Source organism: Medicago sativa, chromosome 7 (genome assembly GCF_051527215.1).
Source record: "Medicago sativa cultivar Bolivia chromosome 7, Bolivia_mono, whole genome shotgun sequence".
Classification (NCBI taxonomy): domain Eukaryota; kingdom Viridiplantae; phylum Streptophyta; class Magnoliopsida; order Fabales; family Fabaceae; genus Medicago; species Medicago sativa.
Window position 1 is genome coordinate 97,157,851 of NC_140755.1, and position 144,179 is coordinate 97,302,029.

General features: G+C 33.5%; 8 protein-coding genes and 3 long non-coding RNA genes across 19 annotated transcripts; 2 read left to right on the top strand and 9 right to left on the bottom strand.

The window, feature by feature from the left end:
• Positions 1–34,192: 34,192 nt before the first annotated feature.
• Positions 34,193–35,360, bottom strand: LOC146910839 (NDR1/HIN1-like protein 1). Its single transcript, XM_085722606.1, has one exon. The coding sequence runs from the start codon at positions 35,154–35,156 to the stop codon at positions 34,524–34,526; it is 633 nt and encodes a 210-aa protein (XP_085578732.1). The 5' UTR covers positions 35,157–35,360; the 3' UTR covers positions 34,193–34,523.
• A 13,568-nt stretch (positions 35,361–48,928) lies between these two features.
• LOC146910840 (uncharacterized protein At1g08160-like) lies at positions 48,929–49,937 on the bottom strand. Its single transcript, XM_085728129.1, has one exon. It carries the CDS (start codon positions 49,846–49,848, stop codon positions 49,066–49,068), a length of 783 nt encoding a protein of 260 aa, XP_085584255.1. The 5' UTR covers positions 49,849–49,937; the 3' UTR covers positions 48,929–49,065.
• Positions 49,938–52,818: 2,881 nt separating this feature from the next.
• On the bottom strand, positions 52,819–56,990 carry LOC146910841 (uncharacterized). Of its 3 annotated transcripts, none has more exons than XM_085722609.1 (4): positions 56,013–56,990; positions 55,807–55,889; positions 55,459–55,618; positions 52,819–53,481 (listed from the first exon to the last, which is right to left on the bottom strand). In XM_085722609.1, the coding sequence occupies exons 3-4, from the start codon at positions 55,520–55,522 to the stop codon at positions 52,940–52,942; spliced, it is 606 nt and encodes a 201-aa protein (XP_085578735.1). In that variant the 5' UTR covers positions 55,523–55,618; positions 55,807–55,889; positions 56,013–56,990; the 3' UTR covers positions 52,819–52,939. The 3 variants fall into 3 exon arrangements, with proteins under 3 accessions (XP_085578735.1, XP_085578733.1, XP_085578734.1); XM_085722607.1 differs by having other exon boundaries at positions 55,459–55,539; positions 56,013–56,918; XM_085722608.1 differs by lacking the exon at positions 56,013–56,990 and having other exon boundaries at positions 55,459–55,539; positions 55,807–55,906.
• Positions 56,991–59,312: 2,322 nt separating this feature from the next.
• Positions 59,313–60,592, bottom strand: LOC146910842 (uncharacterized). Its single transcript, XM_085727188.1, has one exon. The coding sequence runs from the start codon at positions 60,236–60,238 to the stop codon at positions 59,417–59,419; it is 822 nt and encodes a 273-aa protein (XP_085583314.1). The 5' UTR covers positions 60,239–60,592; the 3' UTR covers positions 59,313–59,416.
• Positions 60,593–66,147: 5,555 nt separating this feature from the next.
• On the bottom strand, positions 66,148–69,695 carry LOC146910843 (uncharacterized). Its single transcript, XM_085730289.1, has 4 exons — positions 69,568–69,695; positions 68,574–68,693; positions 68,173–68,347; positions 66,148–66,527 (listed from the first exon to the last, which is right to left on the bottom strand). The coding sequence occupies exons 1-4, from the start codon at positions 69,691–69,693 to the stop codon at positions 66,280–66,282; spliced, it is 669 nt and encodes a 222-aa protein (XP_085586415.1). The 5' UTR covers positions 69,694–69,695; the 3' UTR covers positions 66,148–66,279.
• A 10,779-nt stretch (positions 69,696–80,474) lies between these two features.
• On the bottom strand, positions 80,475–85,391 carry LOC146910844 (uncharacterized). 5 transcript variants are annotated; one of them, XR_015019777.1, is made up of 8 exons: positions 84,793–85,391; positions 84,641–84,691; positions 84,023–84,550; positions 83,269–83,471; positions 82,995–83,112; positions 82,735–82,777; positions 82,029–82,138; positions 80,475–81,202 (listed from the first exon to the last, which is right to left on the bottom strand). It is a non-coding gene; the product is annotated as an uncharacterized LOC146910844 (long non-coding RNA). The 5 variants fall into 5 exon arrangements; XR_015019778.1 differs by lacking the exon at positions 82,735–82,777 and having other exon boundaries at positions 84,641–84,685; XR_015019779.1 differs by lacking the exon at positions 82,735–82,777 and having other exon boundaries at positions 82,029–82,105.
• A 5,025-nt stretch (positions 85,392–90,416) lies between these two features.
• On the bottom strand, positions 90,417–103,159 carry LOC146910845 (uncharacterized). 2 transcript variants are annotated; one of them, XM_085727652.1, is made up of 20 exons: positions 102,912–103,159; positions 102,733–102,805; positions 102,151–102,273; positions 101,390–101,559; positions 99,928–100,077; positions 98,711–98,854; positions 98,130–98,190; positions 97,652–97,962; positions 96,787–96,918; positions 96,570–96,689; positions 96,363–96,449; positions 96,106–96,237; positions 95,840–95,957; positions 95,619–95,744; positions 95,212–95,346; positions 94,543–94,685; positions 94,122–94,262; positions 92,871–93,194; positions 91,828–91,953; positions 90,417–90,829 (listed from the first exon to the last, which is right to left on the bottom strand). In XM_085727652.1, the coding sequence occupies exons 1-19, from the start codon at positions 102,963–102,965 to the stop codon at positions 91,870–91,872; spliced, it is 2,628 nt and encodes an 875-aa protein (XP_085583778.1). In that variant the 5' UTR covers positions 102,966–103,159; the 3' UTR covers positions 90,417–90,829; positions 91,828–91,869. The 2 variants fall into 2 exon arrangements, with proteins under 2 accessions (XP_085583778.1, XP_085583780.1); XM_085727654.1 differs by having other exon boundaries at positions 90,417–90,840.
• A 2,140-nt stretch (positions 103,160–105,299) lies between these two features.
• Positions 105,300–111,741, top strand: LOC146910846 (mediator of RNA polymerase II transcription subunit). The gene is made up of 8 exons (XM_085728103.1): positions 105,300–105,604; positions 105,708–105,873; positions 107,396–107,843; positions 108,749–108,808; positions 108,905–108,973; positions 109,097–109,140; positions 110,653–110,847; positions 111,174–111,741. Exons 1-7 carry the CDS (start codon positions 105,328–105,330, stop codon positions 110,825–110,827), a joined length of 1,239 nt encoding a protein of 412 aa, XP_085584229.1. The 5' UTR covers positions 105,300–105,327; the 3' UTR covers positions 110,828–110,847; positions 111,174–111,741.
• A 1,814-nt stretch (positions 111,742–113,555) lies between these two features.
• On the bottom strand, positions 113,556–117,448 carry LOC146910847 (receptor-like kinase TMK3). Of its 2 annotated transcripts, XM_085728105.1 has the most exons (4): positions 115,767–117,410; positions 115,652–115,732; positions 114,934–115,556; positions 113,556–114,345 (listed from the first exon to the last, which is right to left on the bottom strand). In XM_085728105.1, the coding sequence occupies exons 2-4, from the start codon at positions 115,702–115,704 to the stop codon at positions 113,837–113,839; spliced, it is 1,185 nt and encodes a 394-aa protein (XP_085584231.1). In that variant the 5' UTR covers positions 115,705–115,732; positions 115,767–117,410; the 3' UTR covers positions 113,556–113,836. The 2 variants fall into 2 exon arrangements, with proteins under 2 accessions (XP_085584231.1, XP_085584230.1); XM_085728104.1 differs by having other exon boundaries at positions 114,934–117,448.
• A 154-nt stretch (positions 117,449–117,602) lies between these two features.
• LOC146910848 (uncharacterized) lies at positions 117,603–118,633 on the top strand. Its single transcript, XR_015020032.1, has 3 exons — positions 117,603–117,816; positions 117,915–118,025; positions 118,113–118,633. It is a non-coding gene; the product is annotated as an uncharacterized LOC146910848 (long non-coding RNA).
• A 14,613-nt stretch (positions 118,634–133,246) lies between these two features.
• LOC146910849 (uncharacterized) lies at positions 133,247–134,077 on the bottom strand. Its single transcript, XR_015018653.1, has 2 exons — positions 133,998–134,077; positions 133,247–133,652 (listed from the first exon to the last, which is right to left on the bottom strand). It is a non-coding gene; the product is annotated as an uncharacterized LOC146910849 (long non-coding RNA).
• Positions 134,078–144,179: the final 10,102 nt, after the last annotated feature.

Consider the following 144,179-nt stretch of genomic DNA (forward strand, 5'->3'; position numbering starts at 1 on the left):
ATTGTACGCAACTCAGGCAAGAATGAGCGCCTCGATGAGCCGAAAACCCGGAAGGGCGGTTCATGCAAAAATGAGGTTGATAATAAAAGACAAGTAACTATATCTGGCAAATCACCATCACCCCTTGGGGCATCTGCAACTGTCAATGATCTTCTTCATCAGAGGCTTCTGTACTTGTGAATTCAAAATTTCTATGAAATGTAGCGGTCATCGTGTTCAATGTATCACCAACCAATAAAATTACCATTTTCCAAGCTTTGTAAATCCGTGAGGCCATGCCTTTGGCTGACTTTCACTCTTCTACATCAATTTGAGCCTTTCTATTGTTTGAAACTCTATTTTTTTTTCCACTTTCAATGCTATATACAAAACATTTTCTTTCTATTTTGATAATGTTAATGTCTGAAACAAACATCTTTTGAAAATTGAAAAATCTTTTTCTGTCTATTTTGAAAACAAACCTGAGCAACAGGGTACATTTCAATGAAACATGCATGAATGAATGAGTATCAATGTCTATTTCAATACATGTTACAAGCAGGTTACTCCCCAGGATGATCTGTGGTCAGTGGCAAGAATGAAAAAACAGAATGAAAATGAAAAATAAAAAAAAAATGAAAATAAAAAGCTCGCTAAGTTGAAAACCCGAAAGGGCGGCTTAGGCAAAAATGAGCACCCCGCTGATTGACAACCTATGAAGGCAATTCAGGCAAAAATGGGGCAATGAAAAGAATCTTATCCCCCGGTGAATCGAAAACCCGAAAGGGCGGTTCAGGCAAAAATGGGGTTTGAAAATGAAAAATGAAAGAATGAAATATTGAAAAAGCATTGACCACAGATGCGAACATCCAATGTTTATCCAGCACTGACACGCCTAGCAACGGCGACCTGTATCCACGGACTTTCCGAAGGTCCCTCTTCTACAAGTTTTATTGCCCTCAGCCATGGTTTCGATACGTCTCCCAACGACGGTATCTCCAAAGAGGTTTTTTTCCCTGTGAATATGTTGCAGCACGAGCCACTACGTGCCCAATCTTCCAATGTCTTGTCTGCCTTTGTGAAATTTCTCTGCCAAGTTGCCAACCAATCATGCATTTCAAGCATACATACATGCATAATCATGCATTTTATGTGCTCATGCATCCAATGATCTTGCTATATCATACATACATGTTGCATATCCAACTTTCAACTGCCAAATTCAATCAAAGTTTCAACTGTCAAACTCAATTCCGACTGTCAATTCCAATTTTAAATTCAACTGTCAAATCCAATTCAATTTCAATTGTCAAAATTCGATGCAATTTCAACCTTCCAATCTCAATTCCAAACCATGTCAAATGTCGAATTCGAAGCAATCTCAACTCCAATAACAATTCCAATGTTGACATCCAATGACAATGTCAATGTCAATCTCCAATTCCAATGTTGACATCCAATGACAATGTCAATGTCAATCTCCAACTCCAATTCCAATGCCAATTTCCAATTCCAATGTCAATTTCCAATTTCAATCCAATTCCAATGTCAAATTCCAATTTCAATCCAATTCCAATGCCAATTTCCAATTCCAATGTCAATTTCCAATTTCAATCCAATTCCAATGTCAAATTCCAATTTCAATCCAATTCCAATGTCAATTTCCAATTTCAATTCCAATGACTATGTCAATGTCAATCTCATATTCCAGTATTGACATCCAATGACAATGTCAATGTCAATCTTTCAATTCCAGTATTGACATCCAATGACAATGTCAATGTCAATCTTTCAATTCCAATGTTGACATCCAATGACAACGTCAATGTCAATTTTCAATCCAATTTCAATGTCAAATTACAATTTCAATCCAATCTCAATGTCAATTGCAACTTTCCAATATCCAATGTCAAATTCAATTCCAATTTCCATGTCAATGTCAAATTCAATTCCAATTTCCATGTCAATGTCAATTTCAATTCCAATTTCAATGTCTATGTCTATGTCTCTGCCAATGTCAATTTTCAATTCAAGTCAATGTCAATTTACTCTTGGGCCAACAAAAATGGTCATGTCAATTTTTCAACTCAAATCAATGTCAATTTACTCTTGGGCCAACAAAAATGGTCATGTCTATTTTTCAAATCAAGTCAATAACAATTTACCCTCAATTGGTATCTTGTTAAGCCAGACTTTCAATTGGTATCTCATTGCTGGTCAAGTGCCGGGTTCAATCCAAAAAAGAATCACTTGTACCTACTTGTATACCTATGCTTCCGGACAAACGGCAAGTTCGATAGAACAGTTTGTACCCAGCTTATGCTCTGTTATCGGTCAAACGGCAAGTTCGATAGAACAGTTTGTACCCAGCTTATGCTCTGTTATCAGTCAGACGGCAAGTTCAATCTGAAGAACAGTTTGTACCCTAGCTTATGCTTTGTTATCAGTCAGACGGCAAGTTCAATCTGAAGAACAGTTTGTACCCAGCTTATGCTTTGTTATCGGTCAAACGACAAGTTCGTTCTAAGAGAACAGTCTGTACTCTCCCACATGATGTGGTGATAACCCAACAAGCAAGTTCGATCCAAAGAAACAGCTTGTATCAACCCTTTTGTCTATGTCTCCAGCCAAACGGCCAGTTCAATCCAAAAGAACAGTTTGTGTCTGCCTATCTGTTTGTATCTTCAACCGAGTGTCAAGTTCGATCCAAAGAACCGCTTGTATCTGCCTATATGTCTATGCTTCCGGTCAAGTGCCAAGTTCAATCCCTAGAACAGCTTGCACCTATCCCTTGTTTTTGTATTCCTCGGTCAAGTGACTAGTTCGACCCAAAGAACAACTTGTACCCTATTTTCTACTTCCTGGCTTGTCTACCCTGTCAGTGTCTATCTGAATCCCCAGTGACATGATAGGTTCCATAGACTCCAGTTGTTTGTCTTGCATTCATAATCAAATATTGCATAGCATTCATAATTTTGAAAATCTGAAAGCGTATTTTTACGTCCAAAAACAGTGCAAATGTTAATATTTAAGTATCTTCGTCCCGTCAACTCTAAGACTTCGTCTCTCGACCCTCCGGGCAAAGAAACTTAAATAGGGGCAGCTGTTATACCCTAATTTTGGACCTAAAAATACTAATCAATCTTTCTTTTCTTGCATTTCCAGTTATTTGAACTATCTCTGATCAATTGCATCTTTCTCTGCACTTCATTTCAATTCCATTTGCAAAATTTACATGTAAGGGCATTTTAGTCATTTCCTATGTCAAATTTCTCTCAATCTTTCAAAATTTTGTTTTGAGTCCTTTCAAATAGGTTGAATAAGTCTTTGTTTCATTCTATGTCAAAATCCATTCCAAAATCTGCATTTGAAGTCATTTTAGGTCAGTTTTGCCCCTAGGGGCATTTTAGCCTTTTCAAGTGCCAAGTCACTGTTTAAACCCTAAAAATTGTCTCTGAGTCCTTTAATTTTGCTTGTATGAGTCTTTGATTCATTTTCTTGTTAAAAATTCATTTTTAAATTTGCATCTGAGTCATTTTTAGCCCTAGGGGCATTTTGGTCATTTCACACGAAATTTCGGCAGAGAGGTACTTTAAAGTACCTCATTTAGGCCATTGGTTCGTTTTAGTCCGTTTTGTCAAATTTTAGACGTTTCACTTTACGTTTAGTCAAATTACTTTTTTTATTTCCAATTTTATTTTAGTTTTTTTTTCCTAAGTCCTAAAGTCCCTAAAATTGCACTTTGGTCCTTCATGTCATTTTCTCTTATTTTTTTTTTTTTAAGACTTCTTTTTATCTTAGGTCAAATTTCCTTTAAGTCCTCTTGGTCAAAATTGCATTTTAGTCCCAAAGTTCCAAATATTGCAATGTGGTCCTTTTTGTGTCCAGGTCATTTCTTTTTAAGTTTTTAGTTTTTGCAGGTCAGTCCTTTATTTCTCAAAATTGCAAACAGGTCCCCAAGTCCAAAAAAATAGCCCAAGGCCGAATTATTCCAAGTCCAGGTGGCGCTTTCACATTGGTCCAATTATCACACTTGTCACCTATATAAAGGCCACATCACCAGTCACAGAGAAATCATCAATCATTACGTGACAAATCATCATAAACACACTTCATCATTCTCTCTCCAATTTCAAAGATCAAAACTGTAACCGTTTCCAGAAACCATCAAGAACACCATAGAACCCTAGAAAATTTCCAGAACTCAATTCATCAATTCATCATAGATTCGAACCAATTCCATCACAAATCAATCTAATTCTACAATCAAAGCAGAAGCATCGATGCAAATTCATAGAAGGTTCTCAGAGAATTGTCATTACTGAACCTTCACCTTCGCAATTCAAGCAAGAACTCATCGGAGACGAATTCGTTGCGATCACGAAGGGTTTTGTGAAAGAGAAGAAGAAGATTCACCGATTTATTTTCGGTTGCAAAGGTTTCGAAAGCTTACCAGGACAATCAAGAACGAACGCAGGATCTTTTTGTTCGAATCTCCAAACAAATCCAGGTAAATACACAAAAACCCTCTCGTTTGCATTCATGTTCGTCATCGAAGGCTTAAAATGGAAAATAAACGGTGAATTGATATAAAGATTCGAAAGGATTTGAAAAAGATTGAAAACCGAACCCTAAAAAGCAAAATCATGAAGATCCACCGTTTATTTTTCAAATCAAAGCTTGAATCCATCATTAGCATGAAAAATAGGTCAAGATAGGGTTTGATTCTAAGAAGATCAGAGAACTTTTTCAAAACCCTAAGAACGTAAGCTTCAGGCTTAGATCTGCTCGAATCTAAGACTCTATTCCAAAAACCAGTACCAGAATCATGAAGAGGACTTCTAGACGAACACAACGACGTATTTAGTTTTCAAAAAAGAGGTTCAGGTACGGCGGCGCCGCCGGCGGCCACCGTACCTCCGTCGTAGTGTTCGTCGGAGAAGACGACGGAACTCTAGAGAGAAGTGAGAGCTTCTCACTCTAGTTTTGAGAGAAGAGAGAGAAGGAGAGGTGAGAAGTGACCTTGGACCGGTCTTCTGGCTTTTTAAAGGAGCGTGAACCAGACCGGTTCACCTGAACCAGTCTGGTTCGCTCCTGAACCTTGTGCTAGCCACCGTTGGATTTAGGGTTGATCCGTCTGGATCAATCCAACGGTCCCTGAACTCCCTGAGGATCCAGGATCCATTCACCCCTTGGGCTTGGGTTTGGGCTTAATTTCCTGCGTGCTTTCTTGTGTTTTTTTTTGCTATGTGCACCACTGAATCTTGCTGCTTACACCACTGCCTTGCCTAAAATCCTTTAAAAAATTCCTAAACCATTTTTTCATGTGTTCTTGATATTTTCTTTAACATGTTTGTGGTATTTTTTGTGCTAAAGTCTGTGGAAAATCTTTGAAGCATTTTTTTTTCTCTCTTATTTTTTTTTGTTAGAATTAATATTTTCTTACACTTTTTAGTCCAAAAAACCCTTTAAAAAATTCCTAAAAATTCATGTAGACTTCTTGATATTTTTGTAGTATTTTGTGATAACTTTCACATGTTAAAATTGGTTAAAAAAATTAGGTGTCAATTTTCTTGATATTTTTGTCATATTTTGTGCTAAAAATAAGTGGATTTTTGCTTGATTTTGATCCAAATGGCTTGATGAATGTTGGTGTTTTAGTTACTTGAATCCCTAGGAGTCTAGCTACTGTTTGTGTTTAGTTTTGTTGCACAATTGTGAAGTTTGGTAGGTTACTTAGAGTACAAGTTACTTGTATAGTTAAATAATGAAAATATGCTTAAAATTGGTTCTAAAAATGTCAAGCAAATCATATAGCCTTAATTCCCATTCCAAACTTGTTTCTAAACCTTTAAAATGTAATTGGAATGTGAGAATTATAGGTCACTTGGTTCTTGCATCTTATGAACAAATTTTAGCCATGCTTGCACTTATTTTCTATCTTTTATCTTCTAGTATTTCTCTTACTTCATTTCTTTGATATTGCCTTATACCACTAACCTTCTCATTTCATATTTCATATTCATCATAAGCATCACCATTTCATCCCATTTTCATCTCTATTCTTCTTGCAACTTAATTTGTACCAAAGTTAGAATGTAAACACTTAGGAAATTTTGTAATATTCTTTCATGCTTTATTTTTCTTGGCAAAGAGGCCATAGAATGTATCTAGGGTATGATGTAAAGGACAATGGACTCTAAAGATGTACACCGACACAAGCACCGACACATGCACACACATCACTAAGTAGCTAGAATATGCATGTTTAGATGTATGTTTAGGATTGTATGTTTAGATGAATGCCTAGGACTTCTACTTAGAAAAAAACAATTTTCCAAACAAATGTGAACAACTTCACACAAATCTTTTTTCAAATAAACTTTGGGATCCAATATCCCATTGAATTTTCCTTTTGTTTTCCTTAATCAAAAATTCAATGAAAATAATCAAACTTTGACCATATTTTGCAATTCACTAATTCCACCTCACTATTTCCTAATCTCATGCCCTTGAGGCCTCTTTCTATTCTTCAAAATCCATTTTCAAACTTAAAATCAACCAACAAAAACAAAAAACATTTTTTGAGAGAGAACTACGGTGGATTTGATCCCTTAATCGGGTACGTAGGCAAGGAACAAAATTCCTTCAATTCAACTAAAATAAAAATTCAAAAACATTTTTCTCCCTCCAATTCTTCACTTAGTAACTTTTAGGTGTAAATATCATTTTCAAAATAGCATTTAAAAATAAAGCGCGCGCGTAGAAATTAAAGACGGTTCCTATAGGTTACTATAGTCGTTATGGGTGCCTAACACCTTCCCGTAGCGAAAACAACTCCCGGACCTCGATTCTCAAGGGTTTTGCTTACTTTTTCCCTTCCCAAGAAAAAATAAGATATCACCGGTTTAAAAGGTTCAAACGTAATCAATGTTTGACACCCGAAAACCAAGATAAAACATATAGAGGTCATTTTTTTTCTTCCGATTATGTGTTTTTTTTATTATTATTATAATATATGTAATGATCCAAGCTTAAACAATTAAAATTTTGATCAGTGATAATAGTGAACATTTTCTCACTAAATGTTTCATTAAAAATAATAATTCTTATTAATAGTTTGTTTTCATTATTGTTTTCACATTATAGTGACATTTAAGTTTGACCCTTTTTTATAATAATATTACAATATATAAACTTCTTTATTTTCTTAACGAAAATACGACATATGCTATTTTTTAAGAACGAAAATACAAAACATAATGAAGTGTATCATTTGGTTTTGTTACTTTTAATTTCAAACACAAAATAATTTAGATATAAATCGATTCGTGTGTATATGTGTGTGAAAAGAAAAAATTCAATTAAAATAATAGTTCATATATATTATATATTTAATATTCCATGAATAGCAACACATGAAATTAGAATAATTTTATAAAACTCAAATAAAAATAAAATTAACAGCATTAAATGTCAAATTCATTGTGAGCAAAAGAAAACATATATATATATATATATATATATATATATATTTTAATAATATGGCTCGTTTGATATAAGTTATAAAACATTTAAAAAAAACATAAAAAAAAATAATGCATGTTTTTTTGTTTTTTGTTAATAACCTGGCTACTTGATATAAGTTATAAAATATACAACGACAGTCTTAAATATAATCGGTTTCTCTCAAAAAAAAAAAGATTAGTTTAAATAGGGTATCAATCGGTCAATGTTACAACAATATTTTTCATTAAAAAAATTATTATTAATTTCTATTTTAGAGAATTTATATATTGCATTACATTATAATACAAATAATATAACACAATGATATAATATAATTGATACATATGATACCAAAAATGAATTACAAAAATTAATAGTGAAAGTTATAATAATGCAAAGTTATAATAATTCCAAAAATAATGCATAAGAATAAAACAACATTAGAGTGCCACGTGTCGTGATTTGAAAGAAATTCTAAAACATTAAAATGTGGTGTGTCAAAAAGAGAAGAGAAGAAAAATGAAATAGGTCCTAAATTTATATAATATAGATGACCTTGGAACTTATGCAGTCAACTCATTCAATGTTTAAAAAGTATTATTTTTAATTTAAAACTTTCTTTTTCTGGTTTCCTTAACCAGTGCCCCGGGGGCACCGGTTAACATAACCCTTGGCAGGGTTTGAGAGGAAGGTGGAAAAGCTTTTGAATAAACTTAGGACTGAGTTGGCACATGTCAACATTGCTTTTGATGAGATGTATGATTTTTCTCTCTTTCATAATTATTTGCATATTTGTAGTAAATAAATTAGTTAATAGTTAATTTAATAATTGTTATTTCTGTTGTTTTGCCCAGTGATCCGGGTAAAATAAGTGTGTTATACCCTAATTTTGGACCTAAAAATACTAGTCCAATTCTTCTTTTCTTGCATTACAAGCTATTTGAACTATCTCTGATCAGTTGCATCTTTCTCTGCATTTTATTTCAATTTTATTTGCAAAATTCACATGCAGGGGCATTTTAGTCATTTCCTATGTCAAGTGTCTCTCAGTCTTTCAAAATTTTGTTTGAAGTCCTTTCAAGTAGTGTGAATAAGTCTCTGTATCATTCTATGTCAAAATCCATTTTTTAAAATTGCATTTGAAGCCATTTTGAGTCAGTTTTGCCCCTAGGGGCATTTTGGTCATTTCAAGTGTCAAGTCACTGTTTAAATCCTAAAAATTGTCTCTTGAGTCTTTTAATTTTGCTTGTATAAGCCTTTGTTTCATTTCTCTGTTAAAAATCCATTTTAAGTTTGCAGCTGAGTCATTTTCAGTCGTTTTAGCCCCAGGGGCATTTTGGTCATTTCACACGAAATTTCGGCAAAGAGAGGTTACTTTAAAGTACCTCATTTAGGCCATTGGTTCATTTTAGTCCGTTTTGTCAATTTTAATCGTTTCACTTTACGTTATTTTCCAATTACCAATTTTAATTCATTTTATTTTATTTTTTAGTCCTAAATTCCTAAAAATTGCATTTCAGTCCTTTAAACTTTCAAAATTGCACTTTAGTCCCTTTTCACCTTTTTATTTCTTTTAAGAATTTAGGTTTTAGTCCTTCTAAGTCAAACTTCCATTTTAGGTCAATTGCAATGAAGTCCTTTTGTCCAGTTTATTTTTAGTCCTTTTTTAGTTATTTGCAGATTGGTCCATGAATTTTCAACAATTGCAGAAAAGCCCTCAAGTCCTAAATTCAGCAGAGGCCGAATTAGTTACAAGTCCAGACAGGTGGCAAGCACACATTGGCTATCATGAACACATGTCACCTATATAAAGGCCCAATCATCACAGTCCCAAAGAGAACGAAACAACTCAGCAAAGTTCAGTGCCACATCACAAACAGATTTCACATTCTCTCTCTATTCAGTTACGATCCAAAATCAGGATCAATCAAGAACACAGAAGAACAATCACAAACCCTAAGTTCTCAAAGCCAAAATTCAACACAATTCCGATGAATTGGTGAGAGTTCTCAGAGATTCGAAGCTGAATCATCATCACTGAACTCAAACCACTGCAATTCAAGCACAAGTTCGAAGAACTTATACGATCACAGTGGAGAAGAAGAGGAATTGAAGAAGGATTCGAATCAGAGAAGAAGAAGAGGAAATTTACCGGTACATTTTTCAGTTCGTAGCAACAAATCACCTACCAGAAACTCAAAGAAGATTCACGAAGATTTTCTTCGTCTTCTCATTCGAATCTCCAGGTAAAACCTCAAAACCTTCTCGTTTTTCATGTCAAATCATCATCGAAGGCTTGTAAGCATAAATAAACGGTGAATCGAAGCAAAAACTTCGAAAAGATTCAAGAAAGAATTGAAACCGAAACCCTAAAATGTAAATCCTTCAAGATTCACCGTTTATTTCATGAATCCAAGTTTATAATCATCATCAGCGAAGAAAATAGGTTAGATAGGGGTTTAGTTTCAAGAAGATTAGAAAAAGTTTGAAAACCCTAGAAACCGTAAGTTCAAAGTCCGATCTACTTCGTTTTCATCATAATTTCATAAAAATAACCGTGGATCCGTAAACAGGGGAGGAAGACGAACGTTTCTGTGTAAAAAGTTTGAAAAAGTAGCATCAGGTCGTCGGAGAAGATGAAGATTCCGATGAATCTTCATCTTCCTCCGCCGTTCTCCGCCGTCCTCCCCAGTTTCCGGCTAGGTTAGGGTTTTAGAGAGAGAAGAGAGAAGAACGAGTGAAGAGAGAGAATGAGAAGTGTGAAATGAATTAGACCGGTCACCTGGCCTTTATATAAGCCTTTGAACCGGTCTGGTTCAGCTGGTTCGTTCCCCTGACCGTTGGATCTAGGGTTGATCCATCTGGATCAATCCAACGGTCCCTGAACTCCCTGAGGATCCAGGATCCGTTCATCCCTTGGGCTTGGGTTTGGGCTTAGTTTCCTGCGTGTTTCCTTGTTTTTTTTGCTATTCTTGCCACTGTTTCTTGCTATTTGCACACCTTTATGCTCAAAAAATTTGCTAAAAATTCCAAGTATTTTTTCATGTGTTTTTGACTAGTTTCTTGATCTTCTTGTGATGTTATTATGTGTTGAATTTGGATAAAAAAATATGTAGCATTTTTTTTTCAATAGTTTATTACATTTGTTAAATCTTGTGAAAATTTTACATGTTCTTGTGATCAAAACTCTTTAAAAAATTCCAAAGAAATTCATGAGTGTTTTTTGACAATTATGTGACCTTCTAGTGTTGATTTTACATAAAAAAATTGGTGAGCATGGTGTGGTTAATTTTCCTAATGCTTTGTGACATTTTATGCTAAAAAATAAATGAAAATTCATTTGATTTCAATCCAAATTGCTTGATGAATGTTGGTGACCTATACCTTTTGATTCCATAGGATTTAGCTACTGTTTGTGTTTGATATTAGTGCATGAGTATGAATTTTGATTAGTTACTTAGCTTGCAAGTTAGTTGAATAGTTAAATAATGCAAGTATGTTCAAAGTTTGTTTTAAAATGCCAAGAAAATCATGTAGCCTTAATTTCCATTCCAAGACTTTATTATAAACCTTTTAAAATGTAATTGGAATGTGAGAATTATAGGTCACTTGGTTCTTGCATTTTATGAATAAATTTTAGCTATATTTGCACTCTTTTGCCTTTATTTTCTATCCTTTATGTCCTAGTACTTCTCTTGCTTTATTTCCTTTGATATTGCTCTATGCTACTAACCTTTCCATTTCATGTTTCATATTCATCATAAGCATTCCCACTTCATCTTCTTCTTCATCTAATTTCTTGCATTTTAAGTTACAATTTCATGCCAAGTTTAAAATGTAAATACTTAGAGGTTTTGTAATATTTTACCTTCATGCAATTTTAATTTCTTGGCAAAGAGGCCATAGAATGTATTTAGGGTATGATGTAAAGGACAATGGACTCTAATGATGTACACCGACACAAGCACTGACACATGCACACACATCACTATATAGCTAGAATATGCATGTTTAGATGTATGTTTAGGATTGTATGTTTAGATGTATGCCTAGGGTTTATACTTAGAAAAACCAATTTTCCAAACAAATGTGAACAACTTCACTCAAACCTTTTCCGAATAAACCTTGGGATCCAATATCCCATTGTATTTTTCTTTTCCATTTTCTTAATCAAATTTCAATGAAAATAATCAAACTTTGACCATATTTTGCAATTCACTAATTCAACCTCACTATTTCCTAATCTCATGCCCTTGAGGCCTCTTTCTATTCTTCAAAATCCATTTTCAAACTTAAAATCAACCAACAAAAACAAAAACATTTTTTGGAAGAGAACTACGGTGGATTTGATCCCTTAAACGGGTACGTAGGCAAGGAACAAAATTCCTTCAATTCAACTAAAATAAAAATTCAAACACTTTCTTCTCCCTCCAATTCTTCACTTAGCAAATTTTAGGTGTAAATAACATTTTCAAATAGCATTTAAAAATAAAAGCGCGCGCGTAGAAATTAAAGACGGTTCCTATAGGTTACTATAGTCGTTATGGGTGCCTAACACCTTCCCGTAGCGAAAACAACTCCCGGACCTCGATTCTCAAGGGTTTTGCTTACTTTTTCCCTTCCCAAGAAAAAATAAGATATCACCGGTTTAAAAGGTTCAAACATAATCAATGTTTCACACCCGAAAACCAAGATAAAACAGCTGGCGACTTCACTGGGGAGATTCGAGAGTTACGCCTAGTCTTTTATTTCCACGCTTGCGCTTGTATTTTTACTTGCTTCTTTTACTTGCTTTTTTATGTGAATAAATGTTTAATTTCTTGCAAACGTGTGGGGTGAGAATATCAAAAGTCCTGCACCCGGGCTGAGTGAACTTAGGATTTAGGAGGGATATAATCGACAATTCATTCCGGGGGTTGCCTCGTGTTTTGGATTATGCGATCAATCCCACATAGCTGAGGCATTTTGGGGGTGATGTTGTCGGCGCGTGTTGTCGCGTTTAGGCACTTTACTTCTAATTGTTCTATGACGCTATGGACCGTAGTTAACCAAACCCATCCATGGCCATTTTTTTAGGACGTAGTGCGGAGGCTAAACCGAGTGTTGTCTCGAGTTTTAGTCGTCACGCGATACTACACTCAAGTTAGACCTTCCACGTATAATCATGGAGCGAGGGTTGTCTCGTGACACCATGAGATACGTCGGAGAGGTTGCAACTTGGGAACCTTTTTAGAACCCGGTTACTATTATCCTAAAGCCTTAGTTTCACCGGACTTTGAAACTTCAACCCACCATGTTTTCTCCGAACTTGAACATAATCATGCATTCATGCATACATGCATACATGCATAAACTTTTGTCATGCATTGTTATCGAAGGGCTTAGACAAGTTGAATTTGTAAACATTGTAGGGATGAAGATGACTAAATCCTACAAGTTCAAGGAAGTGGATTTGGCTAGTTTGAGGGATTTGGCACTCAAGATTGAGGATCCGACTGGTTTCCGACGCCGTTACGGGGCTTTACTTCCTATTCTCCATACTAATGTGGATGAGAAGCTTGTGCACACTCTAGTGCAATTCTATGATCCGGGGTATCGGTGCTTTACTTTCCCAGACTTTCAGTTGGTGCCTACTCTAGAGGCTTATTCTTCCTTGATGGGTTTATCTATTGCTAAGGGGGTACCTTTCTCGGGACCTGAAAATCCTCTTCCTCCATTGGTTATTGCTAAAGATCTCTATCTCAAGACCACCGATGTCTCCAAGAATCTTGTCACTAAGGCACACATCCGAGGGTTCACTTCAGAGTATCTTCTTGGGAAGGCCAACCTCAATACCACTTGTCAGGACACTCTCGAGGCTATTCTTGCACTTCTCATCTATGGGCTTATTCTCTTTCCGAATCTTGATGGCTTCGTGGACATGAATGCTATTATGATCTTCCACTCCAAGAATCCGGTTCCTACTTTGCTAGCTGACACATACCATGCTATCCACGATCGTTCCACCAAAGGTCGTGGATATATTCTTTGTTGTGTGCCTCTCCTCTATAGGTGGTTTATTTCGCACCTTCCGCAGTCTTTCCACGACAATCCGAGGAATTGGTCTATTTCACAGAGGATTATGGCTCTCACTCCTAATGAAGTGGTTTGGCTCACTCCCGCTTCTAGGGTCAAGGAAATCATCTTTGGTGGTGGAAAGTTTCTTAATGTACCTCTTCTTGGTACCCGGGGTGGAATCAACTACAACCCGGAGCTTGCTTTGCGACAATTTGGTTTCCCGATGAAAGATAAACCCATCAATCTTGCTACAGCTCCTTACTTCTTTCACTACTCCAATGCTCCCACAGGCATAAGAGAGGATTTCATGGAAGCTTGGACTAAGCTTCGGAAGAAAGAGGTGAAGCATATGGGCGTAAGGTCCGGTATTGCTCATGAGGCCTATACACAGTGGGTGATAAACCAAGCTGAGGAGATTGGTATGCCTTACCCCTCTATGAGATACGTGTCTGCATCTATTCCTACCATGCCTTTGCCTCTACTCCCACCTACCCAGGAGATGTATCAGGAGCATCTAGCTATGGAGAGTCGGAAGAAGCATCAGTGGAGGGCTAGATACTATGAGGCTGAGAACTTGATCATGACTTTGGATGGAAAAGGTGAGCAGCAGACTCATGAGGTCTTGACACTGAAGAAAGAGTTAGCTAAGGCTAGGAGAGAGATTGAGGAGAAAGATAGGCTGCTTATGAGGGACTCCAAGAGAGCTAGGGGTGCCCGTGACTTCTACGCACGATACTGCGACTATGAGTCCGACTCTGAGGACGACGCTTCCACTTCCTATGCTTGAGGATTTCCATTTCCTGTTGTTATTTCCATTTGTTCATGTTGGATTTGTCTTGTAAAACTATATGTTAGTTGTTTGATTCCCGTTTATGTTAATTGTTGTTTAGTAATGTTTACAAGTTCATAGTTTGTCTAGAACCCTTCGATAACCTAAAAAGAGTCTTTTTTGCATATACATCAGCACATTTCATGCATCATATGCATTCATTGACCACAAAAAACTTCTCTCGTGCTCATTGCCTCCTGGTTTTGTCCGCCGCAGTCTGAAAAGTGGCTCGTGTTCGCAAAGTCTACCAACCAGATAGAATTCACCAAACAAGATTTCATAAGAGAAGGATGATGGCTAACTTTGAAGAAGAAAATGCTCAGCTCCGTGCCGAATTGGCTGCTATGAAAGAAGACTTGGCCAAGGCTCATGATGCTATGTCCGCTATGATGGCTGCACAGGAACAACCAGCCACTTCTGTTCCAGTTACTGCTGAGGTGATTCCCTCTATCCCACTGTCTACTGTGGCTACTGATGCTCGTTTTGTTATGCCCAACGGCCGTCCTTATGGCCTCTCAGCTTACTATTCTCCTAATACTGCTGCTGGTGTCTCTGGTTTTGCTGGTCAAGGACAGATTCCTGTGTCTACTGCTATGCCTCAAGTAACTACTGTTGTTACCGATCCTATTGTACACACTGTGCAACAGGTAATTGATGTTGATACTCCGCGTGGACAAGATCCCGCAATGGAAGCTATGAAGAAACAGTTGAGGGAGTTGGCTGGAGAACTCCGTGAGGTCAAGGCTAGCCGGGGAAACAATGGTGCTCCTACTAAAGCTCGCGATCTATGCTTGGTATCCCGATTTGAGGTTCCTAAGAAATTCAAAGAGCCAGAATTTGACAAGTACAATGGGACTTCTTGCCCACATAACCATGTTATCCGGTATGTCCGAAAGATGGCTAACTACGCCGACAATGATGCACTGATGATCCACTGCTTTCAGAGTAGCTTGACAGATGATGCAGCAGATTGGTACACTAGTCTGAGCAAAGATAACATTCATACCTTTGAGGAACTCGCTGCTGCTTTTGAAGGTCAATATGAGTTCAACACCCGTCTGAGGCCAAACAGGGACTCTCTCAAAGCCCTATCTCAGAAATCAGATGAAACATTCCGTGAATATGCTCAAAGGTGGAGAGGGGCAGCTGCCCGTGTCTCTCCTCGACTTGATGAGGAAGAGTTAACACAGACATTCCTGAAGACTCTGAAGAAGGAATATAAGGAGAGAATGATAGTCTCTGCCCCAAACAACTTCTCTGATATGGTTACAATGGGAACGCGTCTAGAGGAGGCCGTCCGAGATGGTATTATTGTCCTAGAAAAAGGTGAATCTTCAAACAGTGCACCAAAGAAGTACGGTAACGGACATCACAAGAGGAAAGAATCTGACGTAGGGATGGTGTCTGGTAACCCGTCTGCAGCAGCCATGCAACTACCTCTGCCTTATCACTACATGCAATACTCTCAGCATCCGTTCTTCCCACCATTCTACCAGCAATACCCTCTGCCACCGGGTCAACCACCAATGCCCGTCAATGCTATTCCTCAGCCAGCACAACAACAACCTCCTATTCAACAGCAACGACAGCAACAACAGGGTCCCCGACCCAAGCCTTCTTTTCCACCAATACCAATGTCGTATGGTGAACTGCTCCCAACTCTACTGGCCAAGGGACACTGTGTCACTAGACCAGGCAAGCCTCCGCCTAATCCATTGCCTCCCAGGTTCCGTCAGGACCTAACATGTGAATTCCATCAGGGTGCTCAAGGCCATGATGTTGAAGGTTGTTTTGCTCTGAAATATATTGTGAAGGATCTGATAGAAAAGGGACGGTTGACTTTTGAGAACAGTGTTCCTCATGTCCTTGATAATCCGCTTCCGAACCATGCTGCTGTTAATATGATTGAGGCCTTTGAAAGGGTTCCCGTTCCTCAAGAGGATCCCATGTTGGATGTCCGCAATGTCGTTACTCCTTTGGTGCCATTACATGTCAAACTTTGCCAGGCTTCTCTGTTCAAACATGACCATGATTCTTGTTCAGAATGTCTGCAGAATCCTATGGGCTGTTGTGTTGTGCAAAATGATATCCAGAGCCTGATGGATGACAAGTACTTGATTGCCAGTGATGTATGTGTGATTGTGCCAGTGTTCCATGATTCTCCTGTTGAAACTGCATCTCATACAAGAAATGTTGAGCCTTTGGTGATCAGGTTACCTGGTCCGGTATCTTATACCTCTACCAAAGCAATTCCCTACAAATACAATGCAACCATGATTGAGAATGGGGTGGAGGTGCCTCTGGTATCCCCAGCTACAGTTGATAATGTTGCCAGTGAAGTTACAGCTCTGAGAAGTGGGAAAGTCCGTCCACCCTTGTTTCAGAAGAAAGTGGTGACACCTATTGCCACGATAACTCCACCAGTTGCCCCTCCTGTTGACAAGAACACCGGCCCAGCAGGACAATCCATTGAAGAGTCCAATCTGGACGAAATCCTGAGGCTTATCAAGAAAAGTGACTATAAGATTGTTGACCAGCTGCTACAAACTCCTTCAAAGATATCCATCCTGTCTCTGCTCATGAGCTCTGAGGCTCATAGGAAAGTGTTAATGAAGATACTCGAGCAAGCTTATGTTGACCACGAGGTCTCTGTGGATCAGTTTGATGGGATAGTGAGTAATATTACTGCCTGCAACAACTTGGGGTTCGGTGACGATGAGCTCCCCGAAGCAGGGAAACGCCACAACTTGGCTCTACATATTTCAGTACATTGTGGATCTGACCTGATATCCAACGTATTGGTAGACACTGGATCATCTCTGAATGTAATGCCCGAATCCACGCTAAGGCAATTGAGCCATCATGGAATTTCTCTGAGGGGTAGCAGTTATCTGGTTAAAGCTTTTGATGGATCCCGCAAGGATGTTCTCGGGGAAGTGGACTTGCCAATTACCGTTGGACCCGAGACATTCCAAATAACCTTCCAAGTCATGGATATCAATGCCTCTTACAGCTGTCTCCTCGGAAGACCATGGATCCACGATGCTGGAGCAGTCACATCCACTTTGCATCAGAAGCTCAAGTTCATGAGAAACGGTAAGGTTGTCACCGTATATGGTGAGGAAGCATATCTAGTTAGCCAGGTATCATCGTTCTCTTGTGTTGAAGCAGGGTCCGCAGAAGGGACGTCATTCCAAGGCTTGACTGTCGAGGGTGCAGAGCCCCGGAGGGCTGGTGCTAGCATGGCTTCACTCAAGGACGCCCAGAAGGCTGTTCAAGCAGGGCAAGCTGCTGGCTGGGGCAAAGTGATTCAGATTCTGGAAAACAAGCGTAAAGAGGGCCTTGGATTCTCCCCGACATCTGCTGTTTCAAAGGGAACCTTCTACAGTGCTGGGTTCATCAATGCTATTACTGAAGATGCTGCTGAAGGAAGCCACGTGTCTGCATTTGTTATACCAGGAGGCACTGTGAGAAATTGGGAAGCCATTGATGTTCCTTTAGTCATGCATGCTTCCATGTAATGTGTTTTGTTGCTCATGTTTCTTGTTTTCAAAATAACAATCCTTTCACTCTGCCCAAGGCGAAAGTGATATCTTTGTAAGGGCGTGTTTGTTTCGGCATTGCCGTTGTCAATAAAAGTTGTCGTTTTTCTCACGACTCTTTGTTTTTACTTTTTTTTAGTGCCTTTTTTCTTGGAAATAATGGTAATGCCAGAAAAAACCAAAACATCTGTATTTTTCTTATTAATTTCAAAAATCTGCATGAAAAACTTTTTTCTAAAAATCATCCCAATCATATTATGCAGATTGAACCATAATAAACCCGTTGAACACAGTGACCCTATGGTTCCTCCAAATTTTGAATTCCCTGTATATGAAGCTGAAGATGAGGATGATAATGATGAAGAGATACCGTATGAGATCACTCGACTGCTTGAGCAAGAAAGAAGAGCCATTCAGCCTCACCAGGAAGAGATTGAACTCATCAACCTGGGTACTGAAGAGAATAAGCGAGAGATCAAGATTGGTGCTGCACTTGAGGCAGAGGTGAAAAAGAAAATCATTCAGCTTCTCCATGATTATCCAGATGTCTTTGCATGGTCCTATGAAGATATGCCGGGTCTAGATCCCAAGATTGTGGAACATCGGATACCGACAAGACCTGAATGTCCTCCTGTCAAACAGAAATTGAGAAGGTCTCGTCCAGACATGGCTCTTAAGATCAAGGCTGAAGTGCAGAAGCAAATTGATGCGGGCTTCCTCATGACAGCTGAATATCCTGAGTGGATTGCCAACATCGTACCAGTACCAAAGAAAGATGGGAAAGTTCGAATGTGCGTGGATTACAGAGATCTGAATAAAGCTAGTCCAAAAGATAACTTCCCATTGCCTCATATTGATGTGCTTGTTGACAGTACTGCTCAATCCAAAGTATTCTCCTTCATGGATGGTTTCTCTGGCTATAACCAGATACGAATGTCACCTGAAGATAGAGAAAAGACGTCCTTCATTACTCCGTGGGGAACATTCTGTTATAAAGTGATGCCATTCGGCTTGATAAATGCTGGTGCTACCTATCAAAGGGGTATGACCACTCTGTTTCATGATATGATTCACAAAGAGATTGAAGTATATGTGGATGATATGATTGTGAAGTCAAGTGATGAAGAGCAACATGTTGTGTATCTGAAAAAGATGTTTGAAAGACTGAGAAAGTACAAGCTGCGGTTGAATCCTAACAAGTGCACATTCGGTGTACGATCCGGAAAGTTGCTAGGCTTCATTGTCAGCCAGAGAGGCATTGAAGTTGATCCTGACAAAGTCCGAGCCATCAGAGAAATGCCGGCCCCTCAAACTGAGAAGCAAGTCAGAGGTTTCCTCGGACGTCTGAATTACATTTCAAGATTCATATCTCACATGACTACTACTTGTGGTCCAATTTTCAAATTGCTCAGAAAGAATCAGCCTGTTGTATGGAATGATGAATGTCAGGAAGCTTTTGATAGCATTAAAGAATACCTGTTGGAACCACCTATCCTTGTCCCACCAGTGGAAGGAAGGCCTTTGATTATGTATCTGTCAGTGTTAGATGATTCAGTGGGATGTGTTCTCGGTCAGCAAGATGAGACTGGTAAGAAAGAGCATGCTATCTACTATCTGAGCAAGAAGTTCACCGACTGTGAGACTCGGTATACGATGCTTGAAAAGACTTGTTGTGCTTTAGCTTGGGCTGCCAAACGCCTGCGTCATTATATGGTGAATCATACCACTTGGTTGATATCCCGAATGGATCCAATCAAGTACATCTTTGAAAAGCCTGCTGTTACTGGAAAGATTGCACGTTGGCAAATGTTGTTGTCTGAATATGATATTGTGTACAAAGCTCAGAAAGCAATCAAAGGAAGCGTCCTTGCTGATCATCTTGCTTGTCAACCTCTTGATGATTACCAGCCAATTAAGTTTGATTTCCCTGATGAAGAGATTATGTATCTGAAAGCAAAAGACTGTGAAGAACCACTGATCAATGAAGGGCCGGACCCCAACAGCAAATGGGGATTGGTGTTTGATGGTGCTGTTAATGCTTACGGTAAAGGAATTGGAGCTATCATTGTGACTCCGCAGGGGCACCACATTCCTTTCACCGCTCGAATAACCTTTGACTGCACAAACAACATAGCTGAATATGAAGCATGCATCTTGGGCATTGAAGAAGCCCTTGACCTGAGAATTAAGCACCTTGACATCTATGGAGATTCTGCACTCGTCATTAATCAGATAAAGGGTGAATGGGAGACTCATCATGAGAAGCTGATCCCTTACCGTGACTATGCAAGACGTCTGTTGACATACTTTACGAAGGTTGAGCTGCACCATATCCCTCGGGATGAAAATCAGATGGCTGACGCTCTTGCTACTTTGTCTTCCATGTTTCGTGTCAATCACTGGAATGATGTGCCTGTGATCAAAGTACAACGTCTTGATAGACCCGCTCATGTGTTCACCATTGAAAATATGCCAGATCAAGCTGACAAAGATGTGAATGATAAAAAGCCTTGGTATTACAACATCAAGCAATTCTTGCAGAATCGTGAATATCCACCTGGTGCTTCCAACAGAGATAAAAAGACCTTGAGACGATGGGCTAGCAGATTCCTTCTGGACGGGGAAATCCTATACAAGAGGAACTACGACATGGTCCTGTTGAGGTGTGTTGACAAACAAGAAGCTGAGAAATTGATGCATGATGTACATGACGGTACCTTTGGGACCCATGCTTCGGGCCACACCATGTCAAGAAAGTTGTTAAGAGCCGGCTATTACTGGATAACAATGGAACGTGACTGCAACAAACATGCCAAAAGATGCCACAAATGTCAAGTTTATGCTGACAAGATTCATGTGCCTCCACATGCCCTCAATGTTATATCTTCCCCATGGCCTTTCTCTATGTGGGGCATTGACATGATCGGAAGAATTGAACCAAAGGCTTCCAATGGGCATCGTTTCATTCTAGTGGCAATTGACTACTTCACCAAGTGGGTTGAAGCTGCCTCCTATGCCAATGTGACCAAACAAGTGGTTGTCAAGTTTATCAAGAATAACATCATCTGTCGATATGGTGTTCCCAACAAGATTATCACTGACAATGGTTCCAATCTGAACAATAGCATGATGCAGGCTTTATGTGAAGAATTCAAAATTGAACATCACAACTCTTCTCCTTATAGACCTCAGATGAATGGTGCAGTTGAGGCCGCTAACAAGAACATCAAGAAGATTGTTCAGAAGATGGTCACTACTTACAAAGACTGGCATGAAATGCTACCTTTTGCCCTGCATGGTTACCGTACTACAGTGCGCAGTTCAACCGGGGCAACTCCTTTCTCTCTTGTATATGGTATGGAAGCAGTTCTCCCTCTGGAAGTGGAGATTCCATCTCTTCGAGTAATCATGGAAGCAAAGTTAACCGAGGCTGAATGGTGTCAAAGTCGTTACGATCAATTGAATCTGATTGAAGAGAAACGTATGGATGCTATGGCTCATGGACAGTTGTATCAAGTGCGAATGAAGAATGCTTTTGACAAGAAAGTCCGACCTCGAGAATTCAAGGAAGGCGAACTTGTATTGAAACGAAGGATAAGTCAGCAACCCGACCCAAGGGGCAAGTGGACACCTAACTATGAAGGTCCTTATGTTGTCAAGAAGGCCTTCTCTGGTGGTGCTTTGATTCTCACACACATGGATGGTGTTGAGCTTCCAAATCCTGTTAATGCCGATATAGTCAAGAAATACTTTGTCTAAAAAGAAAAGAACAGCGTGGTAGGTCGAAAACTCGAAAGGGCGGCCTAGGCAAAAATGCGCTTCCCGGTGGATCGAAAACCCGAAAGGGCGATCCAGGCAAAATTAGGGACAAAAAAAATGAATATGAAGAAGCTCGCTGAGATTGTACGCAACTCAGGCAAGAATGAGCGCCTCGATGAGCCGAAAACCCGAAAGGGCGGTTCATGCAAAAATGAGGTTGACAATAAAAGACGAGTAACTATATCTGGCAAATCACCATCACCCCTTGGGGAATTTGCAACTGTCAATGGTCATCTTCATCAGAGGCTTCTGTACTTGCGAATTCAAAATTTCTATGAAATGTAGCGGTCATCGTGTTCAATGTATCACCAACCAATAAAATTACCATTTTCCAAGCTTTGTAAATCCGTGAAGCCATGCCTTTGGCTGACTTTCACTCTTCTACATCAATTTGAGCCTTTCTATTGTTTGAAACTCTATTTTTCTTTCTACTTTCAATGCTATATGCAAAACATTTTCTGTCTATTTTGATAATGTTAATGTCTGAAACAAACATTTTTGAAAATTGAAAAATCTTTTTCTGTCTATTTTGAAAGCAAACCTGAGCAATAAAGTACATTTCAATGAAACATGCATGAATGAATGAATGTCAATGTCTATTTCAATACATGTTGCAAGCAGGTTACTCCGCAGGATGATCTGTGGTCAATGGCAAGAATGAAAAAACAGAATGAAAATGAAAAATGAAAAGAATACAAATAAAGAGCTCGCTAAGTTGAAAACCCGAAAGGGCGGCTTAGGCAAAAATGAGCACCCCGCTGATTGACAACCTATGAAGGCAATTCAGGCAAAAATGGGGCAATGCAAAGAACCTATTCCCCGGTGAATCGAAAACCCGAAAGGGCGGTTCAGGCAAAAGTGGGGTTTGAAAATGAAAAATGAAAGAATGGAATATTAAAAAAGCATTGACCACAGATGCGAACATCCAATATTTACCCAGCACTGACACGCCTAGCAACGGCGACCTGTATCCAAGGACTTTCCAAGGGTCCCTCCTTTACAAGTTTTATTGCCCTCAGCCATGGTTTCGATACGTCTCTCGACGACGGTCTCTCCAAAAGAGTTTTTTCCCCTGTGAATATGTTGCAGCACGAGCCACTACGTGCCCAATCTTCCAATGTTTCGTCTGCCTTTGTGAAACTTCTCCGTCAAACTGCCAATCAATCATGCATTTCAAGCATTCATACATGCATAATCATGCATTTTATGTGCTCATACATCCAATAATCTTGCTATACCATACATACATGTTGCATATCCAACTTTCAACTGCCAAATTCAATGCAAGTTTCCACTCTCCAACTTCAATTCCAATCATGTCAACTGTCAAATTCGAAGCAATTTCCAATCTCCAATGTCAATTCCAATCTCAATTTCAATGTCAAACTGTCAAATTCAACTCAATTTCAATTGTCAAATTCAAAGCAATCTCAACCTCAATAACAATGTCAATATCAACATTCAATGACAATTCCAATGTTGACATCCAATGACAATGTCAATGTCAATCTCCAATTCCAATTCCAATGCCAATCCCCAATTCCAATTTCAATGTCAATCTCCAATTCCAATTTCAATGTCAATCTCCAATTCCAATTCCAATGTCAAATTCCAATTTCAATCCAATTCCAATGTCAAATTCCAAATTCAATCCAATTCCAATGTCAATTTCCAATTTCAATTCCAATTCCAATGTCAATCTCAATTTCCAATCCAATGTCACTGTCAATATCCAACGCCAATATCAACGTCAAATGTCAAATGTCAAACGTCAATGTCAATGTCAAATGTCGAATGTCAAATGTCAATTTCAATTTCCAAGCCAATGTCAATGTCAATGTCGATGTCAATTCTCAAATCAAATCAATGTCAATTTACTCTCAATTTACTCTTGGGCCAACAAAAATGGTCATGTCTATTTGCAAATCAGGTCAATGACAATTTACCCTCAATTGGTATCTTGTTAAACCAGACTTTCAATTTGTATCTTTTTACTGGTCAAGTGCCAGGTTCGATCCAAAAAAAGAACCACTTGTACCTGCTTGTATACCTGTGCTTCCGGACAAACGGCAAGTTCGATAGAACAGTTTGTACCCAGCTTATGCTTTGTTATTGGTCAAACGGCAAGTTCGATTTGAAGAACGGTTTGTACCCAGCTCATGCTTTGTTATCAGTCAGACGGCAAGTTCGATCTGAAGAACAGTTTGTACCTAGCTTACGCTTTGTTATCAGTCAAACGACAAGTTCGATCTAAGAGAACAGTCTGCACTCTCCCACATGATGTGGTGATAACCCAACAAGCAAGTTCGATCCAAAGAAACAGCTTGTATCAACCCTTTTGTCTATAGCTCCAACCAAACAGCCAGTTCAATCCAAAGAACAGTTTGTGTCTGCCTATCTGTTTGTATCTTCAACCAAGTGTCAAGTTCGATCCAAAGAACCGCTTGTATCTGCCTATATGTCTATGTTTCCGGTCAAGTGCCAAGTTCAATCCCAAGAACAGCTTGCACCTCTCTCTTGTCTATGTTTCCGGTCAAGCGCCAAGTTCAATCCCAAGAACAGCTTGCACCTATCTCTTGTTTTGTATTCCTTGGTCAAGTGACTAGTTCGACCCAAAGAGCAGCTTGTACCTTATTTTCTATCCCTGGTTTGTCTACCCTGTCAGTGTCTACCTGAATCCCCAGTAACATGACAGGTTCCATAGACTCCAGTCGTTTGTCATGCATTCATAATCAAAGTGTTGCATAACACTCATGTTTCAGAAAATCTGAAAGCGTATTTTTATGTCCAAAAACAGTGCAAATGTTAATATTTAAGTATCTTCGTCCCGTCAACTCTAAGACTTCGTCTCTTGACTCTCCGGACAAAGAAACTTAAATAGGGGCAGCTGTTATACCCTAATTTTGGACCTAAAAATACTAGTCCAATTCTTCTTTTCTTGCATTACAAGCTATTTGAACTATCTCTGATCAGTTGCATCTTTCTCTGCATTTTATTTCAATTTTATTTGCAAAATTCACATGCAGGGGCATTTTAGTCATTTCCTATGTCAAGTGTCTCTCAGTCTTTCAAAATTTTGTTTGAAGTCCTTTCAAGTAGTGTGAATAAGTCTCTGTATCATTCTATGTCAAAATCCATTTTTTAAAATTGCATTTGAAGCCATTTTGAGTCAGTTTTGCCCCTAGGGGCATTTTGGTCATTTCAAGTGTCAAGTCACTGTTTAAATCCTAAAAATTGTCTCTGAGTCTTTTAATTTTGCTTGTATAAGCCTTTGTTTCATTTCTCTGTTAAAAATCCATTTTAAGTTTGCAGCTGAGTCATTTTCAGTCGTTTTAGCCCCAGGGGCATTTTGGTCATTTCACACGAAATTTCGGCAAAGAGAGGTTACTTTAAAGTACCTCATTTAGGCCATTGGTTCGTTTTAGTCCGTTTTGTCAATTTTAATCGTTTCACTTTACGTTATTTTCCAATTACCAATTTTAATTCATTTTATTTTATTTTTTAGTCCTAAATTCCTAAAAATTGCATTTCAGTCCTTTAAACTTTCAAAATTGCACTTTAGTCCCTTTTCACCTTTTTATTTCTTTTAAGAATTTAGGTTTTAGTCCTTCTAAGTCAAACTTCCATTTTAGGTCAATTGCAATGAAGTCCTTTTGTCCAGTTTATTTTTAGTCCTTTTTTAGTTATTTGCAGATTGGTCCATGAATTTTCAACAATTGCAGAAAAGCCCTCAAGTCCTAAATTCAGCAGAGGCCGAATTAGTTACAAGTCCAGACAGGTGGCAAGCACACATTGGCTATCATGAACACATGTCACCTATATAAAGGCCCAATCATCACAGTCCCAAAGAGAACGAAACAACTCAGCAAAGTTCAGTGCCACATCACAAACAGATTTCACATTCTCTCTCTATTCAGTTACGATCCAAAATCAGGATCAATCAAGAACACAGAAGAACAATCACAAACCCTTAGTTCTCAAAGCCAAAATTCAACACAATTCCGATGAATTGGTGAGAGTTCTCAGAGATTCGAAGCTGAATCATCATCACTGAACTCAAACCACTGCAATTCAAGCACAAGTTTGAAGAACTTATACGATCACAGTGGAGAAGAAGAGGAATTGAAGAAGGATTCGAATCAGAGAAGAAGAAGAGGAAATTTACCGGTACATTTTTCAGTTCGTAGCAACAAATCACCTACCAGAAACTCAAAGAAGATTCACGAAGATTTTCTTCGTCTTCTCATTCGAATCTCCAGGTAAAACCTCAAAACCTTCTCGTTTTTCATGTCAAATCATCATCGAAGGCTTGTAAGCATAAATAAACGGTGAATCGAAGCAAAAACTTCGAAAAGATTCAAGAAAGAATTGAAACCGAAACCCTAAAATGTAAATCCTTCAAGATTCACCGTTTATTTCATGAATCCAAGTTTATAATCATCATCAGCGAAGAAAATAGGTTAGATAGGGGTTTAGTTTCAAGAAGATTAGAAAAAGTTTGAAAACCCTAGAAACCGTAAGTTCAAAGTCCGATCTACTTCGTTTTCATCATAATTTCATAAAAATAACCGTGGATCCGTAAACAGGGGAGGAAGACGAACGTTTCTGTGTAAAAAGTTTGAAAAAGTAGCATCAGGTCGTCGGAGAAGATGAAGATTCCGATGAATCTTCATCTTCCTCCGCCGTTCTCCGCCGTCCTCCCCAGTTTCCGGCTAGGTTAGGGTTTTAGAGAGAGAAGAGAGAAGAACGAGTGAAGAGAGAGAATGAGAAGTGTGAAATGAATTAGACCGGTCACCTGGCCTTTATATAAGCCTTTGAACCGGTCTGGTTCAGCTGGTTCGTTCCCCTGACCGTTGGATCTAGGGTTGATCCATCTGGATCAATCCAACGGTCCCTGAACTCCCTGAGGATCCAGGATCCGTTCATCCCTTGGGCTTGGGTTTGGGCTTAGTTTCCTGCGTGTTTCCTTGTTTTTTTTGCTATTCTTGCCACTGTTTCTTGCTATTTGCACACCTTTATGCTCAAAAAATTTGCTAAAAATTCCAAGTATTTTTTCATGTGTTTTTGACTAGTTTCTTGATCTTCTTGTGATGTTATTATGTGTTGAATTTGGATAAAAAAATATGTAGCATTTTTTTTTCAATAGTTTATTACATTTGTTAAATCTTGTGAAAATTTTACATGTTCTTGTGATCAAAACTCTTTAAAAAATTCCAAAGAAATTCATGAGTGTTTTTTGACAATTATGTGACCTTCTAGTGTTGATTTTACATAAAAAAATTGGTGAGCATGGTGTGGTTAATTTTCCTAATGCTTTGTGACATTTTATGCTAAAAAATAAATGAAAATTCATTTGATTTCAATCCAAATTGCTTGATGAATGTTGGTGACCTATACCTTTTGATTCCATAGGATTTAGCTACTGTTTGTGTTTGATATTAGTGCATGAGTATGAATTTTGATTAGTTACTTAGCTTGCAAGTTAGTTGAATAGTTAAATAATGGAAGTATGTTCAAAGTTTGTTTTAAAATGCCAAGAAAATCATGTTATTTGTTTATTTAGAATGATTAGACAGATACCACATAAGGTAATTTGATGTTTGTAATTAGCTTATTGATGTTTGAATGGATTTAACTCATGATGAGTTATGTTTGAAGTTGAATGTCTTTGTTTATTTGACTGAGTTGTGAATTTTTTTTATTAGAAATGTGGTTGTTGTTGATGATTGTTGTGTGATTAGGTAGAATGTTATTGAGAGGGTTTTACTAGTGATTATTTAAATTACGATGAGTTCTTTTAAAGTTGGATGTCTTTGTTTATTTGATAGTATTGGAAATTGTTATTAAAAAGTGTTGTTGAGTATTTTTTAATTAGGTATTTTAGCTTATTGATGTTTGAATGGATTTAATTCAGGATGAGTTGTTTTTGAAGTTGAATGTGATGTGAAAATTGTTATTAGAAATATTGTGGTTGTTGTTGATGATTGTTGTGTGATTAGGTAGAATGTTATTGGGAGGGTTTTACAAGTGATTATTTAAATTACGATGAGTTGTTTTGAAGTTGAATGTCTTTGTTTATTAGATAGAACTTGGAAACTGTTATTAAAAAAGTGATTTTGAGTGTTTATTTATTAGAGAATTTTTGAGAAGCGGGTTGTGATTATGTAGAATGCTTTCTTTTGGGAGGGTTTGTGATAAGTATTTTGTGGTTATGTTGAATGGTGTCTTTTGGAGAGTTTTTGAGAAGTGTCATGTGGTTACGTAGAATATTTTTTATGGCTTTTGAAGTGATTATTTAAGGTTAAACTCCTCCTATCTTTGTTGATGACTTCATAGTTTGTTTGTCTTAAATTGTTGCGTATGTGTTTGTGATTAGTAAATATGAAACACACCTCCTCATGACACAATTTTGGTGTAATAATATTCATATTTTTGTCAAGTCTTGAGATGAAGATAAAGGAAAATCTTCTTCTTGAAGCTAAGTATGAAAAGATTGGTGTGAATTACAATAATCTGTATGTTATTTTTCTTTTCTTTTAAATTGTCAAACTCTTGTCTTATTTAATGTTAAAATAATTAACATGTATGTAATTTTTTTTTTGTTTTTCAGTGGCTACTCCTACTCTGATGTGGTGATTTTTCTTTAGAGATGTGATTTTTGGAATGATTGGTTTTTGGATCGTACCAACTATGATCAGTTTATGGATCGTGCCAAATTCGTTGCCAAACAAGCTCAGGCTTGATTAATGCCCTTGGATTTGGAACTTGATTATTTTAGTCTTTTGGCTTTGTCATGCAATACTAGGTTTGATTAATACCCTTGGATTTGAAACTTGATTACTTTAGTCTTTTACCTTTGTGTGTGAACAACAATTTTCCAAGCATATGTAATACTTTTGTCTTTTGGCTTTGTGTGTGAACAACAATTGATTGCCTTGAATTTTGTGTAGTATTTTGGCAAAGCTAAATTTAGAAAATTTCATCTACCACCAAAAAATTAATAATTTGAAATTTATTTCCTTCTCTATAAAATTCGAATCTCAAACTACTCTTTATATAATTATGCAAATCTACACAATAGGGGTTTTTTTTTCTTTCTAAATTACCCCTGCTTATGTGGACCAATTAAAATAAATAATACGAACAACATTATTTAAAGTCAAACATATAATTATATTTTACATATTTTGAATATATTTTTGTTATTTACATACTCATCCTACATTCAATTAATGTGTCTTTATGTTTTAGATAAAAAAATCTAATAAAATCTTTTGTTGCCTCATTTCAATTGTTTAGACATATTTTAATCTTTTTTTCTTTTCTGTTTTGGGTTTCATCTCTTCTTTTTTCTGCAAATTTTGTAAACCATGTCTTGCTGTTTTTTCAATCTTGGGTCTTTTCTAAAAAATTCACAATGTCCATTATTTTTCAACCCTAGAAAGATCTAAAAAAAAATAGTATAAACATTATTTTCTTTTACAACAGTTAGATTATATATTTCCTTGTACCAAAAAAAAATCATGTGTTTATATATCAATATTAGTTTAAACGTTAGTTTTTTGACATGAAGACCAAACATTATTTTTTCCCAAGATATAAATATATTAGTCTAAAAATTATTTCTTTAATAAGAATAAAGAAGATATTGGTCTATAGGTTATTCAATTAATGAATTTAAAACACATTTTTGTCAAAAAAATATATTTCAAAATACCTAAATTTCTAAAATCATAGAACTCGGATTTTGTTATATGATTTTTTTTACCGTGTACAAGTTTGCACATGTTAAACTTACTCATATTAAGAAGTTTAAATAGTAAATTTGTATCGAACTTGTTTATTTTATATTAAACATACAACTTTTGTTATACTTTTAGTTGCTTTTATTAATTTATATTTTTATATTTTCAATACAAAAATATGGAGTATTTATATTTTTCTATATACACATGTGACTCCCGTGTTAATTTTTTTTAAGCAAAAGAGGAGGTGCACCAAAGTGCTGCAACCTCAACATTCATTCAAATAACAGAGAGGAAATAAAAGGAGGATGACATAAACCAAAGCCTCCTCGAAGTTGGTAAACCTAAAATTAGGCATACTAATTCTATTCTTAGTGTAGTATTCTTTAATAAGCAAAGGCAGAACAGTCTAAAAGATTAAACCATATGAGATCCACCTTTCCCTCATTTAGTAATTTTATTTTAGCATAAAAATAAAATTTATTTTACCATGTTTTTTATTTTCTAAAATTTATTTTCCATTTAGCATAAAAAAACGACCAAATTATCTTTGAATCTAAATTTTTAAAATAATGTTTAATTAGTTATCCCTTCTTATCTTTTAGCATCATAATTGAATTTAAATTTTAACTATAAAATAATTTAACTCAATAAGTTTAATTTTTTATTTTCTTTTGTTTTGAACAAGTTAAACTAGACCATCGAAATTGAAACTCGAGAGAATAAAACCTCAGAACTTGAGAAAAACACAGTTCAAGGTCCCAAGTCAATACCTATTTTATTATTATTTTTTAATTTATTATGCACATGTGCTACAACAATTTAGAATTAAAGTAGTCATTTTATGTAGTAAATAGCTCATCAAATGACCTCTGAATTATTATTATAAACTCTAAGTACGAATATCATTATTTTCATGTTTGCATCCATTAATTAAATATGATAAAATACCAATGCATTTTATCCGTCTGCAAGAGTCTTCACGATCGGAAAGGTACCTGCAAATGATATGTCCAGTGATGAATTGATGGAGACAACGGTGTCGGAAAGTGCTCCGGTATGGTGGCGGCGAGTCTTCACGGTGGGACGAAAGGTGCATGCGTGCACGTTGGCTCTCTAACGCTCAAGTCAGTATAGAAAATGAGAAGGAGTGTGTAAAAAGTGTGAGAAAAATGAATTGTACATTGAGGGTAAAGAAATGTCACCCTTATATAGGCGTGTGTGAGAATAATTGTCTCAGTGAAGTGTGACGCTTCATTAGGAGGTCGTTGGAGGACACGTATATGGTGTCTGATCCATGGGGGCGTGCTTAGGTGTGGTGGCGTGCACCAGGATTACGTTGTACGCCCAAGTGACGTGTGTTGATCCGACGAACTTCTTGTCCACGTGTCAACGTTGGATTAGCTTTCTAGCCGGTCCAGAACATTTTCTGACAAAGGTTTGAGCTTTCTTCTGAATCGGATTAACTATTGTGTGACTTAACTTGTTATCAATCGAACTGTTGTTAGTTATTTTTTGTCAATGGTTTGACCTTACATGTATATCAGATGAACTGTAATGAGACTTAACCTTTGATTAGTCGAAATGTGGCTTGTTCCCTTTTTGACAATGGTTTGAAATTTATGCTTGATTGTATGACCTACAATGAGACTTAAATAAAGATCAGTCAAATTGTGGTTATCACATTAACCAAAAAAGGTTTGACTTCTCATGAATTGGATGATATATTTTAAAAAATGTTAAGGAATATACTTTGTATTTATTGTAATGAAATCATTATTTTTTTTATTTTTATCATATCTACTTTTTGTTTAAGTATATTTATTCCATTTTATAAATACACATGTCTTTCCTACCATGATTTTATTAAATTTTCTCTTATACTATACTACTAAATAATAGGTAGTATCTTTAAAAAAAAAATTGCTAGTATCTTATTTTCTTTCCTTTATCTTTCTTTCATCAATAAAAAAAATGTAAAGAAAGTAGTGATCAAGTTGCATCTGTTTATATTTATTGGGAAATAAAAGTAAATTATATATTTTTCAGACTAAATTAGGTCTTACAATTTTTCTCAAGAACTAAAACGAGTCTTCGTTTTTTTTTAACTTGTCAAAAAAAATATTTGTTTGGGTTGATAGCATTTAGTCATCAAAATAAAATAAAATAACGTTTGAAACTAATATCGATAGATACAAGCATATGATAATATATAATAATCTGATTAATAAATAAAAATTTAATTGATATTCGAAAAAAATAAAGTTTTGGAAGTTTTTTTTTTGGACCCAAGCTTAAATAAACAACAAGATATGGTTGTAAAAAAATTTGTAAAGTCAAAAATTTGTAGAAAAATAAAAAAGTGAAACAAAAAACAATAAAGAAAAAAGAAGAACAAAATGTGTCTAAAAAAATGAAATGTGGAAATAAAATATCTTCTTAAATTCCTTCAAAAAAAATATATCTTCTTAAATTTTTGATTGGAAAAATAAAAACACATTAATTGAATATGGGGTAAAGATGCAAATAACAAAAAAATTATGTAAATGATAATATAGGCTTCACACAATTTGATTGGTTGATTTCGTGAGGGAGTAAATACCCCCAAATCATGAGAGGGTAACGTAAGCCTCACCACACAATAGTGGTTCTTATATGTTTCAAAAATCTACACACTAGTCCTTATATTTTCAATTCTACAAATTTAAACTGGTCCTACCAATTTAAAAAATTTAAAACGTGTCCATATAAATATCCAAGATTTCAAAGTTGGTTCGTAAATTTGGAATTTTACAAAGAGAAGTGCTATATAGCACGAGAGTCCACGACACACACGACACACAAATCATGCGGAAGGGAAAAAATTGGCAGAGAATAAATAATTAATAAAAAGAAAAAGTTTCATCAAACTGTTTGAAACATGTCGTACGTATTCTTGCTTGTTATTTTGTCGTGCCATGAATTTTTCTTTTACAAATTGATTCATGTTTCTTCATATTTCGAAAATTGATTGCTCCACTTTTTGAAATTTCAAATCTGACCAAATCTTTTTTTGCGTTGAAAAAAGAAATTGATTTCTCTGATCCATGTTAAGAAAAAGAAATAAAAATAAAGAGAATTTAGTTGAAGTATTTGAATTTTATACAATTCTAATTTCCTTAAAATTTTCCATTACCACGTCTAAATACACTCTTAGTCTTAGATATTAATTTATTAAAAAAAAAAACAATGTTATATAGAGTAATAATATTTGTAAAACTATTTTATGTCAACTTTTCAACAACTCTCTCTTTGTCTCTCATATTGTCATTGCGTTCATACACTTCTCTCTATTGTTTTTTTATCAATAAAAGAGAAAAAATAATGTTGTTTCAAAGTTGTCAAAATATGATTTTACGGATTTTATGACTCCTTTACGTACCATTATTCTAAGGCAATACTTTGGCACTAGTTGTGAGCTCAAAAAAGAATAATGAGAACAAAAAAATAGCCGAGTAATCTGGCTATTGTCAATTTAACATGGTAACATAGAGAGCATGTGATCGATGACTGTGTTCCGTTAGAAGCAAGCAAAATATAATAATACAAAGGTGACGTTTCAATGTATGGATAGGCTAAATTCATAGTCTTTGATGAGCATGAAATGTAACTTCGTGAGTCGTTATCAAAGTTGCATCACATCACATGCACATGGTAGCCGGTTTTGAGTGTTGACGAATCAAAGAAGGTTCCTTTTAATATGCACAACCTTGACGGTGCTCACAATACCAAATCTGTTTCAGTTTCAAACTACTTGATGCTAAGCATGCATGTGTTCTGTTTGGCTCTCCACACCCTCTAATTTGATCATACATTATTTTTTATAAGAATTAGGTATCTTCAAACTCAAAATCATAAGAGATGTAAATTTACCATCTCTTCAAACTCATTATTTTTTGAGCATAGAATATATAATAGTTGAACATAAATAATTAGGTGCATCTATTTGACATAAGCAAAACCCCTTTCTTTAGGCACGGTAGGTGAAGGCGTGAAAAGGACCACCACCACCACTATACCATGTGGAATGAATATAAACAAATCCTTCAATCATTGACCTTAATTTCTAAGTGCGTATGTTAATTAGTTTCCTTTAGGGAAATCATATTTTTAACAACAAAAATAAAATATTTTTCCATAAGTAATAAGTTTCTCTAAATATGCCATAAATACATGTTAATTAGTGAAATACAAATTTAGATACTAATCCTTCTGCTGTTCTACAAATATGTCATTCTAAGACCAAAAAATAAATATGTCATTCTACGGAAGAACCAATTCAGTCCATTTCAATGACACAGTAAAATGAATAATTGGTTCAGTTTCATTTTTAAAAATGAGAAAAGAAGTGGTCAAACAATATAGACATTCAAATTTCTAATAAAAAAGAAAGACCTTCAATTTGAAATTTAATTATATACTACACTCTTCATTATTGATCCAATAATATACTACAGGTGGCCAAGAATATAGACAAGGATATACACATGCATAAGTAAGCATAACCAATAAAAAGTAACCAAAAGGGGAGATGATTCAATATTCATAGCCAAAGTAAATAATAAACGAATCATCCATTATATTCATGAATATTCATAAGAAAAGAATAAAGCAAATAACACACCACCAATAGATGCTTCACAAGACACACATCTTCTATCCATGCCAAGAAATTGACGCAAAAAATATATTTTATTAATGTATTGATTCATCTCAAATGACAGTGCTACAAACTTACAATACATATTACAATTTTTTTCTACACATCTCTATCTCCTCCATCAATTTTTCACATATAGCTTCAAGTAAATTTTTATTCTATAACAATAAATTATATATAATAGTAACAACAATAACAAAATGTACAATTCAAATAGCGTGGTAGAAAATAAGAATACGTGTAAAATGAAACATTACTAAACAGAGTAATATAATTATAATATACCAGAAGCAGAGAAGAACAGAGGAAGGAGTGAAACACAATATACTTCACAGCGTTGACTATCAAACACTGACAGAGCACCGTTGAACAATCTGATACTTAACAGCGCCGCTATCACCGACGCTAATCCCGTTACTCCTTGGACCAAACGTGATGAAAGCAGGACAACGAACAAAAATATGGTAATGACCAGAAATAAAAGCACCAACCTTCCACCTAACCCTACCGTCAAATTTAACGACAACAAGAACGTTACCGTTATCCTGGTCTTGGCTAAGAGCAACAGAGTTATATGGAGCTACCGGAACGTTTGTTCCGTAAACAAACGGCGACCAAACATCAACCTCTTTGTGACCTTGATACGACGGAGGTATGGCGGTTCTGTAAGTAATTTGTTGGCTCCGGTAAGTGACGTAAGAGTCAAGACGATCGTAGTAGATACCGATTTTGTCGTTGGGATTACGTGAAGAAACTGTGACTTGAAAATTTGAGGTTAAGAAATTTGGAACAGTGGCGTTGAAAGCGTAAACAGTGACATCTTGGAGAATGAAAGAAGGTTTAGAAGGTTTTAAGACAGCCCAGATGATTAGGATTGTTACTAGGACGATGAAGAGGAATATTATGATTCCCCAGAAGATTTTTCTGAAGCGTTTGTGTTTCTTTCCTTTGTGGTGGTTGCACTCTTTTACCGACATGGTTTTGAGGTTGTTGTTAAGGTTTTGTTTAATGGAATTTGGAGAAAGTGAGGTTTGAAGTTTGTGTGAGAGAGAGGAGTGAAAAATGGTAGCTAGAGAGTGGTTTTTGTTAGGAAAATTAAGAAGGTGGGAGATGAGATGGGTTGGAAGTTTATCGCTTTCAAGATGTTATAGTTTATTTAGAAATAATAGTGATGATGATGATGTGTTTGAAAAGATGTGATAAGATTATGTTACTACATAGGAGAAGAATATTATATATATTATTAGCTTGAATTGAATATGTTAGCTGGTTGAGGCTAATCATGTAAAAGTTTTTTGGACATTGAAATATATGTATTTTTTTTATTTCATATCCTATCTTCTTTCTTTTTATTACTCAGGTTAGTTAAAATGTGATGTCATTTTCATATCAAATTCAGCTAAAGTATAAAAGTAAAATGATATTATTGTTAATTCCATCATTACTCATTACATTAGCTCCTGCACTATGATATCATTTGATATGTACCCTGTTTTTTTACCTTGAACAAATTAAGCAAGTATGGATGTGTGGAACACGTATCGGGTTATAGTTGCAAGAGAATTTATTAGCCTCCATTGTCTATTGGATAGCGTGTTTTAGAATTACCACTTGATGATTGGGGTTTCCTTTCTGGTTCAATATTTCCGTGGAGTCATTAATTAGGACTACATCATGTGGGAGTTAACTAGTGTTAGATGAAAATAGGCCATTAGTACCGAATTTGGAAGAAGGGTCTTGCTAATAATCCCTCCGTCCCGGAATAACTGACCCATTTTCTAAAAAAAAGTGTCTCAAAATAACTGACCCATTTCAATTTTCAATACAACTTTCATCATTCCCAATACAATATAACACTAAATAATATTACTTTTATCATTCCCAATACAATATATTCCACTTTCCCCTTTATTTATACACTTTTCTTAATCTGTGTGAAAAACCAAAGTAGGTCAATTAAACTGGGACGGAGGGAGTAAGTGTTTTAATGGTATTGTTTAAAAAATTCATAAAAAGAAACTTTGTTTTGAAAATATAAGTTCAACATTTGTAAAAGTCATAACTATACAATTTTTAATGTAGAAGTTACTATTTTTGGATGTTTAACTGTGTGACTGCGTCATTTTTCTGACTGCAATGAATCACAGTCCTTAAACAATAGCTAAGGACACTTGTTAGCATTTTCCTTGAAACGATAATAACGACAACGTCAACAAGAATTCAAATGTATGAAAATTTTCCCAATTTATATATATATATATATATATATATATATATATATATATTGTTGTTTATTGAAAAATATTAACTAGTATCCCCATAACACTTGTTAAAAAAACTAGGGTAAAATATGCTTTTCGTCCCTGTAATTATAGGCCATTTGAATTTTCGTCCCTGAGCTTACTAATCCTCCCATTTCGTCCCTGTAAAAGTTAATCACTTGAAATTTCGTCCCTCGCCCCTTTTAATCACTGCCACGTCAGCAAATTACCAAAATGGCATGGGAAATGACGAAAATACCCCTGACTTATTTTTTTTTCCTTAAAAAAATTTCAAAATTTTGAAAATTCTTTTTTTAAATTAAAAAAATCTGAAAAAATAATTAAAAATCATAAAAAATTTCGGAAAAAAAATGTTAAAATTAAAACTGAAAAAACTGAAATTTTTCGGAGAAAAAATCGTAAAAAAAAATTCGGGAAAAAACAGGGAAAATTTTTTTTGTGAAAATTATTTTTTTAAATTAAAATATCTGAAAAAATAATTAAAAAACATAAAAAATTTCAGAAAAAAAATGTTAAAATTAAAACTGAAAAAACTGAAATTTTTCGGAGAAAAAATCGTAAAAAAAAATTCGGGAAAAAACTGGGAAAAAAATTTTGAAGGAAAAAAAACAAAAAAAAAAAAATAAGCCAGGGGTATTTTCGTCATTTCCCATGCCATTTTGGTAATTTGCTGACGTGGCGGTGATTAAAAGGGGCGAGGGACGAAATTTCAAGTGATTAACTTTTACAGGGACAAAATGGGAGGATTAGTAAGCTCAAGGACGAAAATTCAAATGGCCTATAATTACAGGGACGAAAAGCATATTTTACCCAAAAAACTAATATAGATATTTTGCATTAGAAAGTGGTGAAAAGTGGAATGTTCAACTTTATGAAAGTCAAAAAAATATTATTTTTAATGAAAGAAAAGTTTATATTTTTTACTTTCTTAACTAGTGCTCGAGGACCACTAGTTGGTGTGAACCTTTTGTGTTGTATGTGATTGGCGCCATATTCGAACCGAGAATCTCAATGTTGCTTTCAACCAAGAAAGTTCACGAGAAATGGAGATTATATTTTAAGGTTTATTTGTGTCTATTCACTTTTGTTGAATCAAGCTTGGGTCCATTTTCCTAATATCAAATTTGGTACCCATGTGTCCTCGTGAGATTAGCTTAGTTGGTATGGACAATGCATAAAAATATGCAAGGTCTGGGGTTCGAACCCCGGCCACCAAAAAAAAAAAAAAATTGGTACCTATGTTGCTCACTTGAAAAACTTCACTATTTGGGTAGATGGGTTAAGCAAGTATCAATGACCATCAACAGCTAAAATATTTTGAAACAACATGTTTAGCTGTAATTTAACAACCAATGTGTAAAGAAAAGCTACGACTGAATCAAAGGTATAAGATTTTAAGGCATATCACAACATATATGATGGGAAAAATAAACATTAATATTTTATTAATATTGGAGAGCAATTTATAAGTTTGAGACTTTTTTCTTGTAAAAAAAAAAAGTTTGAGACTTTTCTTTCCTCGTAAAGTAACTTTCTTTTTTGATAAAGAGGGTACTATTTTAGACCTTTAAACAAAGAGTGGTGCTATTTGCATTTTCCTGTAATAATTTGTTACTAGGAGTAAGTAGATGGTGGTAATTCTTAATTGAAGTCTCCTACACAAAATTACTAGTCAACCGTGAATTCTACCCCAACCGTGCATGTATTCTACCCAAACTCGTCCATTTCAATGATAGCATTGATTTCATTAATGTTTATGCTTGCCATTGTCAACAAAGGACTGCTTTACGTTTTGTAAAATTAATCAATTTTACAAAGGTACGAAAAGGCACAGATGTTAGAAATTGGGTAGAACATTTATATAAATATAAATGGAAAATGTTGATAAGTGTTTTTACAATTTGTTTTAGAAATCAAAATAGGTAATTTTTACTTAAAAGTTGTATATTTATTAATTTGGCTTATATTTCTCAATTAAAAATTACTTTTTTGATTCTTTAAGCAATACTTTAGAACACTAAAAACTAGAAAAAAATTTATAATTTAAAATAAAAATGAAACTAACACTTGTTGCTCTTAAAAACAATGATATTTAAACATGTCTAATTTCTTAAACAATTCATTAATTTCTATTCCAACAGATTAATCTATTACGCCATCATCTCTATTTTTTTTACTCTTTTAAAAAACTCTATTTCTTCCACTCTCAAGTTGTACACTAGGTGCATGAATTTCTAAGTAACATTTTTCCTCAAAAAAAAAAAACACGTTTGGATATCCAATTTGGAAAAGAACGTGATATATAACGACACATTAGTACCATTATACTAGGTCCCACTTAACATGACAGAAGAGCTCCCAACTCAGCCACACCGACCATGTTTTGGTTTATCTAACTTGGTTTGAAAATAGAAAAAATACTGTTACTCAAGTACTAGGTGTTGGCAACACCAAACCCTGGACTAAGGCCTAAAGTATAGTCTATTGTTATGAGTAAGGGCCTAAATACAGTTGCTATGGTTTTGGTGAGATTCATTGGTTCCCATCAAACTGTAGTTTAACCGTGTTGAGGGCCTAAATACAACTCTGGTTTGATCAATTAAGTGTAACTCAGTTGAGAAAAATAAGCTGAAGTAGAAAAAGAGATAGAGGAAAAGAAAAAGGTACTTTCTTCGATTGAAAGATACAAGCCAAAATCTCTCGTCTTGATTCCACAAAGAAATTTGATTCAAAAGATATTTAAAAATTCATGCGTACGCTATCATACTACCAAATACCAATCTTTTGTGACGCTTTCATCTGTGGATACTCTGGCTCTGTTTGGTAAAAATAGCGGATAACTGATAAGCTAGCTGATAGCTTTTAGCTGATAAGCTAGCTGATGACTGATGACTGATAAGCTAGTTGAAGTGTTTGGTAAAATTAGCGGTTGAACTAGCTGATAAATGTAAAATTACATAAAAGAACATTATTAATTCATATAAAATTTATACTAAGATATTTGATAATTTAAATATTTTAAATTTAATAAATGTTTGTATTTTATTAAATTATTGTTTTTAGGTAAAAATTTATTTTCAATTTATTTCGATTCAGTTTTCAGTTATTATACATTAATAAAAAAAACTAAAGTTTACGATTTTATTTTAAGAATAAAATAAAAAATAATCAATTCATAAGATTAAAAAAATTGTTAAAAAAAACGAAGGATAAAACAAAAAAAAAACATACGTTACCAAATCGTTAAATATTAATTTATAGTAGTATAAATTTTATATGAATTTACACGTTACCAAAAAAAAAAAAAGGGGCAAACAGCTTATAAAATTTATACGGGGCAAACAGCTGTTTTAACGTTTTATAGTAGTATACATGGGTTTTCAGAGAAGCTCCTGAAGTAGTATAAATTTCTTTTTTTAGATAAAGTAGTATTAAAAAAACGGGGCAAACAACTATTTTTAAAACGTTAAATATTAATTTATAGTAGTATACATGGGTTTTAGATAAAGTGTTAAGGGTAAAAATGGAAGAAAAAATGAGAAGCTAAAAGCTATAAGCTCAAACGCTACTTGAAGTAGCTTCTGAAAAATAGCTTATAAGCTCCTGAAATAAGCTATAAGCTCGTTGTAAAAAAGCGTTACCAAACAGAGTTTTTTTTGTCAAACGAGCTTATAAGCTGAAAGCTAAAAGCTATAAGCTCATTTACATGCCAAATGAAGCCTTTAGTTAACTAAATAATGTTGCATGTTGTCTTCTAAAAACAGCTCAAATATAAAAGGTTGCGGGGACAGTTAATATTTTGGTTACCGTCCGAACCAACAATATTTCTTACCTTCGCATATACTGTGTGTGAATTTTTCTCTTAAGTTTTTGATTTAGGATCTTGAAGCTCTTCTTAAACTCATATGTTCGATTCTCTTTGATATCAATTTTGATGGATTAATTTAGCGTCTAAAAAAAAGTTTTTGACACAAAAACAAAAGATTTTTCTTATGTCTCCTTCATTTTTTTTCTAGCAGTCATTTTCAAAGTTCAAAATATACGTATAATTATTGCATTGTTAAAATTAACCATCTCTAACTTAATTTATTAATTTTTTTAGTATATATTCCTTTAAAAAAATTGGTATGTATAAAATTTAAGAGGATGGAAGTAATAATTTTTATTGAGTAGTAGTGATGATGCCTTTTCGTATAATTTAAGCAACTTGAGTGTGATTAATCACTAGTAGTATTTCTACCGATCATTTCTCCTTTTCAGCTAATTTAATTAAGAAGCAATTCTATATTTCTCCGTTGAAAGTTCAAAGTATAAAAAGAAAATGTAAACAATCTCTACCTATATAAATGTTAGTCAACTTTATATCACTCTTAGGAATGAGAGTAATGCTAGGAGCAGTCGCTCAGACAACCGCTTTTCGTCACTCGCTCAAGTATTAGTCCACGTCATTGCCTTTTCAAAACTCTTTGCTAGGTTACCGGCTTCGTATTTTTCTGAGTTTTTCAACACTTGTTTATTCTTTTTATTTTATTTTATAAACACAATTAAACTTCATCATCCAAATTCAAACCTTCATCTCGCAACTACAACCAACTCCAACCTCCCCAAACCCCACTCGAAACATCTAAGCAAACATCTTTTCCCCATCATTTATATCCATACACACCACCACCCATGGTCACACATGCTTGTAGATCTAAAGTATCACATGATTCAGATCGATCTATAAATTTTAACTTTTGGAATGCAATGATAAACTGTCTAATTTGAACACATATCAGTGTATGAGTTTTTAGTTTTATTAATTGCAATATCATATCTCAAAAAAACCAACACTTTATATGGGCACAACAGGGGAGGTTGTTGTGAATTCATGGCAACGATTAGCATTTTCTGGGCAAGAGGATAACATTTTTGAAATTGAGGACATGGAGAAGAAATATTGTTGAATTTGTGTGTAGTTTATTTCAATTAGGATAATTTAAAGAATTCAAATGTCTCAGAAAAGGAAGAAAAAAAAAGAACAAAAATTGAATTTGAATAGCGGTGACCAAGAACAGAGCAATGGCATGGCTCAATATTCGAGCCTAAAAGAGATTGTCAAAACACCTGTTTTTGTTGTAGTATAGTGGAACGACTGGGTTTAAACTGGGACGAGTCTTTGGTGGTGGGACGACCGCAGATGGTGGGATTAAACTGGGATGATGAAGTTTGGTGGTAGTACATGCACATGGTGGTCTTTACCAAATCAAAGATTAAAGAAGACGGTGAGACTTGTTTTTCAGATCTATTTATGCACAAAAAAAAATTAAAAAAAAATCAGTGCTAGAAATTCTTAACTTAAAGATCCGGTAAGCCGGTAAATAGTTTTAAAAACATGATGAGGTGGCTCAATAGTTGAGCGTGTGGTAATTAGAGTGTGTTAAAGCATCTGTCAATAGCATTGCTCTAGGAATGAATATATTCAACTTGTTCCCATGGTGTTTCACATATAGTAGTGTCCGAACTTTGAAACACGTGGTTTTTGGTGCAAGAAAGTATACAATTCATATCACTATATGCATATATTTTCCTCAAAAAACACTTCATTATTTAGCCTTCTTCATTAATTAGTCATCCATGTTCTTGTTTATATAATAGTGGAGTGGAGTATCAATTATCAACGGTACGTCTCCCATCAATTATTTGTTTAAGAAAAAGTTTGGGTAGGTAGGTAAATACCGACACGAGAAGGTTCTTTTCAGACAAAATGCAGTACATGTCTTTAGAATTTTCAATTCTACCGTGTATCATAATTTTTAATTATAGTAATATTTTATTGGATTTATTCTTTGTCCATTTGTGAACCTCAAATATTTGTATATGACCCAGTTAAGAGAGAGGTAGTACGAATATGCGGTAGGAGGAGAGAAATTTGGGGGCACTATAAAGTCCAAATGTGCAAGTGGTGGCCTAGCCAGCCAAAGATACAGCCAACACTGCAAGAGAATTATCCCTTGCATTTGCACTAACTTTGAGGGTGGATATTCAGATCCCAATGTTTGTACTTCCAACAAAAGACTTCTGAACCACACTACTTCTACTTTGTACGATTCACAAACTAAAATTTGGGATACGGTAACAGCAATAGGGATAGTTTCACAAAATACAAGTATTAACACATTGGTATGGTAGTGTTAGTGTAGAAGTAGGTATTAAGCCTCTAGTTTCAATTAGTCCCGGTGCCGAATAAGGCCGTTGGTTCAAGAATACGTTTATTTTACTATTTACTTTTCCCCTAAATTTCTTTCTAGAGTTTGGAGATATTTATTTGTATAATTTGATTCTTCAATAAGATTTTTAATAACATTTGCATTCATAGATTCTTCATCAAAGTTTAGCTTGGTTATTAACTTAAACCCATCAAATGGGTCACCTTCTCAAAGATTTCAAAATCAAACATCCAATGAAAAATGGCCAATAGAAACATTAAAGCAAACCAAAGAAGATTATGATATCCCAATCCTAACTTGGATAAATAAATGACCTTCTAGAAACATTATTCTAAAGTTATCCATTGTTAGATCATTAATTTTGTGTGTATAAATAAAGAGCTTCTTTTATTAAAGACTAATTCTACTTTTCTTATGTTGGATTATATCCTAAAATTTAGGAGTAACACGAGGTAATGTTGATGTTGCTAGCTCTTTCTAAATCTCATTTGGTCATCCATCTAAAACTAATCTATTGGGTTATTAACCCAAAACCCATCAATTAGGTTTCAAAGACTTCAAAATCAAACTTCCGTTGAAAAATTACCAATAGAAATATCAAAACAGATTGTGATATCCCATTCCGCTCACTTTAACTTTTCAAGAACAAGCTTGTTCAAAAAAAATACTTTTCAAGAACAAGGCTTAGTTCCTTCAAAAAAGAACAAGGCTTAGATAGTCTCTCCAACAAGATTTGGGCATATGTTGTGGATGTGGAACAAGAATATTAATCAAGTTTATTAAGTTTTTCAATTGATTAGTTAATCAAGCTACATTCCAAAATTTCCATCGTTGGTAGTTGGAACTTAAGTTTCTTTCCTTGATATCAAATGTATTCTAATAGTTTTTTAGCATCATTAGACTAAATTTTTATCCTTAGAGCAAATGAAATTATTTTTTTGAAAGAGAGCAAATGAAATTTGTATATTATCACAAATGATATTTTCGTTCAATTGAATTAATATTTCTAAAAACAATACCAATATTTTTTGCTACTCACATTAATATGGACCGCTCCAATCAAATTGGAGGTCGTTTTAATATTAAAAATAAACCTTTAATAAAAATACAATTAATTTTTTTTTAAAAGTTATCCTCTATTTAAATTGTAAATAACAAAGAAGAAATTCATTGTATTTCTATTTATGTTTTATTTTTGATGGTGGATGCATGCAAGTTAGGTTGGATCTATTATCTTGTCCATTTATCTTTTCTTTTGTGAGATAATAAGTTTTTAGTTTGGGCCTACCAAATAAAAAAAATTGGAAAGTTACTTTTCTCATGGGAGAAATTGCTAAAAAAGGGTCCACCGTTTGTTAACTATAATTAAGTGGTTCAATCACTTTTCAAGTCGGTTGAAAACGACTTAAAAAGTGATTAAACCGTTTTAAAAAGTGTTCAATTATAGTTAACTACAGCTGGAAAAGCCGAACTGTAGTTAACTACAGTTGAACCTGTTTTTTAACAAGTTCTGTGAGAAAAGTAACTTTCAAAAATATAAGGCCTCTGTAAATTGGAGGTCAAGGTTTGTAGAGTTGAATGCTCCATACCTTGGCCGCCCTAATGTACACTAGTACAACACATTTGAAATTATTGAATGAAAGTTTGACTGGTATGTAACCTTACCTAGTTTGAGAGTTTTGATGCCCAATTTACATTTAAATATAATTTAGTAGAATTGAGTTATTGAGTTCCCACGGTCAGGGGCGGATCTAGACTTTCAATACTAGTGGGGTACATTTTTTTTGGTCAAATAATCAAATAATATTAAATTTAATAAGAAGTTATATTAAAAATAGTTGTAACAACCAAAATTACAATGAAAATAATCTACTTTCCATTTGTTGAAAATGAAATAAAATCACATCATTACTGATTGTTCTAAGAACATCACTTTCTATATAGGTTACAGGGGATGTCAAATGCTCGAGCAAGATGCCTGTGCATACGGACGAGTGAGCGCGTTGCGCTCTTTTTTTGAAAGCAGGTTGCAATTGCATAGAAATTATTAAAAAAAAGTCTCTATATTGATATATGGCTAAAAATATAGACATATGTATAAATTAAAAAAAATCGGTTCCCGTATTAATATATAAGTTTAAATATAAACGCATGTATATTAAAAAAAATAGGTTCTCTTATATGAGTAAAAATTTTGACACGTATATAAATTATACAAATAAATATGTTCCCGTATTAATATATGAGTAAAAATATAGACGCGTGTATAAATATAAAAAAAAATTAGGTGTTTGTATTAATATATAAATAAAAATATACAACAAGTAGATAAAAAAAATTAAAATAAAAAGTATTGGACCTGAACTGGTGTGGCACCTGCCACACCATGCCTTGTTTAGGTCCGCCCATGCCCACGGTTCACCATGGACAAGAAAAGTTCCAATATTCAAATATCACTTATAAATGTACTTAGACCACCCTCAACAGGGAAGTTTCAAATTTTAAAGACTTGATATCTATTAGGTACCTAAATTTGGGAGAAATTTTTTGAGGTCTACCGCAATCTTAAGCGGGACCCACATTATTTTAATATTAAAAATTGAAATGTAATAATATAAAGTTATTGATAATTAATTAATTAGTGAGTCTCATTTAAGTGGTTTCTATGCAATTTTGGCTTCTTCAAAAAAAAAGTGGTTTCTATGCAAACAGAATTGCTTAAATTGTATTTGTTTCATCTTTTTGTCGGACTCCAATTCTTGTTTAGACCTCATATGTGGACGACGAATTATGAAATGGTTCAAAAAATGTTTAATTTGTTTTTTATCTTCCATCCATTTTTCCATAAGTCTTTCAATGACAGAAAGCTAACTTGCTATATGGAATTGATTGTGCATAGAGTCCTCCTTGGTGACATATGATGATGAATATGTTGCTCCACTTTCTTCTTTGTGAGACTCTCCTCACAATATGAATCCTACACAAAACTGGGAAGCCATTCCAGTGAAAGAGTGCCCGTGCCCGTTTGTTTTGGATTTTTTTAACTAAAAAAATCTATTTTCTTATTTTTGTAGTGTTTGTTTCAGATTTAAAAAAAATCTATTTTGTTAAAAAAAAAATCATTTTTAGCCTCAAAATGAAAAGCTATTTCAAGTAGTTTTTAAAAAATCTATATTTTTTTTTTGGGAAATGTTAACTTGTGCCCTTAAGGCACAAGTTTAGAAGCCAAATATAGAAATAATATATTGGAATGCATGCATTAAATTTAATCTTTAATGTTTTAATGAGTTGAATGCACAAAATTTAAAGGAATATTTCTTTTTTGAGATTTCTTAAGATGTGCCCAAGGGCACAAGTTAACACTACCCTTTTTTTTTAAATACAAAGAACTCAAGTGTAAGAGTTTCAAATCTTAAAAAATGATTTTTATGTTAGTAAACAAATATAAGTAGCTTTGCATTTTTTTTAAAATCTCTAAAAATAAATCTCTAGATTCTTTCAACCCAAAATCTATTTTTTTTTAAAGCTGAAATAAACACACCCAGAGTGTCTTGATCAACAAAACTGGATACCCATTCCAATGAAATAATGTCCCTGTACCGAAATAATAAAAACAAAGCATTGATCAAAATCACATTTTTATTAAAAGGACAAAACTTAGGTTCACATTTTTAAGAAGTGCTTAAACTAGTTAGTTCCATGATGCATAGTATGATTAATATGATCTATGAGTGATATAAGTCTTGCTTCATGCATAATTTTAGTTTTTATCATTGAGTCAAAAAATCATATCATCGAATTAAATGAGATATTGTAACCAAAAAGAATTAAATGAGATATAATGGAACATTGGAACTTATAGATCTAATTGTGAAAAAAAACACTTGTACATAGTTTAGGACTATTTTGCTTGTGCATATTAGACAAATCTTATTTCTACAACCACTATTATAATTCAACAGATTATATAACTAATTTTCACTACAATGGGATGATTTAGCTCACCAATGGGATGATTTTATTCTCTACCTAGTTTACTTGATTTGATGAGATCGATAAGATTTTGGTACGTGTTGGATCTAACGATGGCAAAAAAATCCGCACCCGTGGATAAAATCCGCCACGGACACGGAGCGGATACCTTAATGGATATCCATGGATAAAATAAACGGATTTTTTAACTACCCGCTAATTCATGGATACGGATGAGATTTAATGGTATCCACACCCGCTAATATCCATACTTGTTATTAAACAGAGTAAATTATATAAATAACCTTAATATCATTCAAATTACTACAAAAAACCCTAGGTATTGTGAGTGTTGTTAGTTATTACGCTCCTTTAAAATGAAGTGAAAGTGGTTGGGATTGTTGAAGCTAGAGCTTTGTTTTCGTTGAATATGATGAGTTTTACTTATGTTTTTGTTAAATCAAAGAAATTTATTTTTATTAAATGTAAGGGACTTTATTTATGTTTTTGTTTAGTCAATGATCTTTGTTGTTATTGTAATGTATGAATATTATGATTTGCTAAAAAGAAAAGAAAATGCATGTGAAGAACCTTTGTTCCTAAATTTAGCTAAAAGAATTTAAACAAATTTTTTATTTTATTTTTATAAATGTTATCCATGGATATATGTATAAACCCGCGGATACCTCAAAATTCGCGGATTACCCGCTAAACGGATATCCGTGTGGATATGGATAGGGTACGAATTTCATATTTATCCAACGGAGCGACACTGATATCACACTATCTGCATCCATGGATATCCATTTACATCCCTAGATCTAATCTTCAAATCTCTTCGATTTTGGTGCGTGCTTGATCATCTCAATAAACACTTTCATCTCTCTTTTTTTGGGTGGAAAGAAAGTGATGTTGACGAGGATGAAGAAGAGGAAGGAATTTTTTTCTGGGTTATCTCTCACTAATAGAAAATTTTATGGGTTTTTTGTATGAATATGCACGAAGGTAAAGAAGGGGACAAATGGTAGACAATTTGGTTTGGGTATTGAATCTAATAGGAATGATTTTATGTACGTTGAGTTTTTGAATGATTTTGAATCTAAGAAAGTGATTTCTAGGTTGTTGTTTTTAGATTTTCTTTTTAAATTACTTGTTGGAGGTTCACTATTTGATTCCATGGTCTTGAATGATCCAAGGGTCTATTTTGTTTTAAAATGATCATAGGATTAATATTAAATAAATTAATAAAGTCTATGGTGGACCATATACAATGTTGGTCCACCTTAGACATTTTGGGTTAAAATTAACAGAGCGTGACCAAATTGGTTTACATAGATGAAATTAAGGGATCATAAACGCAACATTAATAAGTTATGTGACCAAAATGAAAACAATAAATAAGTTAAGGGATCAAATATGCAATTTAACCATTGTTAAAAAAATCATTTCGTGAAGGATAAAATTGAAAGAAAAAAGTGTTACACCAAAATACTATTTTTTATATAAGGTAAAATAAGGTTATTTTGTAGTGTCCAATATTGTGCCTATATTGTTGCGTATTGTTTACTCCTATGTCGTGAATTGTTTATGTTTTAATGGGATATAAATTAATTTTTAATTGGTAATTTAAATAATAATACAATAAAAATGATAAATAGTTTAAATGAAAGGTAAAAAGCAAGGAAAATTTTCTATTATATATTGGTATATCCACCAAAGATGAGTGGTTTAGTGACAATTTTTAACCCGAAACCACCCCTCCAATTGTTTTTCCCTTCACTTTTATTTAAATAAGTCATTTTCAAATCTATTTAGTTTTTTTCTTGTGATTTTTCCGTCTTAATTAGTGCGACATTGTTTTGCTCGTCGTCTTTATGCGATATTGTTTGTATTTCCAGTCTTGTTCAGGTTTGTTTGGTTTAGATTGTGAGATCAACTTTGATCCAGGGAAAATTCAATCAATATCTTTGAAAGTCGTCAGCGTTGCAGAGCTACAGACAGACATGAGTATTCTGTAAACATGAATATTGTCATATTTTTAGACTTTTGTGTTTTGCCGTTTAATATAGTCAATGACTTTATAAATATGAATGAATGTCATTTATTTCTGGTCAAAAAAATAAAGATAAATCTCCTCTCAAACAAAAATAAAGATAATTTTCTTATAAAAAATAATAAATATAATTTGTTAAAGTTTTATTTTTGACGGAATGTGATAAAGTAATAATTTTTGTTTTTTTTTTATTTCTTAGTATGAAATAAAGCAAATGTTATAGTTCATAATTTTCATGAAATGGTCTTTTTTATTTCTTCAACTTGCAGTACATGAAATAAAGCAAATGTAGAGTTCATAATTTTCATGAAATGAAGATAAATTAAAACATTGAACATGCACACTCCACCCATAACCCATTACTACATCATTCACATGCTACACTACCCAATAATTCCCAAGTAACGTTGTTAATGTTGGACGACGGAATTCCAAAGTTCAAAGGTTTGCATGTAACCTTCAAGAGATGGTCACTCGGATGAAACAACCCATCCATCTTAATCAAAGTATTCACCACCACCCCAAATTGCACAAATCCACGAACTCTTCCATCAGTAATACCAATACTAACCCTATTATCCACAAAATAATCGACAACTTCGAATTGTACTCGTAACATAGTCTTGCTATGTGTTGGTTGGTGAAAAGGTGCGAGATGAGTGTTTGCTAGAACACCATATTCATATTCATCATGACCGTAAAAGACACCGGCAGCAACGGCGTCGTATGTGACGTCGAGTTTTTTGTTAGGGTTTGAGACAATGAGTGTGATGTCCCATTTTGCAGTGAGATGGGAGCTGTTGAAATTGAACGAGGTAAGTGAAGCTGAATTGACACTAAACTCAGGGATACGGGGTTTGAGAACGAAATAGCCGATCAAGGAGATTAAGCCGAAGAGAGCTACGATGGCGGTTATGACAGAGAGAAAGCCGCAGAGGAAGGATCTTACAACAGCCGGCGGAGGTTCTTGGTATGTGAAGGGTTCTTGGTATGCGAAGGTGGTTGCTGGTGCTTGATAGAATGTGGTGGGGTATGAAGAGGGTGGCGGTGGAGGAGGAGATGAATAGGGGTAGGAAGCGCCGCCGGGGGGTGGATTCTGTGGAGGTGGGTAGGAGGTGTTGTTCTTTTTGTCGTTGCTGGATGTTGCCATTGGGTTAATGATAAAAGCGTTTAAGAGAGGGTTAGGGTGTTACGTGAGTGAGGTTTCTCGTATATATGTGTTGGATTATGAGAAAGTGTATTAAGGTTTAGGAAGAAAAATTGGTTTTGGTAAAGACGTACCACAAATAAGGTGATCTTTTAATTGATTATAGTATACCAAGAGGAGAAAGTTTATTGATTATAGTATACCAAGAGGAGAAAGTTTAGAACGCGTATATACCTTAATCAAGAAAAAATATTTGTCAAAAAAGAAAAGAAAAGAAAAAGATAAAAGACTAAAGGAGAAAAAGGAAAATAAAAGTGTGATACGTAATCTATTTAAGATAATAATAATTCCAAAAATTGTGTTACTTAAAGTTTTCAATTTGATATTTTTGTTTTTCAATTGTATCATTGCGACCAAGTCCACAAACCTTTCGGATCTTGTTTGAAACCTTGATGACTTTTTTCTTTGTAAAAGAAGTCTCCTATCCATGAAGGTGAATCTTATTTATAAATTAGGTATTGTTTATTTGAGTTATGTGTGAGTCTTTACCATTTTACTTTAGTAAAAGACTAATTGGTGGATAAGGGGCTCAATAAACGAGCATGAGTGTTCCTTAAAAAAAATGAGGGTAAGTTTTGTTTATAATTTAAGTTCTAAGAATTGTGAGATTTTTTTGCTACCAAAACATCTCTCAAATTATTATTTTAAAATTATGTCCATGAAAATGAAAGAGTTAATAAATTTCATTTAGAAATCCGTCAAAAAAAATTCTTTAAGTAAAATTATTCCTTTTTCTTCATTTATTTATGATTCTCTTCAATTAGTAAAAAATATTATATAATAATTTTTTATCATTTTGTCAAAAAAAATTATCAAATAAAAACTCATGTTTTTTACTATATAATTTTTATTAAACGAAGTGAGATTTTTTAAATAAAGGAAATTTCAATTTATCTAGAAAAACTCATATTTCTCAAAATAAAACATATATATCTTTTTGCCTTTTCAAAAAAAAAAACATATATATCTTTTTCAAAATAAAATTTTAAATGGCATTATTTGGAAACCAGTGAAAGTTCTTTTTTTAAGACTTTCTTTCTTAAAAATTTCTTATTCCGGTTCCTTGCTTAAATGTTTCAAACGGAGGGAAATATAAAAGTATACACTACATAAGAATTGTACAAATATAGTAGTTTAATTTCTTTTACAGTGTGAAAGGATTAATTATAAAGAAATTTATTGAAACATTGCTGGTTATTAATTTCGATTGCTTAAGCACAAAGGTTTAAAAAACTCTTATCAATATTATATGGAACATAGTTTTAAAAATTGGATTGCACATTGACTCGGTAAGAGTGTTGGGTCTTTTTTCTGAGTTAATGGTCGAACCAGTGGGTCGCTAGTTGAATCGCATGAAAAAAAATCGAATAAATCGGTTGACTCAATTATATCACTCAATCTCAATATAAAAAAAAAAAAATCTTGTATTATAAATTGGATGTTTTGTTCTCTAAAAAATTAACATTATGGATTAGTCTTTCAAAAGAATAATATTAATGGGTCTGCAAGTTAGGCCTGATCCTATATTCAAAGTTCTAATGATAAATCAAGTAATTGGACTGAAGTGATTAATAAATTTCATTTAGAACGAATTTTTCAAGAGAATATAAGTTTGATTTCTGGATGAAACAATTCTTTATCAGGTTTTACTTACGTTTTGACCGAACTACATGTCATTGGAGCATTGGAGCCCTTTTTTTCTTCAAATAACTGGATATTAACACCCAAATAAATACCGATGTCAAATTTTATAGATTGGAAAATGTTGATTTGGAGGAAGTACACTATAAAAAGTTGTTTGTCATTTAAGTTCTCCAATAGGAAACCTCATTCTTGATTTTATCACTATCTACTTTATTTATTATTGTTTAGTGAATTATTATCAAATCTGTTGGTTGAGTTTTTTTTAGAGACAAGCTAACGTAACATCGCATAAACCATAACTAAGCTAGGGCAATTATACTATGGTTGATTCTCAAATTTCAGAGTTGATGGTATATTATATTGTTGATGCTATTGTTGATGATATTAGATAATTAAGTTTGATTTTGTCGAAAGAAAAAGAAACTCATTCTTGAGTTGATTTGGTGGTATTTACTCGGGAACTTGAAGTGTGCTCCTTAAAGTCTCGGATTTGATTCTCTCTTTATTAATTTAGTTGAGCTAGTTTGACTTCTTAAAAAAACATATGTAGTCTTGAAATCACTTTTAACTTTTTTTTAATTTATTATGAATATTGTAATTAAATGCATAGAAATTAGGTGGAAATTGTAAAAATTGATTAATTTTTTTAACACCTTAAATATTTCATTTAGCATATGGAACATGATTAAAAAAATATATTTTTTTATATATTTTTTTTGTTTTAATGAAATAATTCAACCCCAAACAAATATTTAAAAGTTATTTCAAGAGTCACGAAAAGACAATTTAGTCTTCTTTTAGTCTTCTTTTTTATATGGATATACATAATTATATATAACTTTATTTTCTTATTGTTTGATACTAATTATTATCATTATTTAGGTAAAACAGTAATTATTTTATTCCCCTAAAAAAAATTATTTTACTATATTAAGTATCCTAAATACGACTTTTTTACTTTTTATATGGCAAGGGGCATAAAAATCCGATTCTCGTTTGGGGTGGGGATGATAATACAAATTCCAACTCAAATGAAAAACATATACAGTTTGATGTTTTTTGTTTTCTTTCAATACTCATGATATGAGACATTTTAATAAGAAGCAAATGAAAAACATAAATAAGAGAAAATAGAGTGATCAAGACAAAATTTGATGTTTTTTGGTTTTCTTTCAATACTCATGATATGAGACATTTTAACAAGAAGCAAATTTCAATAGTTTCTTCATCTCTAAATATACATCTCTAAATATAAGACTCATACCCAAATATACTAATTAATTTTATTAAATCACCATTAATTAAAGACACTGAATAAATCAACAAGCACACTCCCCCCATTACATAACATCATATCTCACCATTGATACAATTATTAATAGAGTTTTCTTCACATGTAAAGTTGGCAAGTAACAGGATTACCCCCATTATCTAGCGAACCAGTACCAGTATTGTTTTGGAACACAACCTTTAACCCTTCACAAATAGCCAACATCCTAGTACTTCTCGTAGCGAACGATGCAGACTTAAATTCAGCCAAAGAAGACACCCTCACACCAAACATAATAGAATTAGAACTACTTTGTCGTTCATTACTCATTTTATCCAAATCCCATTTTTGAAACGACACGCCACTCACAACGTTATTTGATGATGCCTTCACATCCATTTGTTTCTGTTCATGTTTTTCTAATTCAAAATTAGGTACAAAACTCATCGCTAACTCATTGCTGTCATGCACAACATCGACCTTAAAATCCAAAAAATAACCTTTTAATCTTGTGTTTGGATTCTCAGCAGTCACGCTAATGTTCCAATCACCGGTTAAAATCGAACTTGTGTTGAAGTTTGAAACCGACAAGGAAACAACTTTGAAAACAGGAAATTGAGGATGTAACGATAATGCCACAATCAGAGATAGAACGAAGAAGCCTGAAAATATAAAACATGAACACATTATAAATCCACGAAAGAAGCTGCTACCTCCATCACCACCGGTGTGATGATAGGTTCGAGGGACGTCATAGTATGGTGCATGACCAGGAAAGTTATTGTATCCCTGCTGGTATGGCGGGTATCCGTGTGGCGGTGGTGGGTAAGGATGATAGGGTGGTGGTTGTGGGCCATGGCCGGGGTAACCGGTACCCGTTGGGTAATACATCATATGGGGTGCGGCCACCGGTGGTGATGTGTCTGTGTTTGTTGAGGATTGATGATCAGAGGTGGATGATTCTTTTGGAGGTGCTTTTTCATGGTTTGATGAATCAGACATGGATGAATCTTTTGGAGGTGCTTTTCCATGGTTTGATGATTCAGACATGATTTTTGTTGGTTCTCTCTCTCAATGATTATTTTGAGAGAGAGAAAGGGAGAAGGAGATAATTTGCAATAAGTTTGTTCTCTGTTTTGATTTTTTTTGTTGGTGAGATATGTAAACAACGAATGCAAGATAAAAAAATATATTGACAGGAATGTGGGAAGGTTGTTGGTCTTTTGTTTCTATTTGATGTAGCATAATTTTTTTCACAAAACTTTTATGTATCCCTCTCTAACATCTCATTTTTTTATCTATCTTTCTTAGTTATTGGTTCAAATGTAATTAAAGGTAATGGTCAAGGATTAGCTACTCTAGTCCTCTAATATGTCTGTTAATTTTGGTCTGAGCCAGCTCTTCTTATCCTCTAATTTTGTAATGTTTAGTTCTATTTTTATTTATTCCTGAATGAATGGTTCTATAAATGGGTTTGCATTTTGTAAATTTAAAATTTGACAAAGATAAATAAAAACAAGATTTCTTTAAAAAAAGAGACACTAAAAAAAGAAATGGAGTAGTTCCAAGTACAAACTAAAGAAAACGTGTATTATACTGAAATGATCCAAAAAATGATCTACACCTATTTGGAAAACCAGCAAAGAAGCATATACTGAACCAAGAAATTACAAATTCCACAAAAGTTGTAATATAAGAAACGAATATATGCAATTGATGGAATTTTTAATCTACAAGAATTTATGCAATTTTTTTCTTGTAATGCAGTAGAATCATATTGCAATTTTTAGTCTTATGTAATTGGCATGTGTAATTTTCATATACTCCCAATTAATCCAGCACAAACCCTAAAATACCCATCTCAGCATGAAGCTTTGTGAAGAACCATAATCAACAATACAACCGCAATTCTAAAACAATCGAGATTTCAACTCAATTGAGATTTTTTATTCCTTGATTTCGCAACTTTGAAACGGACAAAACACTAGATTTGAACCTGAAGTGACCTTATATCAATTTTAGTGTTCGGTTTTGATTTCTTGACGTTCAATTCAATTGTTTTTTATTTCTTTACTTTTTAGTGTTCAATTTTGATTAATTATGAATATGAGCCTTCAATCTCTTCAGTTTCTCTTTTCATTGGGTATTTTAATTTGTGGTGTTTGATTTGGGGTTTTTGGTGCAAATAAGGATTGATTTAGAGAAGAAAATGAATGATGTTAAGTTTGAAGAAGACAAAGATCGTATAAAGGTGAAGATGGTGCAAATAAGGATTTTTTTTTTTTTTTCTTTCTATGTAGTTATATATCCATACTCACAGTCACAATCAAACAGTGTGTACAATTAGTGACAAGTAATTTGTCAAACCACTACACCATCAAAATCAATGGATGCACGCAGTGTCTACTCTCACTAATTTGAAATCCAAACCAACCAAAACAAAAACAGGAAGATAATCAAAAGAGATGGTTAGGTCATGTTGGATGACCTCGGGCCTAAAGTAAAAAAATAATGTAGGTCATCTGCAATGTCAGAAGTACCACATCAATATTCACTTTTAGAAACTCTTCACTCTCTAATATCACTAGTTAAGAATAACAATCAAAACACACAGGTAATCAAATATAGTAAAAACTTACCTTCAAACTCAAGAATAGAGAGCAATTGAGAGCTTGAGACAACTGGTTCTGTTTGCCAATCCATTTTGAGTCCGCTAACATCTGTTGTATTACTACTATTTGCTTAACCAATCATTAGAATATACCTTAGTTTAGCATAGCAGGGATAAGAAAGTTGGACCTAGATAGGATAGAAAAAAACCGGGTGTTTTTACTATTTACAACTGTTCATAAATGATTTTTATAAATATTTGTATGAAGGCCACCAATTATAAGACGCATGTAATGTTAATTAGTGAGCCTAATTCAAATTGAATTAAAAAAATTCAGAACAGAGTCTATGAATATATAGATATGGAATAAACATACCTTGATTGAGGAGCCTTCTATACGTGGGCAAGACTAGCAGCATAAGGTCTAAGTTTCTGATGTTTTGTTAGCAGCTCCATTAACTACCAACCAAAACAAGAAAAATAAAAACATATGTCACAGAAATTTATCAATTTGAATACATATATTTGTTACTAAAAATTAAAACTTTCACAAAAAATGGTAGAAGAGTTATTCCCGCATACCTTTTAGCATCAAATTAGTCCATCTGTTATAACTAGTCCATTTGTTTCAACAAATAATTGTATCTACTCACACACTATTTTGAATCATAACGTTACTCTCTCCGTTAAAATCAACCTTGTCCTTAAGCTAGAAGTTAAAATAATATTGTTGGGTTGATAGGAGCAACTTTCCAACAGGCCTCCAAAACAAGTATAGACCTTCCAATGGACAAGAGCATCCAAAATCCCATTTTTGGTATTGTAAAGTCTTCTTGGAAAGGAAAAAATATATCTAGTGCCACCAGAATCAAATTTCATGGAGTGTTTACCTTTCATTGTCATCTGCATGTATTCTGAAGTCTAAGCTTGTGGATATCATGTTGTGAATATTGAAAGTGATAGCAATACCATAGCAAAACATGATACTTGAATCAATTGCTTCCACCAACACTGTAAAATCAAGTTGTATCATATGTTCAAGCACTCCTGAAGCAACCCTGATTCCGGAAGAATTTCCAATTTCATGAACATGGTTATATTCTTGAAATGTAAGGACCCATTTATAAGCGAAAAATGGCAAATGCCATTAAGAGTTGTTTCATCAAACATGTAACGGGCGTTGTAGAATCTCATAATGCAGTGACCATCGGAAATCCAAATACGAGAGGCAATTGACAATTGGGATTGGAAATCGCAGCATCAATCAATTCTGAATCTGAAAAAACAACGTCCGCTGATTCAGATTTGAAGATAATTGATCTTGTACTACGTGAATTGATTGCATGAACTGTTGGTGTGATGCTTCGTAAGCCATGCATGGAAGAGGATGAATGCACTATTGTAATTCCGCAATTCAAAATGTATTACAATTACTGTAACTATTGAATCAAAAATAGAATTGATTTTTTTTTTATACATAGAATTGATAGAAAAAAAATTCAATTAGAGCTAGTGTTTTTATACATAAAATATTAAAATTAAGATAGAAAAACAAACACTGAGGAGCGTTTTTTGTTTTGGTTTTATAAAATGATTATGAAATTTTTTTAGAGATTTTTTGAAAAAGTTAAAGCTAATTTCCATTTGTTTCCTATTATAAAAATCTATTTTTTAAGATTTGAATATTTTACATTTAAGTTTTTTGTTTTGTGAAAAAATAGATTTTAAACAAGCTACTAAGCATGGCCGTCCCTATGAAATAGGAGGCTCGGCTCTTTATTTAAAATAGGCCCCCAGTAAAATAAAAACACAATTTTTTTGTGTAGCTAAGTTTTATTAAAAAATCAGAATCAGAAGGGATTCTAAACATGAAACGAAATACAAAAAAATTAAGCGAAAGAGAGGTAGAATTTACTAACGGCGTCGTTTGGATTTGTCACTTATCCGTTGTGGGAAAGGGAACGAATGGTTTATGTGAAAAAGAAATGATTGTTGTGATTCTTTCAATGAAATAGATTTTCAAATTGACTGCTTAAGTGATTATACAAATTGGAGGTGGTTTGATAGTACCAGATTTATGTCCATATAGGATAACTAAAGTCTAGAAAAAAACTCAAACGTGTAAAGAAGTAACACATATTTTTTATTTAAGTGGGGGTGGGTATTAGAGTTAATTTTTTTGAGGCCCATAACTTTTAGAGGCCCGGCTTGATTGAGCACCTTGCACTCCCTCAAGGTCGGGCCTGCTACTAAGAATCGCTTTTTATTTTGAGGATAAAATTGATTTTTTTTAACAAAATGTAATTTTTTTAATCTGAAACAAATACAATTAAAATAATAAAAGTGATTTTTTGTTTAAAAAAATAGATTTTTTTCTTCAAAAAACTCCAATACATACTGGCCTTAAGTCTAAGACTTAATCATTTTTTTTTTTTAATTTATAGAGCACAATCGAAGCTTCATTGATTTTAGAATCATTAGTCATATGTTTGTTTTGTATTAACCGGTAATGTTATGTCAAATGTGTTTCCTTATATATTGTTTTGAATCATATCATCATATCGTAACAATAAAAAGAAAGGAAGAAGCAAAAGTAGCAATGTTGAGTGAGTCGGTGTATAAAAACGAAGAAGTTGAATGCGAAGAAACTTTTCACTTTTTAGATTCATTCAATAAATGATGTATGTGGTCTATATTATAGATCACATACATCATTTATTGAATGAATCTAAAAAGTGAAAAGTTTCTTACATTTGAGACCGGATGGAGTATTTCTTTGTGTGAGTAAGGAGTTGAGATTCTCTCCATTTTTTAAAATAAATGGCAACATTCATTATTATAGTTTTGTAGTAAATACATTATATAAATGCACATATTTCTCGAATATGTCGCATTAATTAGACATTTATACACCAAAACTATAAGAATTGATATTGTCATTTTTTTTTTTGGTCAGTGATATTGTCATTTTTATTAAGAAATAGAGATGATCTCCACTATGTACCAAAAAAAAAAAAAAACAGAGATGGTCTCCACTCGTAAGTAAAACATTGATGATCATCATGCCCACCTACCAGACCTGAATCCTTTTCTTTCGTCTCTCCTTCACTCTCTGCATCCTCTTAATATCGCTCTCTTCTTTTATCTCTTTTTATCCTTCAATCTCTATTCTCTCGCATCCCTCCCTTTGTAATGTGAAGTTGGGGATCTAAATATCATGCCCACCATGCTGTTAGAGTAAGGGTTTTGAACAAATCAAATTTAACTCATTATTTATCAATTAACTTTAAGTACAAGGAAGAATAAGATCGAAAATACATCGACTATGATCACCCTAAATAAAGTGAACTAAACAAGAATATTCACATGTCATTTAATAAACCTAGAGCAATGTTATTTAGTAAGATTTTTTTTATAACAATAATAATGATTTATATAAGAAAGAGAAGAATCCTACAAAATAAGGGATTTGATCAATCAAATTCTGGTTGACCACACATAGGATAGTGGATGGTTGTTATTTAGATGAGTTACATGTTGCCACATAAAATTTGTGTTTCTTGTGAACAATATCTTGTAATAATAAACACTTTCTTTAAGCTTAACTTTAAAGTTGGGATATAAAGACAACAAATTTCTACTTTGTGAAATTAAAACACGAAACTTTGATATGAATTTCCTCAACGTTATGAGACGCTCTTAAAAATTACGGTGTGAGGTCCCATTTGACTAAACCTTTTAATAGCCTTGAACATTGCAACAGCCTCCCCTTCAATAAAAGAATAAATTCTAACATGTTCCAACTTGTGAAAATAAATATTCCTTAATTACATAAGAGATCACCAAACAACTTTTTGTCACAACTTTACAAGGGACTAAAAATTCAAAAAGACTTTTTAATTTGGCTAAACTACATCAATGTCATTGAAGGACGCAATCAAAAACCATTAATATGAAGTTGTGACTCTTTAAGAAGTTGTAAACTTTCAAAAGAAAGGCAATGGTTTCCATTGTATAGGAACAGAGAAATTCCTATTAGGATTAACCAACCTTCCTGCTGAATCCTTATTAGCCAAAAATTGAACCATCAAATCTTCACAATAAGGAGTCATAACAACATCAGAAACCCATGTTTCACCATAATAAATAGCTTGCACCTTCATTTGTATTCCAAAACTCAAAGAACCATTATTTTTATCTCTATCTTTCCCTATTTCTTCCACCAACTTACTCCCCACAAATGGTTGCTCTTGATCATCTTCCCAATGCGCTGTCTCCATAGTCGTAAACTTCAAATGCAACTTCACAAATTCACCTTGATCCAAATAAAATGGATATGAAGACGTCGTTGAAAGAGCGTCTTCTGGATTTTGTTTATAAAATATTGTGAAATCAATGGTTCTAAAATATATGGATGAGACATTGTTATTTCTGACTGTAAATTTGGCATCCCACGTCGCGGCGAGTCCTTTTGTTCCTACGGTGAAATTTGAAATGTACATTGAATTGAGGACGAAAATGGGTGGAATAGGATCTTGTTTTGGTGATCCAAAACGTCTATAAAGAGGTAAGAATATTACTAACATAAACAATGTAAGAGCAAGAAGGTCTTGAATTTTGTCGCATGCATGTGTGCTAATATTGAAGAGTTCGTCTGAATGATAATTATTGTCGGAAACTGCAGGAATAGTTGTGTTTGTGGAAATTGATAATGGTTCATCTTCATGATTAGCTTCGGTTTCTGATTGAGGCAATGTTGAAAATCTATAAACGTGATTTCTCTCGTTTTGAGGTTCAACAGAAGCCATATAATGGTAAATCAAGAATATAGTAAAATTAAGTATGGTTCTGGAAATTTAAGAAATAAGTAGGAAAAATTGAGAAAAGAAAAATCCTAGGTTGTTATTATAATAAAAACTAATACTAGAATTCGTAGGTGGTGTTTTTGTATTTAAGTGAGGATTTGGTTATGACAAATTTTGTACAGCTAATGTTGTTGAATTATATTTGTGCTTAACTAATTGTTGAGACAAATAAAGAAAAGAAACGAGAAATGCTTTTTAACAATATTGTGACAGCCAAGTTTTAGCTTCTTGAAAATGGATTTGATGGAATCGGTTAATTATTTTAACAAGTAATTTCAAAATCCGATGTATCCTTAAAAAAAAGATATTATTAGATGTAGTATATCAATCAATATAAGGATTTTTGAGACGAAATTATATGCTCCCTTCGTAGTTGATCTGGATCTTCTGCCATTCTTGGTTGTCCTTTTTCGTAAACATCTCTTATTTATTTTTTTACATGCTAAGAAAAGTGATTAGTGGGTTTAATGTGTCTATTTTGCACGTAAATCTTCTTACAATGTCATTTGTATATTAATGTTTACCTTTAACTTTTAGACAACATAAGTGTTGGGGGAAAATAATTATTTGGAGATAACCCAGTTCATGTAAAAGAAATATGATGCTTTGTTGTCGACTCGATGATTAGTTTTATAGTGGATCCAAATGACTTAAACCATGAGAATTATAGAGGGATTGCAAAAAAAAACTTTTTATAATTCAAGATTAATTGGTAATCTTAATTAATAAGGAGAATGTGTTGATTTAATAATGATAAGGGTTAATTATATGTAAATGGTGCACATAAATATTCATAAATTTCATTTTAAGTCCCTACAAAATAAAATCACATAATTAACCCTTGTTGCAGTCCTCAAACGCTCTTTTATTGATGGAAAATTTTATGTGGAAAATATAGTGATTTTCCATCAACTAATTAATCACATAATTAACCCTTATTTTATGTGATTTTCCATCAACTAATTAATAAGGGCTAAAATTGTGATTAGGGGTGTCGTGGTTGGTAAAGTTGTGAGTTAACTTTTGAGCATTTGATGAAAAGAGCGCTTACGATTTTTAAGTCATCGCAGTCATTCTCCAGTCATGTGGTACGGATGAAAATTGGGCAAAACTGAAAACACTTAAAACTAATAAATTTGGTCCTCCTTTTTTAGGTTCATATTAGAAGCTCACCTTCCTTTATACAAAATTTATTCTTTTTTTTTTAACAAGTGTCACATATGCACGACCTTTAACTATATACTAATACATATATAAAATGGACACATTCTACAAAATGGATTTATAATTAGGGACGTGGGAATTTATGAGTTTTACATATAAACTTGTGTATACATCAATTGAACAACAGTTGGTTTTTTATAATTACTTTTAAAATATTTATTTAATTTGTGTTTTTGAAGAAGACAAAAATTATATTAAAAGAAGAAGATATTCAAATAAGCACAAGCCTAAAAATACTCGAATAATGTCACAAGAAACAAATACATAAGTGCCAAAACAAACCCAAAAACTGAACAACATCATAAGGTCAAAGTGGAAAACCCAATTAAAGTGGACGAATTGCTCCACCACGGATGAAAATCCAAAAAGTGTGAGGCTTATTAGCCTTCAGCCACCACCAAGAGTGAAGTTTAATCCTTTCAATTTTATTATTAAATAGAATTGAACTCTTTCGTGAAAAATATACTTGAAGTTTTATAACTTAAGTAGTGAGAGATTAAATGTTTAAGTGAGTGTTAAATCTGTAGCGCTCCTAATACTTCTCTTAACTAATATTTTCATTCAAGAAACACTCCATTGCGCATCTTGAAAATATTTAAGAAGATATAAAATCATTAACCGTGTTCACATTGCACTTGATGTGAAAATTCTCTAGTAAGAGCTTAGCCTTATAAACTTAAGGTCAAAGCCGGTTATGAAGTGATATTTAATGTCACTTTAATTAATAAAAATTAATTGTTTTCACATGGATTTGAGTTTTTTTTCTAATATTTTTATGTGATTTTTAGTCTGAATGTGGTGTTGTTTCGTTCATTGTCTTGATGCGGTTGTTTTCATCTTGTTATGGTATTCATTTAGTTTATGTTGATTTATAGTTTCAGGTCGTTATAGCTGCTTTTTCCAGCATATAACAAAATATTTTCAAGGAATATGCCTGATCAAAAACATTTTATAAAATAAAAAGAAATTATGATAAAGAGAGAAGAATTAACACTGCTAACAAGACGTTCCTTAAAATAAAAAAAATAAAAAATTGGCTGACAAGACATAAAATTGTGTGTGAAATGCTAAATACAAAATGTGCATATAAGAATGAATTCATTATTTTAATTTCTCTAATTCCAAGAAGGAATCTCCGACTTATCTTCACCCCATTCAACAAGACCTAAACACTCTCTAGGTTTGGGATCTATCATTGTTGCTTCCTCACCTTTGTGATTGTCCCCTACAAATTTAACTCTCAAATCAATGCATTTTGGGTACATAATAAAAGGTGCAACCCACCCATCACTAGATTCAACCTCCCCCACAACCTTCAAATGCAAACTAAACTTCGTAACACCTTGTTGCATGTCTTGTGCAATAGATTGAATCACACTATCATCCACAATTGGTTGATCCTTTTCCCAGCCGGTTGTATTCATTTTCAAATGCACCCTCTTCGTATCTTCCCCTTCCAAAGGGAAAACTTGGCTTTGTAAAGCAAATTGGGGCATTATAGGAGTTTCCAGAGCCAATGTTTCATTTTCCTTGTAACACACGGCAGCATCGAGTCTTATGATGTTTATGTTGGATGCGTTCATAATGTTGGATATAGATAATGTCATTTTCCAAATGGATGATAATTCGCCATCGGCTATTTTGATTTGAGGAACGTGAAGCGAGTCTAGGAAGAATCGTGGTGGGATTGGAATTGAACTTGGTTTGTCGAATTTTGTTTCACGTAGGGAAAGTCCTACGAGCAATGTTCCAACCAAGGCCAATCGTAGCATTATTACTAAGGAATCCCAATCAAAACGTTCTTCAATCGGCTCTATAACTATGCGACGATTATAAATATTATTGACATGAATGTGCCCATGATCATTGTTATTAATATGCGATTGATCTTGATCTTGTTGAGGGATAGGTGAGAATTCGGTTCTGGATTCAACTTGAGGAGATGAAAAACACATGCTTAGAAGAAGAAGAAAAAAAATTAGGGAAATTAATTAATGGTTCATAAACTGGTTGCCTTGGATAAATTTTAAGATGTTGCAATTAAATATCAATGTTTGTAGTCAGTTAAGTTGCAAATGTTGACGATGGTACAACTAAATGTATTACCAGAAGGGGTTAATTTTGGGTGCGAATTGTTGGAATTATATTTTACATGTATTCATCACAATGAGCAATGATTTTGTAACTGTTTCTTGTTGCTTGTGTTGTAATTTATTTTAGTTAGGTGTATATTAACATATCTTATCATTCTTTTAGGTTTAGAAACTGTTCTGAAAACGCATTAGTAGTTAGATAGGTGGCTTAAATTTGTGTGTTTGTTTAATAACTAATCTATTGGTCATTTTTTACATAAATTTGCGAATAATCTAGGTGTCTCAAAGTTTCTGTTTCAATTTATTTGTTTTCCTTAAATAGTAGTAATCTACCTGTATGTTCTATACCATTCATTGAGTTCATGTCTACACAAATTAATGAAAAATATTGCTTGGGAGCCAACTCAAATGAAGCAAATAAGTTAGCTGAACTTTAGCAAGCCATTCCTTAGATAAGCCAACAGGCTTTCTTTTATAAGTACTAAAAAGGAACGTTTATAACCTTTCAGGACGAGATTAAGTATTTGTTTGTTTCAAATTAAAAAAATAAAAATTAGATATTCAATAATTTAGACATTAATTTTCACATTTTTTATATGATTATATTTGTTTACCACGATATAAGTCTTTAGAAAAAATTAGTTATAAAAATATTTTTTTTTAAAGAACCTACTAAAAAACCTTATCATTTTAAAACAATTATCATTATAATTTAAAAAAAAAAAAGTTTTTGACAAACAAATGAAAATTATTGAAAGTGGTTATAAAAAGGGCCCTAAATTAATCTCGATTAGACCTTGGTGCTACTATGGACATGACAACTATGCGGAGATGAATGCAGGTTGACCTTCACCTCCCTCTGATTGTATAAAAAGTAAATTAAAGTTCATTTAACAAAAGAGTAATGATATTTTGACATCCATTTGATGACAACTTTGTTGATAACCTTGTTTTTCTCACTTCTTATTGGTCAAAAACAATGGAGAGAGAAAAAGGAAGAGAGAGGATAACAACATCTTGTGAGTATGAGAGAGAAAGTTGTTCAAAAGTTGTCAAAAAGTGGTTGTTAAAATATCATTTCTCTTAACAAAAATACTATCATATTTGAGCATCTTCAATTTTGGTGTATAAATGTGTTTGAACATCCTCACTCATTGGGTTAACTTTTAAGATGAGATTTAAGTTCATTTAACAAAAATATCATATTTATTATAATGATATGAATTTTGAAATAATATAAACTCAACATAATTTGCTCGATTCTAAATCACACATTCACACATACTCAAAGCAAGTCTTTTTCGTCAAAATCAAGGGCTGTTTGGGTGAACATTTGGTTTATTTTTTACATCTTCAATGTAAGCGATAGATTTTTTGTAAAAAAAAAGGTAAAGTGGGGTTTTATTTTTGTGATCAAATGTTGCCTACTTTAATTAATTAAATAGAGAAAGTTCAAAACTCAAGAACATTTAGATGAGATGATAAGTAATCTTTTCAACTTAATCAAATGTCCTTGAGTTCGAACTGATTAAAAAAAAAAGGTAAAGAGGGGTTTTATTTTTTTATCAAATGTTGTCTACTTTAATTAATTAAACAGAGAAAGTTCAAAACTCAAAGAACATTTAGATGAGATGATAAGTGATCTTTTCAACTTAATCAAATGTCCTTGAGTTCGAACTGATTAAAAAAAAAAGGTAAAGAGGGGTTTTATTTTTTTTATCAAATGTTGTCTACTTTAATTAATTAAACGGAGAAAGTTCAAAACTCAAAAAACATTTAGATGAGATGAGAAGTGATCTTTTCAACTTAATCAAATATCCTTGAGCTTGAAGTAATTAAAAAAAAAGGAAAAGCCCAAAACAAAGGAAAGCTAATGATAAGTATACTCACAAAACTTCATTTCCCACATTTTTATAATGCCTTCACTCATTTTTCATAAAAACGTCTATCGTAAGTTATAAGTTTATGACACACATCTTGTAGAAAATTAAGTCGGGCACACACTTTTTAAAAAAATATATAGAACGTAATTTTCACTTTAACTTTTTTTTTAAGCCAATTTTCACTTTAACTGTATACATTGTTTATGAAATGTGTTCCGTCAACATATAGTTTATGTCACACATTTTTAAAAAAAATGTACAGCATAAACGACAATTTTTTACCACGCATGTACCGTAAACTACAAATTCACAATGCTCATTTATTAAAAAAAAAAAGTTCAAATTTCTAGTTTTCTACCATAAAAATGTAGTTTATGGATTTGTCAACAAAAAAAAATCTAGTGTATGGTATGTTGTGGAATGTGAGAGTAAAAGAACAAGAACGAGAGGGATTTTTTTTTTTTAAAGACGGTAAATAAAGGGTATAGTAAAAAGGTGTGAAGCATATTTACCGGGTAATTCAGGCCTATAGTTATTTGAAACTACTGAGAAAACAAAATTGATCGCATGAGTAAATCCTCACATAATCACATCAAATAAGACTAATAATGGCATGAAGTAAAAATAGAATAGAAGAAATCACCAAGAAGTAACCAATAGCAAGGCATAAGTATTATTCCAATGTCCTTTCAATATTTATTTGATAATTCTTAAAACATTATTTGAGCTATAGATTATTCTCACTTTCATTGCCTTCAAAATAGAGCCCTTAGAAATTGTTGGCTTAGTAAGTCCACTCCATGGGTAAATTTATCCCAGCTGGCAGTGAAGGATCATAGCATTCCTCCTCCTTCTTCACCTTCACTGAGCCACCATTCTTCCCTTTTGAGCCCTTTTTCTTTTTTCTTTTCTGAGCCTTCGTTGAGCCTTCATGGACAACATTCTTCCCCTTGGAGTCATTTTTGTTGTTGTTTTTGTTACTTCTATTCTCATAGCTGCCTCCATGATCACCTCCTTGTTTAGTCATCGTTTCTGTCACCAAAAAAAAAAAAAAAATTACTATCAATACTCTCAAAATTTGATAATTGTATTTGATTTTAAAATTGTTCCTTGAGACCGAACAAATTGGGGTCAAGGGATCGAACAAAAACTGAAATTTGTGTCCATAATTAAATCATAAGACAACGTTTTTCTCAGTATAAATTGTCTAAAATTTTAAAATAACATTTTGTTCATAATATATAGCACAAAATAAAAAATCGTTCAATATCTTAAAGGTTTGTTTTGTGCAGTTTAATCATGTGTTGTTATTTTCAAAAATATAGTGCCAACATTTTAGTCTTGTAATACAATTAGTTAGTATTAATTCCCAATCAAGTAGTAATATAGTTAAAAGAATGAACATTTAAATTTTTAATTATTAGAATGATGGAACTTTTTTATATATATTATATAAAAATATTATTAAAAAAGTGAGGGGGCATGGCCTCCGGTGGTCATGCACCACCGGTTGTTGTGGTTCGGTTTTGATCAATTTTAAAGTAAAAAGTAGTAAGATTAGTTGGTGTTTCATCCAATAAGAGAGTAAATCTTAAAGAGAGTGTTAGAAAAAGAATGTTCTTAAGGTGTGTTTGTTTCAAGGATTAAATTTACAATCCTGGGAATAACATTCCCTGGAACATTATTTCTAGAAATCTTAATCCTATTAAAGTGTTTGTTAATTATTTTAGTTTCCCAAGAATGTTTTTAAATATATTTAATTTATAATTTAAAATAAAAAATAAAAGAGTTAAAATTGTGTGATAGTGGGAAGTTATGGGTGTTTACCTCTTATTCCCATGGGAATAAAAGATTCCCCTACTTTAACATGGGAATAACAAATAGAAAAGTCATGTATAAATTTTATTCCTATGAATAAAATATACCTAAGCATAATTTATGATAACTTGAAACAAACATGGGAACCAAGGATTCCCAATGATTAAACAAACACCTCCTTAGTATTTCTCCAAAGGCACGGTACAATGTGAGGGCAGTGGGGTCACTTGACTTCACTTGCTCATTGTATTTTTAACCAATACTTAAAATATTTATGCAATGTGACCCTACTTATATGATGTTATTGTTCTCCAAGAGTTTATTCATAACACTACAATAAATTATAAAACTAAAAAAAAATTTAATGAATGTTCTAAGAGTATCGATTAAGAAATCAGAAGAAGTAATTTTGTATAAAAAAAAGTTGTAATTAAATATTACATTGATAAAAACAACAACTTGTAATTTCGAGATAACTTCTTTTTTATGAAATTTTTAATCAACACTCTTAGGACATTCGGTAGCAACGTTCTAAAACCACTTATTATATTAGTTGAAAAAGGACATGGGATTGAAGATAGTGGTTGAACAAATAATTAATTAATGTTTCATTTTTTAAATATTCTAGAAATGGAAAAATATTTAAAAAAATATCAACGTTTGAGAGCAATTATTAACATACACTCTCCGGTCACTATTATAAACAAAAATTTACATTTTAAATTCATTCAATTAATGATGTATATAATCTTTATTATATATCATATACATCATTTAATGAATTTTTATGAGAAAACATTAACCTCGCTTATTAAAATTCCTAGATTCATCCCTATCTAAGTCAAAATGTATAACTGACCTTTGATGTTGCTGCAGTTGGTTCTGTTGTATTCCACTAGTTCACGAGGAGCATGGAACACACCTGTCCCGCGGCTGCCTAAGCCAGGCTGACTTAATTGAGCCTTGAACTGCACCACCATCAGTAGGTCCATACCCATCCCACCTCCATTGTGCATAACCCTATTCATACCCATCTACAATCCAACAACATACCCATGCATCAATAAGAAAAAATATTGTCCTACAAACATAGGTAAAGTGTACCAAAAAAATGTAAAATTATATTTTTGGACGGGATAAAAATTGTATTTTCATTTGAAAGTACACATCAATATATATAAAAGAATTTAATTAATATATTTTATCAATGTAAAATAATTCTACACCGACAAAACATATTAATTAAACAACACAATTCACCTGAGGTAGTGCCGTTGGTCTGGCACACTGATATTCATAAGGTCTAACTTCAAAGGGGGCATAAGGCCTCTGATACCCAGCTACAGAAGTTGGAAATTGATTTGGAAAAGGAATGGGAACCTGTAAATCGAATTATGATAATTAAATAAGTGTATCAAGTTAAGTAAGCGTGTTCGTGATAAGGTTTGGGTCGATCTTAAGGCAAAAAGTCATCTAAAAATAAGACACGGTTCGGTTCGCTTTTTGGATATCTAAATTACAATTTGTAAATTTTTTACAGAGAATTTGTAAAAAGAAAATTGTTAGTATTAATATTATAAAAACACGGTAAAGATAGTCAATTATGTTTGAAACATATGAAATAGTAAAAAAAATAGATTAAACGAAAAGAATTTGTAGTATTAAAAAATTTAAAACTAACGAATAGTAGATTAATACAATATATCATACTAATAATATATAAATAAAATATTAAAATATAAGCATACAGTTTGGTTCGGTTTTGAAAAATCAATTCAAAATTTGATTCGATCCTAGCGGTTTTCATAAGAGGACATCCAAATACATCCTATTATTTTTGGTTTTTGTGGACCTGTTTACGGTTTTATTTTGAATCGGTTCAAATTTAAACACCTTTAGTGTCAAGTGGTGTTTAATTAATTTGTACTCCCTCCGTCTCACAATATTAGTCGTTTAAGGTTTGTACACGATTATTAAGGAAATGATTAATTGTGTTGATTTCAATGGTAAAATTAGTAGCATTTACTAAAATATCCTTATTAATTGTAGTTAGTGGAGTAGTTAAGTTGGATGAAATTCAATAAATAAGGGTATAATAGTGGAAAAAAGTAATAAATGCTGCATCGATATTGTAAAGTGACAATTATTTTGAGAAAAAGAAAAAATGTTAAAGTGACAATTATTGTGAGACGGAGGGAGTAACAATTAAGTAGAAATGTAATCGGAGAGTAATGACATGCAAAGAGATGCATACCTCTGCATTAGGCCTTGAACATTTTGAAGACCAATTTTTTGCACCCTTACCCTTAACCTTGTCGTGGCGTGCAGGTGTTAGAAGTGGCTGCCGCGCAGATGGAGGTGGAAGAGGTCGCCCCGCCATAAGCTCTTTGCTTTAGACGAGCAAAGAAGAGGAAAATGAATAGAGAATAAAATGCGATGAAACACATGATTTTGTATATTTTTATAGAAGAATTTTTAATACTCATCAAAGCGTTTCTGTTGCTTTTAATAATATTACATATGAATAATGTGGTGACCGAATGTCGTATAGTGTAAAAGCGTTACGACTATTTTTATAATATATGATCATGATCAATAGGAATTTGGGTCTAATGAAAGAGGTTAGATTAGTCTCACAATTTGATGACTAAGGTTTAAATTTTGACCTAGAAACGTGTCTATATTTAGTGTTTGATGCAGCCACAAATAATATTATCTTTAATGGAAAGAATCTATGATAAATAAAAAGAAAAAATAATACTACTAAATAAAAAGAAAAAATAATACTACTATATGAATAAAGTTTTAATGTAGCTTATGTGATCTTATTTCAGTTGGTAGGGACATTACATTTTATATACCGAGATCGGGGTTCAAACTCCGAATTCTGCACTTATTTGCCTCAAAAGATGAATTTCTAGTCACTATTCTACTTAACAAAAAAAAGTGTTAGTTTGAAAACCGATATAAAATGCCACTTTGGAAATTGGTATTTTATAAGTGCGTTACATTAATTTCTTGAAACTGTGAAAGTTGTAATCATGTAGTTTATGGAATATCGTGAAATGTGTGGACGCAGCATAAAAGATGAAAAATGCGTCAGGAATTTTTGAAGATCAAGAAAGAGATAAACACAAATTATGAAATGAGAGAGTAATTGAAAGAAGATGATCCAATTTGAAGAAATTTTTTTCTCGACATTTGTTTGTAAAATGATTATAATAAAAAGAACTTAGTTTTACGAAATTACTTAGAGAACATAGTAACCAAAATATTTAAAAAATATGCAGAAATAATTAAAACGTTAATAGTTAAATATTTGTAATATTTTAAAAAAAAAGTCAATAATTAAAACGTTAATAGTTAAATATTTGTAATATTTTTTAAAAAAAGTCAAACTACACCATTAAAATTGACATCTCAGAAAATTCATGAACCTAAGTCCTTTTTATTGGTAATTGAACCTGATACCTTTGGGTGGAACCACTTGTAAGATTTAAATACTCCTATAAAAAAAGGGTTGTGTTAACTTCTGCCCTCAGGGCACAAGTTAAGAAGCTAAAAATGGAAGTAAAACAGTAATTTCTATTTTAAAAATATAAGATTTTAAATTTCTAAAACATAGAATGCACAATTTCCAATAAAATGTTTCTATATCAATCTCTTAACTTGTGTCTTAAGGGCACAAGTTAACATTTCCCAAAAAAAAACATCTTAGATACTCTTTCTAGTTTCTACAAAAAAATTATTTATTTAACAATATATTATTTTTTAGGCAAAATTACATTTTTAGTCCTTTAACTTAATTTCAGGTAACAGTTTGGTCCTTTATCTTTTTTTCATTTCAATTTGGCCCTTTTTGTTCATTTTCATATACATTTTCAAGCTTTAAATATAATATTCTTATGCAAACATAGACGATGATCATAGATTTGAAGACTGAAAGACCATAAGAAAATAAAATCATGAATTTTAAGCTTAAAAATTCATATGAAAATGGACAAAAAGGACCAAATTGAAATGAAAAAAAGATAAAGGACCAAACTGTTACTTGAAATTAAGTTAAGGGACTAAAAGTGTAATTTTACCTATTTTTTACGAAATATCACTTTGAAAAATCATGGCGCGCCTTTTTCTTTTTTAACTAGACCGTTTAGTAAGAACATGTGAAACTCTTGAAAAATATAGTAAATTACACTCTCTCACTTATACATTCTCCTTCACTCTTATACAAAATATATTAGAAAATATTTCACTCTCATTCCCTAAGATAAACTTGAATTACAATCTTCAACTCTCTAATGTTAAAATCTACATTTTACTCTCTTAATAATTTTTTTATTTATTTCTAATAATCTAACAATAAAACAATTTAACTCACTCCATGAAAAAAAATAGTGTTTAGCGTCTATTTTAATATAATCAAAATTCGAATGCAATTTTTTCTCTATTTTTGATTCACAATTTCATTAGTATCCAGTTGTAAACCCTATTATAAAATATGAAACAACGCAAAATAAAATAAAATATCTGCAAAATTAAGAAAGTGGATAAAATAAGGTTATTTAAAAGTGAATTTTATAGTCTAAGTTATAAAATTAATAACAAAATATTTAAATTCAATTATCATTGGCTTTTAAATTATAAAAGAGATGAATTTTTTTTTTAAATGGTGACTCTAAGTTAGTAGATATCATAAAAATAATTATTTACGTTAAAATTGATTTAAGAGTAGTGTTTATTAAGGGAGAGAGTTGTAATTCAAGCATCTCATAAGAGAAGAGAGTATAAATTTTGTTTTTCAAGAAAGGAGAGTGTAATTTTAACTTAAGAGGAGGGATTCAAGTTTCTCTTGGGGAGGAAAGTGTAATTTAATCAAAAAATAAATGTTTTTTATACAACGGAAAAAATATATATTGATCGCTTAAATAAGGCCTCGTGTTAAATAAGATTAACTGGTCAACTTGAATTTGTGGTATTTATTTACCGTTCAACACTTTTTAAATCAATTTATTTAATTTATTTCAAAAGTGATTTAAATGGTAGTTAACTATCGGTGTGAGTATTTTTAAAGGTTTGAAGTAATTTGTGAGCAATCATAGATGTTTAAAGAGCAAAACCCTATGTGATATTATCACCAGGGATATGAATTGGATCCATGTTCATTGGGCACCTACAAAAATACTTGCAATAGGTATGGTAAATATATAAATTAATGAATCGGGGTCTGGATTAGGTAATTACCTGCAAATTTGAATGAGTATGACCGGAGGTACAGACACTCTAATGTCAACCCCGACTTGGAGCCCACATATATATAAATATGTAATTATAATTTTATATAGTGCTGAAATTGATTAATCTCTTCCATAAAAAATTAATTAATCATGAACCTTTGTTATTTCCTGTAATATGGATTTTTTTTAAAATTTTTTTTGGTTAAATACTATGATTTGTAATATTTTACAAGTTGATTTGAACAATTTTGTGTTGTATATATCATGCCTAAAGGTCTCCATTGTCATTCCTCACTATCTCACATATTGGTAGAGCAACGCTAATTCACAACATGAAGTTGTATCTTCTCCTTCACTCTCCTCTACATGTCTCTCCTAACTCGTTATCTCTCTTCAATAAGAAATTTTAAAATAATCAAAAGAGAAGTTAAGAGAGAAATAAAGAGTTAAGAGAGTGAAGGAAATGATCTAATTTAAATGTGGTATTGATGCATACAAGCATATATACTCTAACAATGGCATGAATTAAAATAGAACGCAAGAAATCACCAACAAGCTCTTTTATTAATTTCCCTAAAAAAAAAAAGTTCTTTTTATTAATAATCATAAAGTAACCAATAACAAAGCATATGTAATTGCCATTGTCTTTGATTTATATTTATTTGAAAAATCTCTAAAGATAGCCTGAGCTTATAATAAGTAATTCTTCTCACTTTCATTGCCCGAAAATGGATTTGAAAGTGTTGGATTAGTAAGTCCACTCCATGGGTAAAACTATTCCAGGTGGCAGAGAATGATCATGGCATTCCTCCTTCATCACCTTCTCTGAGTCACCATTCTTCCCTTTTGAGCCGTTTTTGTTTCTTCGATTTTGATAATTGTCTTCACCTCCCTCTTTAGTCTAATAGATAATATAGGTTGTTCTAGAATTAAGGTACAATTGTATATAGGTTGTTATAGAATTAAGGAACACTTGTATCACATGTTTCCTTACTAACAGTAACTGATAGGCATCCTTACTGATAGCACATCAGCTGTACGCTCCACTCACTGTTATGAGTTCCTAAAACTCAGAGAATCAGCTCCCTTAAGAGTTGGAGCTTCAGTTGTAACTTGTAACTATTTATAGCCATCTCTTTGGCAACAATAATAAAACTATTATCATTCCTTTATGGTATTCAGAGCTAATTAGCTTAAAAGCATTTTTTTTTTTCACGATCCCTAAACATGTCTTCATCAAACTCTGAAATTGAAAATTCCCAAGTGACACCCACTGTGTCATCACCAGCTGACAAATTGATCATCTTGAATGTTGGTTCCCAACTCTCCATAAAACTTGATGGAGACAATTATCCTGCTTGGAGAATTCAGTTCATGGCTCTCTTAACAGGCTATGATCTTATGAGCTATGTCGATGGGACTAAACCGTGTCCTTCGAAGATTTTGGAGGCCAATTCTGCAGTTGTCAATCCAGCCTTTACTCACTGGATTAGACAAGATCAACTCATTCTGCATGGTATCATCTCATCTGTGGCTGCAACCGTGGTCACACATCTAGGAACTGTCAAAAGTTCCAATCAAGCATGGGAGATTCTAAAAACCATGTATGCTAGTCGCTCTCGTGTGCGTATAATGGCACTCAAACAACGAATTTCCAATTTCACAAAAGGAAATCAATCCATGGCCACATACCTTCAAGGAATTAAAGCCATCTCAGATGAACTATCAATCATTGATCATCCCCTTGATGAAACTGACCTTGTGATTCACACTCTCAATGGCTTGCCTGTTGAGTATCGTGAAATATCTGCGGGACTTAGAAGCAGAGAATCTCCTATTGCCTTTGCTGAACTGCATGAGAAGCTTATGGATTTTGAAACCATTCATCATCGTGCAGATCAACAAGTTGCTGATGTGGTAGCAACTGCTAATGCTGTCACAAGGAATAAGGGGCAGCAATACAGAAACAACAACAATCGCAACTCCTCGCCTACTAATCTGCAGAATGGTGAAAACAAAATTGTTTGTCAGTTTTGTGACAAAGCAGGACATAGTGCTAAGATTTGCTACAGGATCAGGGGCTTTCCAAAAAGAAATGGCACTAAACCAATTGCAAACATTTCTCAAAACCAGGCTGCGACACAAAATGCTAATTGGATAATGGATACTGGAGCATCTCATCACATCTCACAAGATCTGCAGCAACTCACTCTAGCTAATTCATATCCTGGAGCAGATCAAGTTATTGTTGGTGATGGAACAGGTTTGAAAATTACTCATACTGGTAACTCTATTATTCAAACATCTGTTAAACCTCTTCACCTTAAACAAGTCTTATGTGTACCTAAAATTCAATCCAACCTGTTGTCTGTTTCAAAACTATGTCAATCTAACGGTTGTTCTGTTGAATTTTTTCCAAATCGTTTTGTTGTTAAGGACTTGAATTCGGGTCAAGCACTGCTCCAAGGTCCACTTAAACAAGATCTCTATCATCTGTCCATTGCATCCACTCCATCAAGCTCACCTCAAGCATTGCATACAAGCATCCAGTCTGCATCTACATGGCATCATAAGTTAGGTCATCCTTCGTCTAAAATAATAAAGCATCTGATTGACAGTCATCATCTACCAATAAAGCTTCCAACAACTCATGAGTGCAATTCATGTCATTGTGCCAAAAGCCACAAACTTCCTTTTTCCAATCATCATCTCACAAGTAGTAAACCTATTCCTTTATAGTCCACCTTCCTGTCAAGAGAGACAAATATAATGTTATCAGTTTACTATCAAAAATTGGCTATTGTATTTGCTTTGGTCATCCCACATAATGGTGTTTGATTTAGTTTGAATTAATTACTCAAAAAAATTTTGATCTAATTAAGTGCGATTTTGATTGAATTGGGTCATTACTCATTTGATATTTATCAACGAACAATTTTATATTTATATTACGTCAAATAAAAAAGTATAATAAACTATAGATTAATATTGTGAAATGCTTGTTGATGAGGTGTGAGTTCGATTTGACTTTGTAATTTCAAGTGACTAAATTTAAATCTTCTTAGAGACCGTTGTAAAATGATTGTTAGTGTTTTTTTAAAGTGGAATCATCCATTTGTTTAAATAAATGAAGAGGATCCTAACCCTCAAACTAATAAAATCAAAATTATTAAAATATTCTTAATATTCAAGTACACTAGCTAAAATAATATTAAAAAATGTGACGTAATAATGATATACCATATATTCTCTAAAAAAAAAATGATATACCATATACTCTCTCTAGAATGAAATATAAGTATAAACAATTTCTCCTAAAAAAATTACAAACAATTGAAGAAGTTAAATGTATTTGGTCTAAATTTTGAACCAAACACCCTTGACTTTTTTTTTGTTGATAATTTTGCTTATATCTCATTTTTAAATAAAGTATTTTTTAATCAAATTCAATTAAAGTATTTGTTAAAGTAATAAAAATAATAATCCAACAACAACAACAACAACAACAACAACAACAACAACAACAATAATAATAATAATAATAATAATAATAATAATAATAATAATAATAATCAATACTATATATAAAGATAATAGGGGGACTTTGGAAGGATTTTGGGCTGGTTTTTTTTTCTTATTTCAATTATACCCCTAAATAAATGTTTTCTATAAGGGTTAATTATGTTTCTAGTCCCTATAAAATAGCGACCTTGTAAGTTTAGTCCTTACTTAATTTTAATAGCATTTTTAGTCCCTATAAAAAAAAATTTACTTATAATTTTAGTCCCTGCTAAAACAAAGTTTGATTAATTATCCTTAAACTCTTAAATTTTTGAACGATTTTTTTGAGACAAGATTAGAACACTATGAAAGGTTCGTTTACTAAAATTTAGAATTTTCAGACATGAAATGAATTAAATATGAATTTTTTAAAATGACAAAAGTTAAAGATAAAAAGTAATAAAATCTGGATGTAGAAATCAAATTTTGCGATAATTTTTTGCGGAGGAACTTTTAGTAATGTTCTAAACATGTCTGCAAAAAATTGTTCAAAAATTTAAGAGTTTAAGCATAAATTAAACAAATTTGAATTGAGTAGGGACTAATACTCAGGGCAAAAAAACAAAATTAGGGACTAAAAATGCTATTAAAATTAAGTAAGGACTAAACTTACAAGGTCGCTATTTTATAGGGACTAGAAACATAACTAACCCTTTCTATAATAATGTTATATTGTTGGTGTTATTGAAAATAGGGTTAATTATGTTTTTGGTCCCTGCAAAATTGCAACCTTGTAAGTTTAGTCCTTACTTAATTTTAATAGCATTTTTAATCCCTACAAAAAAAAATTTACTTATAATTTTAGTCCCTGCTAAAATAAATTTTGTTTAATTATCCTTAAACTCTTAAATTTTTTAACGATTCTTTTTATACAAGTTTAGAACACTATGAACGGTTCATTTACTAAAATCTATAATTTTTTAACATGAAATAAATTAAATATGAATTTTTTAAAACGACAAAAGTTTAAGATATAAGTAACAAAAATATGGACGTAGAAATCAAATTTTTGCGATATTTTTTTTCGGAGGACCTTTTCATATCGTTCTTAATACGCCTGTAAAAAATTGTTGAAAAACTTAATAGTTTAAGCATAAATTAAACAAATTTGGATTGAGTAAGGACTAATATTGAGTGCAGAAATTTTTTGTAGGGATTAAAAATGATATTAAAATTAAGTAAGGACTAAACTTACAAGGTCGCCATTTTGTAGGGACCAAAAACATAATTAACCCTTGAAAATATATAATTTTTTTTATATTTGTTATATTATTGATTTGTTATCATTGAAAAAGATAAATATGGTTTGTGTAGTTTGTTATATTTGAAAATCATAAATATCTACACTTATAATTTAAATTTATATAAAATATCGTTTATAATTTACACATAATTTTTTTTTTATAAAATATCGTTGATAATCTACATATGTTAGCACAATAAAAAGAGGGAAAAGACGGATAATTTTTTTCTTTCCGCTAATAATAATAATAATAAATATAAATATATATAATTGACCTTTGAAGTCGTTGTAGTTGGCGCCAACTCTAGCTTTGTTGTATCCAGTTTGAAGTTGTGGAGAATGAAACACACCTGTGCCACGTCTAACCATGCCAAATAGATTTGGTTGAGCCTGGTCGTGCAACATAGACAGAAATTAGGATTAAATTACTATATTTTTGTTCAAAAGTTCACATTTGAATGACACGAAAAATAGTGTTTTTCAAATGTAACATTGATTTTAGGAATGGTTAAAGTTACTCCCATCTTATTTTATACTAATTTCATTCATTTAACACCCAAATATTAGCTGAATAGGACAAACAATAAATTCCTTCAACAAAAAAAGACAAACAATAAAAAACTCTAGCTTTTAGTAAAAGAAACAACACAAATCACCTGATATTGAGGGTGACAACCATAACTATAAGGTCCAACTCCAAAGCAACTATGAGAATTGTAGTGCCCAACTCCAGAAGTTGGAAAAGGAATAAATCCCTATGATACGATTCAAATGGTGAAAATAAAATAATCAAACCAGGTCAATAATCAATTGGTCAAGTGGTGCTTAATTTGTAATAACAATTAAGCAGATGCAAAGAGATGAATACCTCTGTGTTCGACCTTGAATAATTTGAAGCCCCTTTTGTTGCACTTCTATACCCTTAACCCTGCCATAGTGTGCAGACATTAGTGGTGGCAATGGCCACAACGCCATTCGAGGTGGAGGAGGTTGCTCCTCCATAAGCTACTTACTTTGGATAAAGACGCAAGTAGCGAAGTAAATGAGATATAACACGGGATGTTATATATTATATAGAAGAATTTTAGGTATCTATAAGGAAATATATGCAAAGTTTTATCATCGAAGAGATGTGAATTTATGTCATCAAAGAATTTTGATTGCATTTTTTTTTCGCATTGATTAAAATTATTATTTTTTAATAATTCATTGATTAAAATTAATAAAATTGATGTGGCGAACCAATGTCTTACAGCATAAATTGTTTGAATCCCCCACTAAAAAAAGTTGTTCGAATATGATTAGAAAATGTGTTTACATTTGGTGTATATATATTTAGTGGAAGGGTCTTGGAGGGAACATTTGGAAGAAGAAAAATACGTAAACAGAGTTCTTGCTTGCAAACTGGCCTAACATTAGGAACCTACAAAATTTATCCATTGCATTAATTTTATTTTATTTTTGTTGATAAAAACATTACATTTATTTCATTGGAAGATATTCAATTATTGACTAAAATAATATTTTAATTATTAAGTAAAATGATAATAAAAATTCTAAAACGAAATGAACAATGCATCTAGATATTAATGTATCTTTAAAAAAAATCTAGATATTAATGTAACTCAACATTCTTATTATTTATACAATGATTTAAATTCTGTAAATTTAGAACGATTTTTATTATTTGATATATATATATATATATATATATATATATATATATATATACATATATATATATATATATACACATATATATATATATATACACATATATATATATACACACACACATATATATATATATATATATATATATATATATATATATATATATATATATATATAAAGTGTGTATTTAGTATTTGCATATATATACTTTAAGGATATGTTTGATGCGTAGGATATGATAATGAACTGGATAAGGATAAGAAAGTACAGTGACATAATAGACATTTACCCTATCATATATTTGGTGCACATGTGATGAAGAAGATGATAACATTATTTAGAAGACCAATTATATATTCAAAAAAATTTATCTAAAAGACCGATTAATGCAAAATCAACCTTTTACATTTTCTGATAGCATTTTATCTTCAATGTTACATATAATTTTTCAATTAACAAATTGAATTTTTCTCTTCAATTGTTACAATCGTAAAACACATGGATCAATTGATGAAAGAAGTAATGAATGAATTGATGAAGTAATGAATCAAACAAACAAGAACATTGGGAAGAAATAATGAACGAATCGATGAAAGAAAAAATTGAGAAAGAGGGAGAGAGGGGGGCTTCGAGACATGAAGAAGATCAATCAATGAAAGAAATAATGAAGCAAAAAGGTTTGGGTCGTGAGCAGAGAAAATAATGATGCGCATGAAAGTGTTTTACTATCAGGTTGTTAACCCGCCAAAAATTAAGGATAAAATTAACAAAGGTTGAGTATGATAGAATTAGAAATAAAGGGAGGATAAAATAATTTTGGCTTTCTTCTCTGGTACACCTTGTGCCGGGAGGATAGTCTTTTGGTTTATATATCATTTTGATTTCTTCAAAAAAAAAAAAAGGGTGAGTATGATAGAATTAGAAATACAAGGGCTCACCAACAAAAATTGGAGTCACTTTTTTTTTATTACATAAAAAAGTTGAGTCACTTTATTGTCTACGACCCAATATACAAAATATAATTAAGTTGTTCTGCAGTTAAGATTTCCAAAGCACTAGAACGCCGACCCGTGCGCTGCACGGGTCTTATAAGAAGAACGATTTCATATATAATTGAATGATAACTAAATTTAATGTTGAAAACTATAAGTTCTTTGAAATTTTGTCAGCGCAAAATTACATACGACACTAAGATTTTTTTTTAGTTTCTTAAAACAACATATAATAGATCAATTCATATCAAACATTTCGAAATACTTCGTCGTAGACTACGTTAGACGTCTCATACGTATCTTTACCATCTTCATCAGTATCTTCAGCTCTTCATCCATATTTTAATCATTATCAGAAACTCAACCGTTAATTCAATAGTGACCTATATGTATATGTAGACGTGAGGTGTGTATTTACCACTTTGCAAAAAATAAATAAAAACAAACCCTATCATAAGAAAACTACTCCATTATCCATTGATTTCCACGTATATTAACATTCATTTCGAAATGTGTACATCAAAAGTCTTTAACTAATAAGGAACTAACAATACATACATCTTAATAAAATAACTTAAAGTCAAGTCAAGTTTTGCCACAATTACTTTCATTGATAGGCCTAAGTCACTGCAATAATAATTTGATTTGGGAAATAGATTTTGAAACAAAATCTGGTAAAGAATAATATTTTTCGAGACCTCACCTATAACTGTTTGATATACAACTCAGATGCATGTTTCCTTCAGCCTCGCATTGCACGTGATAGTTTGATATATTCATTTACACCTCACAACGATTGATCTGCACAGTTTACCTCAGAGACAGTTTGCATCCTATGTTTTTCAACCATGAGTAAAGCTATGACTCTCAAATCTAATTACAATCACCAAAATTCAATCACATAGCTATGCCTCTCCCAACACAAAACTGCCCCAGGAAAGCTCCCAACACAGACAGCAGCTGTCCAGACCAAAACAACAGCAGACATGCTGCGCAACAGACAGAAAACAACACCAACAGCCGCTGTTCCGTCATGACAGCAGCACCAAAAACGGTACTCGGACCACCCCACAGCCGAAGCACTCTGAAACACCATAGGACAGCAGCAACATTACCTCAAAAGACACTCCCGAGGCACCAACTCCACTCATAAAACAAACACAACGGTACTTGCATTCTCGTCTACATATGAAAAAAAATTAAGAATCAACTTGTAATAATAATTGTATTAGAAGCACTGATTTCTGGCTGATGGACTTTGAAATGAACTATAAATATGAGTGAAAATAAGACTTTAAGATTTGTTTTAGGGTAAGAATACAAATAAATTTTTACAAAATAAAACTTTGAAATTTTTACATTATGTTGATCATAGAATTACTCTTATATTCCACTCCCTATAGTCACATAACTTGGTGCAGTGCATATACAAAATGAGATATTATATTTTCTAACATCTCTATCAATGAAGCAAACTAAGGAAATCAAAATAAATTACTACCAAAATCATAACATAAGCATAAATGTAGACTTTGTTCTATATATCTACATCAATACTAAATAAGACTTTTACAACCTGTCAAAATGGCCTGAAAATAAAATAAGGCAATCAAAATGTTTAAAATTTATGAGCATGTTAAGCAATTAAAGGTAAAAGCAGTGTTTCATTTTAGCTAAGTGATGAATTGAAGCATATTCTTGAATGGTTCTGTGGACCTATTTTAAGAGACCAATTCAAGCTTTTTTTATTTTATTGACTGGAATGTGAATCTATAAAAGATAAGAGATCCACTCCAATGATCAAACCAATCATCCTACTATCATGTTTATCTTAAATCTCCATAATTGTTACTCAATCAAACATGATTGAAGAAATTTAAAGGAAAAAATATCACCAGGAAAGCATACTTTTCAACAAAGAAAAAATCAAATTTGATTTGTGATGAGGAAGACTCTAGGAAGATTAATCAGAAGAAACATGATTAAAGGCAACAATGGTCGGACTCACCAAGCAAATGATGGCCAAATGTGCAGCCAACTGATTTCCTTTATTAAAGTCAGTGTCAGATCACCAAGAAAGGGGATCTACAATCAGAAACCCTCCTAAGATACTTGATCCTTCAATGTGCATATTTAAAGAACAATTGTCATAGAGAAAGAGAAAAGAGCAAAACAGGAACTTGTAGCAAGAAACAATGAATGAGGGACAAAACATCATGCTCTAAAGCCTAGCCAACGATCAAGATGACCAAAATAGTCAGGGAGGATGAACTAATTACTATCGCCATCCAAACCAGAAGATAGAAATAAATAAAAAAGAGCTACAAAATATAAACCTGATTTTTTAGCAGCAACAACACAATGAAACAGAAAGGCATATGAAACATGGTGAGTAATTAAGTAGCAAAAAAACATTGTCTCACACAGTCACTAATCAAGATATGAAAAAAAAATGATATGAAGAAAAAGACCCCTAAATAAACTTGTTTTTTGTTATTTTAGAGATAACGTGATTTAATGTCGTTGAATCGTTACAAAGGAAAATAGCTAAAAATGTAAACATCATAGATTAGTATAACGTCGCAATGGAATTCTTAAGAAACACACTAATTATTTTCTTACTATATCCAGATTTTGGTTGTGCTACATCAAGGCAATAAGATAAACGCATTGGAAGTCATAACAAAATAAAATCTGAGGTAGAACCTTGTTACCTTGGCCATGTTTCAAATTGAAAGCAATATAACAATCAACTGCCTGGATAGAGTAAACATATTGATCACTCATGTCAGATAGCCAAAAGGTTTGTTACGACTTACCTACCATATTTTAACTTTTTAAACACAGTAAAGAGGAAAGCACACATGATAAACTGTAAGTATGAGGTAGGGTATGCACCAGAACTAACTCAAGCATCAATTTTCAATGCACACACATATTCTAAACAAAAAAAATCATGAGAAGGAAATCTTACCCCGAACTCTAGTTACTTCTCCAACATATATACATAGTTGGCTCCGTAAATCATGAGTGCTAATGGAGCAGTCAATTCTTATATCTTTCATTGACTCCTTTTAGCCATGCCCAATTCACTGAAAATCACATTGCAACAAATCAATGCCTTCTATTTTAAACAAAGCAACAATATCACAACTAAAATATAATCATCATTAACAAATTGATACCTAAATATCTGATAAAAAAGACTGATATAAATATTTTGCAGAAAGAAAAGTTAAACTCATCACCTGCTTGTATCCCCTTTACTTTACAAATTGATCCATACCAAATCCATGGTAGACATTTGTTTCTTTATTTCATTACTTAATAAATTGCACTCATTTCATTCCTTAATAACCTCAACTGAATTAATTGACACACATTCTTCTTCCAAACAATGCCATTCAGGGTGCATAGATGTTGAAAAACTCACAAACTAAGAATTCCAGCTCTGCAAACATACAAAACAGGCTTAAGTGCAGGAAATTATTAACTTAAAAAATATCTTGTCTTCAATGTTACTTTGACCAGAATGACTGCTTAGGAAATACAATGTGTCAATCAAATTTGTTCAATTGGTCAACTATAGTGTTGTCTTTGGCTGTTATAATGGACCCAACCCATATGAATCCATTACAGCCAAATATCAAATCAATAAGATACTTGTACTGTTATAAAAGATCTGAAATTGCTCAAAGTAACTTATGATGGATTACTCTTAAACTCTTTTAAAGCATCAACTCTAGTTAATTACAAAGCTTACTAATGAAAATAAGACCATTGAAAACATTAAAACACAAAATGATTCAAATACACAAAGAAACGAAACTGTTTTTACAAAGTCAACCCAAAAAATTTCTCAATCTAAGGATAAATGCTATTGATAGGATCTGAAAAGGAAAATAAAATAAAATTCAGCAAAAACAATAAAAATCAAAGAAAAGTAAACGATTCAATTGCTCTAAATTCAGCTACCATTAGAGAAGCAGATCTCAGCACTACCTCAATGGTGGAAACCCAATTGTCGCCGACAGTTTCTAAAAGTTGTATTGGTGTATTCAACAAAGTAAATAGTCTTTAACTATATCTCTTCAAAGCTTCTAATCATCTTCACACTATCCTCATGGAATTCATATCTTCATCACCGTAGAACCACTCGTCATCACCGTTGAGACATATGACAATACATTGTCATTGAAGCATATCAGTAGTGGTTGTCAAAATGAGAGTCGCAAAATATTTAGCTCAAAGTAGATAGGCAAAACCAACAAAATCATAAAACAGTGGATTCGCTGATAATCTAGTTCTTAACATAACCAAAGAATTAATTACCAAATATTCTCTCTTCAACAGTGGATTTCAAAACAGTTTTGAAAGACAAACTCAGTCAAAAAATTCAAGTAGTAAAAGAGGAATAAGGTGAAAAGAAAAATGTTGATATACAAATCTAAACATGCGCATCTATGAGTACCACATTAAAAAAGCTCATCCGTGTTCAGTTATTTTTGTCGGGAGCGAACCAAATATGACCTGCAAAAAACATAAACATTAATTTGATTAGCAAAAACATATATGAGGGAGTTCTGATCTAAGAAAAAAGACAATGAAGAAGTAAAGTACCTTAAATTAAAAGGGAAATAAACAGAAACATGTACTTAATTGCCACTAAACCTTCACAGGAAAAAAGAAAAATTAATTTGATTGGTAAAATCAAGTACGAAAATCTCAAAATTGACATACAAACCAAACCCCAACAAACACTTAACACTTACATCCCAAAATAAGATTACATCTGCAAATGAACCTTCAATGGTTGTCGCCGGTGCGAACACGCCGAAAGAGAAAAACATAGAGGAAGATAAGAATTACAATGTTTTTCCAGCAATCTTGAGTGTTGACATCGACGTCGAATTCGATTATGCATCTCGTGACATGTATTCAGCGGTGGAGAGAAGCAACGTGAAGCGGAGTGCGGTTATCGTAACTTGTGGCGGTGGTAGGATTAGAGATTTAGAATTTCCGTTGCGGTAGTTTGTGGAAGGATGGTGAAGATGGCGCCGCAATCTCATGATTCTTGCAGATGACAACTCTCGTATTCTCTCTCCTCCGCCGTGAACATTAGCGGTTGGTAGTCTTCTAAGAACGATGGCCGGAAATAGAAGCGGTAAGGGAGACTGGATTGTTGTGAGAGATGAAGAAGAGAATAGATGAATTTATGTGGAGAAGATTGTAGATATTCAGTATTGATTTTTGGGTAATAGCTGAGAGTAAATGAATGTGATGTACAGTGGCATTGGAAAGTGATGAATTTACAGCACAGGTCAAAGATTGCAGAGAAACTTTGAATATGCTAGGAGAACTCAAAAGCCACGTTCATTCATTGGAAAGAGATCAGCATTAAGTGTAGATGATCAACGGTTGATTTTGAATGGTGCTTAAATGATGAGCATCCAATGGTTTAGAAAAGCGGAGGAAAAATATTAGGGTTAGGGTTAGATTGGGGGGAAAATAGAAGAGATAAATATAAAATAGTTGTTTCGGAAAATAGAAAAGATAAATATGAAATAGTTGTTTCAGAAAACAGAAGAGATAAATATGAAATAGTTGTTTCGGAAAAATAGGGCTATATATAAATATATGAAATAGTTGTAGGGCCAATTTGTTTCGGAAGTAGAGATAAATATGAAATAGTTGTTTCGGAAAATAGAAGAGATAAATATGAAATAGTTGTTTCGGAAAATAAAAGAGATAAATATGAAATAGTTGTTTCGGAAAATAGAAGAGATAAATATGAAATATGATCAATGGCTAAAATTGAATGGCGCCTAAATGCGCAAGATCCAATGGCTTAGAAAAGTGGAGGAAAAAATGGGGGGAAAAAATTAGGTTTAGGGTTAGCTTAACGGGTTAAGCTTTAGTAAATAAGATGTTTAATTTATCTTTTTCTATTGGTACACCAAAGAGCGGATTGAATCATGATATGATAATTTTATCATATCCTATCTTGTCCACCAAACAGGTCGTAAGTGTTAGGTATGTGGTAAGAGTTTAGTCTTGTAACCTTAAGGTATGGAATTTAACGCATTGTAAAATGGTCATTATTTCCTCCCATTTTTTTAAAATTATATATTTCTATTAAGCTTTTTTGGTAAACCCCCAAGCATATTTTTCCTTTTTTTTAATAATATATTGTGAGTAAGAGGCATAGGATGGGGTATGTGTCTTTCAGACTCATCTCTTGACTTAGTAAAAAAAAAAATCATATTATTAAATAATAAAACATTAACTAATTAACAAGTGCCAAAATTTTCATTTAAATTAATTAACTAATAAATTAATATTAAAATTGATTAACTACCATAAATCGATACTAAAAGTTAACTATAACTATAACTATAACTATAACTAAATAAAACAATCAAACAAATAATTTTTTTGTTGAAATAATTTTATTGGTGCAATGTATCCATCGACTTTAATGATAAATAATTTTCGTCGAAGAATTTGACTAAACATATTTATTAGATTTTTTTCTTTTGACCACAGTTTTTCAATCCACAAGGCTCAAACCTAAATCTTATTTAAACAAATAACATATAATTTAAAATTTACTAACCAATACTAACCAAACTAACAAACATTATATACTATCCTTCAAAAAAAAAAAACAAACATTATATACTAATAAATAGTAAAATTAACAAATAACATATATCATGATTAACTTAGACAAACTAATAGTAATTAACTAGTTTAACAACCGGTCAAAAAAATTAGTTTTGAGGAAGCGCCGCATCTCCTCTGCCTTCTCTCTACAGCGCCGCAACATCCCTCTCAATTCCAAACCCGTCAAAGATGTAACCACCATGGTTGGTGGTGCGACGAGCGACGGTGGTCCTCCGCACCACCATCTCACCAGATCTCTCGGCTTCAAGATCCGGTGGGTTTGGTTTCAACAGAGGATCGTTTCGTTCCTCTTTCAGTTTTCAAAACCGGAGGCGATGGTGGTTCGTCGACGCTCCGGTGGGTTGGTGTTCTCAATGGTGGGCGGTGGTGCGCTGGTTTTCGAGAACTACCCTAAACCCTTTTGGGTTTGCTCTCTTAACCATCGGTGCCGTGGCGGTTTGCTCATACGATCTGTTTCTTGTTCCCCGCAGGAAGCTGCATCGTAGTCAGGTTGTTTGGTTGGCTGGTTCCACAGTTAATCGAACACTGGTTGTGTTTCGTTTTAAACGGCGGTGGCTCCTCTGTCGTTGTCATGTTCAAAAAAGACTGAGTCATGGACTTGGTTGTGGTTTTGGGCTCGAAAGGGCTGGTACAGCTGCTGTGTTATTGCAGGGGCTTCTGGTTCGTGAATCCTTCTGTGTTGGCAGTTGATTCATACACTATTTTTCAAAAAAGTTGGGTTTGATTACAGCCAGACCTGTCTTCGTTACTTAGGTGTCGGTCGTGGGGGCATGCCTTTGATTTCTCTGTTGAGTTCTGCAGGTTTCAAAGATATGGTGACGCGTCGATGCTGTTTGAATATCTGTCGCAGTCGTTTGTGGCTGACTTCAGACTGACTTGGAATCCTAGTCATTCGTATGATTGACATTGGATTAATTGGACTCGAAAGAGTCGGTGTTGCTTGTTGCCTCGCTGCAGGGAGTTGTTGGTTCTTGGACTATGTTGTGTTGACGGTTGGTTCATACACCAAAGAGCTGACCTTTATTTAATTAGGATTAATCATTGGAGGTTTCATTTGTGTGGTATAAAATGTTTGTAATGCCCGTTTGGGTTGTCTGCACTTGTGTATTTTTTACTGGGTTAGGTCTATGTCCCCCCAGTTTTTTCCTGTACTTTTTCCTTTTTTTTTTAATAATATATATGGGCATTAGACACAAGATTAGAGTATAGTTGAGAAATCACCTGTTCTCTTTCTTGATGTTTTTATGCTCTGGCCTTATCAAAAAAAAATAGTTTTAACAAAAAAAAACTACATAAACTAACAGGAAACAAATAACAATATATTCAAACAAACTTTATTAAGAATAAAAAGAAATCACTAATATGTGTGACTACAAGGATGATTAGAAGGGAAGGTTGTGATGGTTGGACGGGACGTCGGTCGGTAGTAGCCTGAAGAGAGATCACCGAGAGACACTGCTAATGGTCTGAGTACTTATGACACTGTAAATGGCATCAATGGTAGAAACATGAAGGAAGAAGAGATGATGGAAAGGGAGAGAGAGTTTAAGAGACAAAGGGAGACATTGGACAATGGAGAAAATTGTGCCAGTAATGAGGGAGCGGACAGCACGAGGAGGGTGAAAGGAGAGATCAGGAGGAAAGAATACGTAAACGAATGTTATGAAGATTCGGTTCGTAGAAAAAATAACCAACACTGACAGAGTCGTGATTAGCCAGAAAAAATGTATTACAAAAAAGAAGCAATGTGCACAATTGGATCCTTGGTAATCTTAGGCTTTGTTTGCGAGTTTGGAGGGGAGGGGAGGGGAAGGCTTTGAGGGGTGGAAAACATGAGGGAAAATGAAGAAATGTTTCAAAAAAATTAAAAGAGTAGTTTTTTAGAGAATGATTAATTAATGCATATGATTACTATATTTTTAATTTTAAAAATAATATAACATCATAGATTAAATTTGAAGAATTTATATAAACCCTCCATAACCCCCCAAAACCCTCATCCAATACAATTATTTAGGCTTTGTTTGGGAGTTTGGAGGGGAGGGGAGGGTTTTGGAAAAAAGAAAGGAGCAAGTGGAAGAAATAGAAGACATTGGGAGGAGAGGGTTTTGGAGGTTAATTTTTTACTCATAATAAAAAATCCCCCTCATTTGGGGGAACTCAAAAATTGTATTGGGGGAGGGTTTTGGGGGGTTATGGAGGGTTTATATGAATTTTTCAAATTCAATCTATATTGTTATAATACTCTTAAAATTAAAAATATATTAATCATAAGTATTAGTTTATAATTCTCTGAAAAAATTATTCTTTCAAAAAATGTGAATTTTTTGTCCATTTTTCTATATATTTCCAACCCCCCAAAGCCCTCCCCTTCCTTCCCCTCCAAACTCCCAAACAAAGCCTTAGTTCCCCCAAAAGTCCTCGTGAGCTTAGCTCAATAGGTATGGACATTGCATAAAATATGCAAGGTCTGGGGTTCAAACCCCGGCCACCACCAAAAAAAAATTTAGTTCCCCCCAAATGAGGAGGGTTTAGTATTATGAAGAAAAGTTAACCCCCCAAGGCCCTCCCCTTCCATTTTCATCTATTTCTTCCACTTGCTCATTCGTTTTTTCCCAAGCCTTCCTTCCCTTCCCCTCCAAACTCGCAAACAAAGCCTTAGCGTTAACATTTAGAGACCAGACAACTAATGTGTATAAAGGGTTATGATTATAACCATTTGGATCCTTGGTAATCCAAATTGCACAATTGGATCTTGAAGGATAAAAATTGCACAATCGTAATACCTAAGACCTATAAATGCAATTAAGCCATTTTTTATTAACATCTATAAGTTTACAAGGATTTTATTATAAGGGTTTGTTTAGATTACTGTAAAGCGACATCTTTTTTTTTTTAAGACTGCAAAGTAACATCTTGAAGGGAAATATATTACAAGATTCAATTGTAATAACTAGGATGTAGGATTAATTTCATATCGGGGTTGATTGGGTTTTGAGTTACCCAAATGGCCAAATATGTGTTTTCTCAAAAATGTTTTGCTGGAAAATATGGTCTATATCACCTTCAGCTTCAATCCAGATTACAAGTTTTTCTTCTCGTTTACTTTACCTTTAACCAAATCCCATCTGGATAATCTTTCTAAACAACTTTTTTTTCCTTGTGGTTCAGCATCCAGCATGTTAGCCAAAAAGATATAATACCACAAGACAAACAAACGATTCACAATGTCACAGACAGAACAAGCAAGAGAAAGAGGCAAGCGAAGACACAAGCTAGTGATAACAATCTAATTAAACTTCTCTTTTAATCAACTACATTTTTATAAGGATTTTTCATAAACAAAGCTATTATTCTTTTGGCTCCTATTCTTTTTGTCAAGTAGCCGCCAGAATTTTAGTATTTTAACAAAATCGCAATTTTAGTCTCTTTCTATTAGCACAATTTTGGTCCTCCATTTTAAAAAATTTGATCAACCCATGATTTTGACTGTCCAACTTGATGACCTGACAATGTAATAAGCGACCAAATATAAAATTTAGGGGACTAATTGTTGAGTCTTCAAAAATAGTGTTAAATTGAGTTGTGATCAAGCATACAAAGTCATCTAAATCCTTTACCTCCATACCCCCATTTATCTAAAATATATACAGTTTGTTGACAGGGTTTCAAAGAAAACAAATAGAATTTCAAAGTTGGCCAACTTGACTTAAAAATGCATAGACACTGCGAACTCATTAATCAAACCTTGAACAAATAAGCATGCAAAACAAAATATCCATATCACTTAACTATGGGCAATAAACATAACGCAAATAATGGCATGTTAAGTGGAAGATCACAGACGCTCATCATAAGAGGCTAACTGATGGAACTATACATAGTTACTGACTATAGGGGCAAATTTTTTATTTCTCGACCATATAACAAACCGCTGTTAGCAGACCTCAAAATTGCTTGCAGAAAGCGGTAAAATTTATATTTCTCGACCGTATAACAAACCGCCGTTAGCAGACCTCAAAATTGCTTGCAGAATAAACTCCGGAAAAGGTTAGATGTTAACAATTACATGAATACTCCGCTGAGATTCATAAAACAGTTCCCAAGTTCCACCATATCAACCTGTTCAGAAACTGAGTAGAGTAAATTCAAGGGGTAAAAAAGATAACTCAAAAGCTATCCAAAAGATAAAGAGGGCAACAAAACAAAGTCAGTTCAGATATGACTCCATAGAGTGAACATGGTAATTACATCTTGTCTACCACAGCTCAGTTTAAGTCTTGCCTGTGAATATGACAATAGAGGAATTGCTTCTATGCCACAATGTCTGTAAGTATCAGGTCATAGTATTTAAGAATTACACGAACTTTTTCCACTACTATCATATTTAAGTAAATATATGCAATGGATATATTAAGAAACCAATGACATTTCTGTTCATTTAATTTGGTGAACATAGCCGTCATGAAAACATGATTCACTTGAAGGTTTGAATGCAAACTAATGAAGCAAAAGATTTATCAGCAAGAACATTCTGAACAAACAGTCAAATATCAGTCAATATAGAGATGATATACATGGTATTTCACGTAATGAAAAAAAGGGGGAAAAGAGGGAAGAAGGCAAAGATAATATAAACATCTGGTGTAAGTTCAACAGTGCAGGTACAGTTATCTCTAAAAACACATATCATTCTGAAATTCCTTCAAATGTGTAGTATCCACTAGATAATTAAATAAGAAATTTCAACAGCTATACATTTTTTTTTTGCATACGTACAGCTATACATATTAAATAATAAAATGGACAAGTGAATGCAGATTTATTTTTTTTACCAGCAAATTTGGCACCTCTAATGTTAGGAATAGGAATGCACTTTGGGGTTTAAAATACAGAATTATAACCTTTGGTTGAAAATTAATTATTGATATTTCAACAACTTTATGACTTGCTAGACATAAACATGTATTTTATCACAATCTTAATCATTGATTTTCAACCAAAGGGTTATCCAACCGTTCACTTTAGAAAAGACAAATCCATAACAAGCATGAAGATAAATAATATATCAAAAAATATAGGCCAAGAACCTAATAGCAATCAAAGTTTGAGAAACTCACGAGTACAAGTTTCTCGCTCAAAAACACCCTTCTTGACCATTGTTATCTTGTTAAAATATTCAATCGATCAAGTGTGTGTTGTACTTTAGGCCTTTCTTCAATTGTCAGACTAATTTGCCTTGAAGACTGCAAAAAAAAAAATTCAAAGAAAAGAAAATGAACAAAGAATGACTATAACAATTTTTGAAAAACCAACAATAAGACAAGTAAAAATGACAATATTTCAAAACATTATAAGAGCCATATCAAATAAAGCATCAGTTGGTCAGGAATATTGCAATTTTCCTGGACTAGACTTCATTCCAGCCAATTTTACTTGCTTGACGGACAATCTCTGGCTGACACTGACCTAGTACTAGGCGATCATCAAACTATTGAAACTCTCAAGTTAGCCTGCTTACCACTCACAACACCTGGCCCAACTCCTCTAAAAATGCCAAGTTTTACCACTGCTGTTGTGATATGAACTTAATCTCCTAGAAGAGCTCCTGAGTTGGAACAAAATAATTGTACCGAAGGCATCCTATAGCACATTTCAGCTAGGTATTTCAGAAGCAACTTTGGTGCCATTATCATGGGTGGGTTGGTGAACAGTCAACACCATAAGCGAAACTTTGTATACTCAAAGACAATGAATTATATTGTCTTATAATAGCCAACTTCAAACTACTACAATAATACAGAATCACTTTTCCATGGAATTCATTTCATGTCTGACCATAAACTACTTCCTCCAGAAAACTTGCCTAGCCCATAAGGGTAGGAAAATAATATAACGATGAGGATTCAATGCCAAGTGCACATGTGTGCGTTTGGTACAGAAGATGCACATTCTGAGGTTCACAATATCCCTAGTAAGTTACAAGCATAAGCCCCAAAGAAGAGGGTGCTAATATCTACTATATACTGGAGTGTAAATAATCGCAATAAAGACACCTTAATCATCACTCACATTTTTTTTGATGTAAGGAGAGCAGATAAGTAATATTTAAGAACAGGAAGCTTCAATACCAATTCATAATTGCTCATCAAGGATAAATTACCTGTAAGAAACGAACTTTTTGTATGATGCTATCAATATCTTCCTTGAATTCAGACATAATTTGTTGCAATTTTGCATCCTTGTGCATCAACACAAGTACAGATGCAACAGTGTTTACCCTAGTCAAGCAGTTCCCCATATGTTGAGTGCCATTACCATTTTCCAGTGACAAACTACTTTCAGTTATAGCTGATCCCATTGTCTTCAATACATAACCCATAAGTTTATGGCACCGATCAAACAAGAAAAAACAAGGTAGGAGATAATAAATGGTACTTAAACAATTGGCGGGAATGCGCCGCTCCTCACCATCTTCCGGAATGCGCTGTGGGACAGTGAAATATATGATCAACAGTTGAGACCCATTGCTTTAGGAAAAAATAAAGAAAACTAAGATAATTTACAAGATGTAACTACTAGTCAGAAAACAAACATACTACGGATCTAACAAAAAGTTTGAATAGACAGATGTTCCTATAATTATAAATAGCCATGGCAGGATGAGAAAATGAAAATATCCACTTGATAACTTGTTAAAGACGATACCATTGAAGTTCACAGATGTGTGTCTTGACTGTACAGAATTATCAAAATGAGTTTTGGTCCATCATGAACAAGGTGCTAATCACCATTCAAATATTATAAAATAACCATCAGTAATTAATTTATGTAAACAATTATTAAAAGTTGGTCCATTGTGAACCAAAACTCGTATGGATCATAGTATAATTTCCCTAGTTTCGTATACCCCTGTATTTTTTTACTATATGTAAAGTTCAGCTGCAAAATAATAACTTCAATGCAAGAAACATAACAAGGAACCAAGTCCAAGACCAATAGTATGGGTAAGTATCCATAGAAGGGTCGAGTTTCCATTTTTCTAATTGAATAGTCACTATGGTTAAAAATGTGAAATTGACATTTGTATCAACATAGGCAAGAAACAAAAATCGACCACTTGAAAAGTACATAGAATTTAGAAACTGTTCGCTATCTTTCTAATCTTTGTTTTATAAAGTAAGATATCACACCAAACAATAATAATATTTCAAAGTTGTCCTGAATGACTTTCATAAAAAATTAAGAAAAAAGAAGATACCAAAAGGTTTAACTTTTTTTACTTTCAACTTAAAACATGAACTGGGACATCCAAAAAATTAAATGAGGCATGTGAAATGATGGACGAGAGCATAAAATCAAGAAGATATTTTTGGTCAGTAAAAAGATTCGAGAAAGTATAATCAGTAATCACCTGCACAGCATCCATTATATATTCAGAAAGACAAGGGCCAAGAGTCATAATACTTTGTTCAGAAAGTCTCGTGGGTTTGGAATCCACCGTAACAAGCATTCTTAGGAGAGAACAACTATTATCCAAAGAAGGCTTTAGCAGCTGCGGCACAAAATACCAGAATGAGAAATCATTCTTCTAGAAAGTCACTGAATAAGACAACTAGTACCAGAGAAAGGTAACAGTGGAAATAAATGACGAAAAAATCCCAATGCAAAAGCAGTGTTATCAAATATCGGCCATGGCAGATATCAATGATGGTTTTCGGGCTCTCTGCAATGCCCAATTTCGGCCGATATGGCGAGGTTTTGGCTCTCCACCATGGACCACGAATGACAACACTGCAAAAGAAAAGAGAACACCCAATTGAGAGTAAACTTACTAATTGATCAATTATCACTTTCTCTATAATCTGTAGAACAAGAGAATTATTGCCGATCTGTTCCATGTATGAGCAAAGAACGGATGTCATTGACTTCAAAGTATTGCAGAGTGCATCACCCTTCAAACCAGCAGCATCAACTTCTGCAAATTTAGAAAGAATGATCTTTCTGATGCCAAGAGACTACAAAAGGTAGTACAAAAAAATTGACAGGCATGGCTAATTCAATCATCATAAAAAATTGACAGGCATGGCTAATCCAATCATCATAAACAACAAGATCAAACTTTGTCCTGGCCAAGGGTCAAACAAAACCTACCTAGCAAGTTATACAATCCATACATATCAATGACTACGTATATTCCTCGTTTCAGTACCTTCGCTAGTTGAAGAACATTTCAAAAATGCTATATAGTTTTGTAACCTTGTAGTTAATGAGAAGAAAGATATAGGATTGAAGGCGGGTGCATTTGTGATGATGAAGCTTAGAAAAGCAAGCATGGGGTCAATTGTCTTGAATTGATAATTTTGACCCTTTTTTAGTTCTTTCTGATCATTCATATTGAGAATAACAGACAGAAGTACTAATTTCAAAAGGCAAAATAAGAAATGGATGTTGTCAAAGTTACCAGTCCAAACTAATTTTCTATATAAATCTTTGTAACCTACCGGATGAAACTTTGAAACGCAAGGCCAAGGTGATGAAGACACTCAAGTAATCTGCAATATTTATATGTCCATCTTTATAGGCTGAATTGAGAATCTCTATGGTCCGAAATAACACATAGGGATCTAGATCGGGACCTGCAATAAGCACAGAAAAATTAATATACATAGGTTTTAATCCAGAAACATTGACAGCATTTAACTATCGTTAGCATCCAAATCTTGCTCAAATGGAGCTAGCTATATTGCACATTAAAAGCACTTGTACTGAAAGTGATGAAGAATTATCTACAAGTTTCCTCCACTGTTTTATCTTTTCACCTATCAAGATAAGTCTCAATAATATTGGTTTTTTTATTGATCTCTCCAACGTAATTCAGGACTATGTTAAACAAGCATGAAAAACTTACTTAGGCAACAGCCAGCTAATGACTTCAAAAAAGGCAAGTCCAAATGAGAGATATAGTAAAGGCAACATAATGAGAGCTCTTGAGATTCTCTAGGAAGTCTGAGAAAAGGACCATAGCATATATTTTCTGCAAGAGGAAATGGAAAGCAATTAGAAGCAAAATAGCATCTCTTTGGGTGGAATGTTATCCATGCTGAAGTTAACAACATATTGATGTTTTACCTCCTTGACACGTAGAATAAAATTCTTGCAACGAGTTTTGCATGTTATCATAAACGCAAACAAGTGCTGAGTTCAACAAAGCGCGTTGTCCAATACGAAGCTGAAGCCTTACTAAAGCCTAAATGAACATTGAACATTGAAAATTTTAAGGACAGGGAGATATACAATTTCAAGATCATAAATGCTGAAGCACGTTAATATCCACAAACTATGTCTGAGGAATTTAGCATAAAGAACTGATATTGAAATTACAAATTGATGATTACCAAGGAGCATGTTGGGTGTTTATCATCAAGCTGGATAAGCAACAGAGGAAGCTCTGTGATCCATGCACATAAAGCTTCTCGAAGTTCTACATTTCCTGGATTGTTTGTCTCCGGAGAAAGCATGTTTTGGATCTAGATTTGAATCAACGAAAAAATCATATACATTGAGCGGAAGAGGGGTATCAATAATCCAAACAAGTATCCACAAATCAAGAATTTCAAGGAAGCTCATGGGATAGTGATAAAGCTTAACTTACAGAAGTTAGCATATCTTCCATTGCAGAGAGACATGCCAGTTTTAATAAGGAACTTGGCTTGCTTTCCTTGAATGTATGGGTAAATGCCTGCATGGGTTGCAAATTCTATGTAAGAATAGCATCTTTGGAACATTTATATAAATTAGAATATCTAATCAATAGCTTTCAGCAACAAAAAAAAATCAGAATTCATGAGGCGAGTCAAACCCAAAGAAGACGAGACGTCCAGACGCTTGCTCCACGTGAAATAAATTTTGGAATAAAAGGAATGAGTTGAACTAAATGTTTTTCCCAGACAGTCTTACCAGACTGAGCAGTCGAGCCAAACTGCATATTAAAACCCTGAGTTAAACTCACATGTAGAATGACAATTATTTTCAACTTTATAAACTTCAAAAGGATTTTATTGGTGCATGTATCAAACCTTCCCAAGCAGTGCATTTTCAAGAAATTCTAGAAATTTCTCCAACAAAAAAGGAGGAAGGCAGATCCATTCATTTAATTCAAAAAATATTTTTGCAATCATCATGTTCAAATCAAGCAATCTACCATCATCCTGCAAAACAAAGGAAGAAAGAGTTAGTACATTTGAGACAGTCCTCCTGTTATTCCCTACCCTACATTACAAAGTAACGGGATCACTATAACACAACAGATTAATTTAACCCGCTACAGAGAATAGTTTATAGGGGGTAAACTATATTTTTTTAATATACTTGGCTGTAACAGCCAAATTTGAGTTGTGATGTCCCAAGCAAACAGACAAACCAAGATGAACTCAGACAAAAGTGCATCATGTAACCTCCAAATTACTTGTCAACATAAAAGGATAGAAGCTGCTAGTTAGATATAAAAACATTTCATGAAAGCATACCAGTTGGAAATTAGAAAAAAAACATAGCAAAAGTTATATTAATTCAATCTTGCAGTGCTAAGATATCCTCCTAAACAGGGGATACAATAAGATATAAAATCCTAAGTCCTGGTTAGGAAAAGGACAGTCGTTACATTGGTAGGCATGCAAGGAAATTAGAGAGCTATTCCTCCTCATTTGTACTATATTCTCGAGATAAGTGTACTCTTAAGAATAAAAGCAAACAACTTAGTAGATAGCTTAGCAATCCATTATATTTGATGAAATGGATCCAGATTTGCTTCGAATGGGTTATAAGAGGGAGGAAAATAGCTAATCTGCATAGCTCTGGTTTCTTTTTAGATGTCAAATATTAGAATTATCGTTATCCTAACTAGTCACCTCCAGAAGGTAAAAGAAACAAATGTGTGTCTACCTTTTGTGAAAGACCATGCCCTGGATCAAGGGGGAAAAGAGGAAATAATTTCTTCAAGAATGCAGAAGAGACAGATACATCCCATACAGCTACATCGCCTCCACCTTGAGAACTTGTGCATTCCGACTTCTTATCAATCCCATAAACGAAGGACCTGACTATAAGATCTATGCTATGAAGAATTGATGCCATACAGCCAAAAGACTTCCCTTCAAGATTCTCCCTAGCATTAAACAATGTAGTAAATTCCTGAAAACTATTTACTAATACCGGCACTAGATCCTTCAGTTTCATTATGATATGAGAAAAACCTACACAAAATAAAGCATAGAACAATACAGTCAAAAAATTATCAACAATATAAAAGCTTAACAAATCTTTTTAGATACTTATAAATTATGCAAACAAATACAAGATGTAACAACATTCTGTTTGTTCTTTCATTCAAAAACGACACTGTATTTTTCATGTAACGTACCAGTAGAGCTCATAGAGTTATCAGCTTCAAAAGCATGCAATACTCTTTGTCCAATATCATCCTATTAAAATAAGATAAAGCATTAGAAATCAATTGGAGAAGGCAACAGCATGAAAACGAAGTCTCTATAAATCACAGTGGGAAAAAAAAGTAGGTGGTTTGAGTCTTGAGATGTTATGGTCTGAAAAGCCAAGAATTTAATCATATAACAAGCGACTCATATTTATCTACCTAGTTTCATGCATTATGATTTTAAAGTGCCTGAATCTAACGACAAGCATTGAATTTCCATTCTATGCATTCAATATGCCAACTGTTCAAGATTATTGGTTACTATATGTTTCCTGAGTTCCGACTACGAATGCATATAATTCAACCTGTCTAAACATAAAGTTGAAAGGGGAAACGAAAGAACAAGGCTAAAATGTCGAAAGAGTTTTATGTTCTGCATAGATATAAAAAACTTTTTTTTAACAAGATACAGAAAGCTTAAGAGAAACGAAAACTTCTATTGCAATGTTATTGTTGATTCAGGTCACAGAGACTAACTAGTATTCACAATTAAGCGAAACCAAAGATACCTTCTTTTGCAAATCAGTTTCTTCTATGTTCCATGGCAAGAGTGACAGGCAGCGAACCAATCCGGTAAAAGCATCCTTTAGTTTTTCTTTGTCTTGTAAATGGTACTGGTTCTTCCTTAGGATATCCTCATAATTCTGAAAAATCTGTTAACCATGCCATCAAAATTACAGAGAATTCTTAGCTCCAAATACAGAAATACGACAAATACAATCTAAGGACCAATATAACAAAAATTCAGTATAAGTTTGCAGAATAAGTATCCAGTTGAATAGAACTCAGTGTAGGTTTACAGAATAAAGTATCCAGTTGAATAGAACATATCGAAGTAACAAGCTAAAAAATTTATAAGATGATAGTACATAAACCAATTACAGATAACCATGCAAAATTGAAACACATTCATAGTCTGCATTTCACAAACAAAACTAAGAAACTAATTGTAATACCATTTTCTGAAGGAAATTTTAAAAGCCTTGTAAGAGAAATGTTGAAATCAGATTATATTATACACATTTTGTTAACTGATAAAACCAAGCACACAAAAAGAATATAAATTGCTAACTGTACTGCAATATATCCACTGAAAACTGGGGATGAATCTCTTTCTTACAACATGGAAAAGTATGATCTAACAGAAGAAAATAACTCCTGAACTATGGAATGGAAATGAACCTCCTGGCAAAAAAAAAAAGTTAATGATACTCTCAAAGTGAGAGCACCCACGTTGAGATTGGAACCGCCCCAATACTCAGTCCCACTAATTCCACTTAACAGTCATCACACCTCTCTCATTTCGTTATCCTACTGAAAATACAACTCTCCCCCCCTCCCTCCAAGAATCCCACGTCCCCCTCTCATCTATTTACTGCCACCTGTCCTATTTTGTATGCTTCCTTCTAACTGCTTTTTCTGCTTCCAATCCCACATCCTACCCTTCCACTCCTCTTCTTTACTTGTCACCTTCAACTGTGTTACCACCAACTGAAGGCCCAATAAGCCCAGTAACCCATCATTAACCATATGGTAATGCAAAATAAGAATAACAACGAAAATGGAAACAAAAATATTAAAAAAACTAGTAAACTGCCTTTTAGTTAAGTTTAAAGTTAAACTATTGCTAAATCTGGGAACATAGAACAAAGTTCTATCAAATAGCAAAGTTCTATCAAATACAAAAGATTATGAAAACGTTTACAATATGGACAGACAATACTACCTTTTCTGCATAAGAAGAAAAGCAAGGAGGATAATATTCAAGAGTAAGGTCTAAGAAATCAAATGCCATGAACCGAATGTCAGCTGCCAAATGTGTCATTGCATTAAATATGTAAGCCATCAATAAAGAAGTGATCAGCTCTTGATTATCCTACAAAATTTAGTGAGAACAAAGTAACAAAATAAGATGAATGAAGTGTACGAGAGAGTAATCATTACTATGTTGATATGATTGTATAAAAATTAGAGGATATGTCAATTGAAACCAAACTATATCCTCGGAAATCAATGACTGAAGAAATCAACAAAACAGAGAACGTGCATTACAGCCGAACACAATAACCAGAAGCCAATATAACAGAACAGAAATCAAAAGTTAAAAAAAAAAAAAAAATTTAATTACTTCATCACAAGAGAGAAAACGGCCAACATCAGTTTTTCAACAAACTTTTGTCAGCACAATAGGGCAATGGTCCTTTAAAGTGAGCAAGTACGGTTTATTCATCCTTAAGTATTAGTAGGTTGAGATTAAGATCTAAATAAAATCAATGGATGGATACCCCCCTTACTAGATCATGTAATCTACACAATGATTTGTATGTGTACCAAACTCATTTACTTGATGGTATGTTTTAATATCACTTATTTCTTTATTAGCATTAGTGTCCAACAAAGAAATTCAACATCCTTCGTAGAGAGGCATGACGAAGTGATGATGCACCACCCACCCCACAGGAAAAACATAGCATCCTGATAAGTGGGTAATTATTTGAGCAATTAAATATTTTAAAATAAGCTCAATATTACCAGAAAAAATATATTTATATTGAATTTAGATTAATATTGGAAATCAATGCGATTAGCCCTGATTGGAAAATCAATAAAAAAATGCTATATGTTCGAGTTTCTTTCAAATGGATGAAAAATTGCTCACAAATATTCTTGCAAATCTAATTAGTCGCAATGGGTGGGGTTGTATTGGGAGTAGGATTAATAATAAGATGCTTTGTGTTCTTCTCTTTATGTTGAAGTGTGGGTGATTTGGCAGCAGCATAATTCTAGAATCGTGCGTCACAAATTCTTCAACTCCATTTTTTTGGGGCCTGCATAGGTTTTGCTCATAAACTTCTTAAGGTTGGTTTTTTATGGACCTGCATAGATTTTTGCTCATAAACTTCTTAAGGTTGGCTCTAGGTCTAATAAGTAAAAGTACGGCGCTGCTTTTTTTAGGCAATGTAATGTTTCATGTTTTCACTTCTGTCATCCCCTATGCAACTTTAATAGGACTCGTGATCCTCGCGTATGGTATCATTTTCTGGTTTGTAACACTAATGATATATCAAAAGTTGTGTGTGTGTGCGTGTGCGTGTGTGGGGGGGACTACAATATTTTATTCTTCGAAATGATAAAGGAGCAACATTTTAACGTGTAAGAGAAAATTAAGTAAACAAGACAGAAAGTACCTCTTTGCAACTAGGTAAAATCACTAGTTTAAAAAGATCATATAATGATCTGCGAACCACTTTATCATCATCGCCAATGCGCTCGCGAAGTTTTTCTACAACACGATACTTATGCAACACTAGTTCTTCTGGATGTTTACTGAATAAATCCTTAATACCCATCAATGCATCTGTATTTGGGTGGAGGATATGCCAAATAGATTATTAATTAGGATATGACAGAATATATATATATATATATATATATATATATATATATATATATATTTATTTATATGAAATTTGAATGCTTGACTAGCTTGGGTAAAATAACAGCATCAATCCATGAATTACAGTTAAAAAGAATACGAGTATAATATGAACCAACCCTTCAAGTAATCATGAAGTGCCATGATTACCAGTCAACTTCATTTTTCTTTCAATAGATTACAAAGTAATGTTTGATAATAGATTTCATGGTCGAAATTTATTTGGTTGGAAGTTTAAAATCGAACCAAATAGACCTCTGTCATTCCTTAAACTTTAGAAACTAAACCAGAGACAATGTATTGTATTTCAATTCATAGCATTGTTCTATTAATCAAAACAACGTAATAAGCATCCCAAACCAACAACTTAGAAAGAGTTAATGAAAATAACTTTTTCTGAGGATTCTACAGGTCTCAACCATACAAAATTCCTACTGTACAGAATCAATGATACCGATATCCACACATAAAGGCATCTAAACAATGACAACATATCCAGCAAAATGAATATACCTCTTCGAACTTTTGCATTGTGATGAGATGTTTGACTAAGAAGTTCTTTTAAAGTCAAACCTTTCTTGTTTACGGCTAAACCTGCCTTATCAGCTGCTACACTCTGCTCCGGAAGAATAATTGCTGTGGGAAACACATTGGTAAAATTACTTCATTATATTAGTTCATCTATAAACAAAGCATTTAAAAAAATCCATTCATAAATTATAGTGCGTATCTGCTTGCACTTATTGTGTGTGACAGGGAGAGAGGCTTATTTGAGCTTATCTACTGCCAAGTTCATTAGCTGCTTTCAACTTATATTCATAAGTTCACAGAGAAAGCTTATGCAAACAGCTTATAGCTTGTATGAAAAACAATTTAACTTTATTTTATCTTTTGTTGCAGAAATAGTTTATACAGCATATGTATAAGCTGCAAAGTAAGTTGTTTATCCAAACAGGACCTAGTTTCACAAGCTTTTGGAATTTTTTAAAGTTCGTGATGAAATATAAATGTGTCCTAAGGTGGAAAACTAGGGCTTGATTTGTGAAAAACTAAACCTAGGGAAATTATGGAGCGAAGAGGATATGACTTTGGTACCTTTAGATTTAACTTCGGTGTTTGTTGCATTCTTAGGTGGAGGCAGTTTCCTCCCAATCTTAACCTTTCTTTTCTGAAATTTAGAGCAAGATAAACTCGAATGAGCATTGAAAAGCTTTGGAAAAAATCATAAACAAGGTTAAATATGCATATAAGTATTCAATAGAATCGTGATAGACCTTAAAATCAACGACGCCGCTCTTTTTCTTGGATTTGGCTTTGGGACGAGTCATCTTGCGCAGACTTGAAAGTGAGAGCAGAAGAAGAGGCGAAAGCTTTGTTTAGATTTTTCAGCAGAGTTGAGTTTAAGCTATAAGCAGTGACGGTGTTTTGTTGCGGTTAACGGTGGGAGGACTCGAAGCTGAGGAATGGCCGTAAGGGAGAAGAGACGCGTGTGTAACAGTATAGATTGCGGTTAAACGTTCCTGATTTCAGAGAGAGAATTGACGGTAAGTTTTGTAGGGTTTTGATTTACCTTTCATCCAAGTGAGTTCGTAACCGGGTTTAGAAAATTTACAAAACCTTGTTTTAAAATTTATGGCAGAAAAGACATTCACTAAAAAAAAATACATTTTTCGCCGGGTTGATTAAAATTTAAAACAAAATACTTTCATTTTCATAAACAAATTTACACTGTCACGTGAGCATAGCTCAGTTGGTAGGACAATACATTATTATATGCAGGGGTCGAGGTTCGAACCCCGGACACCCCACTTATTCACCTTATAAGGTGAATTCTAGCCACTAGGCTACCTGACCAAAATCCGGGGTTCAAACCCCGGCCACCACCTGGACACCCCACTTATTCACCTTATAAGGTGAATTCTAGCCACTAGGCTACCCGGCCACCACCACCACCCGGACACCCCACTTATTCACCTTATAAAGTGAATTCTAGCCACTAGGCTACCTGACCAAAATCCGGGGTTCAAACCCCGGCCACCACCAAAAAAATATAACAGAGGTCGTTTAAGGTTTTTTGATGAACATTAATAAAAAAACTAATTAATAAATAGTTCGTTGTAACAATTTTACGAAGTTTTACGAAGTTGTTTGACAATACCAAATTTTGAGCTTATAGCTTATAAGTTTATATAGAACCCCGGACACCCCACTTATTCACCTTATAAGGTGAATTCTAGCCACTAGGCTACCTGACAAAAAAAAAACAAATTTACACTACCAAAAAAAATTAAAACAAATTTCTCAACAAAAAAAAAAACACAAGTGTGAGATCCTTTTAGAAGTTTTATCCCCCAGTGTTTTCAATTTGAATAGTCATACCAAAATATTATGCAATTTATAAGGACCAGGTAACTCGTGATTGCGAAGTTCGCATGATTTAAAGAGACAACCACGCTTTTTAGATGTAGTTGAACTTTCACGTGACTCATGGTTTGCACTTATTTCACGACCCACCTTAAATTATGTACTTCTTCCTCTCTTTTTAGTCTTTCTACTGGATATGATGACGATAACAACCATTCTATTATGTATCTCAATCTCTATATCTCGTTCGAGATGATCTAGGTGATCAGGAGAATGATGTCCAACAAGTTGTGTGCGGTGTTGTTTGTGAAGGATGGACACTTGCAAAAGACATCTAGGCGCCCAAGCTAGTATCTGAGTAAAAAAAAATGAGTTTGTAGTGGAATGAATCATACATTGAAGGATGTTGGAAATCCCTTCTTTTATAGACCAGGATGCAAAGATCCTTCGAGTGATGGCAAATTAGCCGTAGGTGACAACTAAAAACAATGTGGTCTTGTAATCATCAACAACGGCTGACTGTGGAGGACAAAAGGTGTTACATATTCTACGAAACTTAAGATCATGTCCCTTGAGGTCTCTCTTCAATGGAGAGGGAAAATGTATATAGTGTTTGAGTTTTGTTGGATTCGGCCTTGTCAGGCTTATGCTCGGTTATTGCGAGTTGGAGTAAAGACACGTTTATGAGCTTTAGTTAGTATTGGACCTATGTCTGAACCATGATTGTCAAACATGACCCTTTAAATTGTCAAGAGCACTGAAAGAGATTCTCATGTATCTAATTTTCTAATTAACTGTAAATGCATCTGTCAAATTCCCATATAACATTTTTTTTTTTATTGTTGCATCTCATTTAAAAAATAGTTTGTTAGAACTTAACAAAAGAAAAAAAAATTGAAACGATATTAGTTTGAACATTCAAATCTTATTATTCAAATTGGATACTAATAAATCAAAAACTTTATTTGTCAAAAAAAAAAAATCAAAAACTTTAATTTATTAATAAATCGTATGATTGAAAAAGGTGAATTATACCAACTAGGCTGCTTGATAAAAAAAAAAGCTGAATTAAAGCCACAAATAAATCAAAAGCTTTAATTTATTAATAATTCATTAATTATTGAAAGTATCTAAAAAGTGAAGTTTTGCTTGTATTTATTTATGTCATAATGAGTGAGTTTAATTAGTGGAACTGTGGATTACAGTTTTTATTATTTGATGGGCCTTTACCGTTAAAAGGCCCAATCCGAGTTGCACGAAAAAATACTAACCGAGGGGGATCCCACTATCTTTTTGCTACCATCCCCAGCACCAAAAACAGTGCAAATGCAACAAACTCAGCAAGCCACGGCGGCAACTTTCTCAACCCCCACTCCTCCTCCCTCCTCCACCGCGGAAGCACCTCCGAAGCAGGTTGCTCTAGCTATGGACAAACTCGGTCAAGCCGAACGTATCATCGCCGACATCCGAATTGGCGCTGATCGTCTCCTCGAAGCTCTATTCATCGCTGCTGGTCAACCTCATCAAGGCAATAAGCCTCTTCAAGTTTTCGTCAAAGAGAATGCTTCTATGCAACAGCATTTTAAAGACCTTCGATCCCTCGGTATGCGTTTTCAGTTTCGTTACGTTTTGATTGATTTTGACTTCGCGATTAGGGTTTTGGTATCGTCGGTGTTGTTTTGATTGATTTTTTTCGATTTTGATAGGAAAGGAGCTTGAGGAAGCTGGAGTTCTTAGTGAAACGGCACGGTCACGGAAGGATTTTTGGGGATTGCATATGCCGCTGGTTTGTCCAGATGGTGCCGTTGTTGCCTATGCTTGGAAACGACAACTCGCCGGTCAAGCTGGAGCTTCTGCCGTTGACAGGACTAGGTTTGTTTCCACTCTATTTTGGTTCGTCGTCAACGTACCTAGCAGACTCCTAACACGACACAAACACTTAAAACGGCTGTAGTAATTTAAGAAAATGACATAATTGAATGTAATCACATGTGTCGGTATTTTGATGAATGTTATGGATAGGAATCAAATCCAAAGAAAAAAGAACCAATGGAATTAATCATTTTTAGTTAGAAAATATTATTTTTCCTTTACGAAGATATATGCGCATACTTAAGAGTTGAGAGGATATTTTAGTTCTTCGAATTGTAGTATTACCTCCGGAATTCATAGCAAGCAGTAGTTATATATGATATGAGCTTTAGCCAAGTTATGCTGCCAGATAACTGCCTCATACGTGCCTGAGTTGTGTAGAAATACAATTAGTACGAGTATGCTAGTTTAGTGTTGTAGATTGTTAGATGCAAGGGCCAAGGTTATATGATAAGAACATGAATAACAATGCCACTTGGGGTGATGCGAGCTCACACATCATATTCATGCTCTAGTCGGTCCAGTCACATGAATGTGTGCCGATCTTTTCAAGGAAGCACTTACCGGATTGATTTATACATTTTTTTTTTTTTAAAAAATGAATGAAAGAAATTGGCAAAATTACACAATTTGTCTCTTTTACTTCAAGTAATACTTTCGTCCTTTATCTTTTTTTTTTCCCGATTTAATCCTATGTTATAAAATGTCAGCATCATTATCTCTTTTTTATTAAAAAAACTCATCAAACTCATAAACAAACCCATATTATCTTCATCATACAATTCTAGAAATCCAAATTTAATTGAATAAATCCCTTAAACCCATGAGTCCATTTTCTACATAACCTTGATCATTTATTCCCAACTCATCAATAAAATCAGCCATAACCAAAAGCAAAAAAACAACCATAACCAAATTCCAACTCCGTACCCAAACAAAAGAAACAAAGAAAATCGAAGAAGAAAGGGTGAAAAAAATGAAGATCCTTTTATGTTGTTGGAGTGCTAGGTTGATTGACGAGAGAGAAAATGAAGAAGATGAAGTTTTGATGAAATTTTGCATTTTTTGATGAAGTTGTGAGTTTTGTGATGATTTTTCTGGATTTTTGATGAAATTTCTGTAATTTGTTCTTAATTTAAAAAGGATAGTGGTGTTTACATTTTATAACATAAAGGATTTAATCAGAAAAAAGATAATATAGGCCGAAAGTATTACCTGAAATTAAGTTAAGGGACAAATTGTGTAATTTTGCCAAAGAAATTCTATTAAGGAGCACGAATGGCCAACAAATAAGCCTATGCATGGTTGAAGTTTTGGAAAGAAAAAGCGAGAAAGGGTCTCATATTTTATTTGAATTAAGTAATATTAAATTAGGTTCTTATTTCAGATTTGATTCAGGTGGTTAAGATTAGTCAGTAGATAATATATACTCTTGGGATTTGTCGGATTTATCATACTGACTTCTCAATGCTGCTGACCCATGTTACATTAGCTGCTCACTTAGGCTTTTGAATGATTTCAGGTTAGCTCTCAAAGCTTTTACTGATCAGAAAAGACGTTTTTTCCCCCATCTTGATGATGGAGTTGAAGCTAATGAATCAGATTCAAAGAAACGTTGTGGGTCTGAAGAAGTCACATTTGAACCCAAGGAAGTAATGAGTTTTCTAAGGACGCTACCAGATGTTCTGCAGTCCTTGGAAAAGGAAGTGCCAAATGTGAAAATTTCAACTTTTGAAAGGCTGGACTGGTTAAAATGTGCTTCCACACTCACCTCTTCACCAAATGAGAGTTCTGAGGAACATAACTATCGTGGTTCTAGTAAGCGAAAGTTGGGATCAATGGGAATGGTTGCTCCAGAGAAGGTTGCAGTCATAGAATTGCTGTGCCCTTCTATCTTCAGAGTTGTTATATCCTTGCATCCTGCTGGTTCCATTGATCCCGATGCTGTCGCTTTCTTTTCTCCAGACGAGGTATGTTTATATTTACCGTGGTTTGTCTTTCCTAATATTCATTATATGGGGTGTGAACTATTTGTTCTGGATATCGTATTATAAATAATGACTCGGCGTTAGTTTTGGGATGCTTATGTATCAGGTAACTGACAATCTCAGAAAATTAAGAAATTGAAAATGTGATTGTATTAAAGAACACGATTTTAAACAATTATCCAGAACCAGTAAAATAAGGATTGCAATGTTGGATAATGAAAAGACGCAATAGGCAATTCGAGAGTGCATTTACTCATCCAAGTCTAACTGTTTCCCAACCTCCACTCTGCATAACTGCCATGCACGCCCTGTAGCTTTCTCTCCCAATGACCATCTTGGCAGAAAGTTGCAACTCTTATCCCCTCTGAAATTTTTTGATCTAGTGCTTCACATCTCTTCTTTCTCCTCCCATTGGGAGGAGCCATAGACTTTAGTTATTTTGAATCATGGCGCCAGGCCTGTAACATCGTGGTTAAAAATATTTTCACTTTCCTCTCTTTTGAAGCCCTAGTCGATAGTAGTGTGGATTGGCTTTTCTAAATTAAGCTTGTATGAAGCCCATCTCTAATTCAGCTGCCATACAACTTAAATTTCATCTTGCAATGTTAATTTTCACTGTTCTTTGGTTCTCTACTAATGGCTGTTTGAAGGGAGTTGACATTTCTGATTTGCAGAGACTAGACAGAGTGGTTCCATATTTTTTGTTTCGTTCTTTCATTTTGCTTTGTCCTTGTTTTGCAGGATATCTTTTTCCCTTGTTGTTTATGACTTATTTTATTTCTAATATAACTTATTTTTAATAATAAAAAGACTTAATTTGTTCATTTCTTATTTCAGTGTAAATTTACTTGAATTTCACAGCAATTTACTGTGTACTTCTTTAACAGAGTGGAAGCTATGTGCATGCAAGGGGGGTTTCAGTTCATCATGTGTATAGACATATTACGGTAATGGTCTCTGTTGCTAACTTCTTATATCCTGTGATCCTTTGAGTGACTGTTTGAAGTGTTCTGATTATTATAGTTTTTTATCCTACACTGCAGGAATATGCAACGATAGCTCTGCAGTATTTTCTTGGTAACCAAGCTGAAACATCACTGTATTCTCTTGTGGTACTGAAATTATCTTGCTTTTGCATATCGTGATACCTATTTTGGTTAGAAGTCATCATTCTTGACATACTCGAGGTTACTTAGCTTTCTGTTTTTTTTTTTTTTTTTTCCTTTTCCCTGTAGCACTGGATTTGCAGCTACCAGACTTTATTTTCAAGACCATGCAGGTTCGATTTGCAGTTTCCAGATCAAAAATTTCTATATGATGTAGGCTCTGTTTGGTAAAAATAGCGGATAGCTGATAAGCTAGCTGATAGCTTTTACTCCCTCCGTCCCGGAATATCTGACCCATTTACTAAAAAAGTGTCCCAAAATAACTGAGTCATTTCAATTTTCAATACAACTTTCATCATTCCCAATACAATATAACTCTAATTAATACTCCCTCCGTCCCTTAATGTAACCACCCATTTGATTTTATTTTTGTCCCTAAATGTAACCCCCTTTTCAAATTACTAGATGCATTTATTACTTTTTTCCTAAACATACCCCTAATTAATACTACTAACTTATCTTGAAATATGAAAAGTCAAATTTAATACACATACAAACAAAGGACAATTTGGTAATATTAATACACAAAACAGACACATTAATTACACTGACAACTTTTCTTAAGAAATGTGAAAAATGCAAAGGGGGGTTACATTAAGGGACGGAGGGAGTACTACTTTCATCATTCCCAATTCAATATATTCCACTTTCCCCTTATTTATACATTTTTCTTAATCTGTGTGAAAAACCAAATTGGCTCAGATATACCGGGACGGAGGGAGTAGCTGATAGCTTTTAGCTGATAAGCTAGCTGATGACTGATGACTGATAAGTTAGTTGAAGTGTTTGGTAAAATTAGCGGTTTAACTAGCTGATAAATGTAAAATGACATAAAAGGGTATTATTAATTCAAAATATAAAGTTTATATAACTTGATATTTAAATATTCAGGAATTCTTAATTCAATTTTGTTTTTTAAAAAGTAATTGAAATTTATAAATTTAATATATCTTTTATATTGTAAATTAAATTTTATTCACTGAAAAATTTATTTAAGTATAACGAGGTATATATACTTTTTTGTCAACGGATGTATATATATTTTTTGCCAACAACATAAGGCAAGAGAGATAAATGGAGATATTTTGTCAAAAAAAAAAAAAGAAGATAAATGGAGGTATATATTGTCAGCAACATAAGGCAAAAGATAAATGGAGGTATATATATTGTCAGCAACATAAGGCAAGTGAGATAAATAATAACGAGGGATGTATTTTTCAAAAAAAAAAATAATAATAATAACGAGGGATGTATATTTAATAATAACGAGGGATGTATATTTATTAGGGAAAAAAACGAGGGATGTATATTAGGGAATTGTAGGTTTGAATTAAATTATAATAAAAGGGTAAAAATGGATTTTAGATAAAACAATAGGGGTAAAAGTGGAAGAAAATATGAGAAGCTATAAGCTATAAGCTCAAACGCTACTTGGAATAGCTTCTGAAAAATAGCTTATAAGTTCGTGAAATAAGCTATAAGCTCATGGTCAAAAAGTGTTGCCAAACAGAGCTTTTTTTGTCAAATGAGCTTATAAGCTAGAAGCTAAGAGCTAAAAGCTCTTTTTTGGTGTCTACCAAACAGACTTAGTTCAGTTACTAATCTCAATTTTTTTGGATGTACAGCAAATGTAAAAAGCTACTTGCCATGGATAAGCAATCAAATTTATTGTTAGCCCCAGTCCACCGGCCTTATTGGAAGTTTTCCTTTTCAAAAATCCTGTTAACCATATCTTCAAAGGACCAGAATTCAGATACTACTATGGCTTATCATATTGGCTGCATCTCCGAGGAAGTATGATCACACTGACGATTATTTAGGTAAGTCAAGTGCCATAATTGCTGTGGAACTTCTAGGATCAACGTTCTCCATTTCATTGGCATCACTCATGTAGCACCGACACTTCAAGTTGAAGTTGTATCCAAGTTGCTGACATGTGTCTGTGTCCGAAACTAGTACATGTGATTACATTCAGTCACTTGCATTTTCTCAAATTATCACTGATGTCTACATGTTAGTGCCAGGTCTTTTTCGCTGCTTCATAAACAGTTCCCCCTTCCTCCTTTATCACTGGTGTAGTGATTCATCTGATATTTGTTTTATGTTTGTTATTTCTTAGTTATAATTAATTAATTTTAATCCTCAGGAAATGAATTAGCACATGGTCTGTTGTGTAAAGCTAGTGACTGCATCTATTCTCTTAAAATGGCGCATATCACATGGATTGAAAGATTGAGTTTTTGGATGCTGGGAAGTTATTCTCACCCTGACATTGATCATTGCCTGCCACAGGACAAAACCATAAGAGTACAAGATAGGAACATTTTGACCTTTTATGCATGCTGGATGGAAATGCCAGCTGATTGTAATTTTTAAAGGATCTGTTAGCATGTGAAAAACTATTATGACATAGCAATATTTCTGATTTTAGAATGATGCTGCCTACAAATCTCTATCTTCTCTGTAACTACTAGTTTCTCCATCCATGTATGTATAATAGAAAATAGTTCAAGGGGGCCAATTGAGAATCTAGGACTGAGGCACATGTAAAAAGTTAAAAGATGTGGTGGATGCAAATGTTGCTGTGGTATTGAAAGTTGCTTTTGTGGTCCTTTGAATGTATGTATTCTGATTCTGATGGAGGATGATGTACTTATGCTCTAAAACAATAGCAATCCAATGACCAATAAACATTGTGAATGTGTTCATTATCATTATTTAATTGCAAAAGTTGTATCAGTTTACATTAGTTAACTTCAAGCGAAGTTCCAATTAACTTTCCATTGCAGCTGACTTGCCACTTACATCTTATGCCCCCTTGTCTTCTTGGTTCAAGAATGAAAAGGTTTTGTTCAGTGAATTTTTCCAGTAGCTATGTGTTTCAGAGCATACGGAACAGATAAACCTAAAACGATCAACGATCAAAAGCATTCTGTTTCCTTCAACGTTATGTTTAAAGAATGATGGCGTATTTTGCCATGTTTGAACGAATAAAAAGTTATTAATACCCCTAGAATCACGTGCTCCTTTAAACAATGTTTAGAATAAAAAATGAGCTTGTCGGAGTGTTTGTTTTCACCAAAGTGAAATTTTCGACCACTGACCTGTTCCTAAATTTCAGCAGTGTCAAGCCACTAAAACTTTTTACCGTGATTCATGGGAAACAGCCACTCACTTCCATAGAATAGAATAATAGGAAATTAGATTCTTCTTAATTTGATGATAGGGACTCTTGATCAATCTTATTAATCCTTAATTGGCACCTCCCTCATAGTTAATTACTCAATAATTTAATTTGTTGGTCTATCACACCCATGAATACGTACAAGAATTTCTGACAAGCACGACCAGCTGTCATTGGGTCGACGTGCGTGGCAAAAGTTAGTCATTGAGTTATTATGATTATTTATGAGGAAAGAAAAAACTGAGTCATTATTATATTTATGAGGAGGAAGGAAAAAATGGGTCATTGTATGTACGAATTGAGTTTGATATTTGGCATTTGGATAAAATTTGAGGTGTCATTATTTTTCCCAAATGAAAACGAACAACCACTGTGCTACACCACATCGTCACACCTGTTTATGTTTGCTAATGGAACTTATGTAGTGCACTGCCAAGTGATAGGCAAAAAATTATTTGATGGCTATCTTGACTTGACAGCTCCATGAAGAAAGACTCCACTTATGTCATGTGGTGATAAGTTATGCCATGTGAGATTATTAATCAGTAATCCACACATACACATCTAATAACAACATCCTTTGCTGGCTGGTTTTGGTTTTGGTTTTAGTTTCTGCTTATGTACAAGGAAATCACGAGCAAAGCATGGTCCAACAATTACTCATTGGACAATGTCAAGATCGTTGTCGACATTACATACGCCACGTTAGCAATGATTTTGAAAGAAATTTTTGATACGATACCCACACACTAACTAATAATTAACTAACAAATAATGGTCTATAAAGTCAATTATAAGATTTGTCAAATTTGAATTTTAATGTTTATTATAAACAGCTATATCTGGACCTTGTGAGTGTGACCTGAGTCCAATATTAGTGTTATAACTGGTGCACACGATCGATAGTGCTTGAACTCATTGTAATAATTTCATTAAACAACACATTATTGTCCATCAAAAATATACATTGAGTTTATGATTAGAAGAGATTTAATATATGTATTTTTCTAATAAAACAAAGTTTAATTTGCATTCACTGGTGCAAAAAAAAGTATACATCATATAACTACTTTTTTTTTTTTTTTAAAGAACATCATATAACTACTTGATAGTGAAATTTTGCATATGCATTCAATCACATTTCATTATATAGCTTTTTGATAAATGACATTCAGTAACCTTATAAATGCAGAAATGACATTTTCAGTTCAGTCTGCTGTCCATCGTGCTCAAGAAATGGTATTTTTTTTTACACATAAAGGTAGTTGGTTGAAAACTTTTTATAAAACAAACAGGCATCAACAATAACCAAATAACATATGGCAATGAACGTTGAGGCATAAATGAATGAACAAATTACAAGCATTCTCATTGATTGTGGCTCTACTATCTACAACCATCAACACTTAAATGTAGACATAGTTGAAAATACAAAGCATACACACGAGATAGTGCATATGAAATCTTACTCAGCCACTATTACACCACTGGTACTCACATTTTGCCTTGGCATTTTTAGACAGAAAAAGCAAAGCATGCTTATCTACACCTAATGAAAGATAAAAAGAAGGTGAAAGGAAAAATAAATAAATAGAAACACTCAACACAGCAACAAACCATTTGTTTCACCGGCCATCGGCCGAAGTAAAAGAATCTGCAAATCCAGTAGGTCTTGCAGGGATACTGCTCTTACTGTCTTCTAGGTCCATATAACTTGTGTCCTTCCCCTCCGCCTCTTGCCATCCCTTGACCATTTGGGTAAGGGGAAGACTATAATCGATGCCGGAATACTCATCGGGGTCATCGTCAAACGGTTTCCATTTTTCAACAAGTGGTGCGAGAACATTGACAGCATGACCCATTTCTGGCCTTTGGTTTGGTTCTCTGGCCGTGCAGTGTCCAGCTAGCTCAGCAATAATTGAGACACTTTCGAATGTTTCTTCGTTTATGTCGAGGGTTGGGTCAATGGCAGCCATTAGTTTCTTCTTGTCTGATTTTATATTCCAGAACCATGCTGCCAAGTATTGGCTTTCCTCAGGTCTGCTCTCATCAAGTGCCATCAATCCAGACAACAGCTCCATTAGCACAACCCCAAAACTGAAAACATCTACTTTAGTAGTGATTTTTCCAGTCACTGAATATATTTAACAAAAAAAACCCAGGATTAGTATAACATTTGAACATATAAAAAGAGTCGTTGTCTGAGATACCAGATATAAAATGCAGAAATGAAAATTTTACTATTTAGCTACTATATTAAATGATGCATAAAAGTAAATTAAAGTTTGTTTGAATAGAATCAAACCTCTTGAAGTAACAGGGGGGAAAAATAGTTGAATGAGTGGTACAAGATAGATATATAATGCAGATATGAATTTTTTTACTGTTAATTATTATTTTGTTAAATGATGCATAGAAATAAATTGAAGTTTGCTCACTTAGAATCAGTTACTCAATTACCAGGCTAACAACATTAATCAAATGCAATGAAATCAAGCCCTAGAAGACAAATTAAGAGGTCAATAGCTACCACATCTGCTAGAGAGATCACTAGGAAATCCACACCTTACAGAAAACTGACACTACTTTCAGAAAACCATATGCAGAAACTTCGGTAGGTATAAAGCAATTCATATACAATTAATATAGAAGTTATAAACTAAACTATAAAGAAGTATAGAGTAATTAAATAAGAGTATACATAAATTTAAGAAAAAATTACCTGCATATTCTGGAGCCAAGTATCCAAAGGTTCCAGCAAGCTTGGTCACTACAGATTTTTCACCATTAGGAGCAAGTTTCACCAATCCAAAATCTGAGACTTTAGCTCTAAAATCATCAGCAAGCAAAATGTTTGAGGACTTAAGATCTCTATGAATGAAGCTCTGATGAGCCAGAGTATGAAGATACTCCATTCCTCTAGCAACATCCAAGGCAATATTAAGCCTCCTCTTCCAAGAGAGAGGCTCGAGTCCAAAGCTCTTCCAATGAAAAAGATGCTGACTGAGAGCACCTTGTGGCATATACTCATACACTAGAATCCTCTCATTACCTTCAGTAGAATAACCTATAAGGCCCACTAGATGCCGATGTCGAACTTTTGACAGAACTGCAATTTCAGCCTGAAACTCATCCAAGGCTTTATTGGTTATCACACCTGCTTCCATTCGTTTTACGGCAATCTTAGTTCCATCATCCAACTCTCCCTTATAAACAACTCCAAATCCACCGCGGCCGAGCTCATTCTCAGGGGCAAAATTCTTGGTCACGTTTCTTAGAACTTGAACTGATATCACAAGATTTCCGGCTTCAATGGTATGAGAGTCCCCGATTGCACTGCTGTTTCTACTCCCAGTCCCACTCCCTGTTCCATTGGTATTATTAGCAATAGCTATCTTTACGGTACTGTCCGTATCAGACGGATCTCTAGGGTGAATTACGAATGAACTTGGTGCCTGGAAACCATCCTTTGTCCTCCTGAAACAATACGCATAAAGCGGTATCAACAGAAAAGCAGCAACCGCCACACCAGCAATAGGTGCTACGATCAAAACCAAGCTTTTCTTTTTTGATTTTTTCGTTTCAACCGAATCACTTGGACTTGAATTTGAGCCTCCCTTCGTATCTTCACCAGTATTCCCAGATCCACCCGATGGACTGTTTTTCCCCGAGGAAGGACCTTCAGTTCCACCATTCAACAGAGAATTCCCATCAACCATAGGTTTCAATCCATTACTAAAAACCGGCAAAGGAGGTGAAATATTATTATCACTCAGATCCAACACATTCAGATTCCTCAAGCTAGTCCAGTTACTAGGTACAACACCATTGAGATGATTACCTCCCAATTTAATTTGAACTAAAGAACCTAAATTTGCAACAGAAGGACTTAAAGTACCACTAAGATTAAAACGTTGCATATTAATCATAGAGACTTTACCATCAGCATTGCATTTAATCCCCAACCAAGTTAAACAAGGGTTATTCCCACTCCATGAATCAACCAAATTCGAAGGATAATTCAACCCACCAAGAAACCCTAAAAGAGCCATAACTTCAAAAGAACAAGGAACACCAGTTTCATTTAAACAAAAATGATTGTTACTATAAGAAACCTTGGAAGCTTTAAACTTCGGAATCGGACCCATAAACCGATTATTATTCAAATCAAGCTTATCCAATTCCATATCACCTAAAGAACTAGGAACAAGTCCAACAAGCTCATTTCCATTAAGATTAAGATCTTTAAGAGAAACCAAGTCACCGATATTGTCCGGAATCGAACCAGTGAACCGGTTACCATGAAGCCATAAACTAGTAAGAGAAACCATAGTAGCAACAATATCAATAGTTCCAGATAACAACTCACCCTTCTGGTTATTCAACCACAGCATTTGCAACCCCGAATTGTTAAGAGTCTTTGGAATCTCACCGGTTAAACTGTTACCAGAAAGCTTCAAATTTGACAAAGAATTCATTTTTCCAAGAAAATCAGGCAAAGGGCCAACCAAATTACAACTGATACAAGACAAATCTCTTAACTGAGTTGAATCCTGCAAAGAAGAAGGAAAATTCCAACCATTGTTAGAAGCATTGAGATTATTGTTATCTAATGCAAGAGTGTCTAAACTGGTTAACCCTTGAAAGAAATCCATAGGAATGGAATCGAATTCGTTGTTATCAAGAAAAACGTATTTGAGATTTGATAACCCATTTAGCGTTGGTAAAGGTCCTTTAAGTTTGTTGTTTTGAAGACCCAAGTTGATGAGATGGGTTAGTTGGTTGAGATTTTGAGGTAAAGTTCCAGAAAGGTTCAAGTTTTTGGTTTGAATCTGTGAAACTCTATCACCGTCGCAGAAGATGAATTTCCAAGAAGGTGGACCACATGGGTCGTTGTTGTTTTTGGGCCATTGTAGGATGTCTGGGTTGTCTAGGTTGTCTTTGAAGTCGTTGAGGATTTTAAGGTCGTCTGGGTTGGTTGTTGTGAGGACTAAGGAGGGTGAGAGGAGGAAGAGAAAGAGAAGAAATGGTGTGTGGTTCATGGTTGTTATGGTGGTGGTGATTCATGTGAGAAGTGAGTGAAGGAGAAGAAAAAGAGAGTGTGGTTGATGAGATGAAGAAGAAGAAGAAGAAGAAGAAGAGTGCATTGTTGTTGAGTTGAATCTGAGAGAGAAGTAAAGAGTTTGGGGGGTTTGGTTTGGTTTGGTTTGGTTTGGTTTGAGGGTATTGATGAGAATGAATGAAAAAATGGGACCCGGATTCAGTGACTTTTGAGAGGGAAAAGTCATGTGACTTTAGTCAATATCCACCATTGGTTTAATCTTTTGCTTTAGATTTTGACATGTGTTCCTTCCTTTTTTGTATTAAAAAACAAAAGCAAAAATCAAATTCAGATCCATAAAACCCAATACCCATGAAGTCACAACCCGTATCACCCCTTTGGCAAACCTCCGCCTTCAACCCACCGTTGCCGCCGTGCGCCGCCGACATGCTTGTCGTGCTCCGCCCATCTCGCCGCGCGCCGCCTTGCTGCTTGTCGTGCACCTCCCATCTCGCCGTCTCCGTCGTCCTGTCACAGTTGTTTACTGGGTACCTCTCGTCGCAGGTGTTTAGAAGTGCACTTTTCCTTATCCTTTTCAATGATTGATTTTGATTTCATCTCTGTTTCTTTTAACTGATCCTTTCTTATGCTCTATGTTGTAGGATTTTGTTTGCTATTTTAACAGTGTGAGAGAATTGGGAACACCTTTGTACTTTGACGGTGTGAAAGAATTGGGAATAATTTTCAACTAATGGTTACTTTGATCAATTACGGTGGTTCTGGAATTGGTTGTTGTTGTTGTTAGCACTGTTTAAAATGAGATTAATTTGACCAATTTTGATGGTGTTCTAATTATGCAGGTTCTGAATTTTGGCGTGTTTACTGAATTTGTATGTTGTTGGTTCTGAATTTTGCCTCTCATACGTGTATTATGTTGACAAATGCTAAGAGGGAACACACCACTATGCATATGTGATTCTGGTTTTCTGTTTGTGCCTTTGAACACTAAACTGTGCAAAATTTGACAAATGCTAATGGAAACCACAACACATTGTCTAGAATTTGACAGTACATGAGCAAAGAACCAAAGTGATTCAACAACATTGTGCAGAATTTAAAGTTTTAATGCAAAGGCAAGGAGATCAAGATTCAAGACCACTGTGCAGAATTTAATGCTTTAAGATTTGAGATTGTAAAATAGTATATTAGGATGTTGTAAAGTAGATACAAAATGCACTGTATTAAATCACGCATTATACACTGCAAAAAAAATGTTCTATTATAATTCTATAACTTATTTTTGGATATAATGAATTGAAGTTATGTATACTTTTTTGTTTTCTATGAATACTTCTAATGAATTGAATAACACTTCAGAACATAACCTGCATAACTATCATTGAGAATGCACAAAATATTTTTTATTTTCTAATTCTTCAAACACCAAAGTCATCCAGTGATATATATATATATATATATATATATATATATATATATATATATACACACACAAAAAATATAGCCTAAATTACAGCTCCAATCAGTGTAATGCTGCAAGGTCTGTCTCACTAAGTGGTGCCTGACGGCGGCGCATGGGCGGAGCAGAGCGGCGGCGCATGACGGCGGCGCACGGCGGCAACGGTGGGTTGAAGGTGGAGGTTTGTCAAAGGGTGATACGGGTTGTGGCTTTATGGGTATTGGGTTTTATGGATCTGAATTTGATTTTTGCTTTTGTTTTGTAATACAAAAAAGGAAGGAACACATGTCAAAATCTAAAGCAAAGGATTAAACCAATGGTGGATATTGACTAAAGTTACATGACTTTTCCCTCTCAAAAGTCACTGAATCCGGATCCGAAAAAATGGGTGTTGCTGCTCTGCTAGTAATGGTGGACCTTACTCAATATTGCCTAATCTATCTTAAATTCTCAAAAAATTTATGTAAGTATTCTCCCTCTCCTCCTTTCTCAGCAATTCTTATGTCGTGTTTTTTTTTGAATAATAATTTTTTTTTGTTACATAATATGGAAAATAATTTATGGACCCCATAACATTTATATTACACTTACACCTTGAAAAAGGTACAAAGATGTCTTATTTGAACAATTATTTGGGTGATAATTTTTCGGACAACCATAAATTTACAAAGAAAAATAGAAATTGATATGAAACCAAAATAATATAAAATTGTTATAAAATGGTTGTACAAATATCATTTTTAGTGTTTGATATATTTTTGGGAAAATGATTTGTGTACACTTAAAACTCTTACACATTTGCCACATGTCATAGTTCAACAGGTAAAAATACAAAATTGTGAGGTCAGACATCGTAATTGAACTTCAAACTTGATTATTTCACTTGCTTGTAAGTTTCAATTATTATTTATCGTTTCTTCTAATATACCAAAAAACAAACTCATAAACACCTTGATAAAGAAAGGACTAAAGAAATTGATGCGATAGAACAAGGGTTGGATAATGTGATGGAAAAAGATGAGCAAAGAAAAAACGAAATATTGAATGAGTGCGAGAAAATTGTGATGTCCAAATATAATGATTGATATTGGTGTTATGGTAAGAGAGAGAAAAAAGAAAAAAATTAGAAAATTTGTATAATACTTATCAATAATGAAATGATCTCCTAAAAAAAATAAAAGTGAAATGATATTTTTTCTATGAAATATTTTTGTTAAAGTACAAAAATTTGCAAATGACTTTTTGATTCACAAAAATGATATCATTACTTTATTAATCAAGGAAAAAAAAACTATATCAAAACCCTTCAATATATCAATCTATCGTAGACCTTTGATAGGTAAAATTATTCTCAATCTTTTATTTAAATTGTTAGTTTTAATCCAGTCTTTTTTTATAAGCATATTTTATTCAAGACGTTGTTTTGTTTGGTTTTTTTTAAACAAGCAAAAACGAGATATATTATTTACTAAAGAAGCGTCCTTAATAATATGAAGTGTGCCAAAAAGAATCTTAAAAATATACAGTCCAGCAGGTCACAATAAAAAAAATGTTTTTTTTAAGGAAAAAAAATGTTGTTTTGTTTGTTGTATTGAAGTTGCGTTATTTTGTTTTTCCTTCTTGTTGCAGATTCGACCCGGTTCAAATCGACATATTAGATTCTATCTAGTGCAAATTAAACAATGACTTTTTAGTCTTCGATGTTATAGATCTGGATGCATGTGCATTTTAGATACTTTTAAGTTCGTCATATTTGTACACATTTTATTATTATATTCTTGTGAATTTTTTCGCACATTTATCATATTTAATGAAAGCAAAAATATACTTAACCTTTCGAGATCTTTGCAGAAAGATTGGATCATATCTCTCTATCATACCTTTGGTGAATGGACATGCCCTAGCTAAAATGAGAATTACTAACTTAGATCCTTATGATCATGCTCTACGAGTCTTCTCTAATTCATGCCAAGTATTGTTATTTGATACTCTTGATGTGTCATTTGTAAATGTGATCCTTTTTTTGCCTTGTCCTTTCATTCTCTTTTTTCTTTTCATTTTCTCATTAAAAAAAAAAAGGACACTTTACAATGAGATGAAGGAGTAGTTTTCACCCAAAAGAAAAAAGAACCATAGTCGTTTTAAATGGTTGTGCATTTTTTTAAGTATTAATCAAAATGAATGGAAAATAAAAGTTGGTCGTATTTTTAAATATAGCATAAACAACACCTACCGTAGGATATCTTGTAGTTGCCACTTACTATTACTAGTGTTTTTTTACTGGTCCATTACTAGTTCATGAAGTATCTATTTACCTGAATTCGAACTATATATTACACGAATTTTAGTTCATTTCAATTAAAGGCAGTCTCCATTAATATTTTTTTTACAATATATCGTCCAAAGTTTTCATATATAGCTGTAATAACTCAGTTTTGTCCACCGTCATCATTTTCCAATTTTTTTAAACAAATTATACATGTGATACAGCCATACACAGCCCTAGCTTACGTAACAAAAGTCCAACATTGAGACTTTGTATTTCAAAACAAAACATAAAATACATGAGGAATAAGGCATATATATAATTAACTCTGAAGTAGTGGTTTTATGATTTGGTAAAAAAAGAAGAAGAAAAAAAGGAACCTAAATCGATTAATGGGTGTTGGAGCATAGCTAACAATGTATTGGTGGTGGTGTAAATGACAAATTAGAATCCCCATTTCCTTTCTTGTTTGATAATGAATTTGGACCATCCTCAAAGTTGTCATATAGTACATACTAGTACATTAATTTATACTACACTCTCTTTCTAAGAATGATGAAGATATTTGTGCTTGCTTTCCTTATAACATGTTTCTATAGTATAACCAGTTTTTGATAAAAATAAATAAATTGTATAACCAGTTTAATTTACTGAAATATTAATGTGTACATACTTTGCATCTACATCAATGATAACATTATCTATATCATTATCTGTATGATTAAAATTATTTTCTAACATTGGGAACAATATCTAATTTATGCAAAATATGGTAAAATGGGCTGGGTATCAGATACGGCCAAAAGTCGATTAATTCTTATTGAATTATTGTCCACTTCACGGGAAAAGGTTCTTCCATATCCAATCCATAAAATAGACCTCTAATAAATTACTATAATCACAAGAAAAGGAATACTATTTATCTAATACTCGTGGTAAAAGGAATTTATGGAAGATTGTGTGTATCGTGTATATTCTACAAAAATCAATTGTTACTTTCCCATAATTCAAGTCACCAAGACTGCAATCCAGCTGTATTTCTTTTTTAAAATTGTTTGGTCAAAAATGGTATAAATATTTCAATTATTTATATGTGAATTATAACACCAACATTGATACCTTTTTAAAGAAGGAAGTAACTGGTGGTTTAGTTAAAATTTTCAAATGGTTGCGTAAGTATGGGGAAAAGGAAATTAAGATGAGATTGTGAGGATCTTTTACTCAATTAATGAAGCTCTTAATTCCTAAATTAAAGGTGATCTGTGTTTTACTAGTTGGTTATAGAAATGGACAAAGGTCATAATCAGCTTTTTTCTGTTTGTAATTACTTGCTTTTCATTATGAGCAAACGCGTAGTATTCTTATCTGTTTTCTTTTCTCTATCATTTAGAGAGTCTTATCACATGTAGTAGAAGGCACCAAGCATGTTTATGGTGTGGGATCACATATTGCCTCATTTTTAGGTTATCAATGAATATTTTTATATTTAAAATTTTATATTACCAAAAACTTTATATTGTCAAAAGTTTAGGGCTCAAATTTAGAAGCTTATAGGCCAAAAATTAAGGTTCACAAAATTATGGTTTTTTTAAACTTCATGATAACAAAAAAGTTGAGTATACTTATCTAACTCTATGATAGTCGGCAAACGCGTAATCTTTAACTATCATTTTATTTTCTCTACAACACAATGATTCACTTGAAGACTCTTATATCTTATTAGTAAGTTAAGATAAACACATATTTTTGAAAATAAAAATAGATAATGTTTTCATAAAATAATCAAAGTTTAAACAATTTTTCTCTCACTTTTTCTTGATGTTCTAAGATGAATTCAGTAAAAACTGCCAACCCTATATGTAATTTGATATTCAATTATTTTCTAGTAAATACATTATAAAATGATATCTACCGTCCTTTTTTTTTACTACCATGTTATATGTACGAGTTTCACACCATAGTTTATTAGTGATTAATCTTCATTGAAAAATCTATATATATATATATATATATATATATATATATATATATATATATATGGCATGACACACAAGATGAATTCTTTACTCCCAACCTAATTTCTCCACAAGTATGAGTCGGTAACGAACTTATGACCACTTGATCAAGAAGACAAAATCTCAAAGGGAGCAACTTAGTTTGCGACTAAACCTAAAATTGTCTGTGTTCTATGTTTATAGTACCAAATAAATCTATTAGTATTTTCCAAAAAAAAAAACTATCAGTATTTTTTTTTTTGAAGGAAAAAACTATCAGTATTGTTCTGTTCGAAATTGCATATCAAATTATGGATCAATGTTGTGAAAAGCCTATGTTATTTTAACATACCATTTGTGTGAAATATCCATCAACTTAACAAACAACTAATCTTGTTGATAACCACACCTTTAGTTGAGTCTCCCAACCATATTTTTTCATCCATAAGTTTTGAATTTGATACGTTAAATTATTTGAGTTTAGTTTTGCCCTAACTAATATAAAAACCACTATTTTAATAATAAACAGAACTCATAAACCTTTAACAACCCTTTTTTTTACAAAAAACCTTCAACAACCCTTAACAATATACTATATATTAACCGTGTATCAATGCTATGTAAAACTTATTTTAATAATATAGAAGCTTCCTCAAACTTTTGCTCCCATTCTTCTTCCATTTCGATACTTTGTATTTGCAACTAATTCCACATTTTGGGTTGCATCCGAATAAACAAGTATACGTACGTATCAGCAATTTATTATATCATCGTCCTTGTATAGATTTGATTCTTCTTCTTTTTCCAAAAATTGAGAAACCAGCATTATACTATATAGCAGTAGCTAATGATCAACCTCTTCAAAAGCCACTAATAGTTGGTTGAGTACTTGAATTCGTGTATATATTAATGATACAAATCATTAAGGTTACAACTTACATGTTTAACTAATCATTAGTGTGCAACAAACATACCAACAATGTGGGTCAGTCTATTCATCACCTTAATTTGTTTTTATGTTGCAATTTAGTGTATTTTTTTTCTGATTATATATGTGAGGTAAGGCACACAGGTGGAACAATAATGAAGTAAAAAGAATGGAGTGTGAGTCTCTCTCTCCCTACCGATGCAAAGTTGGCTTTGTAGTGAGCAGACAAAGTTGGGGGGTCCGTATATTTAATGCACCGCCTTCTGTTTCTAATGTATGGTGGCGAGCGAAAGTACTTTACTTTATTCATTGGGAACAAAGGGTCAAAAGTTGGAAGCCCCCTTATTGTTGATGAGTGGATTAAGGGTCTTTTAGCCGGGCCGTTTCTAAAGTTTTACAGGCATTAGACATAATATTAAAAAAGAGCCTCTTATATAATACTCCCAACGGTCACTATTATAAACAAAACTTCACTTTTTAGATACATTGAATAATGAATGTATAGGTCTATAATAAAGACTAGATACATTAATTATTCAATGTATCTAAAAAGTTGAGTTTTGCTTATAATAGTGACCGGAGGGAGTACATCGTAAAAGTAAAACTTTTTAATTTATTGTTGTGATTTTATTAGATCTTCATTATTTTTTTTTCCGTTTTTCACTACCAAATAAATGTTTTTTAGACAACATTTGAAAATAAATCAAATGCTGCATAGACATCAAAACAAAATAAAATACCGTATAGGTAGAGAACAATAGCACTTGTGAAGTAAACTGAAATTTTAACACCTAAGAATAATAACACCAAAAAAGTACAAGTATATCAACACCTAATTAATTAAATTTTAAATTTTTGGATAAAAAAAATCTCCAATGTTAAACTCATAACAACAATAATATATATACACAAAATTAGTGTAAGACTTTTTAGAGGAATCACAAATACAAGAACTCCTTTGTATGCTAGAAGTACATCATTTCACTTTTTATATGATATAAGTATCTCTAACAAGTTCATTATGATGATACAAAATCAATGTTAGACTATTGTTAAATGTGTACCTTCCATGGGTAATTTTAACACACTTAATAACTTATATCAATACTTTTATGACATTTATGATAAGAAATTACCTCTTTGAAATTGATGAGATGAGACACACATTAATTTTGACATTTTATATCTCAACTAGAGGTGGCAAAAAAATCCATGCATGCGGGTATCCGCGGATAAAATCCGTCATGGGCACGGACCGGGTGGCTAAACGGGTACGCGCGGATATATTAAACGGGTATTTAACTACCCGTTACTTTATGGACACGGACATGGATTTGATGATACCCGTGCTCGCGGGTATCCGTACCCGTTAATAAATTACGTAAATTACTAAAATATTTATGTGTGTGTGTGTGTGTGTGTGTGTCTATATATATATATATATATATATATATATATATATATATATATATATATATATATATATAAAAGTGTGGTTTCAAGAGCGTCAAAAATTTCTCTTCATCTCTTTTCTTTTCTTTTCTTTTCTTTTCTTCTTCTCCTTAGAATGATTACTTGTTTATGATTTTAGAATTTAGAGCTTTCTAATTTTAGAGGAATAAACTAATTTTAGGGTTTCTAATTGTTTTATGGATTTGAATTGATTTAATCTTTTTTGGTATGATGAATTTGCTTGGGATTATGTAAGAATCCTTATTTTTGTTGGATTATGGTATGGATTATGAAATTTGAATGGAATATGTTATGTATGGATCTTTAAAGGTTGAATTTTGTGGGTAATTAAAAGTTGAATTTTTCTTTGTACAAAAATCAAAAATAAAAAATTCATGGGTACCCGCGGATATCCGTGGGTATCTAAATACCCATGGATTGCTTGTATAGACCCGCACGGGTATGGGGACGGGTACGGGTACCATATTTATCCAACGGAGCGAGGACGGATATCATACTTACCTGTACCCACGGATAACCATTGACATCCCTAATCTCAACTATGCTGGCACCCCAAAACGCCGTATGTCAAACTCAGTTATTGATGAAAAAAAGAACAACAAAACAACAAAAGATGAGTAGACCACATGATCTTAAATGCGTCTCACATGATTTTGCATTATCAAATTCAATTTTGCAATCATTTTAATCACTTCAAGAAAGTTGACATTACTATAATGATATAGTTTAGTATTATGCTGTTTACAGCGAAAATTACTTTCCCGAAATCATCCTGACCGCTACTCCTTTTATTGTAGCACCTCCCATGCATGGCAAATGGGTCCTTTTTTATGTTTTTTTTTGAAGGAGTTTTTTTTTTTTTTGCTACTACTATATTTTATGCTCGCAAGACATTCGTGAGAAACATGCTCGCGATATATAGCACTGCCGTAGAATTTTATTTTTTGGAACCTTTGAAAGACAAGATTAAGATTAACTAGACCTTGCACCCGTGCTGCCGCACGGGTCATATTGATGGCAAACAAAATATTCAATTATACTGTTAATTCATAATCTATTTGTGCAAATACAATGTTAAAAATAATAATACAACTTAAAAAAAGGGAACAAATCATGCTGGTACATTACGAAAAATTTCCTTGTAAACAACATTGTATTTATGATGATTTGAATGATTCAAAAATTCGCCGCAATCTAAAATATGAGAACCATCTCCACCATATACTAACAAATACAGGTGTTTCATTTGTTGAAACTAACATTAAATATATGGTAGTTTGTCCACAAAGATTAGTTTTCGAATTGTTGTTCGAAACGAATATCTTAATCATTTTGGATACTCGCCGCTACATAGGGAAACATAGAATTATGATTTGAATAATAACTAACTTGAGATCAGTTATGAATTGACTATGGGTAGATGTCGAAAAATTTCCTTTCCAGGAGAAAAAAGACAAAGTTTATTTGAATGCATTTTGTGCCTTGTAACTGCAATCTTGGTTTAACAGTCACCACAATTTAAGATATTGGATGCACTGATGGATAAGGTAACATGGTTTCTTAGATTATCTTGCAGTGAATAATTGCATCAGTTCTTGCTTCTTGAAAAATTAGAATATTAGCTATATGATGACATCCTGTCATTACGTAATATTAGGGACTTATTGTGACATTTTGATAGAGTTCTCATGCAATTTATACTGTTCTGGAGTGCAAAAAGCTTAAAATTTGAAGTCTGTTCGAAGGAAATCGCGCCACGCCAATTTCAAGCCGTGCTGCGATTTTTGAAGCAAAAATACACACTTCCTGTAAAGAGGAAATCGCGGCACGCCATAATACAAGGCGCGGCGCGATTTTGATGGGTCAGGCCCATGACTTCTATAAATACTGCACTCAAGCTGAAGAACAAGAGTTACGATTTTGGAGAACGAAAGTGCGATTTTAACACCCAGAAGGCTGCAGCGGAGAGGATTTCATCATCTCTAACCCAGTTTATGTATGTTTTAATTCTTTCATTGATTATGCTATTTGTAAACTTAATTATGAGTAGCTAAATCTCTTAGAGATTGGATCCGAGATGAATCTTTGTAACCCTAATTGACACATGTTGCTGTGAAACTCTATTTTGTTTATGAATTCAATTCTAGTTTATTCAATTCAATTGTTCTTAATGCTTTTTATATCTTGATCACATATAACTTGATTTCGTGAGAATGAATGACCACTGACCATGGCTTTCAACTTAGACCTAATTGAATTGTTCTAATAAACAGGGTTAGTCTAGGAATAGATAATCGTTTGTTAGTGATAATAGGTTAACGTTCGGTAAAACCTTCAAGAATTATTAGACCACCTAAGGAATTAGGGGCTGTAGTTTAAGAAGAGGGTCCTAACTCAATGGATTGATTAGGGCTATTTTGTTAATCATCGTAAATTAGAAAAGGATTCATAACAAATAGGTGCAGTAGACCAATTAGGGGAACTTAGAGGATTCGACGGATCTGATCTCATCTTTCTCTCGTATTATCTTAATCAAATCTATTCTCTTTTATTTGATTTCATAAAATCAAACCAAATCTACTGCCTAGTGGCAAAACAAAATAAACTTTACACATCCTAATTATATAACGAAATTGAATTATTGAAGTTAAAAACAGTCCTCGTGGGATCGATATTTTTACTACTTCGATAGTATTTGGTGCACTTGCCAGAGATCTATCAAGTTTTTGGCGCCGTTGCCGGGGACTGTTGAATTATTTCAACAAGGCAATTACGTTATTATTTAGGATTTCTGTCTTTTATATTTTTGTATATATATATTAAAAAAAAAATATTATGCTCTTTGTTTTCTTCTCATTGTACTGTGCTACTGAAAAGTTTATCCAAGTTTTGCAGCTATGATAGACAGGTTACTCCTCTATGACACAGAAGAAATTGCTAAGTTGCAGTATGAAAAATATATGCTATCTTTTAAGATCAAAATTTTGGACAACAAAATCTCGAGTTGTGGTCATTATGAGGCGAATCAACTAGGTAGTGATGGTGAAGGGAAGAAAGAGGTGATCAACATCGATTACAATACTCAACTTCAGAATATTTTAGATGATTTCTTGGTGTCAAATCAAGTTTTATTTGAAAAGTTTGATGTTCAGTGTGGTGATCTTGTTGAGAAAGCACATGAGTCTCAGAGGAAGCTGGTTCAGATGGAGAGTGAGTGTCACAAGGTTGAGGTGGAAGAAAAACCCAAAGTGAGGAGTGTTGATATATTCCCAAAGTCTGAACCAACGGAGGTTGAGGAAATCACTCGTGTGCAGATGGATGCACGTCCTTCTCTACGGTGGGAGAGCTTAAACTCTAAAGGTTTAACAGTGAGAGCATGGGAGCATCTACTTCTTTGCTACAAATTCATGGAATTCCTACCAAACAAGAGGAAGAAGAAGGATGATATATTCTTTCTGACATATTTGCCACCCTAACAGTGGTTGAAGCGTCAAGCTCAATGACGTAAAAGAAAGCGCTGGGTGGGAGGCAACCCACTGTTTAATTTTCAGGTATGATTTTATTGCTTTCAAAAATAAAAACACAAAAATATTTTTCTTTTCTTTTTAATACGAGGCAGGAAAGTTTTAAAAAATTGTTCAAGTATACCTCCTGCAAAGAAAATCATGCAAGGTACTGATGTCTTGCATGATTCTTTCCTCAAAAGTTTTTCAAAAATTCAATGAACTCAGGCATTTTTCAAGAAAACAAAATTTTTGGCCTGAGGAAGCAAAGCATGCTCCCTGTTTGATCAAAATCGCGCCGCGCCTTGTTATATGGCGTGCCGCGATTTTGCCTACCAGTCTATAAAAACCCAGCTTTTCCACCATTTTTCCCATTCCATTCTTCCTACCTTTCTCTACCAAAACTTCCCTAAACTTCCCATTCACGAATTTTTCTCATATTCATCTCCTTATTCACTTCCTAAACATCATCAAATCACAATCCTATCACAAATTCATCAATCCAAACCACCATCAAACCACAATCATTCCCAACTTTCCCAAACTTCACAAAACTTCCCTTTCACCATCTTCCTAAACCACAAATGGCCTCTAACCAACGAAACACCCGCTCAAAGAAAGCCACCAACCCCAAGCCATCTACAAGCAAATCCAAACGCCCTCGTGCCGCATCCGAACCACCCGAAAACGCCATTCATTTCATCAATGACCAAGCCCAAGAGTTCCACCAATCCATGAAAAGTTTTGAAGTTGTGGGGGAGAGAAAGTTTGACTTCACAAGGCTTGTTAAGTATCCGTTCTTTGAGGCTGAATTACGAAGGAGAGGGTGGACGAAGTTGAATGAGGTGATCGAAGAAGCGAACAACAAAACCGTGATCGTTGAATTCTTTGCAAATGCACGGGTTTCCGATACACCCTTTCAATCTTTTGTTTGGGGCAAGACCATTGATTTCAGCCCTGAAGCGCTCAACGCATGGCTGAATGTTCAAGCACCGGAGGAGTGTTGGGTAGAAAAATTGAGGAGGGAGAGATTTGCCATTACGGAGGATACCTTTGATGAGATCATCACAACCATGTGTAGGCCTGGGTCGACTTGGAAAAAGTCCCGGATGCTTACCTATGCGGAGATGCTGCCGGTACCCAAGGCGTGGGTATCATATGTGGTCCAGACTCTTGAGAGTGCATCTTGCACTTCTGAAATTCCTCTCAAGAGGGTGCTTGCTGCCTATGCCATCATCAAGGGGCACCCTATAGATATTGGCCGCCTCTTGGCCAATAGTCTTCATGATCTAGCAACCGGAAACACCACACAATTGGGACATGGAAGCTTAATTAATTGGTTGTGTGAGCAACAGTTGGTGCCGGCTTATGATAGTGATCTCAACACAAGCAATATGAAGCCAATCACCGACTCGGTAATGGATGGATTTATGAAGAAATATGAGGGCTATATGAAGGAGAGAGAGAGGGAGGCAGCAAGGCAACAACAAATGGAGCAAGGAGGGAGTAGTAGCCAAGGGGGTTATGCTCCTCTTCATCCAAAGCTTGAGGAATTCATGCATGTGCAAGCTAATTGGATGAATGAGACTTCGGACCAGCTGTGGGTGAACCGTCCTAGGTTCTCAGCTGCGTTTGCTGCGGAGGCTCAATTGCATATGAGTCCGATTCGTGGGTCTTATGAGAGGTTTGGAGGCTCCCGTGAGCACATGGAGCAATATTTTACACATCAAGAAGAGTATGGGCTGCGCATGAGGAGGGAAATCACTGATGATTTCAATACCACCGAGCAAGATCAAGGGGATGGCATCTTTGAAGGATTGAGGACACCGGGGGCTGGACACTCGGATGATGATCAAGACATGGGCTGATCTACTGATGGATTAGCATTTTCTGCTTTGTATTTTATTTTTCAGTCATTTTTCTTTTAATGTATTTTCTTTGTATTTTCTTTTTAATGTCGAAGTCCATTGAACTTATTTCCCTATTGTAATTGCTCCTGCACTTGTTTTATTAATGAATTTGTTTTGTTTCATGTGACCTATTCCAGTTTAGTAACAGTTGTTTGATGAAACGGTATTCCAAAAGTTCTAAAGGAGGGGTGACTTGATTCAAAGGCGAAGTGTACGGCGTTGCTAGGTAGTCACATACTCCCAGAAATCTCAGCCATAAGGTTCATTGCCAAATCTTGTTTTTCAATTTACTTATATTTAGATTAGTTTTCCATGCAACTACATTTCTAGAACTTGCATTGTTTCTCTATTATTGATTGGTCTTTGTCAATTACACACTGAGGCAAAAGTGCTTGGTCCTGTGAGCCTTTTTGAAGCCTACCCTGTTTTAATTTGTTGAATTTATCCTTTCTTAACCAATTGTGAGCCGGTAGGATTAGAACTTTTTGTTCGGTGACAAACTACATTACAAGCCTAGAGACTTTTAGGACTTGTCCCTTAATGTATTTTCTGAGTTAAGGCATTGTAGAATGTTGCTAAAGATTAAGTTTGGGGTTGCTATTGGAATTTGCAACCAACTAAGTTTGGGGTGGGGGTACTAGAGAATAAGAGAACAAAAATGAAAAGAATTATGAAATTGTCATGCAAAATATACACAAAAATGGTGTATCAAAAAAAAAAAAAAGAAATTGAATGATGAAAAAGGGACAAAACATTGAAAATCCGAGTAACTTCAAACTCGATTGTCCCTAAAATGTTAAAAGTATTCTCTAGTACCTTTGCCTTGATTGTATTTCCACAAGGTGAATGATTGAAGGATTGAATTTTGTGCTTTAACTTCCGTAGGAATGCCTAACTCAAATTTTGTGTAGCCTACTTATCCAAATATATCCCACCTTTCACCTAAGCCCCGTTATAACCCTAAAGACCTCAAAAGTGTGTAATGATATTGACTTTGATTGATGTTTAGAAACTTTTCAAGCGTATGGTAATATGTAGACTTGCATGTCGACTGGTAGAACCCTGTTTTAATTTGATGCGAGGAGTTGTGAATTGGTGGATGCGAACAAGTCAAACTAGCTCATCTTTAGCTAGAAGGAGAATGAACTTTTGGGTACTATCGTTTTGTCAGGTAACTGTTATTTTACTGTCGTTTGTCACTGTTGCAAGCAAATTCCTTGAGGACAAGGAATGGTTTAAGTTTGGGGTTGTGATGACATCCTGTCATTACGTAATATTAGGGACTTATTGTGACATTTTGATAGAGTTCTCATGCAATTTATACTGTTCTGGAGTGCAAAAAGCTTAAAATTTGAAGTCTGTTCGAAGGAAATCGCGCCACGCCAATTTCAAGCCGTGCTGCGATTTTTGAAGCAAAAATACACACTTCCTGTAAAGAGGAAATCGCGGCACGCCATAATACAAGGCGCGGCGCGATTTTGATGGGTCAGGCCCATGACTTCTATAAATACTGCACTCAAGCTGAAGAACAAGAGTTACGATTTTGGAGAACGAAAGTGCGATTTTAACACCCAGAAGGCTGCAGCGGAGAGGATTTCATCATCTCTAACCCAGTTTATGTATGTTTTAATTCTTTCATTGATTATGCTATTTGTAAACTTAATTATGAGTAGCTAAATCTCTTAGAGATTGGATCCGAGATGAATCTTTGTAACCCTAATTGACACATGTTGCTGTGAAACTCTATTTTGTTTATGAATTCAATTCTAGTTTATTCAATTCAATTGTTCTTAATGCTTTTTATATCTTGATCACATATAACTTGATTTCGTGAGAATGAATGACCACTGACCATGGCTTTCAACTTAGACCTAATTGAATTGTTCTAATAAACAGGGTTAGTCTAGGAATAGATAATCGTTTGTTAGTGATAATAGGTTAACGTTCGGTAAAACCTTCAAGAATTATTAGACCACCTAAGGAATTAGGGGCTGTAGTTTAAGAAGAGGGTCCTAACTCAATGGATTGATTAGGGCTATTTTGTTAATCATCGTAAATTAGAAAAGGATTCATAACAAATAGGTGCAGTAGACCAATTAGGGGAACTTAGAGGATTCGACGGATCTGATCTCATCTTTCTCTCGTATTATCTTAATCAAATCTATTCTCTTTTATTTGATTTCATAAAATCAAACCAAATCTACTGCCTAGTGGCAAAACAAAATAAACTTTACACATCCTAATTATATAACGAAATTGAATTATTGAAGTTAAAAACAGTCCTCGTGGGATCGATATTTTTACTACTTCGATAGTATTTGGTGCACTTGCCAGAGATCTATCACTATACGTAACAGATATGAAGTTATGATTGATGGTAATAATGTCATAAGCAATGAGATTATAATAAGGTACGTTGTTCATAGAAGGTTGCTCGGAATGATAACATAATAGAGATCAGTCTGCAATTTACTATACTAAGATGTCAATAGCGTCCTGTTCAGCATTAAGTGACAAAGTTTAGCAGAAAATATTATGTGTACTGTAACTACTATGGTTTAACAGTCACCAAACTTCAAAACATAAGCTGAACTGATCGCATGCATTTTGTAGATACAATGAGTTGCAGTGTAAGGTTTTAATCTGATGCTTTTTTCCAATCGTATAATAGAGTATGTTGCAGAGAAAATATATTGTCAGTTATCGCTTCACAGAGATTTAGGAAATTAGTTATACTTAACGGATACGAAGTGGTGATACCAGTGTAACTAAATGTGGACCTTTCAATACTCGTGCTCTTTTTCTCTTCAGATTCAAGTAACTATAACTGTGTGCACCTTCATTAGAACCTACAAATTAAAAAAAAGTTTAGAACATCAATAGGTAAGAATTAAAAAAAAAAATTCAGAACAATCAAAAGGTTGATGTCATTAGATAACAAAATTATAATTGTTCCCCATCTGCAAAATGTGTAGACAAAATTTTATCAAATAAACAATAAAAGATTAACAATCACAACATTCTCATGTCTAGTCCATCTCAAGGAAGTTTGAAAATTGAAAAAACTAAAGAAGACACAATCAAAATAGATAGTTAACTGAATCAGATGCTACAGGAAATTTATTTGCAAAAGAATGAACACCGGATATCACACAACCATGATTAGAGAAACAGATTAGAGAGAACATACATACCTTCTATTAGTTTCTTTCCTACGGACAACATAATTCGAATTTATTTAATTCCTCAATGATTCAGTTACTCTCAATTTCACAACAAATCATCTAATATCATAAAAGATAAAGAATAACAGACAAAACAATAGTTGTAACAAATAAAAGCTAAAAAAAAAACTTAAATATAGATGATAGCAACAGAAGAGGCATTGGTCTGTTTTCATAACCGCAACCACCACCTGAATTCTTCAACCTGCAGTGGGAAGGGTGAATTTCGTGTTTGTGATTGTGATTTCTGGTGATGCAATTTCACAAAGGTGGGGTTGGAAATTAGGGTTTTCCAACACTTACTTACATACCTGAATCGAAGAAAAGATCTTATAGGAAGAAACGAAAGTACATCAAGGATGAGATCGCTAAAGAGGATGGAGGGGACTGCCGGCGACGGAGTCATTGTCATGGCGGTGATGGTAATGACGTGATGAAAGTTGACCGCGACGATGGTTTGTTAACGGTGACGACGGTGACGGTTGGTTAGTGATGATCGTTTGGTTACTGCACTGATGGTGTGGATAATGAATGGTGATGGTGAACAGAGAAGTGAGAGAGAGGGAGATGGAACAATGAAAAAAAAATGGTGTATTGAAGTTGAAAAAAAAGAGATGACACAGATAAAGTAAAAGAGATGGTATATTTCGATTTTCATATATAAGCATCAGATTGACTATATCATTAGTTGTCGACATGTTTAAAAAATGAACAAATTTTTGGAAAAAAGTTACTGTATGAAGGGAAAAAATGGTCGAAAATCACAAACTTTTGGGTTTAGATTGCGAAGGAGAAAAAAGGGTTCAAAACCGTTTGGAAAGAAAGAAAAAAGAATTAATTGGTTTTTAGAAAAGGGAGTTTAATGTTGGATATCATGTAGTGGAAGCCAAATGATATCACAAAAACAGTAAGTGGCTTGGTGGTCAAAATGCTTTGAAGTAACTAATATGTCATGGGTTTGAATCTTTAGAGAGAATTTTTTTCATAAATTTTTTTCAAAACCCTCAAAAAAGGCAGGTTTCATAAATATTTTTTCAAAACCCTCAAAAAAGGCAGGAGGACACAAAGGTAATTGTGAGATATAAATTAGGTTTAGGGTTTTCATATTAGGCATGCATTGTGAACCTTTGTATTATATATTAAGATTTTTTTAATAGGCTCATTTTCAACTAAAATATAATTTGTTTTGTTATAAAATTATCCCATTATCACCAATATTTTCAACATTAGTGAGACACATTACTAGAACAAAGAGCCCAAAAAAATATCACTAATTTCTTCTATAATAATTTTTTTGACACATTAGTAAGAAGAAGAAGAAAAAATATAGGGAGGGTGTATATAGAAATCTTTGTGATATACGCTGGTATATATAGCAAATCGTGTCAAAAAGGCCAAAAACACTAATAAGCATCGGCCCAGCCTTTCATCATGTCAATGTTTAGGGCCTTTCAATGAACTTTGTTATACACACCCCCCAAAATCCAAATATTTCTATATACACCCCCACCATAAAAAAAGGGCCCCCTACCGACATGGGTCCTAGGCCGTTGCACCTAGGGATGGGAATAGGCAAGGCCGAGCTAGACTTTGCAAGGCCTAAGTCTGGCCTGCCATATTTTTTTAAAGCCTAAGTCTGGCCTGCGGCCTGTCATAGGCCAACTTTTTAGGCCTGAGCCTGGCCTTCTAAAAGCCTGATACGGCCTACTAGCCTGTTTAAAAGCCTATATCTTATGGACATCTTTAAATAAGCAATGTGATTCAAGTTTAAATGGACTAGTGAACTAATAGTTCAATTATATTAAACTCTCTTTTGATAATCAACACGAGGTTTTAGGGAATTCGACTATATATTGTATCATATTTCTATTATAGTTTATAATAGTACATTTATATATGCAAAAAATTAATGTATACTAACAAAGCTTAAATTATTGAAAAAGTTTACAAATTTATATTTTATTTCCAAGTGCAAAATATAATATAATAATAAATAATATTATTCATATTCCTTAAATAGGCCGGCCTAATAGGCTTAAGAGGCTTTTTGAGAGGCCTGTGGCCTAGCCTTTTAAGCTAAATAGGCTTAAAAAAAAGTCTAGGCCTTCTCTATTTAAGAAAAAAGTCTGGCCTGGCCTGACCTGTCGTAGGCTAGGCCATATGCCCCTGTAGGTCGGCCTGGCCTATTCCCATCCCTAGTTGCACCCCAACCTCTGCCTAGGGACGACCCTTCTTTTAGCAATACTAAGGTTCTATTTCGCAAGGTCAAGAAGTAACTTGTTCTTGACGTGGTGATTAACTACAACCTTAACATTGTTTACAATGGAATCATTACGAAGTAACTTGTTCTTGATGTGGTGATTAACAAGTTCTTCATATGTTGGACATAATATAAATCCAACAGGGACAAAATAAGGAGGTGTTGGATCATATAAAGATATTATTATAGTCTTGTTTTATTTGTACCCATAAACATAAACTTTCTCAAATTGATTGATTAGAGGGAGTTGGGGAAATTTTATGTATTGTATTGTATTGTTGTTGCAGGCGTTAGCGAAACTAATTCTACATAATATTAGTAGCTCCTTCATACTAAGTTGTATTGCTTTAGGCGTGGCTGAACAAAATGATTTCAAATCTTATTAATAATGGGATGCAATTTGGTTTTCTCTTGTTTTGTATAAGTTTTGGGGAGTCGTGTGTGTGTGTGGGTGCATTCATACTAAGTTGTATTGCTTTAGGCGTGGCTGAACAAAATGATTTCAAATCTTATTAATAATGGGATGCAATTTGATTTTCTCTTGTTTTGTATAAGTTTTGGGGAGTCGTGTGTGTGTGGGTGCAACTTGGTTTTCTCTTCATGTGGTTTATACTTTGGCTTGGTGTCAGTTCTCTTTACATCTCTATAATTGTACGTTGAATGTGGAGCGGGTTTGCACATCTTATGCTATTTCGCTCGTCTTCAATGAAAAATTTCTTATAAAAAAAAAACACACGAGTTTGGATTGGAATTAGGGTTTAGTGAGTTGTATTACAATTATTAAATACTAGTTTTTAGTATATCATGGTGAGGGTATGAGGGTGTGTGTGTGTGCGCGTGCGCGCGCGTGTGCGTGCGAAACTAATTTAATGTATTTGGAAGCCTAAAGCGAACATTAAAATTAGGTATATTATGTAGGAAATAATAGGAATAAATTTGATTTCACAAAAATGTTAACTTTTTTTTGTGTGGAAATTGTAAATGTATTTATTATTTATAGGTTTTTTTTGGTAAAATATATTTTTTTTGGCAAAATTTATTATTTATGGGTATTAAAATAAACTAAAAATCATCATTTTTAGAAATACAAAATAACTTATTTTTTTGGATAAAATAGAAGGAAAATGCTAATTCTCGCGAAAACTAGTTTCCCGATAGTCTCGCGAATGACTTTTCAATGCAGCTTGCGTGTTATTGTCGCTCTCTCACGAGTTTATCTATCCAGTTTGGTTTTCTATTACCTAAAAATGCATATGAGTAGTTGAATGAGCTCTAAAAATGAATATGATAAAAGGAGTTATACAAATTAATAAGCAGTTACATAAATGAATGAACTATTGTTGTAAAATATAGTGGGGCAATGTTTAATTAGAGATAAAAAAACTTTTCTAAACGGTGACACATTAGCACAATGGAGGCCTAAGAGCAACCCAAGGTTCAATTACAAAGATATATATAAGATAGATAGATAGATTGTCTCAGGTGGGAGGGTGTAGAAGAGTGGTATGCCTTAAACGCGGTGTTTGTGGGACCACTGTTTTGGCCACATCATCCACTGTAAGAATCGAATAAACACCATCAAAGTTATGTAAACGAGATGCTTCTATCTTTTTCACTGATTAACGAAAAAAAATACTACGAAAAGAAATAACTTCAAAACCACACAAAAATGCCAGTGAGAAAGGACTTACAGGTGAGTATGGATAAGTCCTTCAAGGTGTAATCTGTAACACCCCGTTTTTCCAACATATAAAAATTTCAATAATAAATCAGAGTATTCAACTTAAAACAGGATGTCACACTTCTTTCAATATTCAAATAGAATAAAATTACTATTTATTCAAACAGCACCTGTCAATATTTCAATTACTTTACAGCGGAAAATAAAACATCTTAATTAATTCTTCATGGTGACACTATGGCCTCAACATCATTCAACTTATTAAAATCCAAATCAAAGGTTCTTCAACATAATTCATGATCAAACATAGTTCTTGACAAATAACATAGTTCATGATAAAATAACATCGTTCATGGCAAATACGTAACACATGGAAACAAGCAATATCCCCATCCCGTTACGTATCAGAGCAACCTAAGACGACACGGGGAAGACTACTCAAGACTGCAACTATTCTTGGTCACCTGCAAGTTACCCATGTAAGGCAACAATTTCCAAGCAGAAGGGGTGAGATTTCACATTCAATAATAATAAGCATATAATTCATCAGCAGAATTTAACAACATAAATAACACTTATTTAACTATGTTACTTCATCATAATACTTCTTAATTCAACTCCTTAATTTATTGATAACTTGGCAACAACGACAATAGATCAACTACGACATCCACAACTTCGACTAGACATCAAGGACAATGCAACAACAACTCTTTAACTTCAACAATGCAACAACAACTAAGACATCATGCATGTGGTACCATTTAGGGCATAAGCCATCGTCTCTATTGAGCATAAAAGGCTCCCAGGGCTTGAGCCCTCGTCACTTTTGAGCACAAGGCTCCAGGGCTTGAGCCCTCGTCGCTATTGAGCACAAGGCTCCAGGGCTTGAGCCCTCGTCGCTATTGAGCAAAATGCTCCAGGGCTTAAGCCCTCATCGTTTGTATGAATAGACTCAACAACTTGACATCTTAACATCCTAACATCTTAACAACTCAACAACTTGGCATCTTAACATCTTAACAACTCAACAACTTGGCATCTTAACAACTCAACATCTTAACATCTTAACAACTCAACAACTAAGACATCATATAGCATCGTATTCAAACATCAACAATTCATCATGCATCTTTGTAAAAACATAATAAATTATACATAACATATTTTCATGTCAAACCAAGGCTACTGGAAAGATATCGCAGTTATCAACAACTTTCATGTTTATACCAAAGACTAATTCAAAACAGAAACATATGAACAAAACGCAAAAACATGAAACAGAGAATGTTGTCACTGTGCAATTTTGCTATGACCTACGTGCAGTAATTTGACCATAACTCAAGTTCTATAAATCGTTTTGACGTCAGACCAACAACATTAGAAAGCTAACATCCATACCTACAACTTTCGTGTCTACACCTAAGACTAATTCCGCACCGATCAATACCAGTTTTCATATCAAAATTCAGGGCAGAGATGAAAATAATCAGAAAAATCAACTTATATTATTCAAACTTCACATTCTTTCAAAATCATCACAATCAACAACAACATAACATAAATCATCAATTGAATTGCAATTCAAAACCCTATCTTCTTTTCAAACCCTAACTTATCTAATCATCAAAATAAAACAACAACAAACATGTTAAACCCTATTTCAGAACCACATACTTATGATTAAAGAAGGTTAGTCCCACCCTTACCTTAGATTGATTGATTGCAAGGATTCTACAGACTTCTCTTCTCTGGTTCTTCTCTTCTCTAGGTTTCTCCTCTTTCTCCAAAAAAAAAAAACAGTTTGCACGTAATCCTTATTTTCTAACTCTGTCTCTCCTCTTTATATATAAATCCTTAACCTACTTATTTTCTCTTAATTCCAATTCTGCCCCAAAGCCTCATTATTCTAAATAAATATATTCTTCCACTAAATATATTCTTCCACTAATTATATTCTCCCACTAAATATATTCTTCCACTAAATATATTCTAATAAATAATAAAATAAAGCCACTCAATAAAATACCAACATATCACATAATTTAAATAAATCATATAATTCGACTCTATCTCAAGAAAAATAATTAAATAACAAGGAGGGCGTTACATAATCCACAGTAAAATATCCAGGGGTGGATACACCATTAACCACATAAATCTTACTCTTATTTAGGTAAGTCGTAGAGATGTCGGTAGCGTTCTTCAAGTTAAGACTTTAGAAAACAAATAACGAGATTGTCTTTGGTTAATTGTAATTCGCACCAAAGACTAATAGTGGGTCTGCTCGTTGGAATGCGAAAACATCCCCGAAAATCCACCATTGGCTATGATAAATGGTGGATTTTCGGCAAACACACAATCATAATTTAGGGCTAACTAATTAAATAAAATCACTATAACTTAGCATGTACGTACCAGTGAGTGTGTTCCATGTTTGGTTAACAGAGTAGCTTCAGGTAGCAAGTGCAGAAGAAGCAGATAGAAAACACATTTCTACATTCTACTATAGTGATTCTGGTGCCGTCTTCGTCGTACTTTTATTACCCTTTAATTTGTATTTTTTCTACCATATATTTCATTGGAATAAAAGTGGAATAATTTTTGTCTTGATTCCTCTTCACGAGTCTTGTTGTTGTGGAGGTGAATAAAGCAACAATCGGAGCTTCCTGTCACAATTGAAGCTTCTTCGTGACGGGAGTGATAAAGCCCGAACCAATCGGTCAACAACAGTAAACACAATGAGACTTTGTTACCACTTGGCGGATTATTATTTGTTGTGTCTGCAAACGGCAAAGAAGACTCCAAATGATGAATTTACTTTTATTTCCTACATAATAAACCTATTTTTAATGTTCACTTTAGGCTTTCAAATACATTAGTTTGGTTCTGCATGCACGCGCGCACGCACATACCCTCGTACCCTCACCATGATATGCTAAAAACTAGTCTTTAATAATTTTAATACAATTCACTAAACCCTAATTTCAATCCAAACTCGTTTGTTTTTTTTATAACAAATTTTTCATTGAAGACGAGCAAAATAACATAAGATGTGAAAACCCGCTCCACGTTCAACGTACAATTATAGAGATGTAAAGAGAAATGGAACCAAGCCAAAGTATAAACCACATGAAGAGAAAACCAATTTGCATCCACACACATGACTCCCTAAAACTTATACAGATCAAGAGAAAACCAAATTGCATCCCGTTTTTAATAAGATTTGATATCATTTTGTTCAGCCACACCTAAAGCAGTATAACTTGGTATGAAGGAGCTACTAATATTATGTAGAATTAGTTCCCTTAACGCCTGCAACAACAATTAATACAATACATAAAATTTCCCCAAACTCCCTCTAATCCATCAATTTGAGAAAGTTTTCGTTTCTACCCGCCTTACAAATAAACCAAGACTACAATAATTTCCTTATATGACCCACCACCTCTATATTTTGTCCCTGTTGAATTTATATTATGTCCAACATACGAAGAGCTTGTTAATCACCACATCAAGAACAAGTTACTTGGTAATGATTCCATTGTAGACAATGTTATCGTTGTAGTTACAGTATGCAATTAAACAACGACAATCCCCTCATTTGTCGGCTTCTCATCATATTATGAGCAAACACAAAAGAATACTCCTTCCACCTCCACCAATGTCTCAATAATATATCTTTGTGTCTGTCTTACTCTTTTATTGTGAAATTTAAATATTATTCTTACCATATTAATAAGTTACCTTTCTCTACATATTAGCAAGATGTGTCATATGTTTTTAAGCATTCATTCGTCAATCAAGATTCCAACCACCAACAATGGCGTCTTTAGTCAACTTCCAATTTTTTTTTTTAAATTCTTTCATCATTTTCAATTTAACCTATCTAACGATGATATGAATCCATATCACCCAACTATAGCATGCTTGAGTTTGCCCCAAAACTTTATACGTGGCTCCATTATAGTACTTATTCATATCCTACCAATTTCACATCAATGATATGTTAAATTTCATTATAACATATAAAGTGCGTATAAATTAAATCTTATTATTATAATATACAGTGTATATATCTTATCGATATCCATCCTTTGTGCCCGTGTGGACAGGTCCAAAACCATGGACTGCTTTATATTCCATGAAGTAATGAGGCACAGAAAAGTCCAATACCATGGAGATGCCTATTATGACAACAGTTCGAAGCCTGTTCAGCTTGCAGAACTGAAGAAAAGTCAGACCTCCAGCACCTGCAAATGATGTACAGGACACCAAAATAAATAAAGAAGTCTATTCAGGTATATATACTGAACAGAAGAGGTACATGGCACCAAAATAAATAAAGAATATCATAATAATTTTTTTTAGGTATGAGACTTTTCTCGTTTAAAATCTGAAACTGGTGTGATATTTGAAAACTTTCAAAACAAGTTTAAAACAGTTAAATACATAATTAAATACATTTTTTTTACGATCAGAATTAAATACATAAATCCATATAAACAGAGAAAGTATTATTTATAAGTTAAAAAAGAGAAAGTGATGGACACAAATTTCATTATTTTAAAGTGATGATATGTTTGTCAATGGGATAGCTGATGTTGTAAATTGAAAATAAAGCTATTTTTTTTTAATTTCAATCCTTATAAATATATTATTTTGTGCTTTCTATTCATTACTTTTTTTTTTAATAAACCCTCATATGAAAGATGTGGGCAAGTTTAGATTTAAAATTTAGATACAATCATATAATATAGATATTATATAGTAAAAACACATACAATGAGGCACAATTATGTCCGTCATTTTCTTTTTGATAAGAAAGAGGAGCAGCCCAGCATATTTGATTTTGCAGGAATGAAAAGCAAAAATATAAAAAAAACTAGCAAAGTAAGATAAAAGAATACTAAGATTGCGCATATACTCCTCCCACAAATGTAAGGAAAACAACTAACATAGTACGAGCTTCTTGTCCCATTTTTCTTATAAGTCACACACACGTATACACATGCGCACATACACATTTTTAGGGTTGTTCTTGAGAGTTTGAGTGCTTTGAGCGAAATATGAACTTTTTGTCCTATAAATCATAGACACGCACGCACGCACCGTGACGCATGTACACATTATGTACTAAACATTAGTCATTTTTTTTTTTAATAAACCCTCAAATGAAAGACGTGGGCAAGTTTATTTAGATTTAAAATTTAGATACGATCATATTATATAGTAAAAACATGTACAATGTGGTACAATTGTGTCCGTCATTTTCTTTTTTGATAACAATAAAGAGGTAATCCCCGCGAGCTTAGCTCAGTTGGTAGAGATATTGCATATTATATGCAGGGGTCGGAGTTCGAACCCCGGACACAGGGCCGGCCCATAGCCCGTCGAGGCTGGGCGACGACACCGGGCCTCCAATTTTTTGGGGCCCAAAATATATTTTTTTTATATGTAAGACACGAAAATAATGGTTATATACCTATTAAAAGCAAATTTTTTTAGTTTGTACAGCTTGCTTTAGTGGTGTGGCCACTTTTTGTTGAGTGTGAGGTCATGAGTTCAAGACCCACCAAAGTGTGTTTTATAATTTTTTTTTAAAATGGCTTATTTATTTTTTTGGGGCCCGGAATTTAATTTTTTTGCATCCCTTATAAAATTAAAACCGGGCCTATGAATTTGTTAAGACGGCCCTGCCCGGACACTCAATTTCTCCACATTTAGATGTGTGAGCTCTAACCACTAGCTACTTGACAAAAAAAAATAAAAATAAAGAGGCTAGCAGCCCAACATATTTGGTTTTTTCTAGAATAACGAATTTTTTGTAAAATCAAAATTTTCTCTATTCTTTCTTACATAATAAATATCCCACCATAATTTTCACTTAATTTTTTAATATAGTAAAAAAAAGAAAGTGAAAATTGGCAACAAGTTTAATGATATGATTAATAATATCTCACGCAAGAATATTTTAACCCAGGTGAAAAGAATAATTTGTTTATTTTCACACAAGCGCACCTTAACAACTCAATTCTAACAACTAAAGAAGGAGACTTTATTAGGGTTATGCTAACTAGTGTCACCATATATCGAAAACGTCGTTTTTTATATTGAAACAAAAAAAAAAGAACACTTTATATTGGAAACATAATTTTTTTATACTTTTAAGTGTTTGACTACACAAGTTTCAAAATATTTATACTATATT

Excerpts from the sequence above, each read along its gene's own strand:
- LOC146910846 (XM_085728103.1), top strand. The coding sequence starts at position 105,328 with ATGCAACAAACTCAGCAAGCCACGGCGGCAACTTTCTCAACCCCCACT. Across the intron at positions 105,874-107,395 it reads TCTGCCGTTGACAGGACTAG|GTTAGCTCTCAAAGCTTTTA; the intron begins GTTTGTTTCCAC and ends GAATGATTTCAG. Across the intron at positions 107,844-108,748 it reads CTTTCTTTTCTCCAGACGAG|AGTGGAAGCTATGTGCATGC; the intron begins GTATGTTTATAT and ends CTTCTTTAACAG.
- LOC146910839 (XM_085722606.1), bottom strand. The coding sequence starts at position 35,156 with ATGTCGGTAAAAGAGTGCAACCACCACAAAGGAAAGAAACACAAACGC.
- LOC146910841 (XM_085722607.1), bottom strand. The coding sequence starts at position 55,849 with ATGCTGCTAGTCTTGCCCACGTATAGAAGGCTCCTCAATCAAG. Across the intron at positions 55,540-55,806 it reads TAGAAGGCTCCTCAATCAAG|ATGTTAGCGGACTCAAAATG; the intron begins GTATGTTTATTC and ends GTAATACAACAG. Across the intron at positions 53,482-55,458 it reads CTCTATTCTTGAGTTTGAAG|GCTTCTTCGTTCTATCTCTG; the intron begins GTAAGTTTTTAC and ends TTATATTTTCAG.
- LOC146910845 (XM_085727652.1), bottom strand. The coding sequence starts at position 102,965 with ATGACTCGTCCCAAAGCCAAATCCAAGAAAAAGAGCGGCGTCGTTGAT. Across the intron at positions 98,191-98,710 it reads AAACTGATTTGCAAAAGAAG|GATGATATTGGACAAAGAGT; the intron begins GTATCTTTGGTT and ends TTATTTTAATAG. Across the intron at positions 94,263-94,542 it reads AAGTGATAATTGATCAATTA|CTGCTAAAGCCTTCTTTGGA; the intron begins GTAAGTTTACTC and ends TTTGTGCCGCAG.
- LOC146910840 (XM_085728129.1), bottom strand. The coding sequence starts at position 49,848 with ATGGCAACATCCAGCAACGACAAAAAGAACAACACCTCCTACCCACCT.
- LOC146910843 (XM_085730289.1), bottom strand. The coding sequence starts at position 69,693 with ATGGCGGGGCGACCTCTTCCACCTCCATCTGCGCGGCAGCCACTTCTA. Across the intron at positions 68,694-69,567 it reads GTTCAAGGCCTAATGCAGAG|GTTCCCATTCCTTTTCCAAA; the intron begins GTATGCATCTCT and ends TTCGATTTACAG. Across the intron at positions 66,528-68,172 it reads CAACTGCAGCAACATCAAAG|AAACGATGACTAAACAAGGA; the intron begins GTCAGTTATACA and ends TTTTGGTGACAG.
- LOC146910847 (XM_085728104.1), bottom strand. The coding sequence starts at position 117,253 with ATGAACCACACACCATTTCTTCTCTTTCTCTTCCTCCTCTCACCCTCC. Across the intron at positions 114,346-114,933 it reads CTTGGCTCCAGAATATGCAG|TGACTGGAAAAATCACTACT; the intron begins GTAATTTTTTCT and ends AAATATATTCAG.
- LOC146910842 (XM_085727188.1), bottom strand. The coding sequence starts at position 60,238 with ATGGCTTCTGTTGAACCTCAAAACGAGAGAAATCACGTTTATAGATTT.